The sequence below is a fragment of the Rhinopithecus roxellana genome, chromosome 3, assembly GCF_007565055.1.
Source record: "Rhinopithecus roxellana isolate Shanxi Qingling chromosome 3, ASM756505v1, whole genome shotgun sequence".
Taxonomy (NCBI): Eukaryota; Metazoa; Chordata; class Mammalia; order Primates; family Cercopithecidae; genus Rhinopithecus; species Rhinopithecus roxellana.
Window position 1 is genome coordinate 17,006,584 of NC_044551.1, and position 144,179 is coordinate 17,150,762.

General features: G+C 38.4%; 1 protein-coding gene across 1 annotated transcript; it reads right to left on the reverse strand.

The window, feature by feature from the left end:
- Positions 1-9,604: 9,604 nt before the first annotated feature.
- On the reverse strand, positions 9,605-79,460 carry MROH2B (maestro heat like repeat family member 2B). The gene is made up of 42 exons (XM_010381757.2): positions 79,433-79,460; positions 78,303-78,364; positions 75,724-75,834; positions 73,965-74,124; positions 73,105-73,203; positions 69,569-69,723; positions 66,041-66,181; positions 65,217-65,309; positions 65,058-65,127; positions 63,656-63,769; positions 62,681-62,754; positions 60,377-60,499; positions 58,879-58,992; positions 56,980-57,136; positions 56,801-56,841; positions 56,045-56,186; positions 55,423-55,466; positions 53,460-53,567; positions 43,539-43,655; positions 40,875-40,982; positions 40,169-40,321; positions 39,853-39,879; positions 39,038-39,157; positions 38,739-38,818; positions 30,701-30,836; positions 30,509-30,604; positions 30,163-30,252; positions 29,668-29,788; positions 27,147-27,244; positions 24,608-24,760; positions 21,964-22,121; positions 21,322-21,448; positions 20,644-20,831; positions 19,360-19,500; positions 17,529-17,643; positions 16,775-16,921; positions 16,347-16,529; positions 12,244-12,399; positions 11,768-11,899; positions 11,251-11,353; positions 10,188-10,253; positions 9,605-9,743 (listed from the first exon to the last, which is right to left on the reverse strand). Exons 1-42 carry the CDS (start codon positions 79,458-79,460, stop codon positions 9,637-9,639), a joined length of 4,758 nt encoding a protein of 1,585 aa, XP_010380059.2. The 3' UTR covers positions 9,605-9,636.
- Positions 79,461-144,179: the final 64,719 nt, after the last annotated feature.

Here is a 144,179-nt window from a genome sequence, read left to right on the forward strand (position 1 = left end):
AATTTTGTTGATCTTTTCTAAAAACCAGCTCCTGGATTCATTGATTTTTTTGGAGGGTTTTTTGTGTCTCTATCTCCTTCAGTTCTGCTTATTTCTTGCCTTCTGCTAGCTTTTGAATGTGTTTACTCTTGTTTCTCTAGTTCTTTTCCTTGTGATGTTAGGGTGTCAACTTTGGATCTTTCCTGCTTTCTCTTGTGGGTGTTTAGTGCTATAAATTTCCCTCTACACACTCCTTTAAATGTGTCCCAGAGATTCTGGTGTGTTGTATCTTTGTTCTCATTGGTTTCATGGAACATCTTAATTTATGCCTTCATTTTGTTATGTACCCAGTAGTCATTCAGGAGCAGGTTGTTCAGTTTCCATGTAGTTGAGTGATTTTGAGTGAATTTCTTAATTCTGAGTTCTAGTTTGATTGCACTGTGGTCTGAGAGACAGTTTATTATAATTCCTGTTCTTTTACATTTGCTGAGGAGTGCTTTACTTCCAACTATGTGGTCAATTTTGGAATATGTGCAATGTGGTGCTGAGAAGAATGTATATTCTGTTGATTTGGGGTGGAGAGTTCTGTAGATGTCTACTAGGTCTGCTTGGTGTAGAGCTGAGCTCAATTCCTGGGTATCCTTGTTAACTTTCTGTCTCGTTGATCTGTCTGATGTTGACAGTGGGGTATTAAAGTCTCCCATTATTATTGTGTGGGAGTCTAAGTCTCTTTGTAAGTCTCTAAGGACTTGCTTTATTCTGGGTGCTCCTGTATTGGGTAGTAAGCTATTCATGTTGAATTGATCCTTTTACCATTATGTAATGGCCCCTCTGTCTCTTTTCATCTTTTTCTGTTTAAAGTCTGTTTTATCAGAGACTAGGATTGTAACCCCTGCCTCTTTTTGGTTTCCATTTGCTTGATAGATCTTCCTCCATCCTTTTACTTTGAGCTGGTGTGTGTCTCTGCATGTGAATTCTCTTACCCCTTGCACTTCCTGGGTGAGGCTATGCCTCACCCTACTTCGGCTCTCACTCCGTGGGCTGCACCCACAGTCCTGAACCCACTGTCTGACACGCCCCAGTGAGATGAACCCGGTACCTTAGTTGGAAATGCAGAAATGCCCCGTCTTCTGTGTTGCTCATGCTGGGAACTGTAGCCTGGAGCTTTTCCTATTTGGCCATCTTGGAACCGCCTCTGTGTCTTTTCTTTTTTGTTTCTTTTTTTTTTTTTTTTTTTTTGAGATGGAGTTTCACTCTTGTTGCCCAGGCTGGAGTGCAGTGGTGCAACGTCTGCTCACCACAACCTCCGCCTCCTGGGTTCAAGTGATTCTCCTGCCTCAGCCTCCTGAGTAGCTGGGATTACAGGCATGTACCACCATGCCTGGCAAATTTTGCTTTTAGTAGACATGGGCTTTCTGCATGTTGGTCAGGCTGGTCTCAAACTCCTGACCTCAGGTGATCTGCCCACCTCAGCCTCCCAAAGTGCTAGGATTACAGGCGTGCGGGAGTCACTGCACCTGGCCACCTCTGTCATTTATTTATATATTTCCTTAGTCTAAAAACCATTCAGGTAGTGTCTGATTTACCAGTTTATCTCTTCCGTTAATCATGTCCTAAAGTGCTGATATTATCATTTTGCTATCTTGATCAAGAACCCCTTTTGGTTGCCCACTGTCTTCTGAATAAAGATTAACTTAATTTGTCGTTCAACGTTTGGTCCCTTTGCTGTTTGGTCATCTTTATCTCTTAACAAAACTTTTCTGCTATTGTCAAAAGGGCTTCACTTTGTCCTCTGTTGAATGTAACAGATCAGGAAACTGCCACCATCAAGCCCTGCCCACAGGCCTATCTGCCCCATCCACAGGGCAGGCACATTCCCACTGTCTCAACCCTGAGCACAGCCTCTCAGGATTGGATAATGAATGGTTTTCTTACAATTCTACTGGAAGCAGAGTAAAGATAGATTCGAACACCCCCTATTCTCTTTGAAAAATTGAAAAAGTCCTGGTTAACCTGTACTGCAGGCTAATAAGCGGTTTCCCAGGCTCTTCATCTCCATGATAGAGCCTCTTTTGACCACAGTGCAGTTAAGAAAGTGCTAGGGTATTGACTATTTTAATCCTCAGACCCAGAGTATTTGGAGGAAGTGGTAGGTAATGTAAGAGAAGCAATTTCTTATCTTGTGTTTTTCAGTGGCTCTCAAACTGAAAAAGAAGCTGTGAGTCACATATATTTGGAAAGTTATATTCCCCAAATTTATCTTGCCTTTAGGATAACCACATAACTCAATAAATAAAATCCAGGACAGTTCGTCCAGAAGGAATACAAATAAGTAAGGATGTTTTTGTTGGATAAAGAAAGTCTGACAAAGTAGAAGTAGAAAGCAAATGTCCTTTTTTCAGGTCATGACTTGGTGATTTTATACACACACACACACATGTACATACACACACACACACACACACACACACACACACACACACACACATTTTTGTAATGAATTCCACTGTCCCTCCCTCATGTTCCTCTCCATTCTGTCACATTTTCTACTTGGTTTAAGGGATACCAGCAATGAATAAGATCCCTGGTTTAAGGGATACCAGCAATGAATAAGAAAGAGAAATCCCAAGAAATGATAATTCCCAGGCTGCAGCTACATAAAATTGTTTATCAGAAAGTTTTTCTCTGCCAGGACTCTTGATTAGCTCACAGGTTACTAGCCCCTCTAATTGACTGTGCATTCTCTACTTCTATACTCAGGAACTCTGAAGGATGATGGTGGGGTTGGAGACTAGCTCAAGTAAGAGTAAAGCACCATTAGAAAACTTTGCTCTAATTTTAGAGCCTGGTGAGTGCTTCAGAAGTGCCTCTTTCCGTACTTTATCCTTTGAAACAGTGGCAGTACTGGGACAATTCCAGTTGAGCAATTTCTCTGGCTTCTTTCACTGGAAGCCTATTTGTTTCTTCCTGTCTGTGATCTTTGTTCTTCTTTTTTTCTGGTAAAACTGCCTTCATGGCAGGGTCAGCCAAACTAAACAGGCCTGATTTACCAGCAGAACATTGGCTTCCACTGTTGGGTTAAAGGGCAGAGTTCTGAGTATCAAAATACCATAATTCAGAGTTCTTCAAAGCAGTGCTCAGCCATTAGGCAGTTCATGAACATTACAAAATCTCCATCCTAAAGTAAACATAAATTGAAAAATGGTTATGTGTGCAAATAATAGTGAGAAAAACAACAGGAGTGAGACTAAAAGAAATCTGTAATTTCTCCAAGAATACTTGAACATGCTTTTCCTCTGCAACTCTATTTCCCCGAGACCCTAAAGGAGACTCTATTAGCCCCTTCTCACACTACTATGAAGAAATACTCAAGACTGGGCAATTTATAAAGGAAAGAGATTCGATTGGCTCACAGTTCTGCATGGCTGGGAAGGATTCAGAAAACTTACAATCATGGTGGAAAGGGAAGCAAACACATCTTTCTTCACATGGCAGCAGGAAAAAGAAGTGCTGAGAAAAGGGGGAAAAGCCCCTTATAAAACCATCAGCTGTCATGAGAACTCACTTGCTATCATGAGAACAGCATGAGGGTCATTGCCCCTATCATTCATTTACCTCCCATCAGGTCCCTCCCATGACATGAGAATTATGGGAACTACAATTCAAGATGAGATTTGGTTGAGGACACAGCCAAGCCATATTATTCTACCCCGGCCTGTCCCAAATCTCATGTCCTCACATAAAACACAACCATACCCTTCCAAAAGTCCTATCAAATCTTAACTCATTCCAGCATTAGCTCAAAAGTCCAAGTCCACAGTCTCATCTGAGACAAGGCAAGTCCCTTCTGTCTATGAGCCTGTAAAATCAAAAGCAATTTAGTTACTTTGTAGGTACAATGGAGGTAGAGGCATTGGGTAAATACACCCATTCCAAATGAGAGAAACTGGACAAAACAAAGGGGCTACAGGCCTCATGTAAATCTGAAATCCAATAGGGCAGTCATTAAATCTTAAAGTTTCAAAATGATCTTCTTTGACTCCATGTCTCACATTCAGGGCATGCTGATGCAAGAGGAGGGTTCCCATGGCCTTAGGCAACTCTGCCCCTGTGGCTTTGTGGGATACAGCTTCCCTTCCTGGCTGCTTTCATGGGCAGACATTGAGTGTCTGTGGCTTTTCCAGGTGCATGGTGCAAGATGCTAGTGGATCTACCATTCTGGGGTTTGGAGAACAGTGGCCCTCTTTTCACAGCTCCACTAGGCAGTACCCCAGTGGGGACTCTGTATGGGGGCTCTGACTTCACATTTCTCTTCTGCACTGCCCTAGCAGAGATTCTCTATGAGAGTTTCGTCCCTGCAGCAAACTTCTGCCTGGACATCCAGGTATTTCCATACCTCCTCTGAAATCTAGGTATAGGTTCCCAAACCTTAATTCTTGACATCTATAGACCTGCAAGCCCAACACCACATATAAGCCACCAAGGCTTGGGGCTTGCACCCTCTGAAGCAACAGCCTGAGCTTTACATTGGCCCCTTTTAGCCATGGTTAGAGCTGAAGTAGCTGGATGCAGGGCACCATATCTCGAGGCTGCATAGAGCAGGGTGACCCTGGGCCCTGTCCACGAAACCATTTTTCCCTCCTATGCCTCCAGGCTTGTGATGGAAGGGGCTGCCATGAAGGTCTCTGATATGCCCTGGAGACATTTTCCCCATTGTCTTGGTGATTAAACTTCAGCTCCTTGTTACTTATGCAAATTTCTGCACCCAGCTTGAATTTCTTCCCAGAAAATAGGGTTTTCTTTTCTATCACATCATCAGGCTACAAATTTTCCAAACTTTATGTTCTGCTTTTTTTTTTTTGTCTTTTTTTTTTTTTCCTTTTTGTGGAGAACGGGGTCTTGCTGTATTACCCAGGCAGGTCTCGAACTCCTGGACTCAAGCTATCCTCCCGCCTCTGCCTCCCTGAGAGCAGGGATTACAGGCGTGAGCCACCGTGCCCGGCATATGTTCCGCTTTTTATTGTATGCTTCACCACCTAGAAATTTCTTCCTACAGATACCATAAATAATCTCTTTCAAGTTCAAAGTTTCACAGATCTCTAGGTTGGGGCAAAATGCTGCCAGTATCTGCATAGCAAGAGTCACCTTTCCTCCAGTTCCCAACAAGTTCCTCATCTCCATCTGAGACCACCTCAGCCTGGACTTCTTTACCTATATCACTTGTCAGCATTTTAGTCAAAGCCATTCAACAAGTCTCTAGGAAGTTCCAAACTTTTCCACATTTTCCTGTCGTCTTCTGAGCCCTCGAAACTCTTCTAACCTCTGCCTGTTACCCAGTTCCAATGTCGCTTCCCCATTTTTGGGTATCTTTACAACAGCAACCCACTCTCTGCAGTACCAATTTACTGTATTAGTCCCTTCACATGCTGCTGTGAAGAAATACCCAAGATTGGGTAATCTATAAAGGAAAAAGGTTTAATTGACTCACAGTTCTGCATGGCTGAAAAGGCCTCAGGAAACTTACAATCATCATGGGAGTGGAAGCAAACATGTCCTTCTTCACAAGGCAGCAGGAGAGAGAAGTACTGATCAAAGGGAGAAAAGCTCCTTATAAAACCATCAGATCTTATGAGAACTCACTCACTGTCACAAGAACAGCATGAGGATAACCATCCCATCATTCAATTACTTTCCACTGGGTCCCTCCCACGACATATTGGGATTATGTGAACTGTAATTCAAGATAATATTTGTGTGAGGACACAGCAAAATCATATCAGAGACTCTCTCACTTGAGTAACCTGCCTGTGTTTGAACTATAGAAATGAACCACAGAGGGCCTTGGGGGAGTGACTAGGAAGAGAAGTATCGAGGAGGAGGACTAGTGACAACTCTCTGAGGGGGAAATGGTAGAAATATTTGTTGAGGATGAAAAAGAGATCTAAATGTGTCTCCTGTTACAAAGCCTGACTGTGGTGTACTATATGTTATGAGAGCAAGTGAGAAGACTTTGATGGGGTCTGGCAAGAGAAACAACTATGAAGAAGCCAGAGCAGGAGCACCAGATGCTGAGCTGAGATCTCCTGAATTAGAGGGGCCACCTCATCTTCAGTCTCCTATGAAGGGCAGCAATATTCACAGGGTCAGGAATATGGCCACATGGGGCTGAGATCATCAGCTGGGTTTATATACCAACCATTAAGTTTATGCTAATATTTGTGATTATAATGATAAATTTGCTAATATCATTAATATTTATATTGCATAGTTAACAATACAAATATTAATTAAACAATGATTCTGTGCCGGGCTTCTAAATGCTTTACTTGTGCTATAGAATGAATGTTTGTGTTTCCCTCTAATTCATTTGTTGAAACCTAATGCCCAAGGTGATGGTATTAAGAGTTGGAGCCTTTGGAAGTTGATTAGGTTCCACCCCCATGAATGGGATTAGTGCCCTTATAATAGAGGTCTGAGGAAGTTTGTCTGCCTCTTCCACCATATGAGGACACAGCAAGAAGGAACATATGAAGAACGAGTCCTCACCAGACACCAAATCTACTGGCACCTTGATCTTGGACTTCTCAGTCCCAGAACTGTGAGCATAAATTTTGTGGCTTGCAGATTACTAAGATATTTTGTCTTAGCATCCTGAATGGACTAACATATTTAGTCAGATAATAATAATCAAATTATTATCCTGATTTTACAGTTGTGGAAATTGAAGTACAGAGAGGTTAAGGGGTTTTTCAAAGTCAAATGGCTAGTAAGTGGTGGATCCAGGATTTGTGAGAAAGAGAGTCTTAAAACAAGTCTTAGAACTGTCTAAGATGAGGGTTTAGACAGTTAAAGTTTTCAGAGGCAATGTGTGTTATGTGTGGCCATTCTACCTAATCTCTACCAATCAATCTGTGAGAAAGGCCCTATGCTGCTTGCCAGGATGGGGGCTGTGGTGGAGATATATCAATACCCGACAAAGTCCTATGTGAGTGAATTTACACTCTTGTCGAGGATGTCCTATAGTTCTGGGGTGGCTCAACCCAAATTCTATTAATACTTTTTGCCCTACATTCTGAAACTGTCCTGTGCAATACCATAATTACTAGCTACACATGACTATTTAAATTTCTGTTAATTAAATTAATTAATTCGGTTTGATTTTTTAAAAATGATAAATAATAAAATTATTAAAATTAAATAAAATTAAAAATAGAATCCCTCAACTACCTACATTTCAAATGCTCAGTTGATACACATGGCTAGTGACTACCATGTTGGTCAGTACAGAAAGAAAAAATGATTTCCATCATTGCAGAAGTTATATTGGATAGCACTATTTTGCAAGGTCATCTGACTTAAAATATCTGCCAAAAGATTTCAACTAAACCCATTTCTTTTGCCTTCTTCTTTTTTTTTTTTTTTTTTTGCTCTGTTTCACATATATTGTGCTTGGGAATATCTTCTGACTCCATTAAGAAGTTAATGAAAGCCATTACCCAGAAAATGCACCTATGCAATTCTATGCAGAAATTCTTATACAACTTTGGTGGGATCATGGACTCTCTGTGTAACAGTTACCTACTAGTGCCTAGCAAATTAACTCAAAACCTAGTGGCTTAAAACACCAAAGTTTTATTATGTCACACAGTTTCATGGTTCAGGAATTTGGGAATAGCTTGGTTAATGATTCTGGTTAAAGATTCTCATTAGATTTTGCTTGAATTGCTAGATTTTGCTAATAAAAATATAAGATGCTCAGCTAAATTTGAATTCACGATAAACAAGAAATAATGTTTTAGTGTAATATATAACTAGGTTATATTTTTACCAAAAAAATTCAACATTTATCTGAAATTCAAATTTAACTGGGCAGGTGTATTTTATCTCAAAATCCTAGGTTGCAATCAATGTGTGAGTGAGCTGGGGTTTCAATCATCTGTAGACTAATGGGCTCTTGGGTCCATTCCGGAGATGATTCACTTACATGCCTTGCAGCTCAGTGCTCATTGCTTGCAGGAGTTTTTTTGCTACATGGACCTCTCCACAGGGATGCTTGAGTGTCCTTACAACACATCATGAATGAATCAAGAAAATGCACTATCACTTATGACCTTGTCTTGGAAGCCATATTCCATCATTACTGAAATATTGTATTGGTTGCACAGGTCAGTTTTATTCACTGTAGGAGGGGACTTCCTGGAGGCATGAATACCAGGAAGCAGGAATCACTGGGGCTATCTGGGAGGCTGGCTCAATTCCTTGGAATTTATACACAGATTTTATAGAATATGAGCTCCATGAACGCAAAATTTTTCTATTTTCCCTCCCTGTTGTGGTTCCAGTGGCTATAATGATGCCTTATAAAATATATAAAATGTATTCAATAAATGTTTGCTAACTGAATAAAGAAATTAACTCCTAGTCCATAATCTCTTACCCAAAAGATTCTATTGCTCTCTAAGTTTTATATAAACAAAGATGTTTCCCCAAAGAGCTTGGAGATGAAGATATTAGAATATAAGTAATAAAAATTTGCAGGGACATTCTAAAGTAATATATTAACAATGGTGCTAATAAATGATCATGATAGTGCTTTTAAGTGAGTGCCAGTATCTGTGTTAGAAACTTCATTTTAGGGCTGGGGGCTGTGACTTATGCCTATAATCCCAGCACTTTGGGAGGCCAAGGTGGGTGGATCACCTGAGGTCAGGAGTTCAAGACCAGCCTGACCAACATGGTGAAACTCTGTCTCTACTAAAAGATACAAAAATTAGCTAGGCATGGTGGTGGGTGCCTGTAATCCCAGCTACTCAGGAGGCTGAGGCAGGAGAACAGCGTGAACCCAGGAGGCAGAGCTTGCAGTGAGCCGAGATTGCACCCCTGCACTCAAGCCTGGGTGACAGAGCCAGACTCCATCTCAAAAAAAAAAAAAAAAAAAAAAGGAAACTTCTTTTTAAGTACATAATTTCATGTATGTGACCTCTCACTTATGCATTGTGAAAAACAAGAAATAATAATGATCTCGATACTATGAAGAAATGAATGCACTCATGCACACACACATACACGTGCTTGTGTGTGTTCATATGCACTATTGCTCTGGGATAAAAGTAGAAAGGAAATGATGACATTTAATAGATGTCAGACAGGGTCTTTTGTAGAAAAGTTCCTGGCATAGTCTTGACACATAAATTATAACCTGGGAGAGAATAGATAGGTTAAAGTTTATCATAAGACTGATTTTAAAAAGAGGAGTGTGGGTAGTAATTCAAAGCTGACAAAGATCTGAGAGGAAAGGGCTACATGTGGAAAACAACAGTGGACCTCTTTTTAGTGGCAGCAGAATTGTGTGGGTCAAGTTCTGCCACTTTTTGATATCTGCTGGGACTTACTTTCTCAAGATAGAGGGCTATCTTAGGCAAAGCCATGTGGCTGTCACTATCCAAATCACAGGTTATTCCTGAAGTGAACTTGTGGGATTTGCTTTTTGCTAATGGAAGCCACCAAGGAGATTCTTTAGAGGAAGAAGTATACCACCACTTCAATATCCCCATCCTAGGCAGCATCTCTTTCCTCAAAATGCTGCAAGTTTGTGAGGTAATAGGATGAAGACAGGAGTCAGATATAGGAAAAGCCAGCAGTTTATTTCTTGATGGCTTACAGAGGAATGCTTGTCTCTTTACACCTTCTCAGGAGGGTCTGCAAAGCAGCCTCAGCTGCTCTCTGGACACTAATACATGGATCTCGACGAAGTGCTTGGAGCCCTGAAATGGCAAGAATAGCAAATAAGCACATGAGGAGAGTCAGAGCCTAGCAAGAAGGGCAAACCAAGCCAAGGCCCAGCACTGAGGGTCAGACCCAAGTGGGACTCAGGTCCTCATGCTCACATTTTATCCTAAAAGGTAGGATGTGGAACTACAAGAACTGCTTTTAACATTGAAATAAGGGAAGAGAAGCCCTGACCCTGTGATCAGTAGGTTTAGGCAATTGGAAAGTTGTAGTCTATTGGTGTTTCTGATGCCTGCAAAGAGCTGGAGCTGGAGGTTGCTTTATACCCTGGAGAAATTCTAGTATCTAGAGAGCATCAGATACAATAATTGGTGCTAAGATTTTCAAGTTCTGGGTTCACGTGGAACTTAGAGTAGCAATATTTTCTCTTTTCCTAAGAAAGTAACAATATGCTGGGAAGAAACTAGGTTGGTACTCACGTGTGATCAGTTGTTCTCTGTCTAGTAACTCCACATATTGGCTGGTCAAATTGAGAATAATGGCATCTAAAGTTAATAGGAGACAATGTTACTGATTTCATTATAGAGGAAGAAGCCATGAAAAGTAGATCAGGTTAGACTCTGCACCTGGTGAGAAGGTAGATGGTAGGCTGGTGAATGAGCAAACTATATGACTTCCTTTGCACACCCTAAAATGATGTCAGGGTGACTTCTATTGGGTCCAGAGTGCCATGTCTGCAAGTAGTCACTTATCCAGAATATTTGGCAGAGTTCACAGAATGATCTTCTGAGGAGGCTAGTTGTTGGGATTTCAAATGTGTGTAAGATAGGATCTCTGTCCTCAAAAAATGTATAATGTAGTTGGGGGGATCATATATATGAGTCAAGAAGGAATCCTCATATTTTTAATTTGGTCTTAAAGGTGGTGAAGGGAGTGGGTCTGTAGTCTCTGGGCTAAATTAGTTGGAACAGGCTTCAAAGTAAGACTTAGAATTTCATGATAGAAGGATCTTTAGAGATTTACTTATGTTTTATTTTATACATCAGACAGAGAGGTAACATAAAGTTAAGTCAATTTCCAGAATCACATGGCAGAGTGAGTGGTTGCTGGCCCCCACATGAACATACTTCCCACTTGTATCATGTTGCCAAAGCTCTCAGCTTGAACTGAGCTTTGGATGTTGAGTGTGGGTTACCTTATGAGATGAGGTGAAGAAAAATATTTATGTAAGAGCAGCAGCTGGGAGCAAAGATTTGGGGAAAAGAAGGAGCAAGGACTTGGAGCCAGAAGGAGCATGAAGGGCTCAGATGGGAGGAGAATTAGTGTAGGTGAGTCAAGAGAGGTCATGAGTTTTCACTGTAAAAGGAAGCAGGTTTCTTTGAGGGAGGATGTTACGAGATGTAAGATAAAAGCCCTTCCTGGGATTTAATTTAAAAAGTTATATTGGTCATACTAGTGTTTATACTGGACAGCTTCTGGTCAAAGCAAAACTAGATGGAAAGAGCAGACATATCTGGGTAGGAAATGGGAATGTGTACTCACCTGTGAGTTTGACAGCTGCACTCCTGATCACCTCCCAGCTGCTAGTGAAGAAGGTGAAGGAGTGTGTGTGGAGGATCCACAGAATTTCCTGGTTTTTCTTGGCCTAGAAGAGATGTGAATTGCAAAGAGGGCAACTGGAAAGTGAACCTTTGTGACATTCGGCATCCTATAGGTCCTCAGAATGGATCTGTAAAGGCCAGTGAGCACTCATATAGCCATAAATTAATTGACTGAAAATTCTCTTATGCGTATGTTGATCTACATTTAATCAGGAAGGCATCAGAGTTTAAGGGATTAATCAACTGATATGAATTTTAGGAACCGAGGAGAATATATCCCAGTCAGGACTTGGGAATGGAGCAGAGGGTCCTGTGGCAGGATACCAAGGATCACTGTCATCCTTCCAAGGCAGTTCTGGCTCTGGCCAGAGATTCCTTGCTACATTGTTTGCCCTTCCGGGATTTGTCTAGACCCTTGTCCTGCCTTTTTTTGGAGGCGGAATCTATTGGACACTCACCAGTTTCACACAGAATTGCCTATAGAAATCCCTGACCCTTGGTAGATCCTGATCAAGAAGATGGTCTAATACCCTGTAGAGTTCTTGGAGGCCCAAAAAGGGAATGCAGACCATCAAGACATCACGGCAAGCCTGGAAAACAGAGTTTTCTGCATCACAGTCCAGAACATTAGGATCTCCTTCCAGAAGGGAAAAAGTGCTGAACAGTACTGGGAAAGAAGCAGTAAAAATCAGTGGTGTGAATGGCTTTATAGTCATTGCTGGCACCTTCCCAGTTTCAAGGATGGAGGAGTAAACTCGGGAAGAGATGGCAAGAAGAACCTAGAATTGGAGAAGAGGTTTTCAGATTCAGTTCTAAGGGGTGACTTTAGATTTGGCACTTTAGATCTGGCTTCTGGTGCAGCTAGACCAGGCTTATTGGTGCTTCTCAGTCATGGGGAGAGCAGGAGGTGCAGGTGTCTGTGGAGAGCACTTACAACTCCAATCTTGGGGTTGGGATCCCAAAGATGCAGAAGGAATGAGATCAGGCTCTTTTTTATTTCTTCAGCAAAAAAAATCTTCCACCTTCTTCCTGTTAGGGATGCCAGGTCCTCAAATAAGAAGATGGCAGTCAATCTCACATCATCCTGCTCCTGTGGTGATGAATGCATGTCGTGGTGAACATCCTCTCAGATGCCATTCCCTGCCAGCACACTCTCAGCTCTAACCCCACCCTTCCCACTTCAGCTAAAGAAGGCTGGAACCCAGGCACTGGTCCATCATAGTCACAGCGTCTAAATGTTCCAAGAACTCGCTTTCTTTCCCTGAAGCTTTCTCTCCACACTACATGAGTTTAAAAAAACCCTGGGTCTGGGGTTTATGTGATGCCAGAGAGTTGATTTCTGTCTTTGAGTAGCCAGTGGGGAAGTGTACCCATGACCACAGGAATGATACACAGGGGTACTCATAGAGAAAGCCAGGGAGGGCTTCTGCTAGTTGTGTATTTTACTTAGTTTGGTTGCATTACTAGCTTAGAATTATGGGGTCTCTAATCTTAATTGTCCAAGGCCTAGTACTGTTCTCCATGACACCAAATATTTTCTAAAGGGATTACAGGCAGTTTGGGAATTTGGGCCTTGGTTGTTAGAGAGGTTAAACACAGAAGTGCTTAGCTCTACTCTTGAGTATGTGAAGTCTTGGAACTTTCTTGTTTTTTTTTTGTCCAGGATGGCAAGCAATGATTTTAGGAAACCAAGAGAGGCCAGGTGCGGTGGCTCATGCCTGTAATCCCAGCACTTTGGGAGGCTGATGCGTGTGGATCACTTGAGGTCAGGAGTTTGAGACCAGCCTGGCCAAAATGGTGAAACTTTGTCTCTACTAAAAATATATAAATTAGCCAGTCCTGGTGGTGTGTGCCTGTAGTCACAGCTACTTGGTAGGCTGAGGCACAAGAATTGCTTTAATCTGAGAGGAGGAGGCTGTAGTGAGCCAAGATCGTGCCACTGAATTCCAGTGGTGAATGAGTGGGACTCTGTGTCCAAAAAAAAAAAAAAAAAAAAAAAAAAAGAAAAAGAAAAAGGAAAAGAAAAAAGAAAACAAGAGAAAGGTGGTGGAGGAAGATGGCCTCCTGCTATCTCGTTAGAGTTATGTTTCAGAGTTCCGACAGGGAAGAAACGAAGCGAGATGAATTTCATGGAAGTTTTTTTTTATTTTTAGGCCCAGAAAAACAGTTTAAAATACCCATATGAACAAAGAGGGATTAAAGAAAAAGCAGTCCTGAATAGCAGAATATTATTTAGATAAACAATAAAGTTAATATAGATCTTCTAAAAAAATGACGGTTTGTTGGGAAAAGGCCGGAAAAGCTCAGATGTGACTTTGTATAATGAAAATGAAAGTAGAAACACATTCTTTAGATTTATGAGGAATAAGGTCAGGATATATTTTTAAAAGATACCTCTTTAGAAAGAGAAAGCTAACCAAAAACAAGGTGCCAGAAAAGTGGAGAAGCATCTGGTTAAAAAAGTTTGAATTTTGCAAAATCAATGAGCTAATGATAGCTCCAGGAACAATCAACCAATCGAGATGATGAAAAATCTGAAAGAAAAAGTGGCAAAAGTGTTTTGGGTGCTGGGAGAAATATTAGAGAACGTCTAGTCCAATGTCCTCATGTTTGCTTGAGAACATTGAGTCACAGAGGGTAAAGCGATTGCTCAGGGTGACAGGGTGGGGAATAGTAGCAAGAAGGGAATGGAGCATGTGGCAGCAGCCACATTTCCTGTTCTATCATTTCATTCAAGTGTCACCATGTTTTGAAAAGTCTAATAAAGTATTTAAATATTGAAAGAACCAAAGAAAGGAAACTTGGAGATTATAGAGAGCTATGCTTAATCTACAGAAAAATATCGGGGCAATAGATCATAGAGTTAAATATACTTATGTAAAGATGGCATTACTGGAGAACAGATAAGAGCTAAAGTTTTGTCAACTTTACTTTTATGCACACATGATGGAGTTGACACCTATTAGAGATGAGCAAGGTCTGAGCTAACAACCAGCAAGACTTTAGCACATTTTATCCTTCTCTGATGACACTGAGAAACATTATCTTGACCACGAAATTGTTAAGTGGACTTGTGATTTACTGGAGGCTCAGATCTAAAAGAATGATTATCAGATCAACAACAATCCAGGAAACTTAACAGCTGGGGTTCTGAAGGAGTGACGTCAGCCCTGTGCAATGAAGAAAAAGAATATCGTTGTTATTTTTACCCCAGTAAGCATTTTTGAGGACAAGATAATTAAAAGTTGCTGGGTTTTTTTGTTTTGTTTTGTTTTTTGTTTTTTTTTTGGAGACAGAGTTTCACTCTTGTTGCCCAGGCTTTAGTGCAGTGGCATGATCTTGGCCTTTCTCCAAGCGATTCTTGGCCTTATTCAAGCGATTTTCCTGTCTCAGTTTCCCGAGTAGCTGGGATTACAGGCATGCACCAGCACACCTGGTTAATTTTTGTATTTTTACTAGAGGTAGGGTTTCACCACGTTGGCCAGGCTGGTCTCAAACTACTGACCTCAAGTGATCCATCAGCCTCAGCCTTCCAAAGTGCTGGGATTACAGGCATGAGCCACCATGCCTAGCCTAAAAGTGATATTGGTTAATTGGAGGAAATAGTTGGAAACAAGCAGAAAGATATTTTCAAAGGCCAGGTTTAGGCTAGCACATACACAAGAAAAACTGCAAAAATACAAAACTGAAGAATAATGTGGGCACATATTACAGACTAAAATCTAGAGGTTCATATAGTTAGCATGACAAGATCAAGAAGAAACGGCAAAATTTTACAAAAATGGAGCAAAGAAATAGGAAAAGGTTGGATTTGAGAGCTAATATTTCCTTAGATTCTATTCAATACTTCTTGAGCCTCATTTAGAGGTCCAACTCAGTCACAGGCTTGCAAAATATTTAATGAGCAGAAAAATTAGGTTTATGATGAATAATGAGGGAAATGAAGACTGCTCAAGTAAGGTAAACAGGTAATCAAATAAAGCCTTAATGTTTATGAAGAATGCACTAGAGAAGGCAACTAGCAGTTTTCCATCTCCTCTGACAATAGCCCATGAGGAAGCAGGTTTAGATTACAAAATAATAGGTTTGGGTTAAAAATATTTTTACATCGATGGCAATGAATAACCAAAAATAAATACTAAAATGTGCTTCCTGGAAGGCATAAGGGAAAATTACCCTCTGCCTAGGACTGCTCACTGATCTTCTTTTGAAATTGGGATTATGGAGCAGGCAAACTTTTTCTCTAAAAGGCCAGACAGTAAATAGTTTAAACTCCGTAGGTCCTAAGGTCTCTGTAACAGCCAATCAACCCTGTTAGTGGAGTGTAAAGGCAGCAATAGACAATAAGTAATCAATGAGTATGGCTGTGTTCCAATAAAATTTTATTTACAAGAACAGGCTGTGGGTGGGATTTGGTCCATGGACTACAGCTTACTGATGCCTAGATAAAATGAGTCTCTGAATGTTGGAAGTGGAAAGATAAGTGTTAGAAGCAACACTGTCTTTATTCAGGTCCTAGTTCGTCTTTGAGCACTGTCATAATTTATGCTTCCCCCTAAAGCAACCTTGAGATGAGGACTTAGGTGCAGGTAATTTATTGGGAGGTGAGCCCAGGAAGCATGCCAGGGAGTGGGAATGAGATAGGGAAGGGAGGAAAGCCAAGAAAGGAAGTATTAATGAGTGTGTTACTGTTATGAACAAGTGGAGCTCAATCTTTCTGAGGGGTGAGGAAGCCGGGAAATTTATCTACAAACTCTTGTTTCTTATTGTTTGAGGGTCCTTCCCAGGGCATTTCTTCCCCCAACAATCCTGGCTCACCCAGCTTAGACCAATCATGCCTGCCAAGCCACAGAGCACCCTCAGGCAGAGACACACAGGAAGCCATCAGCTTGTATGGAGATTGTCTGCAGGTGACTTGTCTGGGTCAGGTCAAGGAATATGGGTGGGACACTGACAATGTCTTCTGTGAACACTACCTGAACCTTTTTCTGTTCCTTAACTTCTGGAGAGGGAAGATTCCTAAACAGGCTCACTTACATCTTCAAAGAAGGTCCTTGTTTGCAGCACTATTTCCTTGAAGTAGAAGCTCACGTCTCGGTCTGTGAGCAGATTCAGGATTTTTTTTAGAGCCTTCAAGCTTTCACAGACGACTTCGGTGCGAGCCAGGTGATACAGGCCTCTGATGATAGATTCTAGCATTAACTGCTTATGTTTCTTCACCTATTTTGAAATAAGACCTCTTAATCTTCAAAATTGTTCTATGCGTATCTGGAATAGGGAAGCAGTCCTCAGACAAGAGGACTGAAATTTTGTCAGGGTCACACGTACTTCAACCCAAGAACTACTACTTCAGCAATGTATCTGGATTTCCAATTAATTTTTATGCAACTACTAGGTGTGGGTTAGGAAGTAATTATTTCAAAACTCTACTTAAGTGAACCATTTCCCCTTAGAATGCCTTTTACCTTGTGAGGAGCCCCAGATGCTGTGTTGCCGAGCCCTCGGATGGCCATCTGCCTCAGAGTGGCGGTGGAGTCCCAGGCACTTTGATCCATCAAGATCAGCACATCTCGCAGATTCCCATGCTTCCAAAGGATTGGCTCCTTCATGAGCTGAAACCAACACACTCCTCCCCTTTAGTTAAGGGTGTGGCCCCCCACTTCAGGAGAGTGCCAAAGACGTCATAAGTACAATTAAAGAGAGGACCCCACTGCTTGTGGAGCAGAGGAGGAAGCCCTCTGGGGAACCAGCAAGCCTTGCTGAAGCTGAGCTCTAGATGTGAGCAGCGCACAGGTCAGGCTTACATGGTGCTGTGAACCCGGTTACCTGCATAAGAGATGTCTAGTCTCAGTGGAAAATGGGGCAGGGAAAACAGGAATGACTGATAGTTTTCCTTCTCTGGATTGGCTGGAATAGTCTTTAGGCCGGAATTTGAAGCATCAGTGCTACAATGCTTTGTTTCATCCCTCACAGATTTATTGTCCCCTTTTCTCTGTCTTGTTCAAACTAGAGGGCAGGAGGTGGGTGAGGTGGTTTATTTTTCCTCTTTCACCCCCTGCTTAGGTACCATATCTCTGGCAGTAGCTGGTCTCTCCTCTATTAAAGCCCCCCACTTAGAAGTCTCTCTTCCCTGGTTCCAGTGCACATTGGGCTCCAGACCCTAAGAGAAATACCCCAAGGGGACCCAGTGAGTGTGCTCTGAGGGCTGCTCTCCCTTGCCTCAGAGAAGAAAGCGGTGCCAGTTATCCGGTAGTTCTCCGAGGAGGAGGTGAGAGATGAGAGCAGCTGTTCCATGATGTCCAGTATGACTCCATGTTGCCACACTGCCATGCTCCTAGAAAATGCACGTTGTAGCAGAGACTTATTTTTCTAAACAATGGAGGAAATCTTGGTCTATTTGTTCATCAGGCAAGTAATTTGTCTAAAAAGGAATGCTTGGCTGGGGGTGGTAGCTCATGCCTGTAATCCTAGCACTTTGGGAGGCTGAGGCAGGTGGATTGCCTGAGCTCAGAAGTTCGAGACCAGCCTGGGCAACACGGTGAAACTAAACCATCTCTACTAAAATACAAAAAATTAGCCAGACATGGCAGTGTGCGCCTGTAGTCCCAGCTACTCAGGAGGCTGAGGCAGGAGAATTGTTTGAACCCAGGAGGCAGAGGTTGCAGTCAGCCGAGATTGCCCCACTGCACACTCCAGCCTGGGTGAAGAGCAAGACTCTTGTCTAAAAAAAAAAAAAAAAAAAAAAAAAAGAGACACTTGATGAAAGCCCACCAGGGCTTAAATTTTAAAATGACCTATCCAACTGTCCCATTTAAATGTAGTTTGAAAACCCATCAAAAAGCAGGCTAAGGACATGAATAGATAATTCTCAAAAGAAGATATACAAATGGCCAACAAACATATGGAAAAATGCTCAACATCACTAATGATCAGGGAAATGCAAATCAAAACCACAATGCGATACCACCCCACTCCTGTAAGAATGGCCGTAATAAAAAAAAATTTTAAAAAAAGATGTTGGCATGGATGCCATGAAAAGAGAACACTTTTTCACTGTTGGTGGGAATGCAAACTAGTACAACCACCATGGAACAGTGGAACTTCTTGAAGAACTAAAAGTAGATCTACTGGTTAATCTAGCAATCCCACTACTAGGTATATCTACCCAGAGGAAAAGAAGTCATTATACAAAAAAGATACTTGTACACGCATGTTTACAGCAGCACAATTTGCAATTGCAAAAATATAAAACCAGTCCAAATGCCCATTAATCAACGAGTGGATAAAGAAAATGTGGTGTGTGTGTATATATATATATATATATATATATATATATATATATACACTATGGAATACTACTCAGCCATAAAAACGAGTGAAATAATGGCATTCACAGCAACCCAGATGGAACTAGAGACTATTACTCTATGTGAAGTAACTCAGGAATGGAAAAGCAAACATTGTATGTTCTGTCTCATATGTGGGAGCTAAGCTATTAAGATGCAAAGACATAAGAATGATACATTGGACTTTGGGGGTTTGGGGGAAGGAGCAGGAGTGGGGTGAGGGATAAAAGACTACACATTGGGTAAAGTGTACACTCCTCAGGTGATGGGTGCACCAAAATCTCAGAAATCATCACTAAAGAACTTATTCATGTAATCAAACATGACCTGTTCCCCAAAAACCTACTGAAATAAAAAAATAAAAAAGTTTTTGAAAAGCTGATTAAAAAAATGTTCAACAGAATTCTAGGTATGTGAATATTAAATATTTCTTTCAAAAAATAAGTATAGTTTGTCTAAAGATATTCACCTGAATCATGTTTCTTGAGGTGAGTGGTGCATGTGGGGCTGATCTTACCATCTCTTCGCACTCCCTTTTCCTTCTTCCCTGTTTGTCCTCCTTCGACTATTAGTCCTAAGTGAATCATTATGCTCAGTGAAGTTGCCTGTATTGCACGTTTTTTTCTGTTTTTTTGTTTGTTTGTTTGTTTGTTTTTGTTTTTGTTTTCTTCTTTGTATCTGGTTCTAGAAAGTCTGCACATTACCTGGCCAGTGAACATACGCCTACGTGATGGGTACTAGGACTGCTGAGGAGAGTCCATAAGTTGTCCCCCTCATCAGATTCCTTTGCAAGGCCTTCTCTCATGGCTTGGGCTTGCAAACATCTTAGAGTAGCAGTTGAAAGCCTAAAGAAGACAGTCAGCATTACAAAACTAAGTCAACCCTTATAGGGAATTGCAAATTCCCAAGTTTACTTTCCCACTCCTCACAATGCTTTCCCACCCTTGGACTAGAGGATGTTGTGTAAGGGAAAAACAGGCAGCCCTATGCTCACATTTTAGCCTTAGGATCCTTGGGGACATTCAGATGACGTAGGCCAGTAAGTAATGCCACAAAATCTTGTCAACACTCCCCCCATAAGAAAAAATAAGCCATAAGAATAAAAAGTGAAAAATACCATATTTCACTGATTCTAAAACAACATCTCTGAAATCAGGATGCATCTTGCAGTAGACGTGTGTTACAATTGTTCTTGGCCAGACAGTACTTGTGACGTAGTTACTATTGTCTGTGCATTCACATCTGTTGCCTGTTTAGGTATAGCTCTTTATATTACCATCATTTTAGTAAAGTTACATGTATTATTGGAACTATTACTTTTAATAGTAAAAACAGATATTACTTTTGCACCAACCTAATACATGTGTTGAATCTAAATGGTGTTTAAAGTGTCTTTAAAAATGTTGCACTATAATTTTACATTGGACTGAAAAGTTATGCAAAAGGCAAGGAAACAGAATGATGTGATATAAAATGAAAATTTACACCTCACAGTCCTAAAAGAGTTCTTTTGATAAGTACAGAATAAAAATTTTAAAGTTTAAGAAAGCATTGATTCACTGCTTACTTTGGAGTCCTTTTCTGTTTTCTCAATGGTATGCAAAAATGCTTATTTTTCAATTGCTGAAGTCTCAGAGTTTATGAAATATGGTATTTATTTTTATTTTTCTTCTTTCCCTGGTGGACTTGAAGATCACAAGATTCCAGCCTCTCTAGGAAGATCTCAATGATAGAAACCAAAGATAATACAGTAGTTCCTCTAGGAAAGAAAGCATAGACCCTTATTCTTTAAGTGACTATTCTGTGTAGCTACACTGGATACTGGCTCAAGAAGAACTATGGTGTCATGGCTTAGGGACAGTAGAGCCTTGTTTCTTCATGGACAATGGATGTTATGACAGAAAGGGCAGACCCTGACTTCTGCAATGCTGCTCCTGGAGTCTGGGATTAGGACTTCTGTGGAAGATGCTTCCTGATTGGCCATTTACCTGCAGGGGTCTGGGATCTGCTGCTGTTCTCCCTGCTGCATCACATGCCGCCTGCGGCTCCAGGAAGAAGTGGGCATCTTCTGGCCCAGTGTGCAGCTAACCAGCTTCAGGAGGAGAGTGAACAGCTCTGGATACAAGCCGGTGACAGAGGTGCCTATTGAGATCACTTCATACATAGCACAGGCCACCTGAGAGGAGAAAGGGCCTCTTGGTCAGGCAGTCTCATTTCCTCCAACACCATCTTCTCTCTGGGCTGATTTTCAACTTTGTTTTCTCCACCAGTAAAAACACATAGAAATGGGAGGGTTTATTGTCTGGAAATTTCTCAACTCAGGGACTGCCATGTTAGTCCTGTGACTGCCAGGGGATACTAGTCATGTAAAATAAAATGTTTTCAGCATTGGGGTTTTTCAACAAAAACGGGTCTTTCGGATATCTTCCAGATTAATCTAGAAATATAGATACATAGATTTTGGGGGTGGGGGTTGATGAGAAATTTGCTTCTAAAAATGATCAGCCACAGACAAAAGTACAGCCATAACTATAAACTGAATAAAGTTAGGGTATGAGAGAAGAAGGAGGTGTCATTAATGTGAGAGCACTAAGCTCCACGTGGGGATAGATCATAGAGGATGGCACAGTCTCAGGCAAGTGATGGGTTTAGGCTGTCCAACTCACTGAAATTGCCTCAACCCTGGCGATGTCATCTTCTAACTCGGTCTCCAGTTTGCCTATTAAGGCTTGCAAGAGTTTCCCACTGGAGGCTGGCTTTTCAGCCAGCGCCTTCCACAATGTCTTTGTGTCCCTAGGGTGGCAAAGCAGGAAATTGGTAGATAAGGCACAACCCCTCAGGCTCTAAGCTTCTCCATCTGACTCACTCTAAAATCACATTATGACTAAACATAATTTCAAGGGCAGATGGACATGCTGCCATGCCTGGGGATAAGAAAGATGTTTTACGTAACAATTCAGCAACCTAGCCTTGGGTTGCAGAACTTTGTTAAAGTCCACTAAGATGGGAACCTCTCATGTAGGTGCATTCTAGGCCACCAGAAAAAGGAGAATATTCACTTTTTAATATTCTCTTATTCCTATGGCGTATGGTTAAAAATATTATTATGCAATACATATATATCTTATATATATGAAAAGCACTTGGAAAAACCTTATTTGTGATTCAAATACCAATTGTTAAATTGTTATTCAGATGAGCTATTTTCAACCTTTGTTTGCTATCTTGCTCTCAAACCATAAATCCCTCCCCAAGGCCTTTCAGAGTGGCCTTCCCTAGGAGAAGGAATCAGTTCAATAAGGATCTACCTGTCAAAGGGCAGAGGCTTCTGTAAAAGGTTGACAACAACTGTTTCCATGTGAAAGCTGGCTATCTGGGAGATGGCTTCTAGCATGAACTGAAAACTTTCTTCTTTTTGTCTGAGGACTGGCATGTGATGGTAAATTGTGCTTAAGATCTCCAATAGCTAAAGAGAAAAAAGCCAAGTCAAACATTAAGTTGCCATTTTCCCTCTATGTGAATGACTCAGAACAGGTACCTGTCATGGGTGGGCAGTTGATGAATTCTAAATAATGTTAAAAATAATAATTGATTTCACATGTGGCCTATTTCTCACTTAGGAGGATTATTCATGAATTGGGTATTTATTCCTAATTCAATTTAGGAAACATTTTGTGAAAGAGTGTATTATGACAGTTGCTATGTTTGCCATTGTTGGAATTTACCACAGATGAAAAAGATGTACCCCTTTTGCAAAAGGAGTGAGTGACCCAATAAAAAATATCAATCATAGACCTAAAGGCCTGTAGTTCAAGGCAGTCTATGGCAAATGGTATACATGAGGTGCATACAACCAGAATCCAGGAGGAATTGATTCACACTAGAGGGCCATTTGCTTTGGGTCTTAAAGCATTTGTAGCAATTTCAAAAGGCAAGGTGGAGACAGATGGTGGGGAAGGGCATCCTTGTCAGAAAGAAGAAAATCAGATAAAGATGTGAAGTTAAAAGACATGAGAATAGGTGGAGCACAGAGGATTTTTAGGGCAGTGCAACCACTCTGTATGATCTTATACTGGTGGATACATGTCATTACACATTTGTCAAACCCATGACTGTACAACACCAGGAATGAACCCTAAACCCTAAAGTCCATGGAACTGTGGACTTTGGGTGATGATGTGTAATTGTAGGTTTACCAATCATAACAAATCTACTCTGGCGGGAGATATTGATAGTTGGGAGGCTGTGTGCATGTAAGGGGAGTGGGTAGATGGGAACTGTGCTTAATTTTGCTGTGAACCTAAAACTGCTCTAAAAAATCTATTTTTAAAAAAATCATGGGATCATGGGCATAAGAAAATGCTGAGATTTCTAGTGTAGGAGAACTCCAGGCTGGAGTGTAGAGAGAATAAGGGTAATAAAAGGAAGATGACTTTATAGAAAAGATGAACCCAGATCTCAGAGTACTGAATGCCACCTTTATGGATTTGGATGTCAATCTGTGGGCAGTAAGGAACGATATCATACATTTGGATTTTTGACATGGAAAAAGGCATATATCTATGCTAAAGTAACTTTGCTTCTAGTAGACATTTCTCTCTCTTATTTTGGATAGACATTTAAGTTAGACATTAATTTAAAATATATTTTATCTGAATTACAATTCCTTAGTTATAAATAGCCCCCCTTTATGATTACTACAGATTTCCAGCTCAATGAGGGTTGGAGAGTATTTAGGTCCCTATTGTAAGCCTTTGCCTACTGTGTGAACAACTCTTTATGCTATACACTCAAATATATGGACATTCCACATTTATCAATTTATCTATTTTGGCTGTCCAGTGCCTACCACATAGTATATACTCAATAAATGTTTTCAAAAAGACTTATTGAAAAGTAATTGGCACAGAGGAAATTTTCAATGCCCTTAACACAAAAGCTGTGCTTTGGAGAGTCTTTAAATTGAGAGTAGTTGACTGGACTATAGGGACAAGAACTTCTTTCTCTTACTCCCTTTGAATTGCTTTCATTTAGTTAAAGACTTTTTCCTTTTTTTTTTTTTTTTTTTTTTTTTTTGAGACAAAGAGTCTTGCTCTGTTGTCCAGACTGTAGAGCAGTAGCACAATCTCAGCTCACTACAACCTGTGCCTCCATGGTTCAAGTGATTCTCCTGCCTCAGCCTCCCAAGTAGCTGGGATTACAGGCACCTGTCACTATGCCCAGCTAATTTTTGTATTTTTAGTAGAGACGAGGTTTCTCCATGTTGCTCAGGCTTGTCTCAAACTCCTGTCCTCAAGTGATCTACCTGCCTTGGCCTCCCAAAGTACTGGGATTACAGGCGTTAGCCACCTCACTCAGCCCACTTTTCCCTTCTTATTAATATTTGAATAACTTGTATTCTATTTTTGACTTCAGAAGGGAAAAGAGAGGTATCTCCACTTGGAGCTCTTAACCAAGCTTCCTGAATTTAAATCTTGTTCACTCTGCTTAACTCTCCAGTTGGGAAGAAGAATTGAGGACTTTCCCCAATCCAATGGTTATCAGACAATAAACACTATGGGGTGTGGGAGAAAAGCCTGAAGAGTAGCAGTGAAATTAGAAACTCCTGCCCTTGGCGGTTGTCTCAAAGGCATCCACATGGTCACTCTTATCCTTACAGCTCTAACAACCCAGTTTTCAATCATCCAAATGGCCTTGTTTCAAAGCTGCTTCCTCTAGCCAGAGTGAGACAGTTTGAAAAGCTTTTACATTAAAAGACAAGAGAGGCAATTGAGACAGGACCTCAACATGAGCCTTGTTGTTAAACACACAACGTGGGTCTCTAATGAGGCCTCTTGAGGCTGTACAAGCCTTTGCATGCTGTCCATCAGTGGACAAACAGAGGCAGTGGCTGACTTGGCATTTTAGAAGTGACAGAATTCTGCTCAGTTGTAAAACTGGCTATCAGTTCACCTGATCTTCCAGAGCAGCTCCCTGCTCCTTCAGGACAGTGATCATCCATATGCCACAGGCCTTTGTGCATGTGGGGTTGAGGCTCTCCAGACCATCCAGCATTTCCTCTAAGAACATGAGAATTTCTTCATTTGGGATGAATTTACTGACAATCTGAAAATGCACCCAGAAAGATTCATGTAATCAACCACCTCATTTTATAGCTAGATACTTATAACATGCTGTTATGGTTTGTTTTAAGGTATTAGAAGCCACTGAACTTTTCAACAGTTTTGACTGAGGCCCCAGAAACTAGAGAAAATACTAGAACAGGGCATAGACATGACCTTTTATTACTAAGCAAACTTTTCATGGAGTTGCCTTTTTATCATTTCATATTTATTGAATCCTAAGCCTGCTAAGGCAATTTCCTCTCCAAGCCTAAAGTTATAGCATACTGCATAGGGAAAAATAATGCAGAATGTTTATATAGCAATATATACATTATAAATTCCTTTTACATACATTCATATATCATAGAAACATGTCTTGAATCTGCCACATAATACCTAAACCTTGAAGATTCAGGAAAATCTATCAATATGTACTAAGTACCATGCTGAATAGTCAGGTGGTGGACAATGTACATATGGAGTATGGATTATTATGAGCCTTGTTTCTTGCTCTTCCATATTTCAGTATTAAGAACAGTCCATAAAAGGTCAATAAAATGGAAGAACTTTGCAATTGTTGTCTCTAGGTGCAAGCACTATACAGAATGCTTGGTTGATAGCAGTGTGTGAATTTCAGTGTGTATGTCTGTGTGTGTGCATTAATGAAAAAGGAGTGGGAAGGCAGGTGAAAAGTTGGTGTTTGAATGAGTTCCAGGATCATTATCTGGGGAATTAACTAAGCAAAATGGTAATGATTATGAGTTTGTAGACATGAGAAAGTTCCTATTTACAGTGGTCTTCCCCTTGAATTAAGTGGCCAGATGATATTGAGAAGATATGAGCTCCTTTCCTTGAATATTTGCACATCCAAGCCATTTGCTGAGTTATTATGGTTCTAAGATCAAAGGACTATGCCACGGCTACCATTCTATGTAACTCCAAATGCTTGCCTGTTGTCCAAGATTCATGATTAGCTGTTTTGTCTCACAGTGGGTTGGATGTTGATTCAGGAGCAAAGGAAAGAAGGGAGCTCATGTTTTTGAGCACCTATTATGTGTCGGGCACCTTTTAAGGCATTTGACATATGTTCCCTTCCTGTCTCCAAATGGCTTCTCTGTCATTTGCTGATCAACTACTCGTGTCTCCGCTACAGCCACCTTCCTTGGTCCTAATTGCCTCATTTGATAGCTGGAGTCTTGCAGTTTCCTCCAAACTGACTTCCCTAATTTTGCTCTTAACGGTCTACATTCAAGTCTCCACATAGCTGCCAGAGTGGCCCTTCAGAAACGTAAGTCTTGCTGTGTTTTTCCTCTCAGAACCACTGTTAGCCTAGAAAAGGCATTTGCACACTAGGAATATGAGCCCCGTCCTCAAGATATTTCACTTCTCTCTTTAAGTATATTGTCATAACATACTGATTTTGCTGGATCCTTTATTGCCACCTGTGGAAAATTGCCATTAACATCAATATAAATCTGTAATGTCTACATTACGAATGATGTTGTCACACATGAGGGTGCCTTTTTGCATTTCAAAATTGGCATAATTATGTGTAGTGGCTTGACTCTTCTTAGAACCCTCCACTGGCTTTTGATTTCAAATAGAGCAAAAAAAAAGTTCCTTAAAAAGGCTCAGAAGGCCCTTGGATCAGCATCTGGTTATCTCTTGTATCTCATTACTCCCTCTTTCTATACTTCAGGGACTTTGCACTTGCTGTTTTCCCTCTGCCTGGAATTCTCTTTTCCAGATATTTCCATGATTATCTCTTTCAGGGTGTCCTTCTCCAGAGGATCACTTCTTACCTATTCTTTATTGCCTTTCTTGACTTTATTTTTCTTGGTTATCATTATCTGATATTATGTTTATTTTTTGGATTTCCTTTACTAAGATGCAAGTTCAGTGAAACAGGAATTGTATTTTCTGCTTTCTTAGTGCCTAGAATAGAGCTTTGCATATGGTAGGTGCTCAGGAGAAGGGAGATAAGTGAATGCATGACTGAATGAGTGATTGAATTGATCGGCCAGTCCTCACAACAACCACAAAATGGTCTTTTGTTTTTGTTTCTTGAGGATGAGGAGACTGAACTTCAATCAGTGCACACAGAGTACATCTGATTAACTCCAAAGCTCTTGTTCCTTCCACTCCAACCCACAGCATCCCACATTCTAGGGAAGAACACTTGGTCTACAAAGTTTCCCACCATATGAAATGATCAGTAGTGAGTGTTGACTAGGCGTGTGTACTCAGAGTTAGAAAATGACAGGACCATGACTCCTTCAATCAGCTTGAATATCTATCTTCCTTTGCAGTGGGGAGTATGTAGCTTATCCATTTGGAAATCAATCCAGAATCTTTATATCCACTGGCCACTCCTCCATATTTATTACCTTAGCTATTTTAGAAGAAATCTTGATCTGAACCTGCACGTCATCACTTTCCAGCCCTTCCTGCAAACCCTGCAGTCTTTCCACTTCCAGGTGAATGCCTAAAATCAACAAAGGGAGAAATGTTTAAGCATTCAAAGACCTGATAGGCATTGACGAGGCTGGCTACATTTTGATATGACTCTAAATTAGCTGCTGTCTGTTGAGATGGTGAACATAAGCGCTAACACATACTGAGTGGTTTCTACATGCTGGGCACCATGCAAACACTCTGCATACAATGATCTCATTTATTACTCATAAGCATTATCTGAGGTAGACTCTCCTGTTCCCTTCTTGGTTTTGCAGATGAGAAGGTGGGAACAGAGATGTGAAGACATTGCCCAAGGCACATGGTGAATAAAAATAGGAGAGTCTGAATTTGAGCCCTGGTCTGTCTGACACAAATGCCCAGGCTCCAACTACTCTGCTATGCTGCTATCTCTCTTGGATTTCTATTCTTCAGTGAGCTCCCTCATTGGGGAAACTGAAAAGTAACTATTGTAATGAGAAGTTTACATCAGCAACTGTGTAAGTGATTGTTGATATCAATTTGTAAATGCAGGCCTAACTAATAAAGATTTTCTGTTTGTTATTTGAATGTATATTAATCATGGAAACTAACATGAACCATTCTACGGAAGGCAGCCTAGCCCAGCGCGATACACGTGGACTTTGAAGTCACATGCGCCTGAGCTCAAAACCCAGCTACTCTACTTTCAGTGGTCCAAGTAACTGGAAACTTCTTAATTTCAAATTCTCCCCTTTCAAAACTAAATGTCCATGAGTATCGATGGGTATTTAATTTAGCATCACACTTGTTACTTGTGTCTAGTAGGTATTTTAGTAGTACATGTTCTTTCTCTCCACCATGCTTGTTTGGTCCATCAGGGAAAATGTCAATGTAAATTACAAAGTATGGGAGTTTTATTAACAAAGAGTGTTTGAGGACCTGAATTTTTCATATTTTAGGAAAACGAAGTAGGCTAAAGGAAAAATAGGTAGAACAATAATAGAATCCAAATTCCTTTTTTCCTATGAGTTCCCTACAGGCATATTTCTGTTATTACTGTAATGGTTTTTTTTTTTTTTTTTTTTTTTTTTTGAGACAGTCTCCTAGGCTGGAGTGCACAAGTGTGATCTCGGCTCACTGCAACCTCTGCTTTCCAGGTTCAAGTGATTCTCTTGCCTCAGCCTCCTGAGTAGCTGGGATTACAGGCATCCACCACCACTTCTGGCTAATTTTTTGTATTTTTGGTAGATGATGGGGTTTCACCATGTTGGCCAGGCTGGTCTCGAACTCCTGACCTCAAGTGACCCATAGACTTTGGGCTCCCAAAGTGCTGGGATTACAGGGTGAACCACCACGCCCAGCCTGGAATGGTTCTTTAGTTCTCACTTCCTTAATTCTGCTTTTTTCCTGACTTGGTAAAAACGTATATCCTTAACTATCTTCCTATATCCCAAAGGACTTTTATACCTACTTTGACTCTGCTGAAGAGTTTTTTCTTTTCTTTTGACTGACTATCTGTCTCCCTCTAACCAAATCCTACCTTTTGGCTTTAACACACTTACAAAATGTGAATATTTGTACTGTAATATCTCTGTGTCCCCAGCATTAGAACAGTGCCTGACACATGGAAAGGCACTCAACAAATATTTTGAATACCTAAAAGAATGATGTGTGGACCATAGGCAGGCATGAGGTAGCATTAAGTCTAGACTGTTTCTGGCTGCGCCTGCTCTGCAGAACTGCACACACACAATGTAGAGCTGTCCTTGATGAAACATGGACTCAATTAACCTGGACAGAAAGCCCTGATTGTTGGTTTCAGCCTGAGACGGACGTTTAAAAATTCCTAATATTCTGTAGTATTGACAGTTACTCACACGTACTTGGAGAGCAGGAGGAGCTCCTGCTCTGAAAATTTCCACAATGTTCTGTCTCTTGGAGAGCTTTGAAAGGCACTTAGTACCATGATAATACTGCAATTTTCTCCTGAAGAAAACCATGTGATAGAGGAAGCATTGCTAATATGCCCAATTGCTTAGTGATTTAAATCGGAGACTCTCAAAACATCTTACCTACTTTAATGGATCTTTATCATGCTTTGGTGTTATTATCTCTATTTTAAAAAATGGGAAAACAGAGCCACCGAGGAAAGAAATACTTGTTTCAGATCTAGGAGACAGATTCTGTGATATAATTAAGGTATTAAAACAGAAATTGCTGAACTGGAGAGGGAAGGAGAAACAGAGAGAGAGAGAGAGAGAGAGAGAGAGAGAGAGAGAGAGAGAGAGAGAGACAGAGAGAGACAGAGAGAGAGATGGGGAGGGGAGAGGAGAGGAGAAAAGGAGGAAAATGAGGAAAGAGGAGAGAGGAGAGGGGAGAAAGGAGAGAGACATAGGTGCATAGGAGAAAAGCTGAGAATAAAAGAAGATGGGTTTCTTTTCTTCATTTGTGGGCTCCCCACCTTTCCCTCACCTTTTATATAGAACAGACCAATAGTTGAGCTAGCAGCCGCCTGACGGATGGTGGGCAGGGTATCACAGGAGTGAGGAGCCAGGAGTCCAAGCAGTGAACCAATTTTAAAGTTCTCTGGTGCCTGCAGGATAAAGGAGGCATCCCGTTGTGATGAGGTAGCTTGGTCATATCCCAGGATATTCCCAACACTGGATCTCAAGTCTCTTATTTTCTCTCTGCAGGTCCTTAGAATGAAATCTGATCTTGCACTTTCTCCTAAAAAATGCCTATTTTCAAGGGCAGTGGAAAAGTAAGCATGCATGTAAAGACAACCCAATAGCTCAATTTGTATGTGTGAGCTGCACTCTGAAGTTAGAGCTCTCTCCAAAAGTACTTCAAAAAGCACTTTGCTCTGAGATGCAAGATCCACCAGGCAGGAGTTTTGGATTCCAGACATCTCAGAGATCCCTGCTGTTCACAAGGAATAAAGTCTATTCATTCCAGAGGATTACTTACCGCAATATCATTTGTCAGCACTTTCGCTGTGATCTGGAAGGCTCTTTCTCTTTCCCACTCTTTTTGTGAAACAAGCCACATTCGGAGAAGCTGTTGGTCAAAGAATAAATGTTCTTTCTTTAGTATTCTTCATATTCATCTAGTTTCATATTCTCTCTTTCTGTCTCTGCCTCTTCTGTAACAGGGTGCTCGCTTCCCCACAATTTTTAAGTAGATGGCTGTATGTGGGGTGTGGGTGGGTCCAGCTGGATGTATTCATGTGAGGAAAATGCAGTAGAGTTTGGAGTGGACATTGAAGAACAGGTTAGGGAGAATGAGAATCAGTTTGAGTGGAGGCTCTACTCACATTAAACATTTCTTGACAGTCCTCTGCATTCACATTATCCCACATCATGGTCTTCAGAAGTTTTCCTAGGGCATCCATGGATCGTTCATAGAGAAACTGAAATCAAATTCGTGTGTGTAAGTCTCAGGCTGGGGTGAGACAGTAAGGTCCCACTGCAGATTTTCATTCTGCTTAGGCCTCACTAGTGCATACTTGAATGTGCTCCTTGTCCTTATCTGTCTGGCCTTCACTTTTCAGATTTTCCAGAGGTGGAAGGGGCAGCAGCCTCCGAGTATTCTCTTCAAGAATGTTAAGGTGATCTTGTAGTGAGAGCTGAGGTTTCAGTTTACTGAAATGAGAACCAGGTGGAGGAATGGATATTACAATGACCAACAGAACATACCCGGTGGAGTTCCCAAGAACTGCCAATCACATCTGACCATGTGACTAATGTGTCACATTTTCTGACATGTTGGGATGTTGAGAGAGGTGGTGACAGGAGTAGGGAGAGATGGGAACATAGAATCAGACTGCATTGGTGAGCATAGTCAAGATGCCTCCATTCTTTAGATTGATGAACAAATCACCCCTCACTTTGTGTTCCTTAACACTTTATTATATGATCTGTGACAGCTTTAACCGACTTGTTTTCTCCATCTCGTGTGTGTGTGAGAGAGAGAGTGTGAGAAAGAGAGAGAGAGAGAATGACAGAGAGATATACATGTATCTCCTCAACTAGATTGTAGGTCTGCAGCAGTGACTTTTATCGATTTCATGTGTCTTTTCATGTTCTAAATAGTGCCACATATACTATAGGTTCTTATGAATGCACAAGTGAACAAATGACACTGGAGTGTTTCTTCCTTTCTGCCTTTCTTTCAAATGTTTACTATAGACTTCATGAGGATATGAAAAAGTCTAGACATGACTTGGAAAAATGTACATGTTCAATAAGCATGAAAAACCACATTTACTTTTAAATAAATGTAAGTTAAGACAATAAGATACCATTAGTCAGCTACCAAATTAGCAAAGCAATTAAAAATGATGACACCATCAGGGAAATAAGGTTCTCTTAGAGAGGAATAAAATTCAGTACCAGCTGGGAAAGCTCTATATAGTATTCTCGTCTTTATTGTCTGGTTCACTGATAATCAATGTATCAAAGTATAATTTATGTATAGTAAGCTGCATCCATTAAAACAATTTTGAGAGAGATTCACACTCATGAAAACACTGACGGTTAGGTAACCAATATAGAATATTTCTATCATACTCTATTTTTTTTCTATTCCCCTTTCCAGGTTATCTTTTCCTCCCCGTTGACAACCACTGATTTGCTTGCTGTCATTAGAAATTAGTTTTTAAGTTCTACAGCTGTGCTGTCTCTAGCCACATATGCTAGTGAACATGAGTTGTGGGCTGATCCGGATTAAGATGCAATGTAAGTGTAACACATAGGATTTTGAAGATTTAGTATGAAGAATAATATAAATTATCCAATTTTAAAATACTGAATATATGTTGAAATAATATAATAAATATATTGGATCAAATAAAATATACTATTAAAATTAATTTTATCATTTCTTTTCACTGGTTTAAAAGTGGTTACCAGACAGTTTTAAATGACATATGTGACTTGCATTGTGTTTCTACTTGACAACACTCTTCTAGAGCCTGGTTAATTCTTAATTCTTCTTCGAGATTGATTTATTTGAGATTTCTACAAACCTCCCTCATTTTTGTTAACATGGCAACCTGTACTTTCTCTTATCTTGCCTCTTACCACATTTGGAGAAATTATGTGGGTGCTTCTTACATCCGTTTCCCCCAGTAGGCTGAAACTCTGTCAGGGGAGTTCTTGTTCATCATCACTCTTTTGCAACCGAGTTCACTGACTGATATGACATAGATGCCACTTAATAATATTTATTGAATAAAACCATCAACTATTATACTTAAAAGTTCAGAAAATAATTTTTTGCACAAAGGTGTTCATCAAAGTATCATTTATAGTTTTTAAAATAGGCAACAATTATATATAACAATAGGAGGTTGGTTAAGTAAGATGAGACATATTTATTCAAAATATTAGGCAGCCATTAAAGATATACTTGTTACCTCAACGTAATCAACACCATATGTTAAAAGCTTATAACTAACATTATACTCAATGGTGAAAGGCTGAAAACATCCCCTGTAAGATCAAGAATAAGACAAGGATACCATTTTTACAACTTCTATTTAGCATAGTACTGGAAGCCCTAGCCAGAGCAATCAGGCAAGGAAAAATTAAAAAGGCATCTAAATTAGAATAGAAGAAGTAAAAAATCTCTGTTTAGAGATGACACAGTCTTATATGTAGGAGCCCTAATGACTCTACCAAAAAACTGTGAGAACTAATAAATGAATTCAGCAAAGTTGCGAGATACAAAATCAACCTACCAAAATCTGTTGCATTTCTACGTACAACTGATTTGTTAAGAAATGAACAAACTGAAAAGGAAATGAACAATTCCATTTACAGCAGCATCAAAAAGAATAAAGTACTTAGGAATAAACTTAACCAAGTGAAACACAGAAACCCACTAAACATTGTTGAAAGAAATGAAAGAAGGCACAAATAACGGAACGGCATCCTGTGTTCATGAATTAAACAATAATGTAAAGATGGCGAGATCTTAATATTGTTAAGATTAGATCTACAGAGTTAATGTAATTCCTATCAAAATACCAAAGGTGCTTTTTGTAGAAAGTAGAAAAATTCATCCTAAAATTCATATGAAATCTCTAGAGACCCCAAATAGCCAAAACAATTTTGAAGAAGAACAAAGTTGGAGGTCTTATACTTACTGATTTCAAAACTTTTTACAAAAGTACAGTAATCAAAATAGTATGTAATTGGCCTAAAGTTATACATGTACATGTAGGCCAGGTGTGGTGGTAGGAACCTGTAATCCCAGCATTTTGGGAGGCTGAGGTGGGCTGACAGCTTGAGCCCAGGAGTTTGAGACCAGCCTAGACAACATGGCAAAACTATGTCTCTACAAAAATAGAAAAATGAGCTGGGTGTGGTGGTGCTCGCCTGTGGTCCCAGATACTTGGGAGGCTGAGGAGGGAGAATCACTTGAGCCCAGGAGGTCAAGGGTGCAGTAAGCCGAGATTGTGCCACTGCACTCCAGCCTGGGTGACAGAGTAAGACCCTATCTCAAAAAACAAAAACAAAAAAAGAGACATATGAATCCATGGAATAGAATAAAGAGCTTATAAGTAAACCATTAAATGAACTACGACAAGGGCACCAAGACCATTCCATGGGGAAAGGACAATTTTTTAAAAAACAAATTTTATTGAGTATATTTAAGGTTTACAACATGATGTTAGAAGATATATATAGGAAAAGGTTACCATACTGAAACAAATTAACATAGCCATCATCTCACATAGTTACCCATTTCTCTTCTACCCGCTCCCACCTCTGCCCCATGGCAAGACCAAAAGTAGGAACAGCTATAATCTACTCACTTAGCAAAATCCTTAATACAATACACTATTATTAAATATAGTCCTAGGTTGTACATGATTAGATCTTTAGACTCGTTCATCAGACTTCCTTGCTACTTTATATCTTTTGACTTACATTTTCCATTTCCTACCCACCACTGAGAATAAAACAGTAGCCACTGTTTTTTATTCTCAATTTCTGTATATCTGACATTTTAAAACGTTCCACATACAAGTGAGATTACACAATATTTTTTTTTCTGTGTCTGGCTTATTTCACATAGTATAATGTTGTACAGGTCCACTCATGTTGTAATAAATGGAAGGATCTCCTTTTCAAAGGCTGAATAATATTCCATTATGGGCATAAATATCACAATGTCTTTATCCATTCATTCATTGACAGACACCGAGGTTGTTTCTACCTCTGAGCTATTGTTAATAATGCTGCAATAAATATGGAAGTACAGATAACTTAAAATTTTTTTAATTTAAAAAGCTATAGGGGTACAAGTGGTTTTTGGTTACATGGATGAGCTGTATAGTAGTGAAGTCTGAGATTTTAGTGTACTTGTTACCCAAAGAGTGTACATTGTACCCCAATAGGTAAATTTTCATCTCTCAGGGAGTGCAGATATCTTTACGAGGTGGTAATTTCATTTCCTTTGGGTATATACACAGAAGAGAAATTGCTGGGTCATATAGTAATTCTATTTTTAATTTCTTTTGGACCCTCCATCCTGTTTTCCATAATGGATGTACCAATTTACATTCCCACCAACAGTGTACAAGGGTTTCCCTTTCTCTATATTCTTGCTAACATGTGTTAGGATTTCTTTTTGATAACAGCTATCTTAGCAGGTATGAGGTAACATCTCAGAGCAGTCTTGATTTGTGTTTCCATAGTTATGAGTGATATTGAGTATTTTTCATTTGCCTTTTAGCCATTTGCATGCTTTCTTTTGAGAAATGTCTACTCTGGTCCTTTGTCCATTTTTAAATCAGATTATATATTTTCTTGCTATTGAGTTGTATGAGTTCTTTTTAATTTTGGATATTAACTCCTTATCAGATACATGGTTTGCAAATATTTTTTCCAATCCATAGGTTGCCTTTACATTTTGTTGACTATTCCCTTTGTGCTGCAGAAACTTTATAGTTTGATGTAGTGCCATTTATTTATTTTTCCTTTTGTAGGCCAAGCTTTTGATGTGAGGACAACCTTTATAAGAAACGTCGTTGGAAAAACTGAATATCCACATGCAAAAGAGTTAAGTTGGACCCTTATGTTACACCATATGCTAAAATCAACTCACAATGGATCAAAGATCTAAATGTAAGAGCTAAAGCTGTGAAACTCTAAGAAGAAAACATAGGGAAAAGCTTCATGATCTTGAATTTGACAGTGATTTCTTGAAACACAGGCAAGAAAAGGAAAAATAGACAAATGGACTACTTAAAAATTATAAACTTCTGAGCATTTGGGGAATACAAAAGAGGGAGTGAGAGTGGGGAGCAAGGGTGAAAAAACTACTTATTGGGTACTATGCTCACTACCTGGGTGACAGATTCATTTGTACCCCAAGTCTCAGCATCATGCAATATACTGTACTCCCAATAGGCACATGTACTCCCAAATATAAAATAAAGGTTGAAAAAACAAACTGAAATAAAACTTTTGTGAATCAAAGGATAGAATCAGCAGAGTGAAAAGGCAACTTATTAGATGGGATAAAGTATTTGCAAATCATATGTCTGATAAGAGGTTAATGTCCAGAATAAATTTAAAAAATACTATAATTAAACAACAAAACACCAAACAACTTGATTTTTAAAATATGGAAAGGACTTGAGTAGACATTTCTCCATAAAAAATATACAAATAGCTAACAAACATATGAAATGATGTTCAATATCACTAATCATTAGGATAATGCAAATCAAAACCACAAGAAAATACCACCTCATACCCATTAGAATGGCTATAAAAAACAAAGTTTTGGGTCACAAAAATCAATATACACAAATCAGTAGCTCTACTACATACCAACAATAATCCCTTTTACAACAGCTGAAAAAAAAATTAAATACCTAGAAATATACTTAACCAAGGAAGTGAAAGATTTCTATGAGGAAAACTACAAAACACTGCTAAAAGAAATCATAGATAACACAAACAAATGGAAACACATCCCATACTCAAGGAAGGGAAGAATCAATATTGTGAAAATGCCCATACTGCCCAAAGTAATCTACAAATTCAATACAATTCTCATTAAAATACGATCATCATTTTTCATAGGACATAGGAAAAACAATCCTAAAATTCATATGAAATAAAGAAAGAGCCCACATAGCCAAAGCAATAGTAAGAAAAAAGAACAAATCTGGAGTCATTACATTACCTGATTTTATACAAAACTATAGTTACTGAAACAGCATAGCACTGGTGTGAAAATAGGCACTTAGACTGATGGAACAGAATAGAGAACCCAAAAATAAAGCCAAGTACTTTTAGCCAACAATATGAATGTACTTAACAATACTGAACTGTACACTTAAAAATGACTGATTATAAATTTTATATTGTATTTATTTTGCCACAATTAAACATTAACAAAAACTAAAAACTAAGAAAAGTATGATGTTTGTGAAGAATTGGTGATAATGTGGAAATATGTAAGGTGAAGTTAGAAAAGGCAGGATGAAAAATCATATGCAGAGTAGAATCTCAACTCTGTTATAAAAATGGAGGACTAGAAATAAAGACTTAAAGGAATGTATTAGCACATTTTCACAGTGCTATAAAGAAATACCCAAGACTAGGTAATTTATAAAGGAAAGAAGTTTAATGGACTCAGTTCCACATGGCTCAGGAAGCCTCAGGAAACTTACAATCGTAGCCAAAGGCAAAGGGAAAGCAGGTACCTCTTCACAATGCAGCAGAAGAGAGTAAACATGTGAAGGAGGAACTGCCAAACACTTATAAAACTATCAGATCTCATGAGAACTCACTATCACGAGAACAGCATGGGGGATACCACTCCCATGATCTAATCGCCCCCTTCCCTTCATACGTGGAGATTACAGGTCTCTCCCTCAACATTTGGGGATTACAATTTGAGATGAGATTTGGGTGGGGACACAAAATCAAATCACATCAAGGAAATAGGCCAGAGTGTTGGCAACAGAGGCAAGATGGTTGGTTTTTATTATTTCTTAAAAAATTTTTTGCAGTTTCCCAATCTTTTTTTTTTTTTTGTTTGTTTGTTTTTTGGGACGGAGTCTCACTCTGTCACTCAGGCTGGAGTGCAGTGGCTGGATCTCAGCTCACTGCAAGCTCCGCTTCCCGGGTTCCCGCCATTCTCCTGCCTCAGCCTCCCGAGTAGCTGGGACTACAGGTGCCCGCCTCATCGCCCGGCTAGTTTTTTGTATTTTTTAGTAGAGACGGGGTTTCACCGTATTAGCCAGGATGGTCTTGATCTCCTGACCTCATGATCCGCCCGTCTCGGCCTCCCAAAGTGCTGGGATTACAGGCTTGAGCCACCGCGCCCGGCCAGTTTCCCAATCTTTACAGAGGACTTCTATTTCTTTTTCTTTTTGTTTCTTCATCTTTTATTTTAGGTTCAGAGGGTACATGTATGGGTTTGTTTTATGGGTAAATTGCATGTCATGAGGATTTGGTGTACAGATTATCTCATCAATAAGCATAGAACCAGATAGATAGTTTTTAAATTCTCACCCTCCTCCCAACCTCCACCCACAACTAGGCCCCAGTGTCTATTGTTTCCTTATTTGTTTCCATGTGTACTCAATATTTACCTCCCACTTATAAAATTAGTGGTATTTGGTTTTCCTGCATTAATTTGCTTAGGTTTATGGCTTCCAGCTCCATTCGTGTTACTGCAGAAGACAGATTTAATTCTTTTGTGTGACTGTATAGTATTCTATGGTGTAATGTATCACATTTTCTTTATCCAGTCTACCATTGATGGACATCTAGTTTATTTCATGTCTTTGCTGCTGTGAATAGTGCTGCAATGAACATATGCATGCATATGTCTTTATGGTAGCGCTATTTATATCCCTTGGGTATATACCAAGGAATGGGATTGCTGGGTTGAATTGTAGCTCTCTTTTGCGAGATATCCAAACTGCTTTCCACAATGGTTGAACTAGTTTACATTCCCAGCTGCAGTGTGTAAGTGTTCCCTTTTCTCCACAACCTTATCAGCATCTTTCTTTGAGTTTTTAGTAATAGCCATTCTGATTGGCGTGAGATGCTATCTTATTGTGGTTTTAACTTCTATTTATTTTACTGCAGGGTGAAAATATTATTTTTAAATTGTGCCAAAAGTTATTTTCTTTTTCAGGATTATTGCTGCTAACCAACTAGAATGTGATTAGAGCTTTCATAAGATTTTAATTGAAAGTTTAAAATTTGCTTGGAGGCCAAGATCTAGAAAGAGGAATTTCCTTTTGCAGAGAAATTTTAGTCCATATATCAATACATGTAATTCTTCTGAGTAGCTCTTCCGTCTCTGTCAGTCATCAAATGACCAATCTCTCAGTCAGATCCGTAACTCTTTGGAAGGAGAAAAAGCCCCAGTTTGAAGTTCTTATTAATGAACTATGTTCAGTTTTGGGAGTGTGTACTGAAGTCTGCACTAATAGATGTTAGTTGATCAGGAGGAGGATAAGTGGGAAAATACTTTTGCAATGAAAACAACAAACAATTATCTACCTGAGATATCTAATGGCGATTAAGGCTTTCCACCGAACAGGGCTAGCTAAGGAATCCAGGGGCTCGCCTCTAATGAAGTCCTACAACACAAATAAGGAGATCAAATGTTTCAGAAAGGCTCAGGAAAGTTTCCAGATGCAGCTGCAATCTCATCGGACCATTGGGTGCCCTGGGTCATAAACAAGGCAGAGATCTGTTATGTGGGACTGGTGAAGTCTATTCACTTTTCAAAAAGATAGCCCTGAAGTCTTGGTAATAGAATACTCAGGACCTTCCTTATTCCCTCTCTGCACACTCACCAGCATGTAACCAATCAGCATCTCCTTGTAGGAAAACTGGAACCCCTGATCCTCAGCATCTTGGACAGCAATGCCAATCTCAGTGATGCTTCTTGTGAAACTCATTTGTAGATCCATGTCCTAAAGCAAAAGCATTCACAATGCAAGTCAAGGTCTAAGGCACCACACTCAGGTCTATTAACATGTGACCTAGCTTTGAAATATGTTCCCAGACAGGAATGAGGATCTTTGCTTCCTTTGCCATCTCTACTCCAGACTAGGGTCTAAGTTGCAGGGAAAGTGAGAAACAAAGGCCATTTTTCCTCCCTACCACCCACAATAGAATGAAAGTTCTCTAGAACAGTGGCTTTCAAAACTTTTTGACCATAAACAACAGTAGAAAACAGTTTACAATTCCAACTAGTACCTATATGCCCCAAATATGTTTAATATATAACAGAAATAATAGTTATAGTTTTTATATGTAAAGTACTCTGTTATTTCATTAAAGAATTTTTCTGGTTTTGACCTATTAAACTGATTTCAACTGGTAGGTCACAACCCAAGGCTTGAAAAACGTTGCTTTAGTTTATAGCTCAACTTCTAAAGACCCTGGAACCAGAATATAATCCCTTGTTCTGCCCTGGATTAGGATCATGGATTCTGACTTCAGAATTGGATTGTTACATGTTGGAAACCTTTCAGTTGGAATCAAATCAAAAGAACATCTTTGCTTGGTACACTTCAGGGGGGCATCTATCTATCTATCTATCTATCTATCTATCTATCTATCTATCTATCTATCTTTCTTTCTTTCTTTCTTCTATATCTCCTACCTTGTTCATCACAGACATGCCCAGAACCTAAAAAAATTAAAGGCAAAATTAGATTCTCAATGAGTAGTAGTCAGAGATACACTCAACCCAACAAAATGACCCACCCATCAACCTGAAGAACAATAGTAAAGCAGGAGGTAGAGCTTTGCCAAGGGGCGTAGTAATCCATGAGACATTTACTATATTAGTCTGTTTTCACGCTGATGATAAAAACATACCCAAGACTGGGAAGGAAAAAGGCTTCCCAGGGGCTGAGCCCCTGCAAGTTTTAGCAACCTCAGCCTAGAAATGGAGGCAGCCCTGCAATGGGCGTTACCTGAGAGCACTGGCCATGAAGAAACAGGACTTGGGATACGATGTCTTGATTAAGTCTGGAGAGAAGTTGCTTCTTGGGAGCATGGAGGGCCACAGCTCCATAGATGACCATGACATCTGTCTTGGTCAGGCTCTTTTTCCCAGAAAAAAGGCTCTGAAGACCAGGAAAGGGAGATGTGAAAAATGTGACTGAAAGAGTTTTATTTTCTCTCATGTTTTTTTCCTAATCCCATGGACCACTATAGGGATAAGAAACTGAACTGGGATGATTCAAATAAGTCTAAAATGAATGTACTTTTGCTTGTTTAAATGTAAACACGCAGGGTGGTCCTGTGGGACAATCAGGGCTTCTGAGAGATAACTAGGAGAAGCTTTTGTTAATTATTTACTTATCAGGCCCCTTTCCTTCAAGGTAAGCAGAGTATACATGAGAGGAGCTATTCCTGAGGGCTGAGTGGTTGGCAGAGCAACAAACCTAGTCACATGCAGAACGCATTTAGGATCTTCCAGATCAGCTTTAGGGTAAGAGAAAATAGACTTTTCATATAGCTGATCATCCTGCAAAGATTAGGCTTAGACAGTTCTGACCTGGAATAAGAACCTGGCGACAGGAGTAAGTATAATGTAGAGAAAGGATATTCACTGAAGAAATCAGGGTTGTCTGGCCTTGCAATACTGAGAAACTTGAAGAAGATGATTCTTCTTACCTTACATCGATTCATGAAAAACTTTTCCTGATTTTGGAATGTTTTAAGAACTTTTAAAACAATATCCAAATGGTTCTCAGCACAGTATCCTAAAATACATGTTATTCCCTAAAATCAGAGAAGGTATGACATTTTGAGTTTAACCATTTATTTACTCAACAAATATTTACTGAGTACCTATTATGGGCCAGGTACCCTTTTAGGTGCTGAGGGCACAGTAGTTTGCACAACTACCAAAGTCCCCATCTTTGTGAAGTATACAACCAGGAGAACTGACAGGGAAGTAACAGGGAAGTGAAAAAAGTAAACACATCAATTCAGTAAACAGGTAAATATACAGTGTGTGTGCCAGATGGTGATGAGTGCTATAAAGATAAGTAAAGCAGGAATAGGTAGTGAGGATTGGGGGAAGTTTGCATTTTTAAAATAGGATAGTCAGAGATGGTCTCATGGACAAGGTGACAATAAGCAGAGCCCTGAAATGAGTGAGGGAGTGAGCCATTAGACTATCTGGAAAGGAGAGTTTCAATCAGAGAGAAGGTAGGTGCAAAGCTCCTGAAGTCCACTGAGAGGGCTGAGTGAGCAGTCAGGGAGGAGAGCAGTGCAAAATGAGTCAGACAGGAGGTGGGAGGTTCATCACAGTAGGGCCTTTTAGGCTATCCCCAAGATTTTGGACTTGTAATCTATGATTGCTGGGAAGCTAATGGAGGTTTTTTCCAGCTTGAATTAACAGATGCTTTTAAAAAATCATTCTGTTCCTGAAACTTTATTGTATCTTAAGAGGTTAAATTTCTGAAAGTTGGCAGCTCTTGTTTCACACTCAGGTTATATATTCCCGCTGTCCCCACCTCTCTTGTCCAAAGCTGATTTCACCAGAGTTCCTTCGTGGCAATTTGTTCCTGAAACCTGTTATATGTCATTCAGTTGCATAACCCTGCCAGAGCCATCGTGAAAACTCATAGACTAGATCATTCTTGTAGAGTCTAGATAATAATTGTTCTAGTATGAAGCTAGAATTGGAGCTCTGGCATCACATGATTGAAAACATTATACTTAGGAGATTGAAAACCAAGTAGGTTTGGTGGGTTATGAAAGTCACGTGTTAACACTTTATTCATCCAGAGGTCATTTACTAAGCGACTTGAGTATGTAAGACATATTCAAGGACTTAAAATTAAGTAAAAAAGGCATTTGGGAAGCTCAATTGGACGTCACAATTTTTATTTTTTGAGATGGAGTCTCACACTGTCACCCGGGCTGGAGTGCAATGGTGCAATCTCGGCTCACTGCAACCTCCGCCTCCCGGGTTCATGTAATTCTCTTGCCTTAGCCTCCCAAGTAGCTGGGATTATAGGTGCACACCACCACACCCGGCTAATTTTTTGTATTTTTAGTAGAGACGGAGTTTCACTATGTTAGCCAGACTGGTCTCGAACTCCTGACCTCGTGATCCGCCTGTCTCGGCCTCCCAAAGTACTGGGATTATAGTCGTAAACCACTGTGCCCAGTCACGATTTATTTTTTAAGTTTGTGAAACTCTCAGACCTTGAATGAGAGTCTTATTATATTCTTATATCTAAAATCAACTTACTTTGTTTCCTAACCTATACCAGAGCTAAGATGGAAAAAAATGATATTGAGGTGGTGCCAACAGCAATAAATGATAATAATATCTGACAAGAAAAAAGGAAATAATAGTAATATAAAAGCAGTTTCAAAAGTTCAGTGAGGTCTAGTGGTTTCTGGTCATTTAATGTGTGAGAAAGAACCCTAAATATCTCATCATTTCTGAGGAGAAAGTATAACACTATACTTTTTTTTATACTGGTGGTCTTTATCAGCCTGGGAACTATTTTTTGTTGGTTTATTTGTTTGTTTTAAAAATATACATCTTCAGTGGGGCGTGGTGGCTCATGCCTGTAATCCCAGCACTTTGGAAGGCCAAGGTGGGTGAGTCACTTGAGGTCAGGAGTTCAAGACCAGCCTGGCCAACATGGCGAAACCCTATCTGCCAAAAATATAAAATTAGCCGGGCATGGGATTACGTCTGTAATCCCAGCTACTTGGGAGAATGAGGCAGGAGAATAGCTTGAACCCGGAGGCAGAGGTTGCAATGAACCAAGATACTGCCACTGCACTCCATCCCAGGTGACAGAGTGAGACTCTGTCTCAAAAACAACAACAACAACAACAACAACAACAACAACAACAAAATACACATCTTCTGCTTCCTCCATATTTACATATGCTCTATAGCCACAGGCTATGGTAGGAAGTAGGTAAAGCTTTGCAGAAACACTTCAGGTTATCTCTACATTCTCTCTAGATTAGTCTATAAGTAACTTTCAGCTTATAAATTCAATCATTTCGATGCTCACAACCATGCTCTATGTCAAGCCAAGGTCAAAATATATCAAAGATACTCTCATTAGGTAAGAGTTATTGAAATTCATTTTTCAATATTTTCACAAACTTGGCTAAAAATGAAGTATTGATTTTTAAATAGAAAAGCCTAACTTTTCTGAAAAATTCTGTTAGGCTATTCTGAGTGTATTAATTGATAATTCTGATTCAGTAGAACATTACTATAAAAGCTGTCAGATGTTTTGTGGGTAGGATTAGTTGTTATCATCATAAGAGGAAATTGAGAGCAAGGGGTCCCACCTGTCTTTGATCCCCCAGTTGGTTGGGAGCAGTCAGAAACTCCTTAATCTGTGAGTTTACAAAGTCTGAATCTTGGCAGGATGCTAAGGTGGTTCCCAAGGCTTTCCAAAGGAATTTCTGGAAAACAAAAGATAAGCAACAGGATTTTAAAGGTTGGAAAGCAAGACTCTGATGAAGAGTGGAAAGAGTTAAAATAATCATCTGAAGGAAAGAAGTTGGGGTGACTTAATAACCACTTAATAACCAGGTATCTCAAGCTTTCTGTCTTCTTCAGAGTGTTTCCTTCCTCCAGGCTCTGCCCTCTCTCTGTGCTCTCCTATATTCTTCTCTACTTTGTGCCCTGCCCCTAAAATATACTTCACTCTCCATTGTAATTTTTTATTTTCTTGCTTGTCTCCATGCTTAGGATTTGGGTTCATTGTAGCAGAGGGTCTTATTCATTATTTCCACTGCATAGTTCCTGGTTGTTTATATGTGTTCTACAAATGCTCATTGAAGAGAGTTTTTGTTGTTGTTGTTGTTGTTGTTGTTGTTGTTGTTGTTTTTTAGATAGAGTCTCACCCTTTTTTCCCAGGCTAGAGTGCAGTGGTATGATCTCAGCTCACTGCAACCTCTGCCTCCTAGGTTCAAGCGATTTTTGTGCCTCAGCCTCCTGAGTAGCCAGGATTACAGGCGTGTGCCACCATGGTCGGTTAATTTTTGTATTTTTAGTGGAGATGGGGTTTTACCATGTTGGCCAGGCTGATGTCAAACTCCTGCCCTCAAGGGATCTACCTGCTTTAGCCTCCCAAAGTGCTGGGATTTCAGGTGTGAACCACCTTGCCCAACCGGTTATTTTGAAGATGGCTTTAATTTTTTTTTATAAGGTTCAAATCATTCCTAGCCATATAGTATCAGATTGGCATTTATTTAGAATCTCCATATTGTCACACACAAGAGACAAAACTGGCTAGTTGGTGGTCGACTTCAAGGACTCTGCATAGCTGGCAGGACTGTTCCTAATGAGTGGTCATTATTGACCATAGGAGAATCTGTGGAGCAGGAGGACAGGACATTCTAATAGACACAGACCAAGTTAAATTAGTACATTCAGGAGAAATGTGCAGCTCAGTCTGGCTTGAAATGAGAGGGGTGCATAAGGTTAAAAAGAGGTGGAGCAGTTGCTGTTATCTCAACTCCCAGAGTGACAGTAGCCTCAATCAGAGTGAGAATCTGACCAGGTCGCATCCACCTCACTTTCACTTATTCAGGTCAAAGTCCCTATAATAAGGAAATTATACTAGAGAAAACTGTGTACAATACAGACATAAATACGAATTGGGGACGAAGCTGCTAAACTCTATTTAAGCCCACCTTGAAGGAAAGAGTGGAAAGAATCTGGGAAAGTTGTGCTGCAGGAAAAAATTGATGTCATGAGGGGAAAAGTTCGACTTAGGTGTAAAATATTAGTCTTAGTGCCTTCCAGTCCTGCTGACCTGTTGCTTCTCTGCAGATTTTGGTCCAGTGCATAGTACATTCCTGCTTTGGGGCTTCACATGGAATCCAAGAAATCAGGAGCCTAGCACTGGGAGAAAATGTGGTAGGGTGCAAAAATAGAAACTTTTCTATCCTACTTTTCTCCATGTCTCCTTACCATGGGGTGTTGCAGCTCCTTCAATCAAAAAAGGAGTCTATTTTCCCATTTATTTGAACCTGGGCTGGCTTTTTGACTTGCTTTGGACAATAGAATGTGGCAAAAATGATAATGGGTCAGTTCTGAGCCTATGTTGTAACCAAGCGAGTGAGAGAGAAACGCCACGCTTTGAGACACGAATTCAGGAGTCCTTTATTAGCCGGCGACTGAGAGACAGCCAACGCACGAAATTCTCTCGGCCTAAAGAGGGGGCTAGATTTGCTTTCATACTTTGATTTAGAGAGGGCAGGGGTATTCTAGCTATAGCATTCTTACAGAAGTAAAACAGACAAAAAAGTTAAAAAGACAAACGGTTATAGGAAAACAAACAGTTCCAGGTGCAGGGACTTTAAATTCATCACAGGGTGATAGGTGTGGGGGCTCTGGGTATTATTTGCCAGACACAAACACAGGGGCTTTATGGTACTCCCAAGTGAACTCCTGGGAACTGCGGACATTACTTGCCTCAGTACCTTTTCAGTTAATTGCACTCTTTGATATGTTGAGAGTCAGCTTGCACAAGTTAAGTCCTTCAGGAAGGGGGTGGGTAAGGAGCCCTTGATGTCTTGTAAATGAAGGAGCCAAGGGTTTTCTCAGCTAATGGAGAGCCTACTCATATTAAAACAAGGTGAGGTATCTAAGGGAGAGTCTATTCATGTTAAATACAAGGTTGGTTATTACACCTATACCTCAAGAGTCCTTGCATACTTTGTTGCTATCACCCTGAGAGTTAGCTTGGGCTAGCTTGCTAGAGGATGAGAGAACAACAGGAACAGAAATCAACTGTGCTATTTAAGATGCATCATAGGCCGGTGGTGTGGTGGCTCAAGCCTGTAATCCCAGCAATTTGGGAGGCTGACGTGGGTGGATCATGAGGTCAGGAGATCAAGACCATCCTGGCTAACATGGTGAAGCCCGTCTCTACTAAAAATACAAACAAATATATTTGTATTTTACAAATATGTTTTGTATATTTTTATATACAAATATATATTTGTATTTGAGTTGGGTGTGGTGGCACGTGACTGTAGTCTCAGCTACTCGGAAGGCTGGGGCAGGAGAATTGCTTGAACCCAGGAGACGGAGATTGCAGTGGGCCAAGATCGCGCCACTGCACTCCAGCCTGGGTGACAGAGCAATATTCCAACTTGAAAAAAAAAAGATGCATCATATACCAGCCAACCTCAAGTATACCTTGTAAGCCTAGTTAAGATTAGATGACTACCCACCTGAGCCCAGCCGAAAGTGTCAAGGTATAAAATTGTGAGATAAATAGGTGGCTATTATTTTAAGCCACTAGGGTTAGTTTGTGATACAGCAGAAGCTAATTATTACATTCTTACTTTACTCTTCTTCAGCATAAGGCTTGAGAACATCTAGCAGCTAATTACTAAAATTGCTTTGCCTACCAGTAACACCAGTATTCTGGAATAATCTTGTGAGTCTGGAAGCTGTTGAATACATGGCATGGAGCTTTGAAGAGACTAGTGGTTCTCCCAGCATAGAGTTTGAGATCTGAGAATGGACAGACTGCCTGCTTAAGTGGGTCCCTGACCCCCGAGTAGCCTAACTGGGAGATACACCTACAAGGGGTAGACTGACACCTCACACCTCACACAGCCAGGTACCCCTCTGAGACGAAGCTTCCAGAGGAATGATCAGGCAGCAACATTTGCTGTTCAGCATTATTCACTCTTCTTCAGCCTCTGCTGCTGATACCCAGGCAAACAGGGTCTGGAGTGGACCTTGAGCAAACTCCAACAGACCTGCAGCTGAGAGTCCTGACTGTCAGAAGGAAAACTAACAAACAGAAAGGACATCCACACCAAAACCCCATCTGTACACCACCATCATCAAAGACCAAAAGTAGACAAAACCACAAAGATGTGGAAAAAGCGGTGCAAAAAAGCTGAAAATTCTAAAAATCAGAGCATCTCTACCGTAGACCTCCAAAGGAATGCAGCTCCTCGCCAGCAACAGAACAAAGCTGGATGGAGAATGTCTTTGACGAGTTGAGAGAAGAAGGCTTTAGACAGTCAAACTTCTCTGAGCTAAAGGAGGAAGTTCGAATCCAAAGCAAAGAAGGTAAAAACCTTGAAAAAAGATTTGACAAATGGCTAACTAGAATAACCAACGTAGAGAAGTCCTTAAATGACCAGATAGAGCTAAAAACCATGACACAAGAAATACGTGACAAATGCACAAGCTTCAGTAACCGACTCCATCAACTGGAAGAAAGGGTATCAGTGATTAAAGATCAAATGAATGAAATGAAGTGACAAGAGAAGTTTAGAGAAAAAAGAGTAAAAAGAAATGAACAAAGCCACCAAGAAATATGGGACTATGTGAAAAGACCAAATCTACATCTGATTGGTGTACTTAAAAGTGACAGGGAGAATGGAACCAAGTTGGAAAACACTCTGAAGGATATTATCCAGGAGAATGTCCCCAACTTAGCAAGGCAGACCAACATTCAAATTCAGGAAATACAGAGAACATCACAAAGATACTCCTTGAGAAGAGTAACTCCAAGACACATAATCGTCAGATTCACCAAAGTTGAGATGAAGGAAAAAATGTTAACAGCAGTCAGAGAGAAAGGTTGGGTTACCCACAAAGGGAAGCCCATCAGACTAACAGCTGATCTCTCAGCAGAAACTCTACAAGTCAGAAGAGAGTGGGGGCCAATATTCAACTTTCTTAAAGAAAAAAATTTTCAAACCAGAATTTCATGTCCAGACAAATAAGTTTCATAAGTGAAGGAGAAATAAAATCCTTTATAGACAAGCAAACACTGAGAGATTTTGTCTCCACCAGGCCTGCCCTACAAGAGCTCCTGAAGGAAGCACTAAACATGGAAAGGAACAACTGGTACCAGCCACTGCAAACACATGCCAAAATATAAAGACCCTCGATGCAAAGAAGAAACTGCATCAACTAATGGGCAAAATAACTAGCTAACACCATAATAACAGGATCAAATTCACACATAACAATATTAACCTTAAATGTAAATGGGCTAAGTGCTCCAATTAAAAGACACAGACTGGTAAATTGGATAAAGAGTCAAGACCCATCAGTGTGCTGTATTCAGGAGACCCATCTCACATGCAGAGACATACATAGGCTCAAAATAAAGGGATGGAGGAAGATCTACCAAGCAAATGGAAAACAAAAAAAGGCAGGGGTTGCAATCCTAGTCTCTGATAAAACAGACTTTAAGCCAACAAAGATCAAAAGAGACAAAGAAGGCCATTACATAATGTAAAGGGATCAATTCAACAAGAAGAGCTAACTACCCTAAATATATATGCACTCAATACAGGAACACCCAGATTCATAAAGCAACTCCTTAGAGACTTACAAAGAGACTTAGACTCCCACACAATAATAATGGGCAACTTTAACACCCCACTGTCAGCATTAGACAGATCAACGAGACAGAAAGTTAACAAGGATATCCAGGAATTGAACTCAACTCTGCACCAAGCGGACCTAATAGACCTGTACAGAACTCTCCAACCAAAATCAACAGAATATACATTCTTCTCAGCACCACATTGCACTTATTCCAAAATTGACCACTTAGTTGGAAGTAAAGCACTCCTCAGTAAATGTAAAGGAACAGAAATTATAACAAACTGTCTCTCAGACAACAGTGCAATCAAATTAGAACTCAGGATCAAGACGCTCAATCAAAACTGCTCAACTACATGGAAACTGAATAACCTGCTCCTGAATGACTACTGGGTACATAACGAAATGAAGGCAGAAATAAAGATGTTATTTGAAACCAATGAGAACAAAGATACAACACACCAGAATCTCTGGGACACAATTAAAGCAGTGTGTAGAGGGAAATTTATAGCACTTAATGCCCACAAGAGAAAGCAGGAAAGATGTAAAACTGACACCCTAACATCACAATTAAAAGAACTAGAGAAGCAAGAGCCAACATATTCAAAAGCTAGCAGAAGGCAAGAAATAACTAAGATCAGAGCAGAACTGAAGGAGATAGAGACACAAGAAACTCTTCAAAAAAATCAATGAATCCAGGAGCTGGTTTTTTGAAAAGAACAACAAAATTGATAGACTGCTAGCAAGACTAATAAAGAAGAAAGGAGAAAAGAATGAAAAGATGCAATAAAAAATGATAAAGGGGATATCACCACCAACCCCACAGCAATACAAACTATCATCAGAGAATACTATAAACACCTCTACACAAATAAACTAGAAAACCTAGGAGAAATGGATAAATTCCCGGGCATGTACACTCTCCCAAGACTAAACCAGGAAAAAGTTGAATCCCCGAATATACCAATAACAGGCTCTGAAACTGAGGCAATAATTAATAGTCTACCAACTGAAAACAGTCTAGGATCAGATGGATTCACAGCCGAATTCTACTAGAGGTACAGGGAAGAGCTAGTACTACTCCTGAAACAATTCCAATCACTAGAAAAAGAGGGAATCCTCCCTAACTCATTTTGTGAGGCCAACATCATCCTGATACCAAAGCCTGGCAGAGACACAACAACAAAAAAGAGAATTTTAGACCAATATCCCTGATGATTATCAATGCAAATATCCTCAATAAAATACTGGCAAACTGAATCCAGCAGCACATCAAAAAGCTTATCCACCATGATCAAGTGGGTTTCATCCCTGGGATTCAAGGCTGGTTCAATATATGCAAATCAATAAACATAATCCAGCATATAAACAGAACCAAAGACAAAAACCCCATGATGATCTCAACGGATGCAGAAAAGGCCTTTGACAAAATTCCACAGACCTTCATGCTAAAAACTCTTAATAAATTCAGTATTGATCTAACATATCTCAAAATAATAAGAGCAATTTATGACAAACCCACAGCCAATATCACACTGAATGGGCAAAAACTGGAAGCATTCCCCTTGAAAACTGGCACAAGACAAGGATGCCCTCTCTCACCACTCCTATTCAACATAGTGTTGGAAGTTCTGGCTGGGGCAATCAGGCAAGAGAAAGAAATAAAGGGTATTCACTTAGGAAAAGAGGAAGTCAAATTGTTCCTGTTTGCATATGACATGATTGTATATTGAGAAAACCCCATTGTCTCAGCCCCAAATCTCCTTAAGCTGAAAGGCAACTTCAACAAAGTCTCAGGATACAAAATCAATGTGCAAAAATTGCAAGCATTCTTATACACCAAAAACAGACAAACAGAGAGCCAAATCATGAATGAACTCCCATTCACAATTGCTTCAAAGAGAATAAAATATCTAGGAATCCAACTTACAAGGGATATGATGGACCTCTTCAAGGAGAACTACAAACCACTGCTTAATGAAATAAAAGAAGACACAAACAAATGGAGGAACATTCCACGCTCATGGGTAGGAAGAATCAATATCGTGAAAATGGTCATACTGCCCAAGGTAATTTATAGATTCAATGCCATCCCCATTAAGTTACCAATGACTTTCTTCACATAACTGGAAAAAACTACTTTAAGGTTCATATGGAACCAAAAGAAGCCCATATTGCCAAGACAGTCCTAAGCCAAAAGAACAAACCTGGAGGCATCATGCTACCTGACTTCAAACTATACTACAAGGCTACAGTAACCAAAACAGCAAGGTACTGGTACCAAAACAGAGATATAGACCAATGGAACAGAACAGAGCTCTCAGAAATAATACCACACATCTACAACCATCTGGTCTTTGACAAACCTGAGAGAAACAAGAAATGGGGAAAGGATTCCCTATTTAATAAATGGTGTTGGGAAAACTGGCCAGCCATAAGTAGAAAGCTGAAACTGGATCCCTTCCTTACACCTTATACAAAAATTAATTCACGATGGATTACAGACTTAAATGTTAGACCCAAAACCATAAAAACCCTAGAAGAAAACCTAGGCAATACCATTCAAGACATAGGCATGGGCAAGGACGTCATGTCTAAAACACCAAAAGCAATTGCAACAAAAGCCAAAATTGACAAATGAGGTCTAATTAAACTAAAAAGCTTCTGCACAGCAAAAGAAACTACCATCAGAGTGAACAGGCAACCTACAGAATGGGAGAAAATTTTTGCAATCTACTCATCTGACAAAGGGCTAATATCCAAAACCTACAAAGAACTCAAACAAATTTACAAGAAAAAAAACAACCCCATCAAAAAGTGGGCAAAGGATATGAACAGACATTTCTCAAAAGAAGACGTTTATGCAGCCAACAGACACATGAAAAAATGCTCATCATCACTCGCCATCAGAGAAATGCAAATCAAAACCACAATGAGATACCATCTCACACCAGTTAGAATGGCGATTATTAAAGTCAGGAAACAACAGGTGCTGGAGAGGATGTGGAGAAATAGGAGCACTTTTACACTGTTGGTGGGGCTGTAAACTAGTTCAAACACTGTGGAAGACAGTGTGGCAATTCCTCAAGGATCTAGAACTAGAATTACCATTCTAAGTGCTCCAATTAAGGATCTAGAACTAGAATTACCATTTGACCCAGCTATCCCATTACTGGGTATATACCCAAAGGATTATAAATCATGCTCCTATAAAGATGCATGCACACGTATGTTTATTGCAGCATTATTCGCAATAGTGAAGACTTGGAACCAACCCAAATGTCCATCAATGACAGACTGGGTTAAGGAAATGTGGCACATATACACCATGGAATACTATACAGCTATAAAAAATGATGAGTTCATGTCCTTTGTAGGGACATGGATGCAGCTAGAAACCATCACTCTCAGCAAACTATTGCAAGGACAGAAAACCTATCACTGCATGTTCTCACTCATAGGTGGGAACTGAACAATGAGAATACTTAGACACAGGAAGGGAAACATCACACTCCGGGTCCTATTGTGGGGAGGGGGTAGGAGGGAGGGATAGCATTAGGAGATATACCTAATGTAAATCACGAGTTAATGGGTGCAGCACACCAACATGGCACATGCATACATATGTAACAAACCTGCACGTTGTGCACATGCAGCCTAGAACATAAAGTATAATAATAAAAAAAAATACATGGCATGACATGAGGTGCACAGAGCTAGTCTGTGTTATAAGAAGATGGAGCATTACTCGCCAAATCTTTCTTACGTGTCTTGGTGGGTTTGATAAACCCATTTGGAAAATCAGTACTCTGCACCAAACTAGAGAGTTTTGAAAATTACCTATGCGAGGAGAATTTTGAAAATTACATATGTGAGTCAAAGATTGATAATGAATAATTTGTGGAAAGAAATACTGAGTACTGGAACTGAGAAACGTAAATATTTTTCCAGGAAAATAAACTTATGAACAGTATTAACATAATAAAGACCATATTCAAAGACCATGTTCCAAGCTACTTTTATATGAAGCACATGCCCTGTGTTAAGCACTTCACCAGGGACTTTATATACTTTATGTCATTGAACCCTCAGAATACTACAACCCTCAGAGGTGGGTATTGTTTCTATTTTATTGATGAGTATGGTGAGGATCCAGAGAGATAATATAATTTACCTAAAGCCCCATTAGTATTAAGTAGGGGGGAAACTGGCTCCAAACCCCATTGGGAATGGATGGCTACAAGGTGGAAGGTTAGGTAGGGGCCATTTAGAGACAGAGGGATAGAAGAACTGACTTTAAAAACATGGAAAGGAATAATGTTTGAAAAATACTTTATTGCTCTGACTTGTCCTGTTAATTGACACATGGATGCGGAGCCTTTAATCATTGTTCTCCATGGCCATACCTCTTTGTCGCTGGAAATTAAAACATATTTCTTTGGGCACCCTTTCCGAGAACTAGCTTTTGAGTATTATTTTAGCTATAAGCCTATGTTAAATTGTAGTTGATTCTTTTTGATAGCCTGCGTCACAAGACTGGCATAATGGAAGCCAAGACAAAAGCGGACATTAAGCATTGCTGTTAGCCTTCCAGTATCTATTCTTCTTCCTCCTCTAGAAAGAACTTCTGAATATTAGTCAGGCACATATCTATCTTATCTACCTCTCAGTCTTCCTCACAGATACATGAGGCCATACAAGTAAATTTGGGCCAAATATGAGGTGCAGAGAAGGTAGTATTCAGCTTCCAGCTAGTAGCCTTAAAAAGAAGGAACTCTTTTTTCTAAATGTGCCTCCCTCCTTTTGATTGTAATATAGACAAGATGGAGCTATAGAAGCCATTTTGGATCACAGGTAAAAGCTAAGGTTTTCCCCTTAGCTGAAAAACCAACCTTCTCAATGGAGGTATTGCTGTAACTGCCCATTTGCTGTTTGAAATCCCGAGTCAGTTGAATGGTCCAGGCCACGTCATCGATCTTCCACAAGGATTCTTTCAGCAACTGTTGTAGGAAGTGGAAGTTAGATATGAATATGACAGTTTCATGTGCTTACTTGGTATTTTTTTGGTTATCTTATCTTTTAAAAGTTTAAATCTATTTTAAATAGTATTATTACTTTTCCTGTAAAATAATTAATTCCTTTGAAACTTTCCTGTTAGTTTATTCTAAAAAACATTTTATGATATGTTCTGAATTTGCACGGAGAATAAGATACACAGAATGTGGAAAAGCAACTTCCTTTTCTTCCTTTAAACATTGTTAAAAGACCTAAAATAGAAATTAATCTAATCTGAAACTTAAATTTGGCATTTTTCTAGTTTCGATAGATTTGGAAAAACTCCATTTGTTAATATTAATTTAACTTATTGCATACTTAAAAAAAAAGACCCAAACAGGATGGAGATTTTTGGAATCAATAATTAAATGTCTTAAAGAACAGGCACATTTCGATGTACAGGTACATTTCTGCAAACTTCAACTCTAGTAACTAAAGATTCGTGGTTTTACCAATACCTATGAGACAGGGTCACATCAATCCTTTGAACCCATGTCCTTTTTCTTTGAACAATACATACAAAGGTGTTCTTTTTTCTTTTTGACAAACACATTGCAATATATATATTATTTCTCCTATATTTTTTCAACTTTAAGCTTAGAAAAGGACACAATGCCAAACAAAACCAATAAAAGGATGTGTATGTATGCTCTTAATAGGAGCTCATTCATGGGTTCTTTAAAGAAACTAAACAGTTTTGGAAATTTAAGAGAAGAAGACATGGGCAGACAGTTTTGGGGAAAAAAAAGACCAGAAATATATTCAAAATTGGAAGAGGAAAAGGAACTGTTGTCAAGGCTTCCCATTAGAAAAAAAATATTTTTCTCCCTAGTAGAGACAGTTATTTTAAAATGGTAGCAGAAGGAAATCTGGTAGGAATTTTGAGAGAGGGAATGGAACATAAAAGAACCATAAATATAGGAGAGAGGTGGATCCTAGAATTGAGGACCAGGAGAGTAGAGCAGTCACTTTCAAATCTTATATTGGATAAGAATCACTGATGGAAACCTTTAAAACATGCCAGTTCTCAGGTACCACCCCCAGCGATTCTAAATCTAGAAGGATGGAGATAGAAGGTAGAGGAGGTGCTGTGGAGAGATCATTGAAAACTGACTCTTCTAAGAAGCCATAGGTAATTCCTAGGTAGGTGCCTTATAAACTGAAAACCTTCTATATTAAAGGCTCCCTATCTGTGGGCTTCCTCCTTCCTGCAAGTTTCTGAAGTCACATCTTTGTAAAATCAATGTCCACCGCCTGTCTGCAATTTACTATTTCTGGGATTTGGTGTCACCTGTAGTGCTGTTAGTTGTAAAGCTCCAAGAAGTTTATGGGTGAGAGAGGAAATTCGTTTTTGGAAATGGGATACAATGTGGCCGTTTGTTTTTTAGACATTAGGAAAAAGACATGAAGCCACAAATAGAAAAGGAAATACAGTTGTGCTTAGGTGCACGGAAGTGGAAATTATATTACTCTGTGCTTCATTATGTGGCTGGTAAAAGAATAAAGTTGCAAGAAGTAAAAAGTTGAAAATTAGAGAAGATTTAAGAAAGACAGTGGAAAAATATTGCTAAGTAAAATCTTCAAAACTGAAATTTACCCAAGTGGATTTAAGATTGTTGTTCAAATTATGGCGATTTAAAGAATGTTATCTTTAAGTGATCACTTATAACATTCTAGCTCTTTTCCAAAGAAAAGAAAAGGTTATTATCCTTGGGAATTTAGTTCCTTTAATTTAGGATGGGTAACTTTAGCTGATTTCATCATGCCATTATCAACAATTATTCTAGAAGCCAGCCTTACCTGAAGCAACATGGTTTCCCATAGAACGGTACTGATGTTCTTTCCTAGAAACAAAAATTGATGTAATAATCGCAAAAAAAAAAAAAAAAAAAGAAACAAAAACCACCCCTGGACTCAAATTCTCCCTGCCAGGCCTCCAGTGATGCTTGAGTTCAATTTTAAGCTTTCTTTTTGCTTATAATGCTTATCTGAAATCAAATTTACTACATTGGCAACATTAAAGTGTTAGGTAGAGAGAAGGTCTTCAATCCATCATAAACATCTAGGCTTTCTGCTAATTTCGATGACTACTGAAATGACCATATTTTGATATTCTAACATGATTAATAACTTTTTAGAACAATACTAAAATAGAATTTCTCTAGATACAAGAAAAAGACAAGAGCGAAAGTAAAAATTCCCACTAAGAATGTTACCCACTAGGTCTTCTTGTAGTATGAATATTGGCAGAGAAACAGAACATAAGGAGTCAAGAAGAAAAAAATAGCTATCTACCTTGTATATCAAGTTCATTGTTTTTATTGCCTAAAACGAGTAATAATGGCTTTACACAGAGAAATGGTGCATTATTTCTTTATGTTCCTGCCCTGCTGGGTAAAGACCTAGCCCCACTCCCTCGTACCTTCCAGAGGCTGCAGAAGCTCAGGTAAACGTATTTTCCATAGGTCTACCAATTTTGGGTGAATGATCTCAGGCAGTATCTTCAAAAGCCCTATTGCACCAGCCCCACGTAACTCCCCTAAACTGGCAGGCATAGATATTACCTGAAGGATAGAAGAGAAAAAGCTCATCAATTTCAGGGGCCTTTAAAAGGCCCACTTATTTTTTCCTTTTACCATTGTTCCAATTCCTTTGATTTCTGCATTGGATAATCTTTTAACAAATCATCACAGTCTGTTCTTATTTATTCTAGAATGAAGCTAATACTTAGCCCATCTCTCATTTCTTTTTCCCTAAGGATGAAGGTGAAAAATATGTGGAAAGCACTAATCAAAAATAAATGGAAAGAAGACTTAGATATATCAATTAATTAAATAAAAACACAAGGAAAGAGTGCTTGAGTAAATGGGGCCAAAGAGAGAGATGGGAAATCCAAACAACAGATGTGGAATTTGTTTGATGGTACGTATGAATGCGATTCAGTATATGCTCACTTTAAAATTATAAGTAAAGTTTAACAAGTATTTCAGAGTGGGAAGGTAATCATGTGAATAATAAATACTCATGAATGTCACTAGTATAGCAGAAATTTATTATGCCTTTTTAGTGTTTCTTTTTGTTTGGAGTCTCCATGTAATTTATGTTAGTGTTTATTTGGAACTGAATTATCCTTATCAGCTTAAATTTGTTGTAGTTTGGTTCTTTGTAACTCACTCACCAGAAGTCTGGCCAGTAGCTGCTGTGGTGAAGGAAGTTTCACTAGAAAGAGAAAGCAATTTTCATCATCACTGTAGGGGTTAGAGATTGGGGTTGGGTTTAAGGTCAAAGCACTGTAGCCTTCCTGGAAATGGATCCCTCATAATAGAAAAGCTTTTCTGTGTTTATGAATGTACAGACCAGCTCCCGTCGAGATGACAAGTGCTGTTGACTCCTTGGCACTGTGCTTCTTCTTCTCCTCTGCCATAATCAGAATTCTGATGATACTAAACAGGGGCTCCAGAGCTTCCGTGTATTCCGCAGGTACCACAAAAGTCAGGATCCTTGGCCACAGCACCTGTGGAAAATAGGGCAAGACGCAAGGATTACTTATTCTTTTCCATTACTTCTCCCTGGTCCTCACTACATGTCTTTCTCTGATGTAGAAGCTTTTCTCCTGTTATTATTTTGCTTTTCGGGCCAAGTCAAGATGAGATCATTAAACGAAGCCTCTGCATAGCACATTCGTTTTCAGGTGTTAGCCGTAGTGAGAGCTGGTCAGTGTTTCTCCGTGGGGAGCCGTAGTGAGTGCTGGTCAGTGTTTCTCCGTGGGGAGCCGTAGTGAGTGCTGGTCAGTGTTTCTCCGTGGGGAGCCGTAGTGAGTGCTGGTCAGTGTTTCTCCGTGGGGAGCCGTAGTGAGTGCTGGTCAGTGTTTCTCCGTGGGGAGCCGTAGTGAGTGCTGGTCAGTGTTTCTCCGTGGGGATGTTGCGGGAATGTGGGGCAGGACAATTCTTTGTCATGAGGGACTGCTCCAGACACTAGGGGAATGCTAGCATCCCTGGGCCCCACTCACCAAGTGCCAGTATTCCTCTTGTCAATGTGACAACCAAAAATCTCCCAAGTACTTCCTAAAACTCCAGGATTGGAGTGTGACTGCCCCAATGGAGAAGCTTGGGAGAGGATAGTGAATGGGCTGCTACTGTCCTCTGTGCTTCAGGCTCTGACTTGCCTGCTCTGGAAGTCTGAAACATTGTGTTTCTTTAGTATGTTTTATGTCCCTTAGAAAACTCTCTTGTGCTAATGGAAACCTTGGTGTCAACTTGTACTCTTCTCTCTTCTTTATCATCTATATTTAATTACCAGACTCAGTCTTTTTTTCATTGTAAGATCTCTTGTGCCCTTCCATGTCTCATTTCTATTGTAATGACATTGCTGTAGTTCCTACAAGTTGCATCTGATCTCCTATATAGTCTCTTTGCTCTTAGTCTACTCATGTGTGAATCTACTAATTCCCTACAATTATCATTTTAAATGTTTAGCTCTTGCTTAAAATTTTCATTGGTTTATCAACCATAAGGTAAAAGTTTGACATTCCAGGCCCTTTAGGGTTTGACCCTAGATTATTTTTTTCATCATTTACTTCTATATCAGAAGGTCTTAAACTTTAGTATGTATCAGAAATATTGGAACTTAGCTGATTGTAGACTTTTGGTCTCTAAGTCCAGTTTGGCTGATTCAGTAGGTCTGGTATGTGACCTGGAAATCTGCATTTTAAGTAAATATCCCAGATAACTCAGGAACCACATATCATCCTAGATGAAGCCTCTGATCTACTACTTAAATGGTGTGGTCTGTTGTTTGTCTTCTGACTGTGCTATGTACTTCTGGGTACTACAGATTCCAAGGCTCTTCCCCTTGAGCTTCAAGTGAATCAGGTCTCCAGTGAGGCCTGAGAATGGCTGCTTTTAACACTTTCCCAGATGGAATAGGGTAAGTTTGGCACTGGTTGCATTAAAACCACTACTTAATATTACCGTATGCATTAGAGGAAGAAGAGAAATAGTATACTAATATTATATATATAAATTGTCATGAACTATCCAGATGTAAGATACTTTATATTAATTATCTTAATTAATTCAACATCTGTTTTTGAGGAAGCACTATGTGCTGGACACAGTATTGCAATACACCTCCTCTAGTCAGAGCATCAGGAAGCTGATGACAAATGGAGCACAAACTCATGCCTTTATTCTTACACAGGCTGGACTTTAAGAAGGTGATCAAAGTAACTGTAAGTGGTGACAAAAGACCCCTTACCTGAGGCATTCCAATGACCAGTGGGTCCAGGGTTTTTAAGACCTCAAGGCTTGTTTCTCGGACAGATTCCTCTTCCTTTTCATTCTCATGAAAGTTAGTTTTCACTGGTTTCTCCTTTAAGAAAGATCAAACAGATGACTTGTTAATGACTCCTAAGGTTGGTCTCCTCTGTCTTTCCTTGGGTGCATTCTCAGACTCTGGAGTAAAGGATGTAGTAACTCAACTTAAGTGGCTCATGGAACCTAGAAATCTTGGCCTTCAACATCTAATCCCTATTTGAAAGGGCCCCCTGGAGGAATTAGTTGGAAAACACACCCCTTGCCAAAAGAGAGAAACAGAAATTGTGAGGCTCCTTTAACTGCAGATATCCCCTCTCTTTCTCAGACCTTTGTCATTTTCTTAAGGGCAAAATTTTCAAAGCATGCTTCTTTGTGGAGGGAACTCTGATTTCAGTTGCAACTAATTTGCTAAAATCACAGAGATCATAAGCGCATATTTTTCAGCCAATTTATCCAAAGAAAGTTGACCTCAGTTGCTGCGGTCTGAGTGTTTGTGTTTTCCCAAAATTCATATGTTGAAATCCAAACGCCCAAGGTGATGGTATTAGGAAGTGTGGTCTTTGGAAGGTGATTAGGTCATAAGAGAAAGGCCCTCATGTTTGGAATTCATGCCCTCATGAAGGAGACCCTGGAGAGCTAGCTATTCCCTTCCACAGTGAGAAGGCACCATCTGTTAGGAAGGAGACACTCATTAGACAGTCTTGGACTTCCCCGCATCTTGAACTGTGAGAAATAAATATTTTCTGTTTATAAACCATCATTTCACGGTATTTTCCTTTATATATGGTGAATGTTTTTAAAGGATTTTAAAAGCATGCTCCATCAGCATACAGCTTTTTCTCATTTATATAACAGATACATTTCTGTTCGTGTACAGCAAAGGGTTAGAACCCTAATAAACTTGTTTACGATTTCAGAAGTAGCTATTTTAGAAATGCACTTCATAGAACTTACTTCACTGCTCCATGGTATTTTGCTATAGCAGCCTGAATGAACTAAGACACCATTGCAGCAAGTATTGATATCTCTTTTGCTTTCTCTGAAGCAATCCAGTCTCTGTGCCCCTCTCCAGACAATCCCAATCCAAGCTTTTGGTGGCTAGGTTAACTTAGAGAAAACTGATTTAACCTATCTTGTGCTTATTATAAGTTAGAGGTCATTTTACCAAAAAAAAAAAAAAAAAAAAAAAAAAAAAAAAAAAAAAAAAAGAACTGAGAAGACTAGAGGCTGTAAAAATTATCAACAAAAGTGACAAGATTGAAATATTACTTCAAAATCAGTTATTTAATTGAACTCTAGTCATTTTTAATTTTTTTACAATTTTTTTAAACTCTACTCCTGTGACAGATTAAGGACCCTAATAGTTTTTTAAAAAGAAACATAGTTGAGCGAACTGTACTTTTTATAGTGCATCACTCAGACCTATAGCCTCTGCATACCAGATTCCTGTTCAACATTGTAAACTGGGAGAAGACATAATCAATCAATGGCCATCCTTCCCGAGCTTCAATATAGGACTTTTCACACATGGTTTGGATGAGGAGAAGAACAGAATTTCTTACCTAGGGTAAGAACAATGCAATAGCAACATTTTACTATGTTTTGCAGAAGAGAAATTTACCTTCCTTTATTCTATAATCTTAAGGAGAATTAAGTGGGAACATTTTTGAAAAAGGAACATAAATTGAATAATGTTAATACAGGTTGAATAATTCTTATCCAAAATGCTTGGGATCAGAAGTGTTAAAATTTTGGAATTTTTTTCAAATTTTGAAATATTTGCATTATACTTACTGGTTGAGCATTCCTAATCTGAAAATCCAAATTCCGAAATGCTATAATGAGCATTTTCTTTGAGCATAACTTTTGAGTGTCATGTTGGCTCAAAAAGTTTTGAATTTTGAAGCATTTCAGATTTCCTTTGGATTAGGGATGCTCAACCTGCAGAAAGTGACTGATAGGTTATGAAAGAGTCACCAGAAATGTTCTCTTTAGGCAAAATCTTTCTCCTTGGTTCCCAAAGACATATTGTCTATCACTATAGATTATGAATTTTTGGGTAACTTTGGGCTAAAACACTGCTTCGCTTTTAAAATACTCAACCAAAGATAACATATTGAACTACAGGTCAACAACTGCTTATTCGCAATTTCAAAGTCCAAACAACTATGAAAACTGGAATTTTGTTTCTTAAGTTTAGTGCCAACTCATTTGGTGGCAAACCCAAACTGAACTGTTTTAAAGCTATTTGTAATCTTATTCTATGCTGTGTGGATATGCATTAATTTTCTTGCAGAAATATTCATGGATTTCGATTGTGGGTTACTATCAGAGAAATGTTTTTCTAAAAGCTGAAAAATTGTCAATTCTGAAATATATCTGGCCCCAGAAATTAGAGTGAAGTTTTATGAACTTGTATTATAGTATTTATAATAATTTGGTTTTAATTTGTTTATTATGTTGCTTCTCTGGTGAATAGAAACCTGAGAACCAATCCCTTAGTGAACAGGCCTTTGAAAAGAGAGTGGGAAGAAAAAAACCATTTTGAACAGGGAAGCAGAGTTATATGGTGGCCAAAACAATTAGCATAAAGACTCTGAGTAGTCTACCTAGAGAAGAGGTACACTTTTTCTCTATTTTTGCCTGGGGAGTTGGCCTTCCTCAAAGATCTATGCTCTTTATGCTATCCTAAACTCCTCTTGTAATTCTTCTTTTGTCTTTTGCCAGTTACTAGGCCAGGTTTTTTTGTATAATCACTCTATTGCTTTTTATTGCAAAGCTTTTACTATTTTAAATGTAGTCACTGGCAGTCAAAGCTTCTTAAAAGAATTTATTCCTCTTAATTGGCTTCTGTCTAGCATTTTATTCCAAACAAAATGTGGTATTCTTACAAAAATGTAATAATTGATAATGTTTCTTGTTTTCCCAGTATAAGTTCTATAACTTCTAACATAGAATCCCCCCCCCTTTTTTTTTAAAGAGAGAGTCTTACTCTGTTGCCCAGTCTGGAGTGCAGTGGTGCAATCTGGGCTCACTGCAACCTCCACCTCCCGGGTTCAAGTGATTCTTGCGCCTCAGCCTCATGAGTAGTTGGGATTACAGGCGTGAGCCACCACTCCTGGCTAATTTTTGTATTTTTAGTAGATATGGGGTTTCACCATGTTGACCAGGCTGGTCTCGAACTCCTGACCTCAAATGATCCACCTACCTCAGCCTCCCAAAGCATTGGGATTGCAGGCATGAGTCACTGCGCCTTAGAACACTTTAATCAAATAATCAGAAATATTGAGCAATCCACTATGTGCCTTACTTGCTCTAGGTGGTGCCTGGTTGGAAAGTAGGATGTCTATGCTAAGAACAAGGTTTAGGGATTATTATTTCCTGGATGAAGATACATTATCTTTATAATTAACAAGCAAGTTTTAAACTATCTGAAGTACATTGGCATAGTGAGATACAGTCTCTTGGCTCTTATTCTACTCATGTGTTAATCCACTGATGTCCTACAATTATTTTAAATAAGCAAAAATCTTCCTTTCACTGAGATATCTTTTAGCTGTGTGTACTTTAGGCCTCTACCTTGATGAAGTTTATCTTTTTGGAAAAGATGGAGTTCTTTTAAAAATGGAATTGACCACAGAGTTCTTTATAAAATAGTCTCATAAGTAGGTCATTACAGAATCAAAATAATTTCATTCATTCTTAAAGCTACCATCGACAAAAGTTTCTATTAATTCTCTTACTTTTGTACTGAGATCACCCATGACGATTTTGACTGTTCTTTCTATTGAAATGATGTGATCCCTCAACCTGGGCTCTGAAAGACAGAGGGAGAAACTGAGAGGCCTGACTCAACAGAAGCACAGTATGTTCTAGGATTGACGAAAAGCTATTCGAATTATGGCACATAATTGCGAAGTCTCTTATCTTTAACAACTTATTTTTTTTTCAATTCCCTCCCATCCTCTTTGTTTCCAAATCTTTAATAATGTCCAGTGCTTTCTTTGTTTCTTATTACATTTGTTTCATTTTGTTTGAAATGTTAGGTTCCATCGTGGTTTCAATATCTCATTCCTGGTAGATCAGATCTAAATATTGTGAGACTGCTTCATAGCCATCTGCTGATTCTTCAGTAAATCAAGGTGCTAACTGGATGTTACAAAACTATATCATACGATGCAAAAACTAATTTTTGTATTTTAGCAAATCTAAGATATCACCAATTTTATGATGTACCATTATTTCATATTGTACCAAAAAATAGTAGCTAATTACAATTAAAGATGCATTCAATTGTAAGATGCATTCGATGTTATGAAAATATGTGCTTCCTGGAATAAAATATGGCAATTCATTAAATTCTGCTTTTTTGTAACCATATCAATCTCTAGAGAATTGTACACGCTCTCCCACCCACCCCTTGATATTGGACCATTTAATCAACCTACAAGAGCTTCTAAATTCTAACTTTAATTCTCAAAAATTCTGCTCATTCTTCTCAACTGGGTGCATCCATAAATGTTATGAGAGAAGTGAAGTAACTAAAGATGCCTGTTGAAAGGAATTATAGATTGTGGAAGATTGAGAAGACAGAGTTTCATTTGCACATGATGTTATATAAGCATCCAAAAGATGTAGGATAGGATTAGAGAGTGCATAGGCTTCAGTCTGCTTCTTGGCATGAAATAAATCACATTGGTTTCGACCCTCTTGCTTACCCTCAGCATTGACAGCCGACCTTAACAAGGTCAAGATTCCCATTCGAATGGCTTCATTATTACTTCTTATTTGTTCATCAAAAAATTCCATCAGCTCTCCAGGATTGGAATGGGCTGCAGGTTCAAGAAACACTAGGGCTGTAAGAACTCATTTTCATCTTTGGTAAAATACTTGTGAATGGGAGGAGGGAAATTCACCATGAAGATTATCCAAGGCACTCTTCAGTTGGTAATTTGATTTTATTATGCCTATGCTTCTTCAGCGTCACAGAATTAATCAAGCAGTTTGGTTCCTAAGAGAGCTTGCTATGCCTAGGACACTTCTGTTCATATCCGTGAATGTGGCCTTATTTAAAAATGAGGGTCTTTGCAGATATAATGAGGTTAAGAAGGTTATTAGAGTGGGCCTGAATTTAATATGACTGGTGTCCTTATAGGAAAAGGAGAAGAGACATGGGGCACAGTGAGAACACCATGTAAAGATGGAGGAAGAGATGGCAGTGATGCTTCCCCAGCTGTGAGAGCTGCAGGCACTGAAGCAGGGAGGGGTGAACAAAGGCCTGGCTGGAGGACAGTGGTTTATTCTAGAAAGTATCACGGATAAGGTGAATTAGGCAGGGACTGGGGAGAAGAAGAAAGTATAGCGACAAAGGGGCCAGTCAGGAGAGAAGTAGAAAGGTATGCATACACATGACAGAAAGATATGCAAGGAGGTAGAAGTGATGTAGTATTTAGGGGAGTGAGGAGGTTCAGGAGGTATTGGATTGCTGCTATCCCTCCTCCTCAGGGACTGTATGGGAGCATAGTTTTGTATTCTGACCCTGGGATTTTGGTGCCCCCGTGCACCCCATGTCAGACCTTCTAATCAGGTGATATAACGTAAGGTCAAGATAAAGAAGGATAGAGTGGAGGACAGAGAGAGAGAGAGAGAGAGAGACGGAGTGACTGATGGTTAAAGAGGTGTAGACATTAAGAGATAACCAGGAAGAAAAAAGGGTGACTTTGGATTTGACACAGACTCAAATAATCTCAAACACCAAAAAAAAAAAAAAAAAAGGACAGAAAAAAAAAAAAAAGAAATTTCCTATTTTTAGGGTTGTCAACTCACTCCATCACTCCAGTTTTCCTGGGACTTCCTTGGTTTGAGAACTGAAAATTTTATCTCCCTGGACCTATCCCAGTCGTGGGAACCCTGGCATCCTTGGCCATTCTTCCCATCCTGCTCCTCCTGGGAACTTGTAGGGAGAGGGGCAGGCACAGAAAACTGTGAGTTAAAGAAACAGTGTGTGTGTGTTTGTGTGTGTGAAAGTAAGTTAATGTGACAGTTTGCCCTCCTTTTACCATTGTCATCATCATCACTTGGGGACATTTTTATTAAAAGCCTTCTAGATGCTGGTCCTACCTAGAATGAGAAAACAGCTTGAAGCTTCCATTTCATTTTCCTTTACTGGAGGCTCTGGAGCTCTGCAGATCTGAATGGGGGTGGAAATCAGGTGGTAGATGTTAAAGACAGAAAACAGGTTGAAATTAAAAATCGGAGTTGACAGCATGGTCTTCTTACCTGTTGCAGTAAATTGATAAAGATGGATCTTCTCAAACTCCTTGGAAGGCCAATGTCATAAAGAACTGTTGCAGTCAGTATTTGTTTTAGGCTCTAAAGTGGAAACTCCCACAGGTTAGTTGGAGGCTGCCAGGAAAGCAGCTGCACAGGATGTGGAAGGCAAATAATCGTGTTCTGAGAGAAAAACAAGCTCCTCATCTTCCTGCAGTTACAAGTTTTCTTGAATGATTCTGGCCCCTTCTACCCTGTTCAGTGCCTCAGCAGCTTGGAATGAACATCCTCTTTTTTTTTTTTTTTTTTTTTTTTTTTTTTTTTTTTTTTTTTTTTTTTTTTTTTTGAGACAGAGCCCTGTTCTGTCACCCAGGCTGGAGTGCAATGGCACAATCTCGGCTCACTGCAACCTCCACCTCCCGGGTTCAAGCGATTCTCCTGCCTTAGCCTCCCAAGAAGCTGGTACTCTATGGGCATGCACCACCACGCCCAGCTAATTTTTGCATTTTTAGTAGAGATGGGGTTTCATCATTATGGCCAGTCTGGTCTCAAACACCTGACCTCAAGTGATTCACCCGCCTCTGCCTCCCAAAGTGCTGAGATTACAGTTGTGAGCCACTGAGCCAGGCCCAGAATGAACATTCTTAATCCCTTTCTGAAGTTCCCTTCATCCAGTGATACAATCTTTTCCTACCTCATATTCCTCGAGAGATACTTAAATTCAGCTGCCCAAACAGGAGTTTAAACTCCTTCGGCTCTTTTGAGACTTACTAGCCTCCGGGAGGGTTGCATGTGGGTTCTCTGATTCAGTTCTTTTAGGGTATGACTCTTACCTGAGTGACATGGAAATCAATCTCTTTGTCTTTATACTGGCTTAGGAGCCAGGGCACCTGGCCCAGAGCGTATCCGCAGAAGTCTTCCCGATGCAGCAGCAAGCTCACCGTGGGCCCGTGGGCCTTAATGATGCTCAAAGTCTGTACAGGCAGCAAACAAATACCATTTCTGAAACTCCCTTGGGTTTTTCATAGGTTTTCAGAACACCAAGAGCTTTAGGTACTCCCCAAAACTTTCCTCGCTGCTTTCAGTCAAGAAATAGTTCTTTAAATTCTTTAAAATCTTTTAAAAATGTTCAGATTAAGATCATTGCATGGGACAGAGCTGTATTTGTATTTACATCTGTATTTATACTGATACTCATTTTTAATACTTGCCCTTCTCTCCTATTTTTTTTTTATTGTATTTTTTTGAAACAGAGTCTCACTTTGTTGCCCAGGCTGGAGTGCAGTGGCACGATCTGAGCTCACTACAACCTCCGCCTCCCAGGTTCAAGCAATTCTCCCTGCCTCAGCCTCCTGAGTAGCTGGGATTACAGGTGCCCACCACCATGCCTGGCTAATTTTTGTAATACTAGATTGTATTTTATTTTATTTTATTTTATTTTATTTTATTTTATTTTATTGAGACAGAGCTTTTCTATTTTTTAAACCTCTCTCTAATAGTCACTTTCTTTCAGTGTATTAAGCAATAGAACTTACCTCATCTTAAAGAATCTTCAAGCTGTTGTGGTGGCTCACACCTGTAATCTCAGCACTTTGGGAGGCTGAGGCAGGCAGATTGCCTGAGGTCAGGAAATCGAGACCAGCCTGACCAACATGGTGAAACCCCCATCTCTACTAAAAATACAAAAAGTAGCTGGGCGTGGTGGTGGGTACCTGTAATCCCAGCTACTTGGGAGGCTGAGGCAGAAGAATTACTTGAACCTGGGAGGTGGAGCTTGCAGTGAGTGGAGATGGAGCCGCTGTACTCCAGCCTGGTTGACAGAGTGAGACTCCATCTCAAAAAAAAAAAAAAAAAAAAAAGAATCTTCATTGATTCTACCTCACTTTGACCCCAACTGTTACCCCCACCTGACTCTGTTTCTCTTTCCTGCCCTTGGAGCAAAGCGTTTCCAAGGTATGGTCTTTATTTGCTATTTCTACTTCTCAGCTCCCATTCACCTCCCAATCCACTAGAATCTTGCTGCCATTCAGTGTAGAAAATCAACAACTTCCAGATTATGAAATATAAATGTGATAAATTCTGATTATAAAAATGTAGAAATCACAAATGTTATGATGAAGAAAACGTAATACACAGAGTACCCATGGATAAACACTGGTATATTTTAGTATATTTTTTATTTATTTGACTTATACTTTCCTATGTTTTCTGTGAATTTTAATTTATTAAAGATGACATTATTCTTATAGAGTTCTATATTCTGCCTTTTCTATGTAATGTTTGACAGTTTTTTTGTATCAGCTACATTTTACAACAAATCATCTCAAAACTTAATGGCTAATGGCAACTATAATTTATTTCATTAAAGACTATGCATTAGCTGGGGGGTTCTTTCACCATACATTTCCAAGCAATGGATACTTGTCAAGATTTTTCCTGAGTGTTGTAACACTCAGGACTAGATCTTTGCTTCTTGAAAACTTCTCCTTTCTAAGCTTCTAAGACCTCATTCTACTTCACTTTCCTACACTCTTAGCACATTCCCTATTCTCTATCATGAGTTCTTCTCTCTTGCTTTCCCCTTAATATTGATGCCCTCCAGAACTGTATTTTTGCCACTTTCCCACTCTATATACTCGCTTTAAACAACTCCATCTAAATCCACTTATTTGGTTGTTACTTATGCAATGATGATACTCAAATCTATATGTCCAGTTTTTGCTTTTCCTTTTAAACTCCAAATGTGAATATCCTCAAACCTACTAATATCTCCACTTGACAGTACCATAGGTGTTCAAATCAAAATGTCTACATCAAACCCATTTTGTACTGTTCCATATTTGTAATTCCTCCTCATTTAAATTGATGATCCCAAGATTGCCTGAGTCAGAAACGTAGGAAACCATCCCAGGTGTTTCCATTGTAATAAGCTTCCAAATGATGCCAAGTCCTGGTCATTCTATTCTTCAGCATCTGACTACTCTGATCAGTTCCAGGAACACTATGTTAATTGATCTCTTTACCATTTATGAGCTGGAATATTTCTATAGCCTCCTAGCCAATAGTCTTATTTTAGTCCACCCCATACCACTCTATTTTTAATGTTGATATTAGAATGATTTTTCTACTACAGTACTCAAATCCTTGCTTAAAACCTTTCAAGCGTTTCTTGTTTATTAAAAAAGGTCCAAATTTGTATGTAGCAGCTAAGGCTCTTCATTATATGACTAAGATCATCTTTTTGGTTTCATTTCTTTCTGCCTTATGTCTTTTTTTCTCTCTTTTCTTCCCTGTCTCCCATCACACTAACTCAGGTATGCACGCTACCCCATTTTCAACCTCTGCCTCAGTAAGTTTTAGTCCTTCTGTAGGGAATGCATCTTCTCTGTGGTGAGCAGCTTCATGGGCTGCAAGGATCAATTCCAATGCTGCAGCTCACCAGGGCAGTTAAGTGCTTCCCTCTCTGTGCACCCTTCTCACTTTGTGTACCTTCTGTGCACTTGCCTGGCTCTTCCTGTGGGGAGCAAGAAGAGTAGTCGTTAAACAGATGTATTGAATTTGTTTTCCAGGTGCCTTGAAGAAAACACTTCCCTACAGAATATTTTTAAAGTTCCATGTTGCTAATGATTTAACTACCTCAGGATGTTAAAAAAATAAATGCTTTAATAGTTTAAATGTTGAAAAGAAACTAGAGAAAGTTGCTAAGTGTTAAACTTTTTATAATAAAGCAATGAAGAGACCTAAATAGGATATCATTTAGCCTTCTTAAAAAAGCTATAGCAGTTAAGCAAGATAAAGGGAAGACACTTTTAAAACAAGATATGTGTGAATGTACTTTGTAATCTATTCTTTACAAGGACAAGGCACTGCAGTATTTTGAAGCAGCCAAGTATATTCTTTAGATGTTATTTTATTTAATCATGATATTCTTAGACACAAGAAGCATCTGTGAACTGCTATTTTTCCTAATTAGTGACTCAGCTCAAATATGAGTTTTAATATATAAAATGTGAAATATCTAACTTTTTGGGTTTACTTTACTCATTTTATCTTATTGATTGTTCTTTCCACATACTGAAATGTCAGTTTCATGAGTGTGAGATTTTGGTTTATTTAATTCCTGCTATAACCTCAGCATCTGGAACAGTATCTGGCATGTCATGGGGATTCAATAAACATTAACTGAAAGAATAAATAGTGATTTGAAATAGGTAGAAAAAAAAGAAAAAATTGATAAATCTCATAAAATACAACCAACGGCTTCCAAAAATACTGACTCTAATTATCATGTTACAAACAGAAGAGAAATTTCAACCAGCATGTAGGGACATCCAGCTTGAGGCATCCTGAGGCCCACTCACCTGCATGGGTGAAGCCAAGGGAGCCCACTTCTCCATTATATACCGGAACAGCATGAAGATCTTGTCAGACAGTCGGTTGGCATCCAGTCTCGGGTAGGGAAAATCTCTCCAGTGGTTGACATATTTGTAAATGGCTTTGCTGAATTTCTCAAGGGCTGCATTTAAAACACACAACCACAGACTGAGAAAAATATAAAGATGGGACAGACGATAAAATAATTTGAGAAGAGAGTGCTGATGATTAGTAAATATGTAATGGTCTTACGACTGCATCAAATACACCTATAGAAAGTACTCAGCCACAATAGTGAAATGCAAATTAAAAGCATACTAAGACACTACTATCCAGAATGTCTACAATTTAAGACTGTCAATGCCAAGTGTAGACTAAGGTGCAGTTGCTATTCTCACATACTGCTGTGGTTCAAGCATTTGGCAGGACTCTTTGGCACTATCTAACAAAGTTGAATATGCATTCTATTTGACCCAACTATTCCAGTCTTGTGTATATAGCCATTAGATATGTGCAGATACGAGCACTAAAAGTTTTGTATAAGAATCTGTTCATATTAGCTTTTTGTTTTGGTAATAGCCCCAAACAGAATATAGTATAAATATCTGCTAGTAGGTAGAATTCTATTACATTCTATAGACATGTAAGAGAATACGGAAATAAAAATGGGCAATAGCTCCACAGAACAGCATGGATGAATCTTACAAACAGGCAAAGCTAATGGTGTTTGAAGTTAGGACTGTGGTTACCTTTTGAAGGTAACATGAGGGGGCTTCTGGGCTCTGACAATCTCCCACTTCTTGACCTAAGTGGTGGCCACATGGGCAACTTCACTTTGAAATAACTCATCAACATGTACACTTCTGATTTGCGTGCTCTTCTGTGTCTATCTTTTACTTCAATAAAATTAAAAAGAAATCTAAGCCTGCCAAAATACCATTTGGGCAAAGAATCCACATATATTTGCATGAAATGCATAAAATAATAATATTATTTTCTTCAGCCCTTGTGTGCCACTTATTTTGCTAGATGTTAAAGAAAATTAATTAGTCCATTCTTCAGGGACTCCTCACATTCACAAAATACCCTGGAAAAGACCCTGAGCATGTTATAGCTGTAGAGCTGGCCATTTATTGGCTCATTCATGGTCTCTCCAAACTCCCTATAATTTCTTTGAGAATCTCCTGCTATACTTTCTAATAATTTATTTCTTGGTGTATGTGTGTATGTGTGTGTGCGTTTCTAACTGACTTGTAAGCAACCTGAAGTAAGGGATGATGTCTTGCTGGTTCATGGTATGTGAAGCAGCCAGCACAATGTCTGCTAATTTGCTGATTGATCAAATGACTAGGTATGAATGAATGGATGGACGGCTGAATGGTTGGCTGGATGGATAATTATTTTTTATACCTTTTCTTTAGTTGCAGTCAGGCAAAAAGTTGCTTTAAGACCAAAGGGCGCTTAGATAATTTTATAACACAGAGAATTCCCTTAGTAATGTTCATGAGGATTTCCAGTTTTATTTAATTTTAATTTTACATTCTTGGTTGTTAATATTAAATGTAGAAGTGCTGTTACAGGCTCCAAAGTTTTTTTTTTTTTTTTTTTTTTTTTTGCAGGAACACAGTGTTAGCTATGATAATAAGTAGGAATAGTAAAAAGTATTGAAAGTAGGTTAGTCTAGTATAGTTGCACAGGTCCTTGAGTCAGACTGTCATAGTTGACAGTCTTAGCTCTGCCATGTACTGGCTGTGTGACCTGAGGCAAGCTGTTTGAAACTTTCTAAGTCCAATGTTCTCACTTGTAAAATGGTGAAAAACATGCTACCCATCTAATGTGGTTGCTGTGAGAGTTAAATGAAATAGTAATCTTTTTCTTTTTATTTTTTCTTTTTATTTTTTTTTTTGAGACAGTCTCGCTCTGTCGCCCAGGCTGGAGTGCAGTGGCGCGATCAAGGCTCACTGCAAGCTCCACTTCCCGGGTTTACGCTATTCTCCTGCCTCAGCCTCCCGAGTAGCTGGGACTACAGGCGCCCGCCACCATGCCTGACTAATTTTTTGTATTTTTAGTAGAGATGGGGTTTCGCCATGTTAGCCAGGATGGTCTCATCTCCCGACCTTGTGATCCGCCCACCTCGGCCTCCCAAAGTGCTGGGATTACAGACGTGAGCCACCGTGCTCTGCATGAAATAGTAACCTTTTTTTTTTTTTTTTTTTTTTGAGACGGAGTCTCGCTCTGTCTCCCAGGCTGGAGTGCAGTGGCCGGATCTCAGCTCACTGCAAGCTCCGCCTCCCGGGTTTACGCCATTCTCCTGCCTCAGCCTCCGGAGTAGCTGGGACTACAGGCGCCCGCCACCTCGCCTGATTAGTTTTTTTTTTTTTTTTTTTTTTTTTTTGTATTTTTTTTTAGTAGAGACGGGGTTTCACTGTGTTAGCCAGGATGGTCTCGATGTCTTGACCTCGTGATCCGCCCGTCTCGGACTCCCAAAGTGCTGGGATTACAGGCTTGAGCCACCGCGCCCGGCCAGAAATAGTAATCTTAAAATACCCAGGGCAGTGCCCAGGCACACAGCAAGTTCTCAATATATATGAGATAAAAATATTACTTTGATGACAGAACAAGAAGAAATGGGAAAGATGGAATAGAAGAGCCTTTGTTAATAGGTAAAGAAGACATTCCTGACAGCGTGAGCTTTTAAATTACAAAATAGCAGTGTTACGGTATGTTGGAAGTGGAAGGGAACGTAGCAATCACTTATTCTGATGTTTTTAGAGTTGAAACTGGGACCGAGAGAAGGGCAGGGTCACTTGGTGGCTCAGTGGCTGAGCAGAGTCAAGGACTAGGTCTCCAGTCTCATCCAAGAAACCTCCCTGTACACTGTAAACACTACTTTCTAGGAATTCCAAGGCACGTTTTTCTCTGTAGGCTCTTGATTTCTGTGACGTATTTCAGTTTTGGATAGAGGAGTTTGTGACCATAGTTTGCTTGCCTGTTTTTCTTGATTTTATGATTGCTTGTAGTTTGGTTACTTTGTTTAGTCATCATTATTACAATATTGCATTATAATCAGATGTCAAAATTTAACCTATGCTAAGAACTGTTAAGTGCTGATAATCATTGCCAAGAAAGTGTCCTCCAATTAGAAAGGGAGGTCAGTTGAAATGGAAGTTGTACAGGGCAGTGAAGAGTGTAGACTGGGTGGTCCCATAGACCTGGGTTTGAATGCCTCCTCTGTATCTCATTGACTGTGTCATCATTTTGGGAAAATTCCTTACTTTCCTTGAACCTCAGTGTCTCCTCCATACAATGAGAAAATAGTACTTATCTTGCAGAATTGCTGTGATGATTGAATGAGATAACTCCCCTGCTGAGGACTTTCCATGTGGTAGGCACTCAGAAAGTGGTAACTATTATTATTCAAAAGGACAAGATTGGAATTAAAGGGAAAACAAGACTTTTGCTTAATTTGTAAGACAGTTCATAGTCTGGTTTCAAGCAAAAAGGAAATCATCGGGATACCCACCAATACAGAAAGTCCCCTTCATCCTTTCATCCTCGGCCAGCCTGAGCATGGTTTGCATGGTGAGCAGGGTCATCATCATGAAGGGAATACTCTGGGACACTGCAGTGAGGGGCAGAAAGGAGAGAGGTGTTATTTGTCTTCTCAGATTTGGGGTTCTATGACTCCAAATCAACAAGAAGCATTTCAGGGCTGCATGGAGGAGGCAGATGAGGTGTAGTAGAAAGATGTTTTTATAATTCCCCTATCTCTGCCCCACCTTAATACCAGGCTATAGTTAGATAATCAAGGAGGGGCTGGTTGAAAATAAGGTTCTAGCTACACAGCCATTTGTACCTGTTGTTAAGTGGCAGTTGCTTATTTGGAAGGCAGCTATTCTCACCACTATACCATCAATGCTGCCAGCAATTGCTTAGTTGGATAATTAATTTATTAATGTCAATCTCTCCCACCAGATCTTCCCTGTATCCCCCAAGTATATGTAAACATATATAACAGACGATTCCTAAATATCTGTTAAATACAGTAGTGTAGAAATAAATGATAGCGATCCCTATTTCACATAAGTGTTCAGTGGTTAGTAGAATATACCTTACAGAAAATGTGCTTCTGCAAATGCAAAGCTGGATGAAGGGGAAGGTGAGGATGGGAGAGTGGCCAAATTCAGAGCAGTCTAGACTAGTGGCTGGGCAGCAGAATCATCCATGCTCATTTTAAACAGCTGCCCATATCCCTCTATCAATATTTCTTGGTACAGAAGAAGGTAGAGATGCTATCTTTTCTACCATTTGCTCCCATTTAGCTTTTAGACAATTAGCAGTTGTCATTTCCCAGGGAAAACATGGAGAATATTCCCACTGTACCATAGCTGGTTGCCAATTCAGCCAGGGCAAGCACAACGAATTCATTTGGTAGCTCTAAGATCCTGAAGTTACTTTGTACTTCATACATAACAGAGTTGAAATCATGTGCAGCAAGAGACACCAAAACCTCACCAGCTAGCATTCTGATTTCTCTGAGCATCTGAAGAGGAAAAGAAAAGTAACAATAACAACTAGAAAAGGGGCAGAGTGAGTCTATGGAGGGGAACTAGTCAGCATAATATTTATGTATGTATTTATTTATTTTTAAAATTATAGATTCACGGGGTACATGTGCCGGTTGGCCACATGGTTCAACTGTGTAATGGTGAGATTTGGGCTTCTAGTGAACCCTCACCATTCCTCCCACCTTCCCTTCTTTTGGAGTCTGCGAAAACATCTACTGACCCCCAAATCTGCAAGAACACTATTAAAACCAGTTTTTTAAAGTGCAATCAAGTTACCTCTGCTTTCCAAGCAACTGACACCTATCAAGAATCTTTCACCATGGTTTTCTAGCAGCCCGTTCTCTACTATCCAGCCATACTATTTATAAGCTACTCTAGCGTTGGGACGAAGGGAGAACAGGCTGTTACAAAACCATAGTGAGAAACGCTTGGTAGGTGTCAGTAGCTGGAAAAGCAGAGGTAATTTGAATGCATTGAAAATGCTGGTTTTAACAGAGTTCTAGTAAACTTGGAGGTCAGTAGCTGTTTTCTTGCTGATTGACCTGGTACCATGAACACAGGACTTATATTTTATGTTTAAGTGATGCAAATTACTGTGGTTGAAAGACTGAAAGGAAAAGTGAAAGAAAATGAGCTAGGAATTGAGAGCTTTGGTTTCAGTGTTAATCTGGCCTAATTATCTCCAATATTGTTGGTACTGGGAAAGACTTCCGATTTTGGTGATGGTGAGCTAGGTAAATTTGGTCAACCCCTCCTCCTGAGGAAAATAAAAAAGACCCAGATAAGGTATTAAAAATATATACTCATAAAGCCATCAGCAAACTCACAATATAGGTTGGAACGAATTACTGAGTTGAGGCCTGGAAATGATTATTGATCTAGAGAGGTAAGTCCTGCATTTGAGACTGTTTTGTTGCATTTTGAAGCAATAGTCAGAGTTCAGGGCCAACCAGTGGTGACTCTGCTCATCCCACCTCTTGTCTTTTGGGCTAAGACACCAAAGGGCTGTGCTCAGATGAAAGGTTAAATTGGTATTCTCATGAATAACAATCCAATTTTGAGTTATAGAAGTGACCCAGAAATCTCAAGCCCTGAAAGCAATCATAAATTGTTTGTGCCATTGGCGGGAACAAGTAATTCTTTCTGGAAGAGATAACATCATCCTAGGATTCAAATTATTTCTACAAATTATTATTTTTTGCTATGTTGTCTATCAGACAATCTAAGATAAGTAGGTACATAAAAAATAAGTCATAAAGAAGCCAAGAAAATTGGTTTCTAGTTCTGTCAATAGACAGCTATGTTCCTTCGAAAAAAATATATCTCTAATTGTGAACTTCCTCTTCTAAAAGGAGATTGGATAATATCACCTCTAAAATAATTCTTATCTTTGCCTCAGTTTCCTCATCTGTGAAGGAGTAAATATCAGGCATTATAAGGATATCCAAGTTACCGCAAAGAACAAATACAAGTGATTTGTGGTCCTGGCAACAGTGTAGAACAACTTATTGATGTCCACATGGGTGCAGTTGGATCACTTAAAGACCCTTTTCACCATCATGAACCAAACTTACATTGCTGTCTCTCATGTCCTTAGAAGCATAATAAATCAACTGTTGGACAATTGCATCATCCAAGATGTCAGTATTCTGAATAAGAGAAGTGAGATGACTGTAAATGTCTTCCTGTGAACATACAGAGGCATACACAGAAATTTGGATTGCAAAAATAAAGAATCAAATGAAGTCCTAATGAATAACACCATTAAAGTAAGCAATTTATCTTTACTACACAATGGATTTCATATTATATGTCTTAATTGAGACTTTCTTTTTTTTTTTTTTTTTTTAAGGTGGAGTTTCACTCATTTTGGCCAGGCCGGAGTGCAATGGCATGTTCTCAGCTCACTGTAACCTCTGCCTCCTGGGTTCAAGTGATTCTCCTGCCTCAGCCTCCCGAGTAGCCAGGATTACAGGTGTGTGCCACTATGCCTGGCTAATTTTCGTATTTTTAGTAGAGACGGGGTTTTGCCATGTTGGCTAGGCTGGTCTCGAACTCCTGACCTCAGGTGATCCACTTGCCTCGGCCTCCCAAAGTGCTGGGATTACAGGCATGAGCCACCATGCCTGCCCTTAATTGAGGCTTTCTGAACATAACGTGCATCTTTAGGAGTCAAAGGCTACAGAGCAAAGTTAATTCTAGAAACTATTTTAACTTGGCTACATTTCTATGGCAAGATCTAATTGAAGACCAGGATAGGCTACCTGCCATTCCATGTCTTTTGAAAATCACTGTTGTGGGTCACTCAGGGGAATGGAAATGCCTGTCAGCCTAATTGCTGCCCTTACTACCAGGGAGTTGATATGGTACTAGGGAACACACTGTAACTCCCCAAGAGGCTGCTAAACTATGAAACTGGATCCTAAGGGACATTTACAGGCCCTTGTTTCATTCATGCCTCTGCAGACAGAAAGTTGTGGACAACCTTTTAGACAGGGCCTCCGGTTGTGTGGCTTGACTCGATGCCCTGTGTGAGGGCTCTTGTAAATCTTTTAGGTGGCTATGTGTCCTCTGGAAGACGAGAGACTGGCGTTCTGAAATCTCCAACAGCTTCAATATGTACCTCCAGCCACTGCACCCATGCTTAAGTTGTTAAATAGCATCCTTTGCATTACTCCTCAGGGCTGGTCCTTGGGAAGTTTGAGAATAATGCGTAAGTTTTCTTTGCTTTCTTCCTTGTATTTTCTGGGCCTGCCTAACTATTTCTGTGAGTCTTTTTCTTGCTCCATGTGCTTACTCTTCTGTCTGCAGGCCTTGTTCTTTGGCAAGGCTAACATTTATGGAGCTCTCACCACATTCCTGGAACTGTGCCAGACTCATTATCTGGAGCATTTTATTAATACTCACAAGTCCCTGTGTTAGGTACCACAAATACATTCATTTTATCGGTGAGGAAATTGAGTTCCAGGGAGCTTAATGTAGTTAGTATTATGTACCGATGCTACAATTTGAAACCAACAGACTGAATTTTAGCTGTCATCTTAACCTCTTGGTTATGCTGGCTATTATTATTCTTTAACTAGACTCACCATAAAATAACTAGGAAGTGCTTCTTAAAAACATATATTTTCTGATCCCTTTACTGGAAATTCTCCTTCAGTGCTTCTGGGATCCGGAGGTTATTCTCCAAGTGATTCCCAATGTTTGAGAAAGAGTGCTCTTTGGGAAAGGTGACTTCTACTGAGAGATTAATGTAATGGTTTTCAACCATACCTAAATGTTTGAATCACCTCCAGGAGCTTTAAAGGCTCAAGATTTTCACAGACTGATCCAATAAGAATCCCTGGTGGTAGGGCATGGGTGTTGATATTTTCCCAAAACTCTCTAAAGGATTCTAGTACGTGGTCAGGGTTGAGAACCACTGAATTAAGAGACAAAGGTATAGGCATTGCCCTTCACAAGGAGACAACACTGAATAATGATTAGGAACATTTTTTTGGAGTCAGATGGACTTGCTTTTGGATATAGTCCTCTGTTCTTAGTTGAGCAAGTCGTGTAACTTCTCTGTGCCTAATTTTTTCTCAGTTATCAAATGGAAATAGCAATACCTACCTGATAAAATTGTTCTGGGGAGTGAATATTATACAATACACTGTTGTTTGGAAAATATCTAGCATTTTCCTTCCCAGATAAATGTTCGATGAAGGGCAGTTATTTCTTTTATTTTATAGAAGGTTGTTGAAATGTGAAAAGTCTTCAGTTCTTAGGTAAACTTCTAGCTGTGAAATAGCATTATAGATGAGCAGGGAAGAGCTTTAGGGATTTTTGTAACAACCCTCAAATTATAAAGGAAACAGTCTCATCCACATGTTTGTAAGTCTGACATACACCTTTCAACATCTGCCTATATAAAGTTATAAAAAAGAACTTTGTTTTTGCTGTTTTCTAGACATAGATGCTGTGATTCTTGAAATGCTAAATATCATTGCTTAAACATTACAATGACTTTCATTACAACAGCATTTACTGAAAAATTGAATGCCATGTAACATGCCAGAGAAAAATGAGAAAGTTGAAGCAAAGAAAAATATATACAAAATGTTGCAACAACAAGACTGAAAAAGGGAAAAAGATTTTTCTCTACTTTCCCTACCTTGTTAACAATATCTTCCTTGTTCAGCATGCCAAGAGTGAGGTTAATATCCCCAAACATCTCTAAAATGTACAGAAAAATACAAATTAAAATATGTGCTGAAATGTCCTCCTGTTAATTATTTTGTAATCAACACAGAAAGTTCATTCATTCATTTATCCTCTCTCTGTCTCTCTCCCTTGACTGCTAGCTCTTTGACGGCAGGAACTGTCTTATTCATATCCATGACATAATTGAAACTAGCAGATGCTCAATTATTATTATTATTTTTTAAACCTAAATCAAATGTGAAAGGGAAGGTAAAAGATGCTGGATTCCTATTTATCCCTCCAGGCAAGTGGGCATTGCCTTGTAAATTCTTTCTTGCAGGGTTTAGCTCTAAGTGTCAATGAGGTGAATTTCTCACTCCTGACTTGAGCATTAGAAGGCAGGGGTGCAACATAGCTGTTTATTTTTCACTCGTCCTCCCCTCAATACCTCTCCCATCTTCTTTTTCCATGCCCTCTTCAACTCCATCTATTCTCCTGTGCCTGCTGACTCCCTCTTTTGGTCCCTTCCCCATGTCCTGTTTTCTGACAATGACCTAAATGTGTTTGACTTGCATTTTCTATGAATATATGTTTTGGAATAAAGCACTCTAGAAAACTGGAAAAAAATGGAGTCAAAGGAATTGAGCAATTTCAAGCTACATGGCAAGTTGGTAGGAGAAATGCTTTTGGAGATGAAGATTTCTCATGAATTTCCAAACCAAACAATATACTCATTTAGGGCAATCCTTTTGGCAAAGCAGAAAGGCAGCCATACCTGGAAATTGGGAGAAATACTTCCAAAGGACTCTTCTAGTATTTAAAATTAAATAACAAACTGCCTTTCTTTGATATGTAGCCACTTTCTCCTCAGGTAGACTATAAATTTTAAAGCACAACCATCTCATAGGCTTCCAGTCTATTATTGATCCTTCACAAACAGCATGACTTTATTCTGTATTTTGCATACCATTTCATAAATCCTTTGAGGTGTACAGACCTCCCACAATGACGCACCACCCCCAGACCTCATATATGCTTATAATTCCACAGACACAAAACACAGGGAAGAGCCTTGACTTGTCAGGATCTGATGATGCTTACCTATGAATTCCTCTGTATTGGGTGTCATGTCTTGGCTGTTTCAGGGTCTCTAAAAGATAGCACCTAAGTATTCGAAACAGTAAGGCTAGAAAATCAAACAGGCAGATTGACAAGTTTCTCATATAAGGTTCACATAAGCCTCTCTAAATGAAAGTGCCTCCTCCACTTGATTAGCACAATGGTCTGGGAGCTTCCAGCGATGGGCTTGCTGTTGAGGTTGATACTGTATTCTACCCCTATGACATTTTCTTGTGTCTGAACTCCTGCTAACCAACAAAATGGCTGCATCTCACCAAATATTTCCCTTTGATGACCAGAGTATTTGGGAAAGAAGTAATTAGAGACTGGGATTCAAACCATTGCTGTAGACCGAAGGTGCTCCTCTCCCTAAACTTGAGTCCATTGATCACAAATTCAGGAATACTTTTCTGTGATTGCTTTAGTGTCCTGATGTTGGGAAAGGCTTTCTGGTGAACTCGTTGATTGTTATACTTAGTGAAAGTCAGTCATAGGAACTGAGCATGCTCAGTGGGCTGGAATGTACTTCAGGGGCAGTTGGATGGAATGTCCAACTGACAGCAGCAAATCGAAGCCCTCTCTACCTCCCTCTCCATTAATTCTTCACTGGCGTGTTCAGGATCTTGGCCTCACTCCAGGCTCAGGCTTTTTCTCTGTCTTCATGCTTTCTTTTTGTTTTCAAATTATTTTTTATCTAGACCAATTTTCCATAATGCTTTCAACTTTTCTAGCATGAACTGAAATCTGGTTCCCAACTATAAATCTATGTGATGACAATCTTCGATATATGTCCAGACGCTATGTGAATATGGAGGATGATAGAGAATGGAAAGAGGGTACTGCTAGTCTGTAGGGCTAAATGTAGAAGGGGCTGAGGAGGGGAGCTCATGACAATTTTCATCTGCTACTGCTTTTTTGGCTATCTTACCTTCATCAGCAAAGCTTATTCCAGATTCAAGGGTCAAGTGCTTCCAACTAAACCTTTGAATTCATCATTCTTCTCATAGACATTTTGCACTGTATTAAAGAGTTCCTCAACATTTTCCTCTTCCAAAGTCAGCATCACTTTCAGAGTTTTGTCTGCAAGTGACTTATCATGGGATTTACTTGGTATCCTTATTTAAAATGTGAATTCCCAGGCCCCACTTCAGACCCAGTAAATTGGAATGAGGGGGCAGCAATCTATAGTTTTAATGTGCGCCCCTGGTGATTCGTAGGTTCACTAAACTTTGAAAAGCATTGGCCAAGGTCCTTGCCCAAACATTCATTAGTGGATCAGTAAATAGCAGTTAACTGAAGAATGTTTGTTGTGGTTCAACAAGGAGCTCTTCCCCAGCATCATGACTGACTCACTGAAGAACAGGCCAAGATTGGTGAGTCAGGGAAGTACTGGGGTGATTAGAGGCATTCTGAAACTCTTAACATCTTATAGGGAAAAAAGATATTACAAATTATGCGCTCTTAAAGTCTTAAAGAACCATGGACAGCAGAATCGATAATAAGAAAGCTAGCCATTTAGGTAATTGTTACAACCATTTTCTTAATATTTTTGTGAATGGTGACAAATGATTTTTCCGTATGTCTGTACATAAAGACTTCCTTGATTTCATAGAGATTAGAGAATTTAGGAGATAACTGATTTATATTGGCTTTAATTTATTAATCACTACAATCAAAACACGTTTTGCTAAAATCCTTTCAGACAAAGCAAATTCACTCATTGAAACCAATATTGTAGATAGTTTAAAAATCCCCAAATCCTCAAAACAGCTAATTTGCTGTCATTTCATTTCATTTTCAGTGGCCTGGTTGTTGCATCTTCCCATCATTTCTTCCTCTTCTCATTACACGAGGCTAGCACAATATGGATTTGATTTCTCTAAGACTCTAGGAGGATTCTAAAGATGGATTCTCAAAGTGAATAGGATGGCATGTGCTATCTATGCCAAATCTAGCCTGCTAAGGAACTACAGTGCCTCATTGGGTATGTGGTAGCCATCCCTTTTCAATGTAACTTATCAAATGAAGCTACCCAATCCCAGGCCTACTATATTCCCATGTGATGTTATCAGACAAGAATATTAATAAAGTAATAAAGGTAAAATATAAAGCTATGGAAGAATAGATACATAGAAATAATACAGAAACATTATAAAAATTGAAATTTTGTGGTTTTATTAGTTTTATTGTAGATGATTTTAATGTAGACTACTATTAATTTAAACTTTGAGATTTCTCCTTTTATTCTTCAAATGAAATGTTAGATTTTTATAAAGTATATAAAAGTGAAATTAGGCTCTGTTTTGTTTGATTTGTCAGTTTCATGAGATAAGCCTAATCTCTTTTACTCTAAGATATAAAAGGGAAAGAAATATTAGCTGGCAATGTCATGTAGAAGTAATTATGCCTTTTGATGTTAGTAGCCCCAATTTCCCTTCTTTCCTTTTCCTTTCCTCCTCCCTTACTACTTCTTCCCTCTCCTCTTGTCTCTCCTGTCTTCTCTTTTCCTCTTCTTTCCTATTCCCTGGTCTCTCTTTTCTTTTCTGTTATTATTATTTTTTACTCTTTTTCCTTTGCTTTTCTACTTGTAGTAAGTAAAACAACAGAATAACTTGCAGTAAAATTCACATTAGCTGAATTTAGCACATATTTACTGACTACTTAGTAGGCAAGAAGCCCATGATAGGGATTCCTGGACAAATTATAAAAAGAGAACCATGTCCTAACCTCAAGGAACTTGCACTCTAGGGGAGAAGCCAGTCCACTGGTTCAACAAATAGAAAAATGAGCCAGGATAGTGATCGTTGTAATAGAGGGGTAGACAAAGAACATGGAAGAGTTGTGAATTTTGTCTGCAAAGCATAATGGTAGGACTTGAGTTGGTCCTTGAAAGTAGAGATGAATCCTCTTCACAGCATTCAGAGAAACCTGTCTTCTTCTCCAAGTAGAAGATTGCACATCCTCTAATTATTTTTTCTTCTTCAGCATGAGTAGCATGAGTAAATTGTAGCATTTTATTGAGTTTTCTATTTGATTTAGCAAGATTTATTTTTTTAAATTCTAATTTCTAAAATTTCAATAGCTTTTGAAGTATAGTTTTTGGTTACATGGATGAATTGTATAGTGGTGATGTCTGAGATTTTACTGCACCCATCACCTGAGTAGTATACACTGTACCTAGTATATAGTTTTGTATCACTCATCTAACTCCAACCCTCCCCACTTCTGAGTCTCCAATGTCTATTATACCACTCTGTATGTCTTTGCATACTCATAGCTTAGCTCCTATTTATAAGGGAGAGTACATGGCATTTGGTTTTCCATTCCTGAGTTACTTCAGTAATGGCCTCTAGCTCCATCCAAGTTGCTGCAAAAGACATTATTTCATTCTTTTTTTTATGCCTGAGTAGTATTTTGTGGTGTATATATGCCACATTTTCATTACCCACTCATTGGTTAATGGGCACTTAGCTTGCTTCCGTATCTTTGCAACTTTGAATTGTGCTGTGATGAACATCTGTATGCAAGTGTCTTTTTTTGATATAATTACTTCTTTTCCTTTAGGTAGACACCTGTAGTGGGATTGCTGGGTCAAATGGTAGATCTACTTTTAGTTCTTTGAGAAATCTTCATACTATTTTCCCTAGTAGTTGTATTAATTTACATTCCCACCAGAGGTGTATTAAGTGTTCTCTTTTGTACCACGTCCCCACAAACATCTATTTTGTTTTGGCTTTTTAATAATGGCCATTCTGGCTAGGATAAGGTGGTATTTCAATATGGTTTTAATTTGAGTTTCCCTGAGGATTAGCGATGTGGAGCATCTTTTTCATGTTTGTTGGCTGTTTGTATCTCTTCTTTTGACAAGTGTCAATTAGTGTAATTTGCCCACTTTTTGATGGAATTTTTTTTTTTCTTGTTGGTTTGTTTACATTCCTTGTAGGTTCTAAATATTAGTCTTTTGTGGATGCTTAGTTTGCAAATATTTTATCCCATTCTGGGAGTTGTCTGTTTACTATGATGATTACTTCTTTTGCTATGAAGAAGTTCTTCAGTTTAATTAGGTTCCTTTTATTTATTTTTGTTTTTGTTACATTTTCTTTTGAGGTCTTAGTCATAAATTCTTTGCCTAGGCCAACATGCAGAAGAGTTTTTCCTAGGTTTTCTTCTAGCATTTTTATGGTTTAGGTATTAGATTTAAGTCTTTAATTCATCTTAAGTTCAGTTTTGTGTATGGTGAGAGATGGGGATCCAATTTCATTCTTCCACATGTGGCTAGTCAGTTTTCCCAGCACGGTTTATTAAACAAGATGTCCTTTCCCCAATTTATGTTTTCGTATGCCTGTGGATCAGTTGTCGGTAAGTATTTGGCTTTATTTCTGGGTTTTCTATTCTCTTCCATTAGTCTATGCATCTGCTTTTATACAAGTATCGTGCTGTTTTGATACTATAGCCTTGTAGTATAATTTGAAGTCAGGTAATGTGATGCCTCTAGATTTGTTCTTTTTGGTTAGAATTGCCTTGGCTATTTGGGTTCTTTTTTGGCTCCATATGAATTTTAGGATTTTTTTCCTAATTCTATGGAAAATGATGTTGGTATTTTGATAAGGAATTGCACTGAATCTGTAGATTGCTTTGGGACATATGTACATTTTCATGATACTGATTCTTCTAACCCATGAGTATGGGATGGATTTTTATTTGTTTGTGTCGTCTCTTTCTTTCAGCAGTGTTTTGTAGTTATCCTTGTAGAGATATTTTACCTCCTTGATTAAGTATATTCTAAGGTGATTTTTTCTTTCTTTTTGTTTTGTAAAAGGACCTGAGTTCTTGATTTGATTCTCAACTTGTGATTTACCAAGATTTGGACTGTTATTGTTTTCAATTGCTTTTTATTGGAAATATATAGTGTTCAGCTGTTACTATGATAAAATATATATTCAACATCCTTTTCATGGAGCAGGATTCATATCTGAAATAAAAAAGAAGAGGAGAAACAGTATGAGGCTTCTAGCTCAGAAACTTGAATTGCCTTTAGATTCTGCTTCAAACTTGTTTTATTACTGTGGGAAAATCAACCCAGTTGATATGGTTTGGCTGTGGTCCCACTAAAATGTCATTTTAAATTGTAGCTCCCATAATTTCCATATGTTGTGACAGGCACCCAGTGAGAGGTAATTGAATCATGGGGGTGGGTCTTTCCTGTGTTGTTCTCATGATAGTGAATAAGTCTCATGAGATCTGATGGTTTTATAAAGGGAAGTTCCCCTGCACATCCTCTCTTGCTTGCCACCATGTAAGATGTGACTTTGTTCCTCCTTCTCCTTCTGTCATGATTGTCAAGGCCTCCCCAGCCACGTGGAACTGTGAGTCAATCAAACCTCTTTTTTTTTCATAAATTACCCAGTCTCAGGTATGTCTTTATTCACAGTATGAGAACAGACTAACATACCAGTCCCTGGATTGATACATGAAAAAGGAGGAGATAAGGTTAGTTGGCCTAAGGATCATTTCTTCCGCCAAGCAACTTTGTTTTCACTTTCTTTGTACCACTAAAAACATTTGTAATGCTGTTTCTAATTTTAAAGCAGCAAAACTATAAATATAACTTTAAAATATTGGAACCTTGCTATGCATGCTTTGAATACATCTCTCAAAGTTTATGTGTTGGAAATTTAGTCCCCAGTGCAACAGTGTTGTGAGATGGGATCTTTAAGAGGTGATTAGCAGGGTCATCAGGTCTCTGACCTCATGAATGGATTAATGTGGTTACCAAGGGATTGGGTTCCTAAGAAAAGGTTGAGTTTGTTCCCCTTTTCCCAACCTCTCCCATCTTTCTTGGATGTGTGTGTTCTTTTGATCTTTTATTTCCTGCCATGGGATGATACAGCAGGAATGCTCACCAGATTCTGGTATTTTGGTATTAAACTTGATGTCTAGAATAAGAAGAAGTATATATTGTTTATAAATTACCCAGTCTGTGGCATTCTATTAAGCATCACAAAATGGACTAAAACAAATCTTCTGTGAATAAGGAATTTCTTACACCTTTCCCCATACAAACCCAGGATGAAGATTTCCTTTTCCCTTGCAATTGATGTAGGGACAGGAGGTTAGAGAATTTTCTAAGGACTGAATGCACAGCAGCCATTGCTGTGGACAATAAGGTAAGGCAGGATAATACATCTCAAAGCTTAATAGAATGACCAAGCTTCAGTTAATGTTTTTTGATTAAAAATCCCTGAGAAATATAAGCTATAAATTGCTAATATGAAATGTGTAAGCAAAAGCTACTTTTCTGTATGTCATCAAGGTCATGCTTGATGACACTTTAAAATTGTGAGAATGGTTTGAAAAGTATCCCTTTAGGAATTTAGAAAAAGCTTAAGAATATAATCTTGGCCGGGCATGGTGACTCACCCCTGTAATTCGAGCACTTTGGGAAGCCTTGGCAGGAAGATCACTTGAACCCAGGAATTTGAGACCAGCCTGGGTAACATGGTGAAACCTCATCTCGACAAAAAATAATTAAAAAAAAAAATAGCCCACCCACTGTGGTGGTGCGTGCCTGTCATCCCACCTACTCAGGAGGTTGAGACCAAGCGCGGGGTGGGGTGGGGGGTGGGGGGTGGGCAGATCATTTGAGTCCAGGAGAGAAGCTGCAGTGAGCTGTGATTGCATCACTGCACTTCAGCCTGGGAGACAGAGCGAGACCCTGTCTTAAAAGAAAAAAAAAATTAATCCCTCTAGAATTCGCAGACGATTTAAAAAATGATTTCACTCTCAAGTGATAGAAAATTAAATTCCCTGTGGATAAGTAATTTACTAGTATGGTATTTCTCAGAGCCTCTTTTATTAGGCATGTCTAGCTTTGCTACTGACAGTTGCTGAGAAAAGAACTCAGACTACCTGTATAATTTGGGGTAGTGAGAGAAACAACAGAGCCCTTTACCTCTGAAGACGTTACCTAGTGACTTGGCCTCATGATAATTGGGGCTTTCTGCTTTTTGGAGCTCATTATACCTTGGCCAGAACTTTTAGGACTAGATTTTAACTGTCAGTTCCTGAATCTGTAGGTCGTGTAGTGAGAAATTAGACATCTTTTTTTTTTTTTTTTTTTTTTTTTAACTGAACAACTCACTTTTTGTGGCAGCTAAATAATTCAAAGCAGGATACTCTGATTATGTCAGCTTCCCATAATGAATGACTTGGATATCATAATTGCCCAAGTAAGTAATCTTAGATGAAAAAGTTGTTAGTATTATATTTTTAAGGATTAAAGTACAAATTCATTGCCTCTGAATGATTCTCTTACATTTTGATTTTTTTTCCCTTTTTTAAAGAAGAAATAAACATTTTCCTGTTGTCTTTTGTTTACCTTTATGTGATTAAAAACATGCTTTTGATTCATTCCTTTGGTAGTTTCAGTGGCCTCTAGATGTGCCAAAAAATGTGAAAATTCTCATGTTACAGTTAGAGACTTTTAGAATCCTAGAAATGGTCAGTAAGTTTTATAAAAATAATTTGTTAGGTGAAACTATTCAAAAACATTTAAATCAAAAAGTGATAGTAAAATATTAGATACAGTTTCAAGTAGTAAATTTTCTGGTTACCAATAGCATTCAAATATGATAGGCATATTTGCTGGAAAAGAAACAAAAAAATAAAGTGGATCTAGGATTGAAAAACAAAACATAATTTTCATTGTTGGCCCTAGTATTCGTATATGTAACTCTTCATCCGTGTCTGTAGTGCACAGAAGTGAGTACAGAAGCTTAGAAAGATAAACCTGGCACTCAATTTCATAGTTTGTACTTACTAAAAGAGGAAGTAGATAAATATCCGTTAATATTACAGATTTTTTACCAGTAAGGTTATTTAATCCACCTGAGTCTTAGTTACATCATCTGTAAGATTGTTTGTTGTATAGATTAAGTGAATAATGCAAGGAAAATATGTTGTACTGAGGTAGCATTAATTGTTGTCTGTCATTTTTGCTGTTGCTGCTTTTGTTGACATAATTACACTAAAATAGCCTAATGAGCCACATCATTCTTGCAACCTTTCTGCTCATTGAGGTCTTAATATTATGATTTCTGGTTTTAAGAAAATGCTTGTAAGCTTTGTAAAATGTTGGAACCAAGCAATCTTAATATAGGGCTAACTTTAAGAGAAAGTGTTATATATGTAATGTGTAGTTTTTCTTCTAGCTGATTTTTAAAGTTCTTTTTATCACTTATTTTAAGCAATTTGGCTACATTGCAGCTCAGCATACTTTTCCTCATGTTTCTTTGTTTGGAGTTCACTAAGTTGCTTGAATATATTAATTTATAATTTTTATCAAATTTGGAAATATTTTAGCCAGTACATTTCCAATTTTATTTTTATCTCTTCTTCTTTCTTCTGCTTCACTTCATCAGGGATTCCAATGATACATATGTTAGGGCACTTGAAGTTGACTTATAACTTGCTGATTCTCTGTTAATTTTTCATCTCTTTTTTATCTTTTTGTATTTTATTTGGGATATTTTCTATTGCTTTGTCTCCAATATTTCTTTCAGCATTGTCTAACCTGATGTACCGCCTGGTGTATTTTTTGTTTTTCTGTCCTGAGATGGAGTCTCATTCTGTCACCCAGGCTGGAGTGCGGTGGTGCCATCTCATCTCACTGCAGCCTACGCCTCCTGGGTTCAAGTGATTCTCCTGCCTCAGCCTCCCGAGTAGTTGGGACTACAGCTGCCCACCACCATGCCTGACTAATTTTTATATTTTTAGTAGAGGCAGGATTTCACCATGTTGGCCAGGCTGGTCTCAAACTCCTAACATCAAGTGATCCACCTGTCTCGGCCTCCCAAAGTACTGGGATTACAGGTGTAAGCCATTGTGCCTGGCCTGTATTTTTTATTTCACACAATTGTTTTCAATTCTAGAAGTTTTATTTGGAGCCCTTTTTATATATACCTTTTGTGTCTCTATCTAATTGGATCAATTTTTCCTCTAGCTTCTTTAGCATCTGTAATAGTTATAAAGATTGTTTTAATGTTCTTATCTATTAATTCTGTCATCTGTGTCATTTCTTAATATGTTTCTATTTGTTTTTTCTTATTATTATTGATTGTATTTTCTGCTTTTTTGAATGCTTTCCCTCCATTAGATAGTGGATATTGTGAATTTTATTCTGTTGGGTGTTAGATACTCTTGAGCTTTGTTCTGTGATTCACTTGTTGTTTTGAAACAATTTGATCCTTTCAAAGCTTGCTTGTAAGTTTTGTAAAATGTAGGGACCAGACAATCTTAATATAGGGCTAATTTGGTGTATTCTTTTGAGTATATCTGATGTCCCATGAATTATAAAGCTTTCCACTCTGACTGGTTGAAAATATGGGTTAAGCCGAGCATGGTGGCTCAAGCCTATAATCCCAGCACTTTGGGAGGCTGAGGTGGGCGAGTCACAAGGTCAGGAGTTCGAGACCAGCCTGGCCAATATGGTGAAACCCCGTCTCTACTAAAAATACAAAAAACAATTAGCCGAGAGTGGTGGTGGATGCCTGTAGTCCCAGCTACTCGGGAGGCTGAGACAGGAGAATGGCTTGAACCTGGGAGGTGGAGGTTGTAGTGAGCAGAGATCGGGCCACTGCATTCCAGCCTGGGAGGCAGAGTGAGACTCCATCTCAAAAAAAAAAAAAAAAAAAAAAAAAAAAAAGAAAATATGGGTTATTCCTAAACCTGTGTGAACTTTGGAGATTATTGATTCTTTTCTTTTTGCATGACTTGTTTCCCAGCTTCAGTTCTCCTCATATGCATATCCTAGTAGGTACTCAACTGAAGACTAGAGGGGAACACTCTGGAGATCTTCAGAGTTCTCTCTGTATACACCTCTCTTCTGTCCCGTATTCTTCCACTTAAACTGTATCTACTTTGCCATTTCCTGACTCTCAGCTCCATCTCTCCAACTCAAGGATACCTCCGGGCTCCTTCTGGTTTCTCTTTCCTGTGCTGAGGCTTAGAAAGTTTCTCCAGAAAGTAAGCTTGAGCAATCATTGTGGCTAACCTCATATTTTCTCCCTCTCTCAGAGATCAATGTCCTGCATCAATGGTGTCCAGTGTCTGAAAACTGATATTTCTTAGACTGTGAGTACCTGTTTTTTTTTTTTTTTTTTCCAGTTGTTTCAGTGGAAGAGTAAATTCAGTTCCTGTTACTTCATCTTTGTCAGCATCGGAAGTCTGCCAAGATTCTTACGTATATTTATGCCGTTCAAGTCTTCTGAACTTCTGCCACCTATTTTGCTCCCAGGAATAGTAGTGTAAAAGTTAGGACTATGTTACCCTTCCCCTCCCGCCAAAACCCCAAATAATGAACCCCCAAACAAAAAACAGACCCAGAAAGCACTCTTAACAGTTGCTTAAATCTATAATGTTTTTGTTTACTTGTATAAAGCTCACCTGGAGACAGGTAGCCTGGGCTAAAACAGCTCTTCAGCAATGTGTTATGGATCTGTACTCTTTTTCTTTTTTGCTGTCTTTAGCATGTTATTTGACCTTTAGTTACAAAATGACCAAAATGACTGCTACATATCCAGAGCTCGTGTTTATACATTCCAGGCAGGAAGAAGGTAAAATACAAAACTTTCTTCATGTGAGAGTTTATATTTTCGATTTGGAAAGAGAAGACATCCACAGTGAATTTCATTCACATGTTATTAGTAAGAACTTGGTCACATAGCCACTCTTCACTACAGTGTAGGTTGGGAAACCATATATTTTAACAGTTTCAATGCTTCTCAATAGAGGAAGTTAAGGAAGAAAACAGCTGTGAATATCTTTCAAATAGAGTGTCTATAGTATCTATTAGAATAATAATTCTTTCATGTTCCCAACGTTCAAGGATATGCAAGATTGCCACAAGCCTAAATCTGGAACTATGACTAAATATCTGTGGGAGCCAGAAATAGCCACTTATTTCCTATGTTTGATAACATTTTTCTTGTTAGTCAGTCTTCCATATGTAAATTATGAACAGTGAATGAGAGTAGAGGCAGGATGATAAAATTAGGTAATAAGCGATAAATTCAAATAGAGACTATACTTTATATCATTGTCCTAATTTGTTAGTTTTACACCACGTTGAATTATCATTTTATTTAATTCAGAAGCTCTCAAAAGTATTCATTTTTTCAACTGTCATTTAAGCTTTTGGGCCTCTTGATCAAAGATGTACAGATGCATATATACATGCATACCTGCGAGTATGTGCATGCATACACACACACAATAACTTAGATGCTGTTTTGATAATAAAATTTTTGGTAACACATCTTCTTTGTTTAAAATATCCTAGTGTAATGATATACAAGGAGAACCACACATAGGCTAGCTGATGTTTATATGTTTATATGTTTTATAGAACATATCTTTATATGTTTTAGTGTGAGAAGCAAGATATCAAAGGATAGGCTGTAAGCATAATTATTAATAATAATCTTTAATGTGCTCTTTCCAGGCTGGGGCTGGTTAGCTGCAAGACTTTTGTTTTTCTGTTTGAGGAATATAAGTGTGAGGTGAGAGCCGACTTATTTGGGAAAATATAGGAGTTTGGAAAAAATGTAGTGAAATAAGAAAGTTTGATGGTTGCTGGTTGAAGACTTTGGGAGACAAATGTCTAACTGAGTTTGGACTTTATTTGTAAAATATGAAAATTATCAGACATATATAAAATGGAGATAATTGTATAATGAATAATTATATATGTTTAAATCCTAGTTTTAATAATTATCAAGTTATTGCTCATCATATTTTATTTCTATCCCCATTTCTTTCATTCACATATTATTTTGAAGCAAATACCAGATATTATATAATCTCATTCCTAAATATTGTAGATTTTCTTTTCCTAAAGTAAGGGTTCAAAAGAGTATGCCAAGAAAAAATAAGACCTAGTCAGAGCTCAATTTTCTCATAGTACCGTTATATTTAGAGTTTGTTTAAATAAGATCCAGTTATGACTCATCTATTGCAATTAGTTGATATGAATCTTAAATCTCTTTTAATATATAGATTTTAATTGGGACTTTACTAATTTGATTTCTATGTAAAGAGTGAAAACATTTCTCCCTCATCTTCAAATTAAATAATCAATACAATCTAAATAATTTAGTTGTGCTATTTGAAACATATTAGTTTCTGATGCAATGAAATAATCATAGTATAAGAAAAAAAGCAGTATCAAGGAAAAGAAAAAAGTAAGCTTAAAGATATCAATACTGTACAATTCAGCTATAAACACTTACTTATAAAGATAAATTTATATACTCTAAGAAGGAATTCCTTAAAAAGCATGCATGGATGTGTGTATGTCTGTATACCTTATTTGCATTATAAATTGGCAAAGTATCTTATTATAAAGTTATGGTATTTAGACAGATTTTTGGTTATAAAGTTGGCACTTAAATATTTATCTTGTCTGTCAGGAAATATCACTTAAAAATTTATTAAATAAGTACATTGGGCCGGGCGCGGTGGCTCCCGCCTGTAATCCCGGCACTTTGGGAGGCCGAGGCGGGCAGATCACGAGGTCAGGAGATCGAGACCATCCTGTTAACATGGCGAAACCCCATCTCTACTAAAAATTACAAAAAATTAGCTGGGTGTGGAGGTGGGCGCCTGTAGTCCTAGCTAATTGGGAGGCTGAGGCAGAAGAATGGCGTGAACCTGGGAGGCAGAGCTTGCAGTGAGCAGAGACCGCACCATTACACTCCAGCCTGGGTGACAGAGCAAGACTCTGTCTCAAGAAAAAAGAATAGTAATAATAATAAAATAAATAAATAAGTACTATGCACTTTTACATTTATACAGTTTTATTTAGGTATTGAATTAGCATTCTCAGAGGGGTCATTTTGTTTCAATTTGTGCTGACTTCATTGTTGGATATAACTTTCTCCACTGTGGGAATATCATCAGGCTAATTACTAGGAAATCTCTCTCTCTCTCTCTTTTTTTTTTTTTTTTTTTTTGGTATATAGAGTAATATACATGGATGAAAGGACCTTAAAATTGGCAGATTTTTCAGTCTAAAATTAGATGCTCATACAAGAGAACCTCTTTCCTACTCTAGACTTCCTTCTCCTTCTGCTAATCCCCATCCTGTTCTTACAGATGGAGACTGGGCTTATGCTAAAAAACTTCCGGGGACAAAGACTTCGCTACTTGTACACAGGAAGACTATTCCATTTTGATACAACTCAAATTACTAGAAAATTTAACCTTATGAGACAATTTCTTTAATTATGAGTATCCTATCTTTGGCCATAGTTCTGTTCTTTGTAGTAGGAAAAATTTATCTTCTCTCTTCCATATAGTGGTACTTAAAATATTTAAAAAGATTTTCAGAAACCCTCTACACCTCAAAGATTTTTTATTTTCTTTCTTTCTTTTTTCTTTTCTTTTTTTTTTTTTTTTGAGACAGAGTCTGGCTCTGTCGCCCAGGCTGGAGTGCGGTGGCCGGATCTCAGCTCACTGCAAGCTCCGCCTCCCGGGTTTACGCCATTCTCCTGCCTCAGCCTCCCAAGTAGCTGGGACTACAGGCGCCTGCCACCTCGCCCGGCTAGTTTTTTGTATACTTTAGTAGAGACGGGGTTTCACCGTATTAGCCAGCGTGGTCTCGATCTCCTGACCTTGTGATCCGCCCGTCTCGGCCTTCCAAAGTGCTGGGATTACAGGCTTGAGCCACAGCGTCCGGCCAGATTTTTTATTTTCTAGGAAAAAAAGTTTCTAAATGATCTCCTAATAGTTCCTTTAGTAATTTGATTTCCAAGTCTCTTACTATCTTTCTCACTTTCTTTGAATGATGAATAGTGTTTAGAAGCCCCTCTATGTTAAAATAACTGATCAGAATATTTCATACTGATATGAACATGAAATTTTTCTTAGTTTAGCCTAAGATGCAAGGTTTTAAAATTTCTTTGCAGTTCAACTACATTTGTGTTTCTATTCTCAAATTAACTCATAGACTTTTTTACTTGAACTACCAAAATAATAAGAACTTCCTTATATTTCAGAGAAAGAGATTTTAAATCAATTAAAATCAACCGCATCAAAAAGTGGGTGAAGGACATGAACAGACACTTCTCAAAAGAAGATATTTATGCAGCCAACAAACATGAAAAAAAGTTCATCATCACTGGTCATTAGAAAAATGCAAATCAAAAGCACAATGAGATGCCATCTCATGCCAGTCAGAATGGCTATCATTAAAAAGTCAGGAAACAACAGATGGTGGAGAGGATGTGGAGAAACAGGAATGCTTTTACACTATTGGTAGGAGTGTAAATTATTTCAACCATTGTGGAAGACAGTGTGGCGATTCCTCAAGGATCTAGAACCAGAAATACCATTTAACCCAGCAATCCCATTACTGGTTGTATACCCAAAGGATTATAAATCATTCTACTATGAAGACACATGCACACATATGTTTATTGTGGCACTAATTACAATAGCAAAAACTTGGAACCAACCCAAATGTCCATAAATGATAGACTGGATAAAGAAAATGTGTCACATATACACCATGGAATACTATGCAGCCATAAAAATGCATGAGTTCTTGTCCTTTGCAGGGACATGGATAAAGCCAGAAACCATCATTCCCAGCCAACTTACACAAGAACAGAAAACCAAGTACTGCATGTTCTCATTCATAAGTGGGAGCTGAACAATGAGAACACATGGACACAGTTAGGGGAACATCACACACAGGGGCCTGTCAGGAGGTGTGTGGCTGGGGAGGGATAGCATTAGGAGACATACCTAATGTAGATGACGGGTTGATGGGTGCAGCAAACCACCATGACATGTGTATACCTATGTAACAAATGTACATGCACATTCTGCACATGTACCCCAGAACTTAAGGTATAATAATAATAAAAAAATGTAGCCTAGTGATGTCAGCAAGATGGCAGAAGAGGATTGTTTGTGCTCATCATTTTGCAGAAACATCAATTTGAAAAACTCATTGTGCAAAAATACCTTCATAAGAGCTAAGGAATTTAGGTGAGAGATTATAGCACCTGGGTATAATACAGAATTAAGAAAAAAGAATCATTGAAGAGATTAGGAAGGACAGTTTCAAATTATACATGTCACACTTTCCCTCGGCCTAGCCAGCACAGCACAGAGAAAGATATACTCTGCTTCTGAGTAGGAAAGTGAAGTGAGCACCAGACTTTGTTGTGGACCTGACTACCAGGCCTGTCCCAGTAAAACTGAGTGCCAATCTTGTGCTTAAGGCTTCAGGTTTTAGATTGGCACTTGCAAATTGAGCTTCCAGGCCTTCTTGAATGCTAGACCAGCCCCAGTGGCCTCAGGCTCCAGACCACCCCTACAGACTCAGACTCCAGACTGGGTCTCACAGACCCAGACACATCATTATCCCCTGCAGACTTAGGCACCAGGCCTGCCTACCTGAAGGCTCCAACAACAAGCCTACTCATGATCTCTGAATGGGCTGACTGATGAAGGACTTTGCTGGCCAAAGCCAATCTGTAAAGACTGGGATAAGTACCAATTTCTTCAAATGTGTGGACACCAATGCATGGCCACAGGGATCACAAATAATCAGGGAAACATTGTGTCACCAAAGGAATAAAATGAAGCTCTAGTAACCTTAAAAATGGAAATGTGTAAACTACCTGATAAAGAATTCAAAATCGGCTGGGTGTGGTGGCTCACGCCTGTAATCCCAGCACTTTTGGAGGTCGAGGTGGGTGGATCACGAGGTCAAGACCATACTGGCTAACACGGTGAAACCCCATATCTACTAAAAATACAAAAAAAAATTAGCCGGGCATGGTGGCAGGTGCCTGTAATCCCAGCAACTTGGGAGGCTGAGGCAGGAGAATGGTATAAGTAAACCCAGGAGGCGGAGCTTGCAGTGAACCTAGATCACACCACTGCACTCCAGCCTGGGTGACTCTGTCTCAAAACAAACAAACAAACAAACAAAAAAAAACAAGAATTCAAAATAATCATTTTAGTGAATTATAAGAGAACACAGATAAGTGACTAAATAAAATCAGAAAAGCAAAAACAAATAAAATGAGAAGTACAATAAAGAGATGTAAATCATAAAAAGCAAAGCAGAAATTTTAGAGCCAAAGAATATAATGTGTGAAATGAAAAATTTCATAGAGAACTTCAACAGCAGCCTTGATAAAGCATAAGAATTTGTGAGCTCAAAGACAGTCCATTTGAAATTACTCAGAGAAATAAAAAGAAAAAATTGAAAAGAATAAGGAAAGCCTGTGATGGAATACCAGCAAATGAACAAATATACGTATTATGGGTATTGTGAAGAAACAGAGAAAGAGAAAGGAAGCAGAAGCTATTTAAATAAAGCTCCCCAAATCTAAAGAAGAAAATGACCATCCAGACCCAGAAGTCCAAGAAATCCCAAATAGGAGTTAAGTTACATGTGATTTAACTCCAAATGAAACTTTGACTTCCATTAACATGGCTAGGCACTTGCTCACTACTCTCATCTATCTTGCCTAATTTTGCTTCTTTTAACTTTTCCTTCATGAGTAATTCTCATTCATGGATAGGTTGGAAGCCACTTAAGATTGAATCACCCAGCTTTATCCCTTTTATGTGTTATCAGTTATCCTCCTGCAACACTGACCTACTGTACTTTTTCTAAGTCCTTCCTTCAAACACTGTCCTCAAAGTCCTGTGGTCTTTCATGCCTGCGTGCCTCACTGCCTTCTAAGTTTTGAACACCCCTAGATAATTCTTAGAGTCTCTTGCTTCTGTTTTGTATTTGTCCTTGAATATGAAGTACTCAAAAAAGAGAGGAAAGGTCCCACCAAGACAAAAATTTAAATGTTGTTCCCCCTTTATGCCAACTCTTTCTTTTGCACACCTAATAAAAACTTCATACAATAAGCTTCCATGGAAAGTATTTATTGAACACATACTATATCCCAGACAGTGTCTCTTAGTGCATTTTATTATTTTGATATTTATTCCTTCACTAAACCTAAAAGGTGAGCATTACTATTTATATTTCATAAAGGAGGAAACCAATACTCACAGAGGATGTGATAAGAGGGACTTGGGAAGAAAGCTAATTAACCTTTACAGCCAGACTTAATCCTTATTGTCTAGATTTGAGTTGAGTGATTAAGTAGATGATATTTCTCTGTAACACTGCCTCCACATTTCCGTTTTGAGACATATCCTAATTTCACCCTGCTTGTGTCCTACCCTAGCACATAATTAGTTCAGTTAAACTAGACTTCTTTATTCAGTCCAACTTTCCCCATGTTGTCCCATTTTCTAAGGTATCCAATATTCCATATGGCAAGACCAAAATGAAATAACCTGATACATTGCTGTCTGTATCTGCCCAAGGTAAAGGAGGTCAGTCAATCTTAATGATGTTTTACTACTGTGGAGACCAAAATTCCCAGAGATCTGGCAAACTGTCCAAGTTTTCTTGACTTCAGGGATAATCCCCCTTCCTACTATCCTTGTTGAGGCCAGCAGCTGCTCATTGTGTGTTAGAACATGGAATTCTTGGTTGTTTAAGTCATGAGATTTTGCTGAACACTGAGGAGGAGAGCAGGAGCAAGACACTTGTGTGGTCTTAAAGGCAGAGATGAGAATTGAGTGAACATCATCCTGGAGCCCATGGGTGTCATGCTAGAGGCAACAGTGCAGAAAGGGGCAACTATTCCAGGAGACAGGGGCTACAGAGTGGGATTTTGTAAGAGTAGTAGCCATAAGATACTGATAATAACATAGAAAAATATTAGTGTGTACAATGAAAAACCCTAAAAACAGAAACCATGGTTCTCTAAAAAGTCCTTGATAACATATAATCTGGAACTGCTACTTCATTTTGTACCTTACTCTCCTTTAAAGGAAAACCTGTTTCTTTTTTTAGACCCAGAATCTTGGCACAGCAATGGCAATTTCCCAGCATACTCCTTCATTTCTGCTGAGCAGTAATTGTTGGCAGTGCTTTCAATGAAGTCCATTATCATTTTGGCAGTTCAATAAGACTTCCAGGAGAGAAACAGAGAGCATCATTTGGAACAAACACATCCTTGAGCTGTTTTCTATTATTCATACAGGCTACTCAGCTTTTTTTTTTTTTTGAAGAAAACTAGATTAGAGTAAAAATTAATTGCTATATTAATACATCACTCTTTTTTTAATACATCACTCTTAACAGGTGTAACTCTGTGGTGTCTGGAAACTAATAAGCTAACTTTCCGAGTGGCATAGTTTTTGGGAATCCCTTAGGTCTCCCCTCAATGCAAAAGATACACAAAGAGAGCTAGAGTCAATGCTGGAGTGCAAAAGGAGAAACTTTTTGTGGTCTCTAAGGGCTCATTTATCTTCATATCCCCATTGTCTACATACTGCCAGGCACTCTGAATCAGCTTTAATTGCACTTACTTCCGCTTGTAATCATGTTTCTATTTTGTGATTATGTGGTTGATATCATGAAGACAAGGATCACGTGCATTTTGCTATGTATTTGTATGCCCTCTGCCTAACAAAATGACTTGCCCATGGCTGTCCTTCAGTAAATAGATGACCACTAACCATGTAGTGAATAAATACAGTTCATCTGCCTGAGTATCATTTGTAAAAGTCATACGTTTTTCAAACTTCATTTCAAAATGAAGTTTACCCAATATTGATCCTGTGGTAGCAAGAAAAATCCTCTGACCATTTCAGGCAGAGTAAAATTATGGTCCTATTTTAAATATATTTCTTAAAACCTCTTTCCTCAATATTTATTTAGTGGAAGTAAGGGAGAAAAGTGATTTGTATTAAAGAAATGTATATACAGATCTACTCATGAATTAACATGCACTGACCAAAGCAGAACGAATGTTTAAAAAGTTGTCAAAATGTTTATCTGAATGTTACACAGAGTCTAACGGTCTCTTAAATACATATTCTTTCCTTCAATAGTAGTTGAAAAGCTTTAGCTGGGTAGCAACATTTTCATAAAAACTACATTTCCCAGCCTTCCTTGCCATCAAGGAGCCATGTGACAATGCTCTGGCCTTTAGGATGTGAACAGAGGTGCTGTGCACAACTTCAAGGTCATGCCTGTTTAAGTAAAGGAGGCCGACCTCTGCTTCCTTCCACCTCCTTATGGACTGGAATGTGTATATTGTAGTGAGTCATTTTGACTTGAGAATAATGATGTCATTTAGGATGGCAGAAAAGTACTGTAGAAGACCTGTCTCAGACACTGATGAGTCCGTGTACCAACCAGGACAGTAAAACAAAACCTCTAGAGAGAGAAATAAACTTCTTTATGCATAACATTTTTAGTTATCCAGGATTAGTACGGCAGCCAACTTTGAATTGTCAGCTTGTTGCTAAATGAGATAGCTCCTATTTGTTTCAGAATACTCAGTAGATGTAAGCCAGTGATGAGGAGGAGGCTTATCAAATTTCCGTTCAAGGGTCTTATTTACTTTTGTAGGGTTTATGTATGTAATGGTGTGTGGAAACTCAAGTTAGTTTACTCTAGTGATGACTCAGCATCGTTTTGAGATTGATCTGCCCATAATCTGATTCTGCAAAATACATTTTTTATCTTTCAAAAGAATAGATTTGATGTAAAGTGGCAGTTCTTAGGTAAAACATTAGGGTTTTTTTTTTTTTTTTTCTGTAATGGACAGAATGTTTGATATTGCAAAGACGAGAAACAAGGAAATTAAATAGAAGTACACTCACTATGAATGCCTATCATGTAGGACAGTTCTCCAGGTGTCCTTAGACCAACCCATGTCTTCCCACTTTCTTGCTTGTAGTTCTCAAAAATAACTGCAGTATATGCTGAAGATGTAAGATCCTGAGATAAGGAGAAGCTGGCCAGAGTAGCCTAGGCTCTGTTCCAATCTCCCACTGGAAACATGATATCCTTCAATGATTTAGCCCAGAGAGCTGCACAACCTTGGTGTATAAAACCCAGGGCAGGCTGTTTTTTGGGGTCAGTTATCTGTGGTACAACTGGGGCATGTGCAGTTGAGAATCCATCTGCTGCGGGCAGCTTTTCTGAGCCTTGTGGAAATCCTAGGCTTCTGTTTTCTCTTGTAGTCTATCTGTAAGTAATAAAGCTGCTTTATGTAACTTGTTACATGTGAGTGTATTCTGTCTCATCAGCCTCAGTCAAGCTGGTAAGCAGTGCACAGTGAACCTGTTTCACACTTGAAAAACTCCCAGTAATGGAGGTTGAGACCTAGAGGCTGTGAGTGAAACTTGGTTACCAAAATGTTTTGTGCTTTAACTTTTCTCTTAAAATGTAGGCCCAATTTTAAAAGTCAGATTCTAGACACAAAAATGTTGTGTACAATACAACCCTGGAAATCTCAATGGCACACAACACATATTTGAATTTTTTGCTCATGTGTCTTCAGGTCAGTTGGGGTGACTCTGCCTGCAAGTCAGGGTTCAGGTCGGCTTCATGTGTCTCTCATTTTGTGATCAGATACTACTGGTGGTACATTTAAAACTCTGGCTAGACTTGGAGTACAATGTACAGTCAATGCCTTCCTAAGTGGGGCAGGGTATTGTATTCTGCCCCAAGAAAGTGGGTATGTAATTTTATTACAGGAATAGAACGAATTCAAAACTCTAACGAAATCTACCATAACAATATTTTAAGATGAATATTTTCACATAAAGTTGGGAAATTTTACATAAAAATGTGAATTTTTAAATCTTCTTAAAAATTGGAAGATTTGTCAACTCTGATCTTATACTCTTCTGTTGACAAAAACTAGGTGGACCCAAGTGCAGTTTTCTCCCTTCTGATGGGATATGCTCTTTTGTTTCGTTAGAACCCCCACTACCCTTGATTGCCATTCGCCAGCTCTATTTAATCATCATTTTCATCTTGGCTTCCAGAGGCAATTCAGCTTGTGACCTACTGTATAGCAGATGGGTTAGAATGCACAAAAATACCTCAAAACTCTACTGCAAAACATTAAGAGGCTATAAAAAGGGGCAGATAAATTGCCATGGAAAAACTGTGTGACAGAGATTATTTTTGGCTAGTGGCAAGTCATTAGGATAGAAAGGGAGACCAGCTGATAGCAATATTTATTAAAGAGAAAATTGGAGCTAAGTCTCCAAGTATGGGCAAAAGTTTGATATATAGCCACAAAGACCTATTCTAAGAGGTGGACTGCAGCCACTAAAGAATATATGACATAGAAGCATGCCTTGAGTGTTAGTAAAAGGACAATAATAAGAAAAACTAGCAAGATTAAAAAACATTATAAACTTTAAATGGGACTTTTTATTTCATAGTTGTTTAATTGTGTATTATGGCTGTGTCATTTCAATATTTCAAAGACTCTTAGGGAACACTTCTAGGATTATTTCTTTGAAAAATTTCCCTAAACTGTGTATGGAAACAATATTCAATCTTCTGTAAGTTGTGCAACCTGTAGGATTAACAAGAAAAGGAAAACATGCATCACAACCTAATTCCTTATGCCTATGGTATAGAGTATAAGGAGGTATACTCATTAGCTATTGCCACAAAATTGTTGATAACAAATCATCTCAAAACTCAGTGGCTTGAAACAATAGCATTTATTTTCACAGATCTGTAGGTTGGCCAAAGTGACTGAACTGGGGATGGTGTGGCTGGATGGTTCTGGTGGTCATGGCTACATTCACTCATGTGCGTGCAACTCACTGGGCTCACCTGGTGCAAGCTGGGTGGATTTGATTCATGTGTTTTTCATCCTCTCTCTGGACCAGTGAGTCTTTCTCATGGTGCTGGTGCTCATTTGCATGATTGAACTTGCCCTGTTGCACAAGTCCAGTCTTGCAAATGCTCTTCAAGCCACTGCTTACATAATGCCTATTAATATCCCATTGGCCAAAGTAAGTTACATGTTGGAACTAGAGTTGAGATATAAGGGGTACCTCTTTCCACAGTGATAGGGCCATATGAAGTTTCATGACAAAGGGCATCTTAATAGGAAGCAGTGAAGACTTGGGAGCATTAATGCAACCTACCACTAAGGCCAGATCACCTGCTTATTCAACAGATGCACTGTAGTACACAAAGTTGAAAAGATCAGTGGTTTTGTAACAAACAGACCTCGATTCACATCTTGGCTCTGCTATTTATATGATCAGTTTTGTCATCTGTAAAATGAGGATTATAGTAATATCTACTTTTTATGATTGCATGAAGTATTTAGAACCTAGTAGACACTTAACGAATGGCAGGTCTCTCCCTCTGCAAACATTTTTTCGTTCAATTACCTTTTCATCTTTCTTTATGGGGTTGTTCTTTATTTATCAGACTCATTTAATAATCTCTATCTTTAAATAAATCATCACCTAACATTGTTTGGTGACATGAATCAAATACCTAGGACACTTTAAATTCTACCAGAGAGGTACGGATGAACATATTCTAAGGCTATCATGCCTTCCTAAGAAATTAGTTCCTTCAATTATCTTTCACAACATGTTTATTGAAGCTCTCCTGGAACAAACATTTTTGTCAGAACACGAGTCTAAACTGAGTTAAGATAGATTTGTGATTTCTGATGGAAGTCATACAACTCTAAAAGTAAACATGAACCACAGACAAACCACAGCATTCTCTAAAGCTGCAGCAGATTGAAGTCTAAAGTAACAGAGAGATGCTGCACCCTGGGAGTGCATAAGGGGATGTGTTTAAAACTAAATTGACATTATAAAACTGGATGGAAACAGATTTGTTGTCAAGGGATGCATCAAATTCCCTCCAAACAACAACAAAAAAAAATCAGGAATATTTTTATTGCAGAAGAATATAGACTTTGGTCATGAAAGGATGCCAATTTGTGTAGATGAGGCAGAATGGAAGGATGAGACCAAATGAATTTTCTGCTTAAAGTGAAACAAATAATTCTGGGAATAAATATACCCTCTGTTGGGTTCATTAGGACTATTCAACATATTTTTCTTTTGTAGAGCACCTCAATATTTATTGTCTACAAGTTGAATGGGAGTGATAAAATAACTCTTATGTCAGAGAGAAAAATAAACCATGACATTTTGTCTCAGCTCATCAGTAACTGGAGTGCATTTACGAGCATGCAAGAGGTCACCCAGCTTTGAGGATATTATGGGTATAATCTGGATAAAGTCAGTACTAGCTCCTAGTGGCTGTTTCTGCAATGTCAAAATTAAAGTGAAAGATGAGAATAAACCTCTAATTACACTCATTTGAAAAGGGTTACTATTAACTAATGTGCATACACAACATTAAATCACATTGAAGGCTATGGAATAGGGAAAATGCACGTGGATGTAGAAGATTCATTTTAGTCTTCGCTGTATGAATTCTTAATTGATTGTTTTTGAGCAAGTTACCAATGGAAATATCTGTCATACCACTTCTACAGAATTGTTTTGAGTGTCAAATGAAAGAAATAATATCTAACAAGAAAGTTTTCTTAAGTGTTAAATTCCAGTACATATTTAATTTAGTTGTTGTGAAAATTCTTATAGTGGAGTGCTCTTACATTTTCAGGAGCTTTTGGACTTGGAGGTTTCTTTGCTTTACAGAGTGTTTTTCAAGTCAAACAAATACCACCTTTTAAAAGTATTGTTGAGATTAGGCATCATATACCAAGTGCTTTAGCAGTATTATCCTTTTGTGACCCAGTTGCAATTTCACAAACAATGAAACAAGGATACCAATAACAGTGATATTTATAAAATGAAAATATATTTAAGACCTTAATTGTGCAATAATAAGAACATAATTGAATAAATTATGGCATATCCATAACACAGGCATTGTGATAATTTAAAAAATGCATTACATGGGCATAGTACACCTGTATGGTACAGGTGCAACTTATCATATGGGATTCTGACCATTATGCTGGAGTAGACATCTGGAACCCTCTGGCAGTGTCAGAAATATTCCTCTAGTTGATGAAATGTAAGGAAGTCCAGTAGTGGAGCTGAGGCAAGTTTCCTAGGGGCAAATGAGCAAACTTGAGGTGACAACCATTTCTGACCACGGTGGAAATATTTTAATATTTTGGGAACTAAAATGGTTGTACTGTGCTTTCCAGCTGAGTATCAGCCCATTTGTGAACTTAAAAGGATAGAATAGAAGACTGTATTTATAGTATTATCCTATTAAATTGTATTTACAGATAGGAAAAATACTGAAGATAATATTCCTATATTTTCTATTTTCTTCTTTATTTTTGCCCATATTTTCTATAATGAGAATTTTTGTGACACTTAGTTTATTTCTAGTTTTTCCTTTTTTTAAAAAAATTATGCTTAAAGTTCTAGGGTACATGTGCAAAATGTTCAGGTTTGTTACTTATGTATACATGTGCCATGTTGGTGTGCAGCACCCATTAACTCGTCATTTACATTAGGTATATCTCCTAATGCTATCCCTCCCCCTTCCCTCCTCCCCACAATATGCCCCGGTGTGTGATGTTCCCCTTCCTGTGTCCAAGTGATCTCATTGTTGAATTCCCACCTATGAGTGAGAACAAGCAGTGTTTAGTTTTCTGTTCTTGTGATCGTTTGCTGAGAATGGGCACAAACTCATCCTTTTTTATGGCTGCATAGTATTCCATGGTGTATATGTGCCACATTTTCTTAATCCAGTCTGTCACTGAGGGACATTTGGGTGGATTCCAAGTCTTTGCTATTGTGAATAATGCCACAATAAACATACGTGTGCATGTGTCTTTATAGGAGCATGATTTATAATCCTTTGGGTATATCCCAAAGGATTATAATGGGATGGCTGGGTCAAATGGTATTTCTAGTTCTAGATCCTTGAGGAATCACCATACTGTTTTCCACAATGGTTGAACTAGTTTACAGTCCCACCAACAGTATAAAAGTGTCCCTATTTCTCATCATCCTCTCCAGCACCTGTTGTTTCCTGACTTTTTAATGATTGCCATTCTAACTGTGTGAGATGGTATCTCATTGTGGTTTTGATTTGCATTTCTCTGATGGCCAGTGATGATGAGCATTTTTTCATGTGTCTGTTGGCTGTATAAATGTCTTCTTTTGAGAAATGTCTGTTCATATCCTTTGCCCACTTTTTGATGGGGTTGTTTGTTTTTTTCTCGTATATTTGTTTGAGTTCTTTGTAGGTTCTGGATATTAGCCCTTTGTCAGATGAGTGGATTGCAAAAATTTTCTCCCATTCTGTAGGTTGCCTGTTCACTCTGATGGTAGTTTCTTTTGCTGTGCAGGAGCTCTTTAGTTGAATTAGATCCCAGTTGCCAATTTTGGCTTTTGTTGCCATTGCTTTTGGTGTTTTCAACATGAAGTCCTTGCCCATGCCTATGTCCTGAATGGTATTACCTAGGTTCTCTTCTAGGGTTTTTATAGTTTTGGGTCTAACATTTAAGTCTCTAATCCATCTTGAATTAATTTTCATATAAGGAGTAAGGGAAGGATCCAGTTTCAGCTTTCTACTTATGGCTAGCCAATTTTCCCAGCACCATTTATTAAATAGGGAATCCTCTAGTAGAATTCGGCTGTGAATCCGTCTGATGCTGGACTTTTTTTGGTTGGTAGGCTATTAATTATGGCCTCAATTTCAGAGCCTGCTATTAGTCTATTCAGGGATTCAACTTCTTCCTGGTTTAGTCTTGGGAGAGTGTATGTGTCTGGCAATTTATCCATTTCTTCTAGGTTTTCTAGTTTATTTGCGTAGAGGTATTTATAGTATTCTCTGATGGTAGTTTGTATTTCTGTGGGGTTGGTGGTGATATCCCATTTATCATTTTTTATTGCATCTATTTGATTCTTCTCTCTTTTCTTCTTTATTAGTCTTGCTAGCTGTCTATCAGTTTTGTTGATCTTTTCAAAAAACCAACTCCTGGATTCATTGATTTTTTGGAGGATTTTTTGTGTCTCTATCTCCTTCAGTTCTGCTCTGATCTTAGTTATTTCTTGCCTTCTGCTAGCTTTTGAATGTGTTTGCTCTTGCTTCTCTAGTTCTTTTAATTGTGATGTTAGAGTGTCCATTTTAGATCTTTCCTGCTTTCTCTTGTGGGCATTTAGTGCTATAAATTTCCCTCTACACACTGCTTTAAATATGTCCCAGAGATTCTGGTATGTTGTATCTTTGTTCTCATTGGTTTCAAAGAACATCTTTATTTCTGCCTTCATTTTGTTATGTACCCAGAGGTCATTCAGGGGCAGGTTGTTCAGTTTCCATGTAGTTGAGTGGTTTTGATTGAGTTTCTTAGTCCTGAGTTCTAGTTTGATTGCACTGTTGTCTGAGAGACAGTTTGTTATCATTTCTGTTCTTTTACATTTGCTGAGGAGTGCTTTACTTCCAACCATGTGGTCAATTTTGGAATAAGTGTGATGTGGTGCTCAGAAGAATATATTTTCTGCTGATTTGGGGTGGAGAGTTCTGCAGATGTCTATTAGGTCTGCTTGGTGTAGAGTCGAGTTCAATTCCTGGGTATCCTTGTGAACTTTCTGTCTCATTGATCTGTCTAATGTTGACATTGGGGTGTTAAAGTCTCCCATTATTATTGTATGGGAGTCTAAGTCTCCTTGTAAGTCTCTAAGGATTTGCTCTATGAATCTGAGTCCTCCTGTATTGGGTGCATATATATTTAGGATAGTTAGCTCTTCTTGTTTAATTGATCCCTTTACCATTATTTAATGGCCTTCTTTGTCTCTTTTGATCTTTGTTGGTTTAAAGTCTGTTTTGTCAGAGACTAGGATTGCAACCCCTGCCTTTTTTTTTTTTTTTTTTTCCCATTTGCTTATTAGTTCTTCCTCCAGCCCTTTATTTTGAGCCTATGTGTGTCTCTGCATGTGAGGTGGGTCTCCTGAATACAGCACACTGATGGGTCTTGACTCTTTATCCAATGTGCCAGTCTGTGTCTTTTAATTGGACCATTTAGTCCATTTACATTTAAGGTTAATACTGTTATGTGTGAACTTGATCCTGCCATTATGGTATTAGCTGGTTATTTTGCTCGTTAGTTGATGCCGTTTCTTCCTAGCATTGATGGTCTTTACATTTTGGCCTGTTTTTGCAATGGCTGGTACTGGTTGTTCCTTTCCATGTTTAGTGCTTCCTTCAGGATCTCTTGTAGGGCAGGCCTGGTGGTGACAAAATCTCTCAGCATTTGCTTGTCTGTAAAGGATTTTATTTCTCCTTCATTTATGAAACTTAGTTTGGCTGGATATGAAATTCTGGGTTGAAAATTCTTTTCTTTAAGAATGTTGAATATTGGCCCCCACTCTCTTCTGGCTTGTAGAGTTTCTGCTGAGAGATCTGCTGTTAGTCTGATGGGCTTCCCTTTGTGGGTAACCCGACCTTTCTCTCTGGCTGCCCTTAACATTTTTTCCTTTATTTCAACTTTGGTGAACCTGACAATCATGTGTCTTGGAGTTGCTCTTCTCGAGGAGTATCTTTGTGGTGTTCTCTGTATTTCTTGAATTTGAATGTTGTCCTGCCTTGCTAGGTTGGGGAAGTTCTCCTGGATAATATCCTGCAGAGTGTTTTCCAACTTGGTTCCATTTTTCCTGTCACTTTCAGGCACCCCAATCAGACGTAGATTTGGTCTTTTCTCATAATCCCATATTTCTTAGAGGCTTTGTTCATTTCTTTTTACTCTTTTTTCTCTAAACTTCTCTTCTTGCTTCCTTTCATTCATTTGATCTTCAATCACTGATACTCTTTCTTCCAGTTGATCAAGTCAGTTACTGAAGCTTGTGCATTTGTCACATAGTTCTCGTGTCATGGTTTTCATCTCTATCAGTTCGTTTATGGACTTCTCTGCATTGGCTATTCTAGTTATCCATTCTTCCATTCTTTTTTCAAGATTTTTAGTTTCTTTGTGCTGGGTCCGTAGTTCTTCCTTTAGCTGTGAGAAGTTTGATTGACTGAAGCCTTCTGTCAACTTGTTAAAGTCATTCTCCATCCAGCTTTGTTCTGTTGCTGGCGATGAGCTGCGTTCCTTTGGAGGGGGAGATGCGTTCTGATTTTCTGAATTTCCAACTTTTCTGCACTGCTTTTTCCCCATCTTTGTGGTTTTATCTTCCTTTGGTCTTTGATGATGGTGATGTACTGATGAGGTTTTGGTGTGTGTGTCCTTTGTGTTTGTTAGTTTTCGTTCTAACAGTCAGGACCCTCAGCTGCAGGTGTGTTGGAGTTTGCTTGAGGTCCCCTCTAGGCTCTTTGCCTGGGGTATCAGCAGCGGAGTCTGCAGAAGATAGAATATTGCTGAATAGCAAGTGTTACTGTCTGATTCTTGCTCTGGAAGCTTCGTCTCAGAGATGTACCCAGCCGTGTGAGGTGTGAGGTGTCAGTCTGCACCTAGTGGGGGATGTCTCCCAGTTAGGCTACTCAGGGGTCAGGGACCCACTTGAGCAGGCAGTCTATCTGTTCTCAGATCTCATCCTTCATGCTAGGAGAACCACTGCTCTCTTCGAAGCTGTCAAATGGGACATTTACAGCTCCAGAGGTTTCTGCTGCTTTTTGTTTAGCTATGCCCTGTCCCCAGAGGTGGAGTCTACAGAGGGAGGTAGGCCTCCTTGAGCTGTGGTGGGCACCACCCAGTTCGAGCTTCCTGGAGGCTTTGTTTACCTACTTAAGCCTCAGCAATGGTGGGCACCCCACCCCAGCCTCGCCGCTGCCTTGCAGTTAGATCTCATACTGCTGTGCTAGCAATGAGGGAGGCTCCGTGGGTGTGAGACCCTCCGGGCCAGGCATGGGATGTAATCTCCTGGTGTGCCGTTTGCTAAGACCCTTGGTAAAGCACAGTATTAGCGTGGGAGTTACCCAATTTTCCAGGTGTTGTGTGTCTCAGTTTCCCTTGGCTAGGAGAAGGAATTCCCTTCCCACTTGTGCTTCCCAGGTGAGGCGATGCCTCGCCCTGCTTCAGCTCTCGCTGGTTGGGCTGCATCCACTGACCAGCACTGACTACCTGACACGCCCTGGAGAGATGAACCCGGTACCTCCATTGAAAATGCAGAAATCACCCATCTTATGTGTCACTCATGCTGGGAGCTGGAGGGTGGAGCTGTTCTTATTCGGCCATCTTGGGCCCCAAGTTTTATTTTTTATTCTCTAATTTTTCACTGTTACAACCTAGAAATTATATGGACTTTTTCTCATGTCTGCAGGCAAGATGTACAGGAATTTCTCCAGGTTATACCCTTATAATTGGAATTGCTAAGTTGTAGAGTACATGGATGCTTAACTATACAGTATAATACTACAGTATGTTCCAAAGTGTTTATGATAATTTCACTCCATCAGCAGTACCTAAATGGACCCAGTAGTAGCTTACTTCTTATGCTTGATATTGTCAGATTTTATTTTTCCTAATAATATGGGAGTATATTTAGTTTTCATTGTGATTTGATTTGCATTTTCTTGGATATTTTTTGATTTTTTTTTCTATATTATGAAGGTCTGTATTAGTCCATTCTCATACTTCTGTAAATATACTACCTGAGACTGGGTAATTTATAAACAAAGGATGTTTAATTTACTCACAGTTCCACATGACTGTGGGCCTCAGGAAAATTACAATCATGGCAGAAGGTGAAGGGGAAGCAGGCACTTTCTTCACAAGGAGAAGTACGTGAAGGAGGAACTTGCCAAACGCTTTTAAAACCAGATCTCAGATCTCATGAGAACTCACTCACTATCATGAGAACAGCATGGGGGAAACCTCCCCCATGATCCAATTGTCTTCCACCAGGTTCCTTCCTCAACACCTGGGGACTATCATACAATTCAAGATGAGATTTGGGTAGGGACACAAAGCCAAACCATGTTAAGGACCTATTCATTTCTCTTGATTATTTTCATATTTGATTGTTTGCCGTTTCTTTATTTATTTGTAGGAATTCTTTAAACATCCTTGATGCTATTTTATTGTCAGTTATTTGTTTGGAAATATATTTTCCTGGTTTATAGCTTGTTTTCATAATTTTTTGTTAAGTGTCTTACTGAACAAAATTTTCAAATTGAATTAATCGATTTTGCTTCATGGTCAGCACTCTGTGTATCTTGTGTAATCCTCCCTTACCTCAAGATCAAAAAGATATTCACCTTATGTTTTCTGAGGGTTTTAAAGTTTTGTTTTTAACATCTATGTTCTTAATCCATCTATAGTGATTGTTGAATATGAGGTAGAAATCATATTTCATTTTTTTTCATATGAATGACCAATTTTCCAGCAGCATTAATTAAATAGGCTCCTCCTTTCCCAACAACCTGCCCCTTGACTTTTACCATTTATTAAAGTTCCACATAAAGGTGGATCTTCTCCGAGGCTCTCTGTTCTGTTGCATCTGTTTATTGGCATTTCTCAGCATCTATGTAATACCATCTTAATTACTACAGCTCCATAAAAACAGCTTTATATCTAGTAGAGCAGCTACTTCACTAGTCTTAGCTATTCTTAGCCCTTTGTTCTTCTGTTTACTTTTTAGAATCTACTTATTAAGTTCCCTCTCATTTCCTCAACAAAACTTTCAGGAATTTTTATTCAAATTGCATTATATCTTTACATCAATTGGAGAACTGATATTTTTGTAATATTATTTTTCTATCCATTCATGAACATGGGATGGTATCTCCATTTACTTAGGTTTTTAGAAATGCCCTTCAGCAAAGTTATGTAATTTTCTATGTACCAGTCTTGCATATAGTTTTATTTATTCCTGAATACTTTATAATTTTTGTTACAATTGTCAATTTAAAAAATTATGTTTTCTTGTTCCTTGTTGCTGTAATGTAGCATTTTTATATTATATAAAGCTATCTTCCTATACTTCTATTATTTTAAATACTTTTTTAAGAGACTTTTTAGTGTTTTGTGTAGAAATAATATGAGCTTCAAATAATGACAGTTCTTGAATTTATACTGACTAGAACTTTCAGTACAATGTTAAAAGAAGTGGAGATAGCAGGCATTTCTGTCTTTATAGCAACTCTTTTAATGTTTCCTCACATAAGATCATGCTTGTTGTAGGTTAAAAAAATAGTTATCCTTCCATTTCTAGTTTTCTAAGAGCCAGATCTTTATCATGAATGGATTTTGAATTTAATAAAGTATTGATCTCAATTTACTCATGTAGATAGAAAATGGTATTTATAGATTTTCTAATATTAACTCAACTTGTAATTCTGGGGTAAACAATTTGGGGATGATACATTTTCATACACTTTTGAGTAAGGTTTGCTAGTATTTTCATTATAGTTTTTACATCTATATTTATCATGGATATAATGAGCTTGCAATTTTTCTTTTGTATGCTATATCTTGTCTTCTCTTATTGTTAAAGACTTGACAAGTGAATTGAAGTCTATTTCCTCTAATACTATTTTCTGGAAGAATTGTTTAGATTACAGGGGTCCCCAGCCCCTGAACCATGAACCAGTGAGGAGGAGGTGAGCCCTGGGTGAATAAGCATTATCACCTGAGCCCCACCTCTGTCAGATCAGCAGGAGCATTAGATTCTCATAGGAGCGGGAGCCTTATTGTGAACTGTGCATGGAGGGACTTAGGTTGTTTGTTCCTTAAGAGAATCTAATGCCTGATGATCTGAAATGGAACAGTTTCATCCCCAAACCATCCCCTCATCCCCTCCATTCCTCCCCTCCCTGCTCCATCCTGTGGAAAAATTGTCTTCCATGAAACTGGTCCCTGTTGCCAAAAAAGTAGGGGACCACTGGTTTAGAATAAACTGTGTGACCATCTAGACTTGCTCTTTTCTCTGTAGGAAATTTTAAAATTTTTACTTTATATCCTTTACTAGTTATAGGAAAATGCTATCTTTCTACATCTCCTTTAGTCAGTTTTGTTAAATTTTTAAAGGCATTTATTAATTATTCTTAAGCTTTCAAATTTGTTAGCATTAAGTTGTATTTCCTCATTTTCTTTTCAGTCTCTGCAGTATTTACAGTTATACTCCATTTTTCATTTAAAATACTATTTCTTGTCTTTCTGTTTTCCCTCCACTACCAATCATACCAAAAATATGGTCTACTTCATTAGAATTGTGAATTTGGTTTGGTTGATTACATTATATATTTTTAAAAAATTCATTTGTATCTTCTCTCATCTTTAGGATCTTTTTACTTCTTTTAGATTTATTTTGTTGTTTTAGCTCTTTAATCTCTAGCCCTAAAGGTGTATGATCTAAAAATATAATTATAATACATGAAACACCACTGTCACTGCCTTCCAGAAATTTTGATAATATCAGTTTTGAATATCATTCATTTCTAAGTATTTAAAATTTTTTATTATGGTGTCTTTCTTGACCTGAGAGGTATTTAAAAATATATTTTAAAAGATTTTCTAACATGCAGGTATTCATAATTTGTCTTTTTTGTTATTAGCTCCTATCTGAAATATATTATGGTTGGAGAACACAGTTTTTATTGCATCGATTCACCAAAATTTGTTGGGCATTGATATGTTTCAGCATATGGTCAAATTTTGTAAATGTTGTATGCATGGTTTGGAAAAATCTGTACTCTAGTTGAGTGCAGACTTCTACATATGTGAGGAAGGACAAACCTTTTGTGCCAAATGGCCATGAGGGCTTAGTTCCTCCCTCTCCTTTTGAGTGACTATGTAGGGAACTGTCCTTTAACATATCAGGGAAGGGAGAATCACAAGATCTCTGATTGCTATCAGCAGCATTGGTATGCAAATGGCCTAAATGAACTCCAGAATCTCTTCAAGATTACTTTCTGGACTGCGAGTCACATAAGAATATGTTCATGATGATACTTTAGTTGTGTTCGAATCATCTACAACTCTTCTAAATTGTTTTCTGCGTCACCTGTCAACATTGTGAGATATATTAAAATCATCTACTATAAAGATGATTTACTAAATTCCCCCTACAAGTTATCAACTTTTGCTTTATTTATATTAAGATTACTTTATTTGAGGCATACATATTTTAAAGTGCTACATTTTCCTGGTGAATTGAACATTGTATAATTATGTAATAACTCATCTCCATGATAAATTTTTTAAAAATTAACTATATATCTCCATTTGCATAATAGAGTTTTCTATTCTTTTACTTTTAACATTTCTTTTTTTTTAAAAAATCAAAACTATGGGGTGCAAGTGTAATATTGTTATACGAATATGTTAAGCAGTGGTAAAGTCAAGGCTATAATTTATCACCTGAATAATGTACACAGTACCCATTAAGTAATTTCTCCTCATCCTGAAATCATCCAGAAATCATGTCTTTTGCTGGAAAACAGAGTATCAGCATCCCTCCTGTCCCCTTGTTTCTTTCTCACCTGCCCCCACCATTCACAGTTAGATTTTTTTGTTATGTCTTCTTATAGGTTATTTGATATATGTAATTTTTTGGTATTGATTTCCTTTTTTTAACAATAAAATGTATGAAAGTGTGTTTGATTACCCTTAATTTCTCTTACAGAATCGCCTGTGTTTGTTTGTTTTCTATTAATAATTTGAGTACTTTTCTCAAAGCTATCCAATAAGGGACTTTTTGTGACAAATCTTCTAAGGCCTTTATGTCTAGGAATATTTTTATTAAACCCTTACATCTGAGTGACAATTTGTCTGGGTATGCAATTCAAGGTTTAAGTTACTTCCTGTTAACATTTTAAACCTGTTCTTTCATTTTCTTCTTGCATCCATTGACGTTATTTGAGAGTCTGATTAAAACGGATTCTTTTTCCTTTGTAGGGAATTTGTTCTTGCTTCCCAGAAGCTTTAGTTTTCCTTTATTTTTTATATTGTATTTTTTGGGTGTGGGGTGGGGCGGGGACAGAGTTTTGCTCTTATCGTCTAGGCTAGGGTGCAGTGGCATGATCTTGGCTCACTGCAACCTCCACCTCCCAGGTTCAAGTGATTCTCCTGCCTCAGCCTCGCGAGTAGCTGGGATTACAGGCGTGCACTACCACACCCCGCTAATTTTTGTATGTTTAGTAAAAACAGGGCTTCACCATGTTGGCCAGGCTGGTCTTGAACTCCTGACCTCAGGTGATCCACCTGCCTCAGCCTCCCAAAGTGGCGGGATTAAAGGTGTGAACCACCACATCCAGCCTATTTTTTATATTCTTAACATTTACTATACTGCATCTAGATATAATTTTAGTCTCTCTTGTAGGGTATTCTCTGTATTCCTTCAATATGAAGGTATTTATCTTACTTGACTCTGAAGGATGATAACAATTATTTTCTAAGTATCTCCTCCTCATTATTTTTATATTTGTCTGCTTCTGGAAGTTTTATTAACCAGATGCTGGCAATTGTAATCTTATTTTCATTTTTCTTAAATTTTCTTTTTATATTTTTGCACTATTCTCCTCTTTGTATTCCATCTAGGAATATTTCTAGAATTGCTAGAAAGAACCCATTAATTCTTTGTTCAGGTGTATTCATTTTAGTGTTTATCTCATTGATTGTGTTTTTTCAATTTATCTTTTTCTGATTTAATATTTCTAATTTTATTTTAATTATTAACTTAAAAAGTTCATTATTTTTATTTACTACTCATAATTTCTTTATTTTTATTTATTTATTTATTTTTGAGACGGAGTCTTGCTCTGTCGCCCAGGCTGGAGTGCAGTGGCTGGATCTCAGCTCACTGCAAGCTCCGCCTCCCGGGTTTACGCCATTCTCCTGCCTCAGCCTCCGGAGTAGCTGGGACTACGGGCGCCCGCCACCTCGCCCGGCTAGTTTTTTTTTTTTTTTTTTTTTGTATTTTTAGTAGAGACGGGGTTTCACCATGTTAGCCAGGATGGTCTCAATCTCCTGACCTCGTGGTCCGCCCGTCTCGGCCTCCCAAAGTGCTGGGATTACAGGCTTGAGCCACCGCGCCCGGCCTACTCATAATTTCTTAATTTCCTTTTGTATATTTATCATACTTATTTCAACATTTTTGGGCTGTTATTATATTCATTTCATTTCCAATGGTATATGTTGACCAATTTTTTTTTGGAAGAAATTGTACTCCTTAAATTTCTTATTATTTTGGGTTGTGAGTTTATATTCCTTCAAAATGTTAGCACTTTTCTCTGATATTGTGTATTAAGCATGGTTAGAATCCAGTGAGCTCAATGAGAAACAAAGTGGTGGGCTGTAAACTAGAAAGTTCACAAAAAGAATTTGGGCAGTTTTTCACCTTTTTATTTTTGTAGGATTTTTATTTGAAGAGCAAAAATTATATATTTTTTGGAATAAAAAAGGTCATTGTTTTCATAATTTCTTCATTTATTTTATAATTAAAAATATTTGTCACCCTTCCAATTTTTTTACAGCTATAATGAAAAATACATTTAATCCTTTAATCTGCTTGGAACTTGTTTGTGCCATTATTTATTGATTGAAGCTTTAGTAAGAAGTTGACAGAGACAGATTATTGAGGGTCTTTTAAGATTTTTGCTCCTTCAAAGCAGCATCAATTATATTTGCTATTCTCTAATAGCATGTAAATGAAAAAATAAGGTAGTATGTGACCATAACTTATAATTATTACTTTTTGTATATATTAAATATTTTTTCTGAAAAATAGTATGCAACCCAAATAATATTTGATGTCTTTTTGCTCTCAGACTGACAAAGGTAAAAAAATATATAGTAGCCAACATGGTGTTAAATAGAAAAGTGGGCATTTTTTAGAGCAGTTTTAGATTTATGTAAAAATTGAGTAGAAAGTACAGTGTCCTTCTATAATCTTCCCTGTCACCAGTTTCCTCTGTTATCATTGTCTTTCATTTGTGTAACACTCTTGCTACAATTGGTGAACCAATATTAATACATTATCATTAACTAAAGTACATAGTTTATATTAGGATTCACTCTGTGTTGTATAGTTCTATGGGTTTTAACAAATGTATAATATCATGTATGTGCCATTGCAGTATCTTAGAAAATAATGTTACTCTCCTAAAAATCCTCTGTGTTCTACCTAATCACCCCTCTCTCTCCCTAATTCCCTGGCAACAACTGATTTTTTTTTTTTTTTTTTTTTTTTGAGATGGAGTCTCTTTCTGTCGCCCAGGCTGGAGTGCAGTGGCCGGGTCTCAGCTCACCGCAAGCTCCGCCTCCCAGGTTTATGCCATTCTCCTGCCTCAGCCTCCCGAGTAGCTGGGACGACAGGCGCCCACCACCTCACCCGGCTATTTTTTGTGTGTGATTTAGTAGAGACGGAATTTCACCGTGTTAGCCGGGATGGTCTCGCTCTCCTGACCTCGTGATCCGCCTGTCTGGAGGCCTCCCAAAATGCTGGGATTAAACAACTGATCTTTTTACTGTCTCCATAGCTTTGCTTTTCCCACAGTGTTATGTAGTTGGAATCATATACTATGTATCTGTTTCAGACTAGCTTATTTCACTTAGTAATATGCATTTAAGGCTCCTCTGTGTCTTTTCATGACTTGAGCTCTTTTCTTTTTATTGGTGAATAATATTCCATTGTATGGATGTACTACAGTTTCTGTATCCATTCACCAATTGAACGACATCTTGATTGCTTACAAGATTTGGCAATAATAAGTAAAGTACTATAAACATTCATGTGCAGGTTTTTGTGTGGACATACATTTTCAACTCCTTTGGTAAATACTGAAGAGCATAATTGCTGGATTGTGTGGTAAGACAATATTTAGTTTTATAAGAAACTGCCAGACTGTCTTCCAAACTGGCTGTACCATTTTGGATTCCATCAGTAAATGAATTAGAGTTCCCATTGTTTCATATCTTTGTCAGTATTTGATGTTTTCAGTGTTTTGGATTTTAGCCCTTCAAAAAGCTGTGTAGGAGTATCTCACTGTTGTTTTAATTTGCTATTCCCTAATGATGTATGATGTGGAACATCCTTTCATATACTTATTTGCCATTTGTATATCATCTCACTTGATATAGAAATCCCACTTCCAGAAATCTGATACTTAGAGATACTTCTGGATGAAAATTTATGTTCAGTGATGCTCAATACTGCATCATTTGTAATAGCTAAATGTTGGTTGCCTCTTAATTTCTAACAATGTAGTAGAGAGAGAGAGAGAAATATGACTTCTCTGCATAGTCCTTTGTGAAAAATACTCCGAACATATTAAGTGAAAAAATAGTCACAGAACAATATATCATAGTGTGATCCAATTTATATAAAAGTATATACTAAACACTATAGTGAAAATAATTTAAATATCTGTAGTTTATAAGAATGTTTTTCTGTAAGATGATTGCATAAATTGTTCAAGTTTGACATACAGTATTATGCCATTCTTGTATAATGAAGTTGCAGAGTATCTTTTAAAAATTTTATTTTTAAAAATATTTCAAGAGTTTTGGGGATACAGGTGGTTTTTGGTTACATGGCTAAGTTATTTAGTGATGACTTCTGAGATTTTAGTGCAATCATCACCTGAGCAGTGTACACTGTACCCAATATATAATCTTTTATTCCTCACTCCCCTCCCAATCTTCCCTCCACCAAGTCCCCAAAGTCTATTATATTATTATTGTGTCTTTGCATCCTCTTAGCTTAGATCTCACTTATAAGTGAGAACATATGATATTTGGTTTTTCATTCCTGAGTTACTTCACTTAGAATAATGGCCTCCAGCTCCATCTAAGTTGCTGCAAAAGACATTATTTTGTTCCTTTTTATAGCTGAGTGGTGTTCTGTCATGTATATATACCATATTTTCTTTATCTACTCATTGGTTGATGAGAACTTAGATTGGTTCCATATCTTTGCAATTGCAAATTGTGCTTCTATAAACATGCGTGTGCATGTGCCTTTTTCATATAATGACTTATTTTCCTATGGGTAGATAACTGGTAGTGGGGTTGCTGATCAAATGGTAGTTCTAATTTTAGTTGTTTAAAGAATCTCCATAGTTTTTTCCATAGTAGTTGTACTAATTTACATTCCCACCAACAGTGTAAAAGTGTTCCATCTGCATCACATTCATGCCAACATCTATTGTTTTTTGACATTTTAATTATGGCCATTCTTTCAGGAGTTAGGGTGGTGTCTCATTGTGTTTTTAATTTGCATTTCCCTGATTAGTGATGTTGACCAGTTTTTCATGTTTGTCGGCTGTTTGTACACTTGATCTTAGCCAAAAGGCCAAGAAGAAATGTTGTTGGCTGTTTGCATATCTTCTTTTGAGAAAAGTCTATTCATATCCTTTGCATACTTTTTGATGAGATTGTTCATTTTTTTTTCTTGTTGATTTGTTTGAGCTCCTTGTAGATTCTGAATACTAGTCTTTTGTCAAATGCGTAGTTTGCAAATATTTTCTCCTACTCTATGGGTTGTCTGCTTACTCTACAAATTTGTTTTTTTTTTTCTCTCTCTCTCTCTCTGCAGAAGCTTTTTAGTTTAATTAGGTCCAATTTATTTATTTTTGTATTTGTTGCATTTGCTTTTGGGGTCTTAGTCATGAATTCTTTGCCTAAGCCAATGTCCAGATGAGTTTCTCTGATGTTATCTTCTAGAACTGTTATGATTTCAGGTGTTAGATTTAAATCTTTGATCCATCTTGAGCTTATTTTTGTATAAGGTGAGATGGAGATCCAGTTTCATTCTTCTACATGTGGCTTACCAGTTTTCCAAGCACCATTTATTAGGGTGCCCCTTCATCAGTTTATGTTTTTGTATGCTTTGTCAAAGATCAGTTGGCTGTAAATATTTGGCTTTATTTCTGGGCTCTCTATTCTGTTCCATTGGTCTACACGCTCGCCCCTCCCTTGTTTTTTTTTGAGACGGAGTCTCGCTGTGTCGCCCAGGCTGGAGTGCAGTGGTTCATGCCATTCTCCTGCCTCAGACTCCCGAGTAGCTGGGACTACAGGCACTCACCACCACGTCTGGCTAATTTTTTTTTTTTTTTGTATTTTTTAGTAGAGACAGGGTTTCACCGTGTTAGCCAGAGTAGTCTCGATCTCCTGACCTCATGATTCATCCACCTCAGTCTCCCAAAGTGCTGGGATTACGGGTTTCAGCCACTGTGCCCTGCTGGTCTACGTGCCTTTTTAAATAACAGTACCATGCTGTTTTGGTAACTATATCCTTGTTATATAGTCAGGTAATGTGCTGCCTCCAGCTTTGTCCTTTTTGCTTAGTATTGCTTTGGCATGAAGTTTCCTTTCCAGTTCCATATGAATTTTAGGATTTTTTTTTTCTAGTTTTGTGAATGATAATGGTATTTTTCTGGAAATGACACTGAATCTGTAGATTGCTTTGGGTGGTATGGCCATTTTCACAATATTGATTCTTCCCATCCGTAAGCATGGGATGTGTTTCCATTTGTTTGTGTCATCTATGATTTCTTTCAGCAGTGTTTTGTAGTTTTTCTTGTATATATTTTTCACCTCCTTAGTTAAGTATATTGCTACATATTTATGTATATGTATTTGAAGCTGTTGTAAACAGGATTGAGTTCTTGATTTAATTATCAGCTTGGTCATTGTTGGTGTATAGCAGTGCTACTGATTTGTGTACATTGATTTTGTAACCTGAGACTTTACTGAATTCATTTATCAGATCTAAGAGCTTTTTGGATGAGTCTTTAGGGTTTTCTAGGTATAGAATCATATCATCAGTGAACAGTGACAGTTTGACTTCTTCTTTTCCAATTTGGATGCCCTTTATTTCTTTCTGTTCTCTGATTGCTCAGGCTAGGTCTTTCCAGGGTATCGTTTTAAAAAAACATTTATCAATAATTGAACACAACTATCTTTTCTCACTGAAATAATTGTGCCTCCTTTAAATACTATACAGAACATCCCTCAAACCATATGAATCTTTTTTTTATTATAACAATGACCATCACAGTTATATGAATTTTCCTCTATGATTTTAAGTGAGATCCACCTGAGTCCTAGGACATCTTCTCCCTTGTTGGAATGTTTTGGAATTGTTGGTTGATTGGGTTTGGATGATGTATTAAAGAGAGATATTCCTGTGTACATAGATGGTATTGCAGTGTAAACATTTGTGAACAATCTAAATATTCACTACATTAGTTTCCTAAGGCTGCCATAACAACATACCAAAAAATGGCAGCTTAAAATAACAAAAATTAATCATCCTACAGTTCTGGAGGCTAGAAGTCAAAAAGCAAGGCATTAGCAGAGACATACTCCCTCTTGAAACCTTTAGAGCAGACTCCTTTCTTGTCTCTTCCAAGCTGGTGGTGGTTTGTCAGCAATCCCTAGTATTCTCTCCTGTGTCTGCATCTCTGTGTCTCTGTCTTATAAAGATATCAGCCATTTCAGACCAACTTAATTCAGTATGCCTCATCTTAACTTAATTACATCTGCAAAGACTCTATTGAAATGAGGTCACATTCACCAGAACTGAAGGTTAGGATTTTAATATATCTTTTTGGGAAACACAAGTCAATCCATGGCATTCATCAGTTGGAAAGTCATTAAGTAGAGCATATTATAATTATAATATAAAATGTCATGAAGTAGACCTATATGTACTGATATGACAAGATATCAAAGACCTATTGTTAATAGAATAAAAAGGTTGCAGACCAATATGTAAAATATGGCCCTATGTGTGTAAAAAAGATCTGTCTTTATATCTACATAATCTATGTAACTATCTTATTTTTATCTTTACTCATGTTTATATCTATACTCATATTATTTTCTCTCTTCTGTGACACTACCTATGGAGAGAAGAGTAGGCAAATGGACAAGAATGAACAGTCTTTCATAATATGAATCTTATCATGTATTACTGGTATAGTTTTTCAATTATTAGAGAAAAAACATAAATCACCAAAGAAACAGTGATGGACAGAGATAGGAAAGATTTTTTTTGGTGGTTGTCTTAAATTAGCTTTGTTTTTTCGTTTTTGAGACAGTCTTGCTTTGTTGCCTAAGCTGGAGTACAGTGGCACGATCTTGGCTCAGTGCAACCTCTGCCTCCCAGGTTCAAGAGATTGTCCTGCCTCAGCCTCCTGAGTAGCTGGGACTACAGGAACGCACCACCACACCATCTTATTTTTGCATTTTTAATAGAGATGGGGTTTAACCATGTTGGCCAGGCTGGTCTCGAACTCCTGACCTCAAGCGATCCCACCTGCCTCGGCCTCCCAAAGTGCTGGGAAATTAACTTCATTCTTATTCATTTCAGCAATGTGGACAAATCATTTGTGGTTTCTGAAACTTTTCTTCTTTTCTAAATCTACAAAAGTTATTTGCTGTTTTTTCTCTCAGCCTCATAATTCACTTTACTTACATAACCATTTGAAAACTTGATTGAAGTATCTCAAAGAAAGGAAATGAATGCAGTGATATATTATCACTTGAGTTTAGTATCTGGAACTTGCTTATGTGGGAACAAGGTCTTTCAATTAAAGTGAAGGCAAGCAAAAAATGTTGAGGAGGTGGTATTTCAGTTATATATAAGTTTTTAATCTCTACCAGACCCCATTATATACAAGGCATTCCTTTTTTTCTCCCCCTTCCTCCTCCTCCTCCTCTTTTTCACTTCCTCTTTCCTTTGTCTTCTTTCATTTGCTCTGCTCTCACATTGTCCGATCTCATTACATTTAAACCTTTCTTTTTACCTTCCATTAAAAAAATCCAACATTGAAACTCCACAGGAAAAGAAAATATTTGAAGCTTTCTAATGTCTTTTTGTTGTTTATCTTTTCATTATGGATATTTTCAAATATACACACAAAAGAGGGAATTTACAATAATAACCAAACACATACTCTTATGTGTCTATCAACCAGTTTCAATGGTTACTAACATTTTCATATTCTAAGTCCATGCATAAACATTGTATTTTATTTAGCTTTCTGTTGGAATATTGAAATAAAATCACAGATATCATACATTTCAGTTGCAAATATTTCAGTTTGTATTTGATATCTTTTTCAAAACAAAAGTAAGACTTCACTGACTTAGGAATACTTTCTCAAACATGGAATTTAGTACCCTGTCAGAGACCCCAGGGGATGGGTAAAGTTAACTGCTTGGATGGTTCTTAGAAGCCTGGAAAAAGTGGTAGCCCTGCTGAGTCAAATTGAAATGCTTGAGTTGCTAAGGCAGATTTTAGAGGAAGCAAAAATGCTGAGGGAGGTGAGCATGCTGGAATGGATATATTATGAGGCCAGAAGACTCACCAGAGGATTACCTTACATGGAAAGACCCAGAGAACACTCTATTCATTCAGGCCATTGGGTATGGCTCAGAGGGGCAGCCAATGAGAGTGATAGCCACAGGGGGTCCTGCCTACATTTACCATCCAAACAAGACAAGAATAAGGGAACTGAAGGATGGGAAATGGCTGCTAAATAAAACGTCATGATTCCTTGCTCAGCTGACTTTTCCATACTTAACCAATTGTCAAATTAGGAACTCAATAATTCTAAGGATGGCCAGATCAAGAAGAAAAACCCTGCAATGCCATTGCAAGTATGTACTATAAAAATATCTCTAGGCCTTCCCCAAATGGACTTAGGGCCATTTACTTGGGTCACAATATACTGTACATAGGGGAAATGACAATGTCCAAATATTTTTGAGGACTAGTGGACACAGAGTCCGAGTTGACATTGACACCTTGAGTCTTGAAGGATCATTGCAGCTTCCTTTTAGTGTGGAGACACCAGGAAGACAGATAAAATATGGAGTGCTGGCTAAAGCCTACCTTACAAGGGGCCCATTCCTTGTCACTAGTGTATAATTGGGATTGCCATAGTTGCCAACAAACCTTCACTGGAGTTTTTGACTTGTGGGTTAAGATCTACTATGTGGGAAAATGACAAGTGTAAGACTTGAAAGTGTCTCAAATGCAAGACAAGATATTAAATATAAAACTATTCTAGTGTGTATGTATGAAAACTACTGTCAAACTTAAAGATCTAAAAAATGCATGGGTGGAGGTTCCTATCATATCCATCTGGTTAGCCACTATGGCCCCTGTAGAAATTGGATGGATGCTAAAGAATCCACTACTCCACTGTCACCCAAGAGACAGCCCCAACTGCAGCTGCCATGCCAGCCATGGTATCATTGGTAGAGCAGAGTAATTATGTCTCAGGGACATCCTATGTGGTCTTTTATTGGGTAAATGCGTTCTTTTCCATTCTCAGTAGAACAGAAACAATGTGCAGCCATGTGAACAACAGTTTATTTAGTGTTGCCTTAGATACTAACTCTACTACTTTCTGTCATAACATAGTTCAAGGAGATTGGAACCACCAGGACCATCTGGATATCCCACAGAAGACCACACTGACCCATTATTACACTGATGACATCATGCTGATTGGGCAAGACAAGCAAGTGGTAACTAGGTCTTGGTAATCCAGAGGATGGAAGATACATTTATGGAGACTTATGGCCTTGACACATGAGTAAAGTTTTTAGGGAACATACTCAGGAGTGTGTCAGGATATCTCTTCCAAAATAAAAGATAAATTGCTGCACAATGCCTAATGGTCTTCTTTTGGTTCTAGAGGCAGTATATTCTATACCTAGAAGCTGTGCCCTGGCCCATATACACAAAAGGCTATCAGCTATGACACAGCACCCTTGACCCTTGCACCATATGGTCCAGTCAACACGATGCTATTGGAAATATGCTATGTTTAAAAAAGATTCATTATGGAATTTATGGCCAGCACCAGTGAAATAATTACAATGCAGGCTTCTGTTGTTCTGGAGAAAGACCAAGCCATATGCAGTAGAGAATGATATACTTTCTGAGAAACAGTCCCTGGAGTGCTACTGAGTCCTTGTAGAATACTTAATCATGGGTACCAAGTGACCATGCATCCCTAATTTCTTCTTATGATCTGGGTTCTGCCAGACCTGCCAAATCATAAGGCCAGAGAAGCCAGCTGTGGCCCATTACACAATAGAAGTAGTATGTCCAGAATTAAGACTTTAGAGATCAAAATGATATAACCAGGATCATGTAAGTAGGGATGCTTTAACAATGGAAACAGGCACAAATATATGGTATTTTAAGGAATATGAAATCCAAGGGATCCAGGTGGGTCCATTTTGTTACTTTCTTACCCACTTGTAATTGTGAATACACAAATGCTGCAACCCTGTCCTGAGGAGAGTCTGATTATCAGAGTCTCAGACCTTTCAGAATGAGGCTTTGGGTAGTATTATCAGGTAAGCATTAAAACTCACAGCAATGATAGCAGAGGGTAAGGAGAATTGAGGATGGATAGTGAAGTAGGGAGACAGCCCCAGTCGCAGCCCATGGTCAGCCGTAGTGGCATGGGAAATAGTTTGTCTTACTAACTTTCCTTTTCTATGTTTCTCTCAGGAAGGAAGGCCCACAGAAGCTGCTGTATGAACATGTGTGGAGATGTGAATCCATACAGCACAAAGGGTGGACTGTGACACCTATGAGGTATGTTGCACAGGTATTTTTAAGAGAGAAGCTACTGTAAGGATGGTTGTTAGCTGACAGCCTCCAACTGCTTTGGGATCTACTGCTGCATTCAGCCCAGGGTCATTCTTTACTTAGGTTGCTCTCAATCAATGAGTAAGCATGACAGGGGTACTGGAGCCAAGCTTTTTCTTTCCCGTGTCTGGCAATCTTTGCTCTGAGGCTCCAATCAGCCTGGCTGACACTGCCTTAGAGCTGCATTGCAGCCTGACATTTTCCCCTCTCTATCCTTCTTTCCTCCTATTTTTCTGTACATATCAGATCTGCATGATGGTCTGAGACTCTTCCTGTATACTTCTGTTTTCTCTCCCCTTTTATTTTTGCCAATGAACGTTTTGTACCTCTCATTCCATCTTGGTGTCTGCTTCCTGGAGGACCCAAACTGATAAAATATACTTGTTTTAAATTTAATGTAATTACTGATATATATTTATTATCCTGATATTTGCCTTCTAGTTGTCTTAACTATGCTTAATCTCTTTTTCCTTCTTTTGACTTGTTTTAAATTATATTTTATTCCATACATTTAAAATATTAAATTTACTTATTATTATCTGTTTTTATTATTGTTTAGCTGTTATTGATCCAGAGAGTACAGTCTGCAATCCTGAGTTATTAAAGTCTAATATAAATTAATACATGGATATGTTTTAGACAATGTGAAGACTTTGGAAGACTTTAACTTCATTTATCCTTTTCTCAAATTATGTGGTGTCATTTTCATGTATTTAATTCTCTCTTTATTTTTCTTCATATTTTAATTTAATCTCCACTAAGATATATCCCCACACATACTGTTTATTCAGTCTGTGTTCACTTACCCACAAATTAGCCTTTCTACTTGAATCATTTTCCTTCTATCTGCATAATGACATTTGTTATTTAGTGCAGCTTTGTTCATGAAAAATTCTCTCAGTTTGTGTTTCTCTTTAAAAATTTATTTTTATCAGTTTTGTTTTTGGAAGGTTTTTTTTTCTGTATATAGAAATCAATATAGCAGATGTTTTCTTTCTGTTCTTTTAAAATATAATTTTATTGTCTTTGGCTTTTATTATTTCTGCCTAGAAATCAGGTGTGAGGTTAATCTGTTAATTAAAAGATTAATTCCTTTGAAGGCTTTTTTTTTTTTTTTTTGGCTTTACAACTTTCAAGTTTTTTTTTTTTTTTTTTTTTCTGTCTGGTTATTAACCGCTTGACCATGATGAACCTACATGTGATTTAATTCTAGTTCAGCATTATTCCTGGGGTGTAGCTCTATAAAATTTCAATCAAAACCACGTGCTATCTCTTGGGGATCCTCTTTGTGTGTGATCACTGAACTTAAATTTTTGTAGCCTCATGAATTGGTGTAAAGCTCCACTCAGCTTCTCGGCCCTCAGCTGCCATTTTCAGAGTTGTCAATTCCCTTAAGGGGAAGAGCTTAGCTCTCTGGGCCTCTTTCCTCTGCTTAGACCATGGCACCCCCGATCTTCACTTTCTTGGGACCTTTCTTATGCTTTTACATAAACTGAAAAATATGCCATACTTCTGAGTTGTTCTCAGTTGGAAGGATAATCTGAAAAACCTGTTGCCAGAAGCAGATTCCTATGTGAGGCACTCAGAGCAGTGTGCAGCCCTATGCAAACATCACCCTTATCACAATACAGCTCAGTGATGTGGATTTACTTTCATTTGTTCTGTTCAGCACCAAGAATTTTCCTCCTGATGACGTCTGTTTTTCTTTAATTCAGCAACATTTTCAACCATGTTCTCTGTTCTTTAATTTTGGAAAAATTATGAGGTATATGTTGCAGTTTCTCAATCTATTCTCCTTATTTCATATCTTCTAAGTTTTTTTTCTTTCTTTATCTTCTGTATTTTGTTTTGGGTACATTCTTAACTACAGTCCCCCATTTCACCAATTCTCTCATCAGTTGGATTCTTATCCTAACCTTTCTTGTTTCAGTGATTGTATTTTTCATTCCTATGATTTTAGTTTTCCTCTATTTGTTTTTCATTCATATCTTCCTGTCTTTGCTCCATAATTATTAATTTTGCTTTTGAAAGTGAGAGTAAGACTCAGGGGGATGAAGGGAAGTTCACAAAGGAATCTCCAGCATTTGGCACCATGTTTATTTCTCTTAGGGTGTTTGCTGATGCCAGTGTCTAGAAATTGAGAAGCTAAGTGGAGTTTCAGTGATTTACTGGGGTTCAAGCAAAAATTGCAGTTTCCCCTATATTTTCCTAGTGATTCGTTGTATTAAATAAGTCAGTCAACTTTAGTGACAAAAGTACTCAATGCATTTTAGCTGTCATTACTTTGTGTCAATATTGTTATAATTTTTATTATATTTCTTTTCCTCCTCCTCATAACTATGAGGATTTTAAAGCCCCTCTTAGAAGAATGCTTTAATATTTGCTACTATTTTAGAGTAATTTCTCCTGTCTTTTGATCTTTATGATGCTCGTTGTTCTCATGCGCTTGGAAATTTTCATTTCCAAGTTCATCTTGTGTAGAATTTGTGTATGTTTATGCACACATGTATGTGTTTTCTCCCTCCTCTTGCCCTGCACATATTACTGTGTTTGTATTTTACAACTGCCTTTGCCCAGTATGCTGAAATCCTCAGCTTGGAATCAGACCTTATTTTGGTGGCATGGGTGTGTCATCCTGAAAGATTATCAGAGTCATTTTGTAAGTCAGCAGGTTTGCTTGACCCAAGTTTGAAATCTTAAATGTTGATACTCTCTCTAGCATGGATGGACCTTTTTATAAAGACTTTGGCCATGGCAAAGAGCCCTGGTCACCCCTGGATTCATGCTACAAAACTCACCCTGATGTCTAAAATGTGTTTGGGATTTATGGTTTTTAATCAATCACCCAGAAATTGATCACCTACATATTTGTTCTGGATTGATCTGGAAGCTCACGAGGTCTGGGGTTCTAACCCAATTTAATGATTTCTGATTTATGAATGTCTAGTTAATATCATTTTAAGCACAATTACAACTTGCAAAATATATGCACATATTTTATCATTGCTATGGGTAGATTTTCAAGTTGTTTATTTAACGGGTAATCTTATAATACTACTTTGACTAGAATCAAATATTGCTATTATTATCAGTGGTAACAGTAGTAACAGTAGAAGCAGTAGTGGTAATTATTGCAGTACTGGTTCACACTAAGCTTGTCATCACCTAAAAGTCTCAGATTTTTTAATATGAATTATTCTAAAGTCAGTGTTTGATTTCATATATGCGCACAAATTTTAATGTACACTCATATATTTTTCTAAGCAGAAGGGCAGAAACTACTAAATTCAGCTGGGAAGCCATCCAGCTAAAATATTTCTTGACAGTTTTGTAATTTCTAAATTAATAGTTTAGAATTAAGCATATAATCCAGGCATTTTGTCAAAGGCAAGTACATGGATCCCTGCTAAATTTGGTTCTATATTAATATATTTAGAAATTACAAACTGTTAAGAAATATTTTAGCTGAATGTCTTCCAGAAACATAAACATTTTCTTTAAGCAAAAGTAATTTCATGAAATAGATGTAAAATAGTTTCTTCTGTGTCAATTTTTTCCCCAAAGGTTTCTTGTTAAATACCCATATGGTAAAATTGCTGGCAGCAGCTTCTTTGTTTTCATCCTTTTCTTCCTCTTTCTATTGTTTCTTCCCTCCGTGATGAGGTTGAGATTCCCAGCATCATATCTTTAGGGAAAAATTAATGTATCAGGGAAGATAATCCCATTAATTAATTTGGTTTTTAGTTGTAAAGTGTTATATTAATCATAATCCCTGCGTTGCAGTACATTTGGATCATTAATTTAGTTAGGCATGGCCCTGTTTTAGTTCTTTGTTTATGGAATAAAATTTGAACTTCTATGTTAAATATAAATATTTATGAATATTTATATTAGAAACACATTGTAATTAGAAACACATCACTGGCCAGGTGCGGTGGCTCATGCGTGTAATCTCACCACTTTGGGAGGGAAAGGCAAGTGGATCACCTGAGGTCAGGAGTTTGAGACCAGACTGGCCAACATGGAGAAACCTCATCTCTACTAAAAATACAAAAATTAGCTGGGTGTGATGGTGCATGTCTGTAATCCCAGCTACTTGGGAGGCTGAGGCAGGAGAATCACTTGAACCTGGGAGACAAAGGTTGCAGTGAGTCGAGATTGACCCACTTCATTCCAGTCTGGGTGACAGAGTGAGGCTCTGTCTCAAAAAAAAAAAAAATAAAATAAAATAAAAAAAGAAAGAAAGAAAGAAAGAAACAAGAAATACATTGCCTTTTTCAATAAGTGGTTAAGCAAAAAGAGGGTACTTAGACAGGAATTGCCTATCTTTTGCTTATGTTCAAAGGCAAAATAACATGGTACCAAACATATTTGCATCTAATTAGCAGGTAAACTATATCTAATAATCTGTTTCAGTTTCATCAAGAAAGTGGTTGAAAATATTTTTAAAATTGAATTTGGATGCCTCCTGGTGGTATATATACTGCAGGTTCATCAAAGGATGCACCCACCCCATTCTCTATAATCGTACAACTTGATCTTTATCCATCTTAAGTTTCCTAGCTCTGAAAACATTTTCATTTGCTACCTGTGTTGAAAGCCACATAATTAGTTAATTGACCACTCTTGGAAACTGGACTTCTAAACACAATTTTTTTTGTGTATGTTGTCTTTAAAATATGTATAGATGTAATACTACTGAACACAATTCCTAAAGAAAAGTTAATTTAGTATGGTAGAGAGTACTGGACTAAGAGTCAGGAGACCTATATTCTAGTGCTATAGTGCTTTTTTTTGTTTTTTTGTTTTTGTTTTTTTTTTGAGACAATCTTGGTGCGAAGCCCAGGACGAAGTGCAATGGCACGAACTTGGCTCACTGTAACTTCCACTTCCTGGGTTCAAGCGGTTCTCCTTCCTCAGCGTCCTGAGTAACTGGGACTACAGATGCACGCCACCAAGCCTGGCTAATTTTTATATTTTTAGTAGAGACAGGGTTTCACCATATTGGCCAGGCTGGTCTTGAACTCCCAACCTCAAGTGATCCACCTGTCTTGGCCTTCCAAAGTGCTGGGATTACAGGCATGAGGCACCATGCCCAGTCTCTAGTCCTTGTTTGCTACTAACTAGTTGGTAATCTTAGGAAAACCTCTGAACTTCAGTGGGACTTTCCTTATGCCCCCTATTCTATTTTATTACCAATTTAGTGCCTCTTGCTTAACCAGCAACCTGAGACTTATCTTTTTTTTTTTTTTTTTCTTTTTTTTTTTTGAGGCAGAGTCTTGCTCTGTCGCCCAGGCTGGAGTGCAGTGGCCGGATCTCAGCTCACTGCAAGCTCCGCCTCCCGGGTTCCCGCCATTCTCCTGCCTCAGCCTCCCAAGTAGCTGGGACTACAGGCGCCCGCCACCTCGCCCGGCTAGTTTTTTGTATTTTTAGTAGAGACGGGGTTTCACTGTGTTCGCCAGGATGGTCTCGATCTCCTGACCTCGTGATCCGCCCGTCTCAGCCTCCCAAAGTGCTGGGATTACAGGCTTGAGCCACCGCGCCCGGCCGAGACTTATCTTTGATGGCTTTCTTTTTCCAGTCAATTACATTAAATCCATCAGAAAGTCATGTTTGTTCTACCTCCAAAATATATCTTGAATCCTCTACAACAATCCCAGTCAAAGCTACCATCATCTCTCACCTGGATAAGAGTTATAGCTCCTTACATGGTTTTCTTGATACTGCTTTTTAAAATGTAAACTGGGTTATTTTACTTTCTTACTTAAAACCATGACTTAGAATTAAAATATATATATATATATATTTTACCATGACCTAGAAGTCTCTGCATGATCAACTCTTGCTTATTTCTTCAGTCTTGTATCTCACTTGCTTATATGATCTATGGTCTAGCTACATTAGCCTTATTTCCTTCCTCTTTTTTTTTTTTTAAAGGTCTGCAACATAATAACCATAGGTATTTTAATGTCCTATTTCTTTTTTTTTTTTTGATGTCGGAAAGAATTTTTTTTTTTTTTTTTTTTTTTTTGAGACAGAGTCTCGCGCTGTCGCCAGGCTGGAGGGCAGTGGCATGATCTCGGTTCACTGCAAGCTCCGCCTCCTAGTTCAAGTGTTTCTCCTGCCTCAGCCTGAAGAGTAGCTGGGACTACAGGCATGTGCCACCACACCCAGCTAATTTTTGTATTTTTAGTAGAGACGGGATTCCACCATGTTGGCCAGGATGGTCTTGATCTCTTGACCTCATGGTCAGCCCACCTTGGTCTCCCAAAGTGCTAGGATTACAGGCGTGAGCCACCACGCCCAGCCGATTTTGGAAATAATTTAATATATTCTTTATTGTTAAGTGTACTCGATGCTGGACTTCTGCAGTCAAATGCTCTACCCCTGAGCTATACCCATAGCAATGCTGACTTCTGAAGCAACAATCATGCTTCAGCATAATAGCATATTCTACATATTTCTTTTCAGGATGCTTGTTCCTCTGGTTTGCCTGGAATCGATGAATCATGTTCCAACCACTGTCCTAGGCACTGAGGATACACAGCAGTGAATAAATTTGAGTGCCTGGTAGGGAAGTCAATAAACGAACTGGTAAATAAAGTATATGTCAAGCAAGTACGAAGGAGAATACAGCAAGCAATGGGTCTAAGGAAGCTTTCTTTCTCTCCTCTGTACTTCCATCCTGCTTTGTATGGTGGCTCCAAGCTTTGGGCACCAGGTCTCTTCTGTGCTGGCACGGCACCTAGCACTGAGTGGTTGCTCAGGAAACGTTTGTCAAATGAAGGAATTCACTTCTTTGTTCACCATTCAACAAACCTTTCTGAATCTAGGCCCAACAGCTTAAATGGGCTAGAAGTCCAACGAGGCTCTAAACTCAGAGGCAGCCAGGTGTGGTGGCTCACGCCTGTCATCCCAGCACTTTGAGAGGCCAAGGAGGGAGGATCCCTTGAGGCCAGGAGTTCGAGACCAGCCTGGACAACAAAGTGAGACCCCCCCCATCTCTAAAAAAAGAAAGAAAAAAGAAACCCAGAGGAGATCACACAGTTAAGAGTGCTTTATAAACTTTAAAAATGAAAATTGTTCTAGAGAAATAATCATACAACAGAGGCCAGACCTCCAGGGCCTCAGCTTCTTCCATGAGGCTGTGGGGCCAAGGGAGAATCCAGCACCTAAGGCTATGGGCCAGGCATTGGAACCCCAGGCAGGCCCCTGTTTTCCACCACCAGGGACCACATTCAGCCTCGGCCCCCAGGAGGCACCCAGGGGCGCTCACCTAAGCTCGGAGAGGCAGACCCCAGACTGCGCTAGCCCACTACCTCCGGAGATATACAGTCACCATGCGCCCACCAACTGTGTTGCCCTGTCAATTCCCTGTTTCTTAACTAATATTTGAGTTACATGACATGATGGTCTGCATTTATTGTCCAATTTGTTTCTCTTAGTTATTGGTTATGTAACTCTTACATGCTCCTGTCTGTTTACATGCCTAGTAATTTTAAATATCAAGTATTATATATTTTAAAAAGTAGAGGTTCCAGTTGATATTATTAGCCACCAGGGAATTTCAGCTCTTTCTTTCGCTGGGCAGATAGGGTATGGAGTCTATCACTTGGACTGAGATGGGTTGAAGCTGGGTTGCAGTATATTTCTAGTTCACCCTTGTTCATAGGGCTTGGTCCTCCAGGGAGTTTTCATCAAAGAGTCTTTGGGATTTCTTCTTCTCAGTGGTGAAACATGGTAAGAATTTCCACTCTGATTTTGAGACATTTTTTAAAAGCAACTTTACTGAGAAATAATTTACAAACGATTACATTCACCTATGTTGAGTGTACAATGGTTTTTAGTGTATTTACAGAGTTGTGCTGCAGCCATCACCACTGTCTAATTTTAGACCCTTGGAGAGGTTTTGACTTCACTCTTTGGCTTACCCCATGTACCTTCAGCATTGGCAGATGTCTTAAGAAAATGACTTACCCTATAATGATGCTCCAGAAGTCTCCATTTTTGTCACTCTTGCCCTGTAGAACTGCCAGACCTGCTGGCTTTTCTGTCCCCAGCAATAGCTCTTTGATGGGGACCCAGCTTGGATTCTTAGCCTCGAGATTTGCTGACACTCCCATATTGGCAAATGCCCTTGTGAAAAAGTGAATGGAAACCACCAGAGTTATTTCTCAGGGCTCTAACTTTTCTTTTTTTTTTTTAGATGAAGTCTCCCTCTGTCTCCCAGGCTAGAATGAATGGCTCAATTTTGGCTCATTGCATCCTCCACCTCCTGGGTTCAAGCAATTCTCCCACCTCAGAGCCTCCCAAGTAGCTGGGATTACAGGAGCCCATTGCCACACCCAGGTAATTTTGGTATTTTTAGTAGAGATGGGGTTTCACCATGTTGGCTAGGTTGGTCTTGAATTCCTGACCTCGGGTGATCCACCTCCTCTTGGCCTCCCAAAGTGCTGGGATTGCAGGCATGAGCTATGAAGCCTGGCCGAAAGCCTTCAACTCTTGTGATTTTCCTCCCAGACTTTTTGCTGTTAAGCACTAGGAGAGTACAGGAAAGCTCTGCCTGCTTTTCTGAGGCTTCAGCTTAATGTTTTAGCCTCTGACATGTACCCACTGGTACATGTCAACATGTCTGAGCGTAATACTTGTGAAGAGCCTCTTGCTCTTCACAACCAAAAAATCCCACTGGTTCTGTTACCACTGGGGACTCCACGCAGGGTCAACAGTCCTCAATTCTTCTCTTAAAGACTTGGGAGAAAGAATTTGGCCAAGAGACAGGAGTAGATTTAAGGCAGAAATGAGAGTTTAATGAAGAAGAAAAAAAAAAGTACACTTGTAAGGAACCAAGAGTGCAACTCAAAAGATTGAGTGCCCTGCCTGATTGTTAGCTCGGGGCTCTTACAGATTTACTATTTTCTGGCTTTTTTCCCCAGACTTTTCTAGTCATCCCTCCACAAGGAAGGCTGTTGGCTACTAGCGGCAAGTGCAGTGATGCGTCAGTATCTGGGAGAGGCTGCATGCACCCTTTGGTAGTTGAAGTTATGCACTTGCTCCCCTAGGGCAATATTCCCATACTAGTGTAGCGCCCCCAGAGGAAGGTCATATATGGGTCAAATTCCGCCAGTTTGCTCCTTACTGTGCATGCCTGGACATGTACCAGAGGAAGGTGAATGTCTGCCATTTTAAGTTCTTATCGGGAAGTTGTTGCTCACAAGTTCAAGGTGTCTCCTGTTTGTTAGGAAATTTTCCCCTCCCTGTTGTCAGCTACCTGACCATTGCTTGGTAGTCACCCTTCAGCCACCTGACATTCTTTGGGGCCCTATCCTGACCAGCTCATATCTGCCTATCTACCTACACTAACAGCTTGTCTGTCCCCCAGCAGTGGAATGCTACTTGTGTTCTTGTCCAAGACAACCTATGCCCCAGGAGGACAGTGGCAGAACCTTAGCTCACCTCTCAAAGGTTCTTTCTCTGAAATGTATTGCCTTCAGTCCTTGTGGCCTCTACAGTCCTCTTGTACCTTAAAAATGTGATTTTTAAATTTTTCCGACTTTCTGTTTTTAGTGGCACATTGGCCTTCCACCTATGTGACAGCAGAAGTTAAATTAGCCTTATTTCTTGGAAAAGTCCCAGACTCTTTTTACTTTGGGGTCTCCACATGTGCTGTTCATGCTATGTGGCACCCTCTCCATAAAACTTCTGGTGTCTGGCTCCTTCCACTTCTTCGTTCTCAGCTTGAATGCCTTCTTCTCAGAGACATGTTTCCTGACCACTATTTAAAGAAGGTTTTCAGTCATCATTCATTCCCATTATTCTCTACCATAGCATTTTTTTTTTTTTCATTCATAGCACTCATCACAGTTTGGAATAACTGATTAATAATTAATAATTTTTTTTATCTTCTCCGTGATAGTTTATGCTCTTTGAGACTAAGAATCATATGTCTCCCTAATAATGCTTTTAGTAACCTCTCAATTAAACAAAGAAAGAAATGCTGAAATGAATTAGTGAATAAATAATTCAAAAAAGAAAATTGAGCTTCATTCTCTTAGGAAGATTATTTACTGATATAGTTTTTATTTGTCTGTCTTTTTGAAGATAAGGTCTTGCTATGATGTCCAGGCTGGCCCGGAACTCCTGGGCTCAAGTGATTCTCCCAGCTCAGTTTCTGCAGGTGCTTGGGACTACATGCATATGCCACTGCACCCAGCCCTACTTACATAGTTTTTTTTTTTTTTTTTTTTTAAACTGGTAAATGGCTTCCAACCAAATACTTCTAACATAATTTTTTTTAAATTTCTCCGTGTTTTTACCTTAATCAATATATTTTGATTGCTTGCTGTGTAAATAGCTCTGTGCCAGTTATTTTGAGGTATAAACATAGCTCTTTTTCTCATTTACATTGTGATCAATTTTAGGAGATACAATTTGTAAACCTTACAATCTCCCATTATACATGACACTTAAAATAACTTAAACTAAATTCATTTTATTACCCTAAGACCATTCTCTTTCTACAATCTATATTTCCATTAGAATCACTGTCCTAGGTACTGAAGCAAGATATTTTGAAATTATCCTCAGTTCTTCTCATTTTCCAAAGCCTAACAAATGTATGCTAACATCTCATTCAGGCCCTTCATGTGCTTGGAAAAGTTATCTTCTTAGAACTTTACTGTAAAATGGTTAATATATAGATCAAATAAAATACGGAATATATGAAAAAAGATGTTTTTCTTGTTATGGCAAGATTAAAGACAAATAGATAATGTCTCACATTATTGGATTAATGGACAAGTTTTATTGGCAAACTTACCAGCAAAAGGTCAGCAGAGGAGGTATGTGGGGATGAGGCAAGGGAGCTAGTAGGCTTGCTCTAGAAGAACCCTTCCTACCCTCCTTTAATTCTCCCATCCCCACTCTGCACTTTGATGAGAACAACCCTGTATGCAGGTAATTTACTACTGGGGCTGAAGTGCCCCACTGGTACATGTCAACATGTCTTGAGAGTAATACTTGTCACCCTTGGCAGAAGTTAAATGAGGACTTCTTGTAGGAAGAGAAATTTTCCCTGTCTTGATCAGTGTGTTACCAGAGAATCTGAAACTCTGTGATCATTCACCAGACAGTCTTGCTTGTTTCTTTACATAATGTCACCCTCTGACACAACCTGAGATGTAAATCAATTGGATTTTTAATGGCATCTTCAGCTTTTGTTATAAATGAAAGTACAGGGCTCAAGTAATAATATGAGGGCAATCATGAATACTTGCAGAGTCTCCCACAACCACCCAGTTGTGGTATCCATGCTGAGATGTGAAAAACAAATTCCAAAGCTTAGGTGAAACAGTAGCCAGGAACCAGATTGTGTCCAAGAAAAAAGCATGATATATTTGTCTACCCCCCGGTTAGGAAAAGTGATCTGGGATATACAAACATGGTGCTCCCTGGCACCTGTTGAAAATTAACCCTCTGCATTCATTTTGCATCGCCACCATGAATGTGGGAGTGCAGGAGCACAACTGTTGGAAGCCCAGCCAGCAGGGATTGAGACTGCTGCCAAGTGGAAGCAGCACCTCCTTTTATGAAGGGTGCAGGAATAATTTGCACTCAGTCCCTCTAGAATGTATGGATTAAGGCATAACACCTGAAGCTCTGTAAAATCTTCAGTAAAATCCTTATTACTCAGTAACATTTTGGGGGATATGATAATATGCTGTCTTCTGCTTCAAGATGCACCCACCTAGAGCGTCCATATGGAATCTAGTTACGTCTGCGTTGCATATGTAGAATACTTAATGCTGTGCCTGACACAGCAGGTGCTTAATTATTCAGCTGAATTCTGTCTTCAGTGCATCTCTGATATTTGTCCTTTCTTTTTGATTTCTCCTGCCTTGGTGAGACCCTCTTGTCCTCAAGGACTTCAGACTGTTTAAACAGGTCTCCTTATCTCCAATCTTTCTTGCCTCCAGCTGGCCTTTCATATTAGGCTAAGAGTTAACTATCTAATCTAAAATCTAAATTCTCTTATTCCCTGCTTTAACATATCCAAGGACTCCTTTTATAGAGATGAGGACCGAGAGATCTAGTTACAATAAGAGTTCCTGAGTGCTAAACAAAGAGATTTGGGTTCATCAGATTTCTAATAAGAGTGATAGATATCCATATCCCTGTGTGCCCTTGAGCACATTTTTGGGGTTATTTTTGTTTCAGTTTTTTTGTCTTTAAAAATGAAGAAAATATTACCCATCTCATAGGATTTTAGCCAGATTCAAATGTATTAATTTATGTAAAGTGCTTGGAACTATGTCAATCATATAATAAGTGTTAAGTATATTACTATTGTTGTTGCTGTTGTTTAAATAGTACCTTAGGTTAAGTGTACTTAAAGTGCCTGTGTGAGAACAGATTTTTGCTGGTTTTCATGGGATGATGAACTTGTAACAGAGTGTATATAAAGTTTATCATTGATTACACTGTTAAATTTAGTCAACTATTTTTCTTGCAGCAAGATTTTGTGGATGAAGGAAGTAGTTTGATGATTTACATTCTAGTGCTATGATTTAAATTCTAGTTATTATCTTGTTGGATACCATAATAAATAATGTACACAGAGTTCTCTTTTAGTAGCACTATTTGAGGTAATTTTGGTCCAGGTGATCTTGGCTCTATCTTTTGAAAAATATTGACTTACAGGATAAATTGCATAACCCTTAATATGACACCCCAGTTCATCACAGTATTCTCATTTTATCCATTCTCCGTAATTTTCTCTTCTTAATTTGGCTCTATTCCTCACTGTTTTAAAGTAATAAACAGTATGGAGACAATAGGAACAAATGAAACACTTCACTTACAAGTGGAGGCTGATTCCTGTGATTCCTGAGCTTAAAGCTAGAATTAGAGTTGGCCAATGCAGTTGGTCAAGCAGAGGACTCAAACATGATGGTTAAAGGAACACATTTTCAGAAAAAAGTACTGGTAATCATGTAATCTGATTGCATTGGCACAGATTTAGGAAAGGTAGCAAAAGCGAAAGGTGGGTGTAAGAAAATGGATGAGAAGTAAGAGTTTGGACTAGGGCCAGCATTCAAGAATTTGGAGCAGGCAGGCAGTGTAATTCTTGATACACATCACTTGCCTCAGCCTAGATCTGAAAACGTTTTCATGATTGGGTTTTTAGCAACTGTGTGCTATTATCCAAGTTCTAGAGATTTTGTTTTAGTAGGTGTGGGGTGTGATTTGAGAATAAATATTTTTTAAAAGCTCTCCAAATGATTTTGATGACCACCAGGTTTGGGGACCACTACCAGGAGATCTCTTATTGTTGTAAAAATGTCTTCATTTCCTGAAGTGGGTATCATTACCCCAATTCAAGACCCTTCATTGTCTGGCAGGTCAATGGAAAGTTTGAAGTGTAGTTGTTGTATGGCACTGCTCTATGTGTTACAGTAACTAATCTCAAGGGAATTGGACATCCCTATCACCTGCCTCCCACACACACGCTGCTAGAGGACTAGTGCCACAGCTGTTTTGCTCTTACGTGAACTTGCCCTTTGACCACAGTTGAGTGGTCTAGGAGTAAACCACTCATTGAAGTAGAACTAATGAGTCTTCTTTGAGGTTTTTAACTTTAGATTAGAAAGCTGAAGTCTTCTCTCTTATTCTTTTGTTAAATTCCGACTGCCATGTTTTCTACTATGAAATATAGCTAGTCTGTGGAGTCAGAGAATAAAGAATGCATAAGAAAACTGAAATATGAGATGAGAAGATAGTTCTGGCAATATTCAAAGTCCAAGTATTCTGGAAAATTCTGGTAGCTCTGGACCAATCCTTTGGGATCAGAAGCAAAGAGGTTAGGATACCCTTAGTATTAGCAGATATTTGATATTTTGATATTTGATACTTGGTATTTTGCTTTGTAGAATCATTTATAATCAATTTTTTAAAAATCTCCCAATTTCATGGAGACCCTAAGTCTAATGCTGTCTGAAGTACAGCAGATATGGTAGGCAGAATAATGATCCCACAAAATATCTAAGTCCTAATATTCCAAATTTGAGAATATATTACCTTACATGAGCAAACAGATTTTACAGATGTGATTAAGTTAAGGATCTGAAATAGTGAGATTATCCTAGATTATCTGAGTGAGTCTAGTGTAATCACAAAGGTTCTTATAAGGGAAAGTGGGAAGAAGAAAGAGCATGAGAGATGGAGGGAGAGATGCGATGACAGAAGCAGAGTTGGAAGGATGTGATTCCTGGGTTTGAAGATAGGGAAAGGGAGCCGTGAGCCAAGGAATGCAGGAGGCCTCAAGAAGCTGGAAGTGACAACAAAAAAGATTCTCCCCTCCAACTTCCAGAAAACTTGTAATCTTGCTGGCACATTGCCTTTAGCTCAGTGAGATCCACTTTGAACTCCTGCCCCTGCCAGAACCTTAAGATAATAAACCTCTGTTGTTTTAAGCAATTGAGTTGGTGCTAATTTGTTACAGCAACAATAGGAAATGCACCAGGCAAAAAAAAAGGTGTAATTAGGAATTTCTCAGTGGTCAGCCTTGTGGTGCTAAGGGCATGGTTTCCAGTAGCTGAGGGCCCAGAAGCACACTCCTTAGTTGCTCTCAGTTCAGTTGTCCATAGTTCCATGAAAGCATGCCCTATGGTCATTAATTTTGGTGACTCTGCATTGGCAGAGGACCTTGAGCTCTGGCCTTAGCCTTCCTTTTTTATTCCTGCCCAGTTACTTTTTGAGAAAGGAGGCAAGCAATAAAGTCCTCCAAAGATCAAAGGCATTGTTCAGAACTAAGAGCAAAAAGTCCCAACAATCCGAAAAACAAGTTTCTATTTGTGAGCAAAATGGCATATTGATCACCTGAAGAAGACAGCTACGCCATAACAGAAAATTCAGCCTCATAGCTCTGCTGTTAACTTGTCTGCTCAGGCTCCCTACGACAGGCTTGTGACCAATTGTGCTGTGATTACCAATGCTCAGTGTAGCATGATCAGCTGCTGTCAGCTCTCACGTGCAGCCAGGCAAAGAACACAAAACAATTCTTGTTCACAGTTTAATGAAACCCAGTTCCAAAGGGACTTTTTATTGTATTTATTTTTCCAACTTGCTCTCACCTAGGTTTTTGAATTTGCAAGATTATAAAACTGTCCACCTGATTACTTTTCTGAAGAGCCATCGACTCTACCCAGCTTCTTGGGTGCCTCTTGTCTTTTAAATAATTATACAAACAGGTGTTTTGGAGAGGAAACCATAATTTTCTTACAGCTGAAAAGCCAACTTTCAGTTTGCAAATAAGTACATGTTAAAATATGTCCTGTATTCCAGGTAATATCATAATGCTGTTGTGATTCTTTTCCTTCATTTTGAAATGCAGAGGAACTCTATTTTACTTCTCAATATATCCTTCCCAGATGAATATTGATGTATAGAAATGAAGTGATATGGTCTGTACCATGTAGCTTAGCAGAAAACTAGATACTGCATTGGGTTGTTGGCAATGGTTTTGCACAGGTATGACATCTCATTCATGTTACAGTGAAAAGCCCATGGCTTCTCTTTTTAAATTTATTTTAAAATAATGTTGGACCTACAGAAAAGTCTCAAGAATAATACAAATAACTCCATATATATTCACTCAGATTCATCAATTATTAACATTTTGCCAAATGTCTTCTCCTCCTCTTCCTCTTTCTCCTTCTTCTCCTTCTTCCTTTTCTTCTTCTTCTTCTTCCTCTTCATCTTTTTTCTCTTTATTTCTTTTTCTTTCGTCTTCCTTCTTCTTTCTCTCTCTCTCTCTCTATAATATATATTACATATATATTACCTTACATGGCCAGAGTATTGGCTATGTATATATTTATATGTATAGAATTACATTATATATGTGTATTGTACTATCTTCTCTGGGTCACTTGAGAGTAAAATGTGAACATTATATCCTTTTATTCCTATACACTTCAATGTATATTTTCTATGAGTAGAGACATTCTCTTACACAACTATTTTGGTCATTTATTGCTGTACAATAAACTGATCCAAAGTTAATTGTGTAAAATAATAGTTGCTTTTTTTGCTTATGGAGTCCATGGATCAGGAATTTGGAGTGAGGACAGTTGAGATGGCTTGTCTCTGCTTCATGCTGTCTGGAGCCTCAACTTGGAAGACTCAAACCTCAGAAGGTGTTTTAAACATATGGAATCTGGAAATATCTGAAGCCTTCTTCATTCACATGCCTGGTGTCTAGATTTGGATGTGTCCAAATCTGGGCTAAGCTATACCTCTTGCCAGAACCTCTACATGTGGCTTCTTCATGTGTCTTTTGTTGTCTCATGGTATCGTGACATCAGGGTCATTGAATTTCTATCATGGCAGTTCAAGGCACCAAGAGCAAGTGTTTCTGTAAATCAGGTAAAAGCTTCAAGGCCTTCTTTTTTGACAGCTTCAGAAGTCACACAGTGTCACTTTTGCTGTACTCTATTAGTCAAAGCAGCAACAAGCCTGTCAAGATTCAAGGAGGAGGAGAATTACAAACCACATCTCAATGGGAAGAGTAATAATTCGCAGCCATCTTTGTAACCACTGAAATCAACAGCATAATTAGAAAATCAATTAATTTAACTTTGATACAATACAGTCAGCTCCCAAGTTCTTCAGTCAGGCTGCCCAGGTCTGAATTCTGTCTCTGCCTCTTATGAGATATATGACATTTGGCAGGTAACTGTGGTTACCAAATCCTCAAGTTCTTCATCTCTAAATGAGGCCAGTAACACCTACATCTCTTAGAGCTGCTGCAAGGGCTAAATAAAATAATTACATGATGAGTCTGATGTAAATAGTGGCTTAGTAAGCATTAGGTCTTCCTCCTCAGAGAAATAAACATGGTACTGAGTACACAAAAGACCAAAAGAGCTATTATTAATTACGGTTATTTGGGAAGCTTTAGAAGTGCCTGGCTTTCTGAGAAATAATGGAGAGATTCATTACAAAATTAAAATGTTTCTTATTAAGTTCTATTTCTGAAGATTTTTCTTCATTTTTTTTTTTGATGCTAGATAAGTATCTTCAACCAGCAGAGAGAATCCTTCAATTTTTTAAATACAAATTATAGTCATTTTAAGAGAAAAACTTATGCTATTCATCTATCAACATCATGAAAGTACAAACCTCAAAAACATGATTAACTTCTTTTAAAAATTCTTATTATTACTCCTATTTATGTATTTATTTATTTATATTTTTTATTTACATTGGTTTTTGAGGAACAGGTGGTTTTCGTTATATGAATAAGTTCTTTATTGGTGATTTCTGAGATTTTGGTGCATCCATCACCTGATTAATACACACTGTACCCAATTTGTAGTCTTTTTACCCTCACCCCCCTCCCACCCTTTCCCCCCGAGTCTCCAAAGTTCATTGCATCAGTCTTATGCCTTTGTGTCTTAATAGCTTAGTTTCCGCTTTTAAGTGAGAACATACAATGTTTGATTTTCCATTCCTGAGTTACTTCACTTAGAATAATGGTCTCCAGTTCCATCCAGGTTGCTGTGAATGCCATTATTTCATTTCTTTTTATGGCTGAGTAGTATTCCATTTTTTATGTGTATGTGTGTGTGTGTGTGTGTGTGTGTGTGTATATATATATATATATATATATATGTATATGGGAAGGGAAATGGGACCACGCTGACTGCCTTAAAGCAATTGGAATTCACTTTTTGGAACTGGGGTTGAGACTGGGACTAACATCTCCTGAATGTATGTACATATATACATATGTGTGTGTGTGTATATATACACACACACACACCATGGAATACCGGTAGTATTCATGATATATATATATATGTATATGTATATATGTGTGTGTATTTATATATATATTTTTCACCCACTCTGTGGCTTATCTGTTTACTCTGCTGACCGTTTCTTTTGCTGCACAGAAGCTTTTTAGTTTAATTAAGTCCCATCTATTTATCTTTGTTTTTGTTGCATTTGCTTTTGATTTCTTGGTCATGAAGTTTTTGCTTAAGCCAATGTCTAGGAGGGTTTTTCTAATGTTATTTTCTAGAATTTTCATAGTCTCAAGATTTGGATTTAAGTACTTGATCCATCTTGAGTTGATTTTTGTATGAGGTGAAAGATAAGGATCCAGTTTAATTCTTCTACATGTGGCTTGACAATTATCCCAGCATCATTTGTTGAATAGAAAAGAACATGATTAATTTCTGAATCAGCATATATTTGGCTACGAGTAGCAGAAAACTCAAAATCACTTAAACAATGAAGAATATTTATTATTTTATAACAAAAAGACAAGAAGCGTGAACATTCCACAGTTGGTTAATTCAGTAGCTCAGTGATTTCATCAATGGTTCAATTCTTTCCATGTTTCTGCTGAAACCTCCTCCGTATGTTGGCCAGACCAGAAGTGGAAATTTCATGGTAATAAGAAGGCTGAAGAAGCTGCCAGCATCATATTCAGATATGGTAACATTTACAAAAAGAGATGATTTCTTCCTCTAAACTGTCGAAGAGTAAGAAAAATCCTTCTCAGAAGTCCTCCAGAAGATGCTTCTCACCTTTCATTCGGCAGACTTGCCGTGCATGTGTCTGATCCACATAGGAAGGGAAATGGGACCGCACTGACTGCCTTAAACCAATTGGAATTCACTTTTTGGGGCTGCGGTTGAGACTGGGACTAACATCTCCTGAAATATTGCCCATTGGGAGGGACCTGAATGAGTGCTGGGAGAGATGGGGCAATAAATAGAACCTGCTACAACATATGAACTGGATTTTATGTTTTATTCAAGGATTAGAAATTGGAATAAAGAATCAATTTTTAAATATTGGCATCATTTGTAAATGCCCGAAGTTCTTTATAATGTATTTTTGACAAGCAATTGGTTTGAAATATAATGAAAATGATTTGGTAATCAAGAAATATGAAGCAGGTTCAACAACTTTGAAATGCTTTTAAAAATAATAAACATTTCCAAGATACTACAGAATTATTCAAATTATAAAATGTTTCTTAGGAAAGTGTTCACCATTTTTTTTTGCATTTATGTTTCTTTTTAGTCCTAGCAAGTAAACTCTATATAGAAGGATTTATTTTTTCTTTGCAACTTAAAATTTTCCTATTATATTTCTCTATAAAATAATGGATACAATTCAGAATGTATTTTAAAACTAAGCATTATCATTTTCCTCTTCTAATTTTAATTTGTTTATGAATTTTCCACCCAAGTATACTCATGATAATAGGCCATGTTCAAGGGAATGGCAATTCTTACTTTTTAATTCAGTAATGCCTGGAGAAATGTGAAATTGTTCTGGAATGCAATTTGAAGAAGTGAAAGAGATCAGCTTTTAATGGTATCATGTCATTTGTTACATTATAGTTAATGTCAGACAGGTAAGCTAGGTAATGACATAATGAATAACCGTCCCGAAATATCAGTGGCGGAAAACAAGAAAGGTTTATTTTTTGCTCAAACCACATACCCACAGATATTCAATGGAGTATAATGGGCTCTGTTCCTATTAGTGATTCAGGAACTCAGGCTGATGAAGAAGCCACTATCTCAAATGTGCCATAGAGAAAGGGAAACTGGGGGAATCTTCATGCCAGCAATTAAATACTTGACCAAGAAGCTCCACACGTATATCTGCTCACATTTCATCCATCTGTAAAAATTGCATAGCGCTCCTACCACAAGAGCCAAGAAGTTTGATCCAACCTGATTCCTGGGAGATGGAGAGCCACAAATATTAGTGAGCAGTATTTTTGACTATTGCAGAGATGTACCAGTGTACATCACCACATTTCAACAGAAGGGTAGACATGGCAGAACAATTAGTTTTCAGTTGTGATAAACAAAATGAAAATTCTTCAGTTAGGGTATTTCTCTAGAAGCTGGCATTATTAGAAATAAAGTGCATGAAGGACAACAGCTTCTAGTCTCATGGCTTTGAACTGTGATGTCACTTTACCCTCTTGTTAACGGCCACGTTTTAGTAAAATGGAGACTCTTCTAAATAGACGATGTCCTTGCCTGTGGGACAGGGAAAGGGTGACACCAAACAAGTAATCCTTGGAGTACATTTCCAATTACTCCATATAATTTTTTCCTCATTTTCTATTAATGAGTCTTCTGTCCACATTGCTTTGACATCCTTAATTTTTATTTTTTTCCCCATTTTGTTTTCATTCGCA

Excerpts from the sequence above, each read along its gene's own strand:
- MROH2B (XM_010381757.2), bottom strand. The coding sequence starts at position 79,460 with ATGACACCCAATACAGAGGAATTCATAG. Across the intron at positions 56,842-56,979 it reads TGTCATCTCGACGGGAGCTG|TGAAACTTCCTTCACCACAG; the intron begins GTCTGTACATTC and ends TTCTCTTTCTAG. Across the intron at positions 43,656-53,459 it reads GCAATACCTCCATTGAGAAG|AAATTCCTTTGGAAAGCCTT; the intron begins GTTGGTTTTTCA and ends TTTGTTTTCCAG.